Raw genomic sequence first — 109,768 nt, 5'->3', positions numbered from 1 at the left:
TCCTCATCCTCATCATCGTCATCATCATTACTCTCCGTGTATAAGCAGAATGGTTTTACAAAATATTTAGTAAGCACAATTTTAGAAAAGCAGTTGGACCAAACTGGTTCTTACCCAGTCTAATAAAACAGATGTTCTGTATATTAAACCAATTTTAAAATATGGTCAGTTCAAAGTCTTGCCCACTTTTACACTTTTTTTTACTTATAGTTTATTTCATGATTGTGTAGGTTTTCACTCTCACCCTTTTGCATGACTATTCTCTGCATTATCTGATCATTATTTGTTGATTTTTACTTCTATTAGTACTATTTGATTATTACTTGATGGATATTATTTGATTATTATTTTTGGATTATTATTATTTAATGATCAGTATTTCATAATCACTCTGATGATTATTTGAAAATTATTATTTCATTGTTTCTTGAGAATTATTATCTGATGATTACTCTTTGATTATTTTTTTAATGAAGTATTTAATGAGTACTCTTTAATGTTTATTATGTGATTATTCTTTGTTAGGTATAAATAGGTGTTTTTCTCTTTTTCTTTTATTTGTATCTAATTAACAATCCTCATTCATGTGGTTTCTCACAATGTGTAGAATGAATTTTCTCTAGTGTGTGTATGTGTGTGTGTGAGGGTGTGTGTGTGTGTGTGTTTGTGTGTGTGCTGTAAAACACCCCTATCTCTGTTTTTCTCTTAGCAAGCTCAATCTTCACTGATTACATTCCACACCATTCACACAGACTCAGGTCACGGACTTGAACCCATTCCCATGGCTCTCTCATATTTGTTTTATTTTATTCCTATCAATCCACTATTTGCCTTTTTTTTTATACCAGGTAAAGTGTATGTCCTTGTCTTCTCCAAACAACACCATTCCCTGTGACTGTGAGAAACATCTCCACAAATGAACAACCAACACAGATGTGTGAAACGGAAGGGTGGGACAGTCACCTCAGTGTATCTCAGTGTATAAATGAGGGCCAAATGAGGTCGCTCAGATCTGTGAGAGTGCACTAACCAAGGCGACTCGTCATGCTCCCTCCCTGGTGTTTCGGCACGCTTCTCTTGAGCGCTGTTCTCGGGTCTCCACTGCGCACCAATGTCACGTTGGAAAGCACAAGGTGAGACGATGGTGGCTACTAGGATAAGATATATTATATACTGTATTATACTGACTGGTATTATGTGCAGTGTAAACTGATGTGTAAATAAATAGATGTTTTAAAGCAGCACTCCCAAAGGTAGAACACTTAAGATGATTCTTTTTTTCTCAAGTGAACCCAACTCCACTTCCTATCCTGATGACCTAGAAAACAACAAAACTGCAAGGTAAGTAAAGTTCTATCATTTCTGTCACGAAAGAGTAAGACAGGAGTTTATGCATGATTTCTTCCTTCATTTTCTTGCGTCTGTAATCTTTGTTGTTGTAGGTTATTCACATTACAAAAATAAGAGATAAGAAATTATTAAAACTTAAAAAAACGTATGTTATTAAGCTCATCCTGGGCCACATGTGCAGCAGGCTGTGGTGCACTGGGTGTTGTACTACTTTGACTTTTCCTCACGATCAGACCTGATGAACTGCTATTTGGTCCCTGCATGGGTGAGCCTTGAGTGCCCATGGCCCTACTGTATACAGTATAGTCTAATGTATTTATATATGTACCAATTTAATTATTTACTACTGTAGCTGTGTCCCCAACTTTTTCCACATTGAATTTAATTGCACACTCATAAGGGCATTTTAAAAATGTATGAGATCTGTTGAAAGGCGGCACGATGGTGTAGTGGTTAGCACTGTCGCCTTGCACCTCCAGGGTCTGGGTTCGATTCCTGGCTCTCCTTGGGGGCGGCCACTGATGGGAGTCTGTCGTGGTGACTGGGATCGCTACACTACCTGGCTTGTGTTTATAGTGCTGGGATCCAATAACGGATCATTCACCAGCTGTGCCCTTTCCCGGGGCCCCGCCTCTTCGCACACCCGCAGACTTTGTGTGGACATAAAATGAGTAATAAAACACATCAGGGTAATTTTTGGAAATTTTGTTTGTCTGTCTGTCCGGCTGTTTGTGCATGCATCACATAAAAACAACTGAATGAATTGTAATGTTTTTCACATGGGAAGAGAAGATATGCTAATTTAAAATTTACAAATGCCCTTATCATTAAAAAAAATCAACCCTGAAAAAATCATTAATTCATTGTTGGAGCTCATGTGTGTGCAATTGAAATCTACGTAATAAAAGCAATCTTACATCTTCATTCCGTGCACTTCACGTTAACGTGTAAAATTGTAATTAATTCCAAAATTTAACACATGCCGTTGTACATTTTTTAAATGCACTTATAAATGTGCAATTAAATTCCACACTAACGAAGTCGTGGGCACATCTAGTTATGATATAAAGCTGATTTTTATTTCAATTTCAAAGTTGCATGTCTTCTCGTCCCATGAGCAGATTGCGATAAAACAAAGTCTATATGATACTTAAAGCTCGGCCAAATACACCCATGAAAACCCCATTAAAATTCATGCAGTAACAGACAACAGGTCCTCAGAACATCCTCCAAAGTTCTCAGGAGGACCGTGTCTGGTTCTGCAGGATGTTCAGTAAACTAATCAGCTCATTTCCCTATAAAACTTTACACACCTATAAAAAAAGGGAGATTATATTTTAAGCAAAGGCTCGTCACAACAATTATTGACCTTGTTTTATTAATTTATGTTCACTTGTTTTTTATAGTATTTTCAATGTCCAATCTTTGCTTTACAGCAGTAGGCATGTGCCTATACTTTTGCACAGTACTGCACACAGTTTATTTTTACAATCTAACATTTTAACCAAAAAAAAAAAAAAAAAAAAACAGATCCTTAGTGATATGAACAAGGCAAAGACATGCGTTCAAGTATAATTTTACATCATAATTATAATTTTTCTGGAGACAAATTCCAGAAATAATTAATCAATAAAAACTGACATCTTGGACTTTTGCCTCGTGCTACTCATTTATAATTTTCTGGTACAGGGTGGGAATATGTGCAGTATTTATGGAATTAAGGATGAAGAGAGCAGAATAAGGGACATGGATAGACTAATATGAAGAATGATAAAGACAATAAAATGACAGTGATAATCTTTTTTTTACAGAGACTTCAATCAGACCCAGGACATGGTTATGCTTTTGTGAGTGTTCTGTGCAATGTGAATCATTTCAGTAAGGAATATTGTAGAGTGTTAAGCACTTAAGATGTTTAATTACAGAAGAGGATTAGGGATTACATAAATCTGAGTTCTGACTTTATTCTCCGAAGGTTTCATCTGAGGTCAGAATTCTGAGAAAAACTGTAATAATATTGTAATAATGTAATAACATTTTATTAAATGTAATAAAAACTGAAATAAATAGTTTATTATATGACCCTAATCCTCTTCTGTAGGTTTTGTATTAAATAAATACTTGTACATGAAACAAGTTCTGCTTTCTGTATAGAGTAAACACATAACACTCACAAACAAAAACGTCTCTGTCCTGAAGATGGCAGAAATATTTAAGTTACAGTTTTACCCTCCACAAATGTTTAAAACAGATCCTGATCATGTCATGCATATGTGTTTTAATTGGTGACATGGAGCATGCATGTGCACTGCACATGTTTGTGTCATATTTCACACACACACACACACACACACACACACACACACACACACACACACACACACACACACACACACACACACACACACACACACAATTTACAGATTTAACAGTAACTCTTAGTGGTTCAATATTCAACTTACTGTAACTGTTATTTTTTGTCTTTTATTTGTGCCAGGGAGCTTCGTCCTCATCCTGATCTTCTCATGTAAGTGCTCCTACTCTACTTTACTTCCTTAGTACTATCATTCCTCATTAAGTTAGACACGCAGCACCTTGTGGCCAATTAGAACGCATAATTCAACGGGTATAACTGATGAGTTCAGTCATTTAGACTACTTTATTTCATTACTGCTATTGTGCTTTATAAAGTTGTACACATGAGATAATAATGATAAAATAAATTTGGTCTCACTTCTGTCTCTCCAAGAAGGGGGTCTCCTCCATGGTTACCTACAATAGACATCATACATGGCCTCGATAAGTCTCTGCAGCAGGGTGATAAGAAAAGTCCTGATACCTGGAGCCCTTATTCTCCTGGAAAGAAGTGAGAGCAGAGAACGGAGGAGACCTGATTCCTTAATCATTTCACACTGCAACATTCTCCATTGTGACTGAGAGTTTAATTGACTAATTTATTTAATGGAAAAAAGTTATAAATGGTGTAATATTGCAGCTAGTTTATCTTAACAAACTGTGACTTTCAGCAGTAAACAAGTAACTTACTGTTAAAAAAATAAATAACACTTGTATTCATTTATATTCTGCTAATAAACAAAAAAAAACATCTAATAAACATTTGCATTATGGCAGTTGGCAGATGCTCCTATCCAGCATTTATCGTATTATACGCTAAACATTATACAATTGAACATTAGAGGGTTAAGTTCCTTGTTAAAGAGCCCAGCACTGGCAACCTGTGACCTAACCATCTTAATGACTTAATTAATGTATTATTATTATTATTATTATTATTATTATTATTATTATTGGAATCATAGATATATAATGATGAAATAAAGTCATAGCTACAGCAAAAATACTGTATAGAATATAAGGTAATATATGCATAGTAATAAAATCACAAAAAGTAATAAAAGTGTACTACTGAATAAAGAGTCGATATCAAAGATAGATGGCCCAACTTGTTACAGTGGTATTGGTTGAGACAACAGGTATCATTGTGTTATTAAAAACTTTGGAGACTGAATAAACTAAAGAATTCAAGTTGAGTCAGCAATTTATCTCTATTAAGATGCAAACATGTGATTTATAAAACCAGCAGACTGACACTATCAAACTGCACTAAAGAGGTGAAGATGGGTTTTGTGGACTCTTTATTCTTTTTATTTTTATTTTTAAATAAAATATGTAACAGGTAACATTGTGTTCTTGTAGCATAACCACTAGCTATACCATTGATACCACATACTCTACACCACTGGCTTTGGCACTCCATGTTCATCATAGCCCTTATTTCAAATCAATAACCTATATACAGTACTTGCACCCAGCTTACAGTGACGTGTCTATTGGAAATGTGATATATTTTGTGACTATATTTTCAACCTACAGAAATCCACACAGAACTCTTCCAATGTTTAGAGAGAAGAACAATGAGGTCACTGTGTGACTCCACTATCACTTACTTATCCAGGATCTCATCATCATCATCTCATCACTCACTTTTATTCTGTCACTTAAACACTTTAAAAATTGTGTCCACTCTTATCTGGGATAGATCTCAAGTTTAGTTCTGTAATGTACATTTTTGTAAAGCTACACTGTAACAATGTACTATATAAATTTAATTAAATTGCTTTTAACCTGGATCCGTGCGTTTTGATGGCAATGATGATGATGATGATGATGATGATGATGATGATGATGATGATGTGACACCACAGGAGTACACATGCAATCTAATAACAAAGTGAATTGATTGATTTTACAGACATGTAATTTGTGTAATGCCTAATAAATGTTTATAGCCATTATTGTCTTTGAATAGTACAGGTACATAGCAACAAACTGCAGCTTAGCCATGAGTACCAAAAGCACAACAAATAGGAGTGTATACAAATTGTGCAACTTATAAGATATATACTATATCAGATACAATATACTGTGTATAGCCAATTGTCTCGGTGTCCTAGTATCTAGTGTCCTAGTAACAGTTGGTGTCCTAGTACCTAGACAATGTTTGTTGGACGAACAAGCTCTCTAATGGAACCGATTTAGTTTTCATATCCCTACTGTCATTCCAAAAAGCTGCTGAACCTTCAAGGCTAGACGGGAGGCGGAGGAAGATGTTCCAACCCAGGAGCCTCAGCTTTATCATTTGTGAGATGATTGTGTTGAACAGCATCCTTACATCATTGTGTTTTTTTTGGTCTGGACGGGTCAGAGAAAGGTGAATAGTAGCAGATTTCTGTTGAGCGCTTGAAACTGAAATGGGTCCAGTATAGTGTACCCAATTTTTATACAGTCCAATGACTTAAGCACTGCTCAAAGCACTTCCTGTGCGAGTGTAAGTGTGACGGGCCGGTACTCATTCAGACAGGATGCAGATGATTCCCTAGGTGTGGGAATGATGGGGAACATCTTAACACACACTGGAACAACTGCTACTTACAACCTGTTATTAGACCCCAGTCTAGGGTTGGGCATGATAACAGAAACAGTGTGATGGGGAAGAGACGTGACTGAATAAAAGACACTGCAAAACATCTATTAAATATAAACATTTATTTTTTAAAAATTACATATAATATAATATATATATATATATATATATATATATATATATATATATATATATATATATATATATATATATATATATATATATATATATATATATATATATATATATATATATATATATAAATACTAGGCTTGTATCAGGTGAGTTAATGCTAGCAGCGTGAACAGAAGATACATGACCAAAACTAATAAAGGAAAATAAGACATTCTGTTCCTCTTTTACCCTAAATAATTAAAGATACATACATGAATGCTAATGTGCAGTGTAGAGTGTTCTGCTCTGAAAAATCATATTCATCATGAAGGAATTTTGGAATACATGATGTGAACTTCACTATGGTAACGATGGTAATTTCCTTTGTGCTTTTGGTTCTTGCCACCAAAAAAAAAAAAAGTCATTGAAATAAGCTAAAACTTCAGATATCAGCAAATAACACGCCTAATATGTACATAGTTACATAGTAGACTTGGCATTCCCACCCTGGTAACATACTGACTACATACATGACTGCATGCTACTTCACTATTTAAATAATATGTGATAAATATTGTTGTTATTGCAGGCAGGGCATTTACGCAGAAGTTAGGACTTTAAAAACTTTTAATAATATAAGTTAAACAGAAACAAACTAACTAAACGGGGATAAACAAAACATGGAGCTATGGCGCAAAACAGATTAACTAAACAGAACAGCATTCCAACAGAATCGAACAGCATAAAAAAACAGTTTATCAACAGATGCAAAACCACAACTAAGTCAAAACGTGGCTACTTAAAGCCAGACTAATTAGTCACCTCGGTTCTGGTGAGTGTCCCATCACTGACCGAGGTGCACTCTGGAAAGTGAAGTGCAAAAACTAAAATGTCTTCGGGTGCAAGACGCCCTCTAGGGGTTCTCCCTGATATAATATAGCTACATCCAAACCTTAAAAAGCACGTCAGTCTCAGCTTGTGGACCTCAACAAGGTCCGTCGGTTTCATTAAAATAAAATAATAATAATTGGAATAATAATGCCTTGGCATACTTATGGTGGGAATGTTTTGAGTGAAAAGATTTGGCATACAAATTATACTTTCTAATTAGAAACTGGGACACGGTCAATTCTGATCAGCTGTTGCCTTTCCAACCTGACATGCTCATAGTTTACCTTCTTTGAGCAGGTAAAAAGACACTGGGTAAAGTTTGTGTAATCTAATGACAGTCCTGATTATTTGAAGCCCTTTTGAAAACTTTCATTTTGGAATTGTATTTTGACAGTTGTATGAACCAAGAGCAGATTGGTCCTATATACAATCGCCACAAAGATTTGTAAAAGTAAGATGGTGTAAAATACATAAAAGTATGGACAAAAATATCAGTGTGGTAGACCAGTCCAGCTGGGCATCATCTGGAAAAAGACCAAAAATTATGATCTTTTTTATTTTTATTGAGAAATCATATCCTATATACTGTATCACACAGATAAAACGGTGAGAATGAGAACTCAGAGGCTCTGATTATCTTTAACTACAATAAAGTAAACACTTAAAATATCTTTGACATTGGCTCACCTCTGACATCTGGCACTTCTGGTGGTTCTTTAGGAGAAACAGAAAAAACAACTTGAACATAAACAATATATATTACGTACTGTATTTCATTACATCTTACTCTATATCTACCCTTTGCACAAATACTAAAGGTGTAATTTGTCTACTTTTCATCTGTACACCCGCAGATGGCGTTTAGAGCAACTGACATTTTTTTTTATCTCATTATATATCAGAGCAGTTGAAGGTAAAGGGCCCTGCTCAAGGACCTGAAAGTGGCAACTTGGTGGTCGTGGGGTTCAATGCCTTAACCACTAACCTACCACTCCACCGTGGGTGAAGCAAACATCCACAATTACCCGCGATCCCTCCCTCTACTTCAGAATACAAAGACACCAATACACACTAACAAAAAAAGTACGGAGGGAATGAAATTAACTCACACACATCTAAATTAGCTCCAACTCTCATCTACGACTGAAAACTCCTCCAAACATGCATGTTATTTTTTTTTTACTTTATTTCTAAATCCATTCCTGTTTTTCTTCACTTACCCTGAACGAAAAGCGTAACACTCTGGATAAAATGCCAGGTTGAGGTTGCAGATGTGTGCACATGTGTGCCTCCTGATTTAATGTAGCTCCTATAGACAGTGGCATCCGTAACACTGACGTTCTTCAGAACCAGGGAACAGCTTCCTTTACGCAGTTCTTCCTCAGGAACGTCCACACGGCCCTCATATCCCGGACCCGGGAACGAGAGCGCACCTCATCTCTCAAACACGATCTGAGAATCAGTTTTCCAGTAGACACGTGATTGGGTGGACACCTCACTCACGTTACATGGCAGGACGACTGTGTCTCCTACTCGTGCTGATATGACCTGTGAGTCTGCAGAGGCGGAGCCTGTGGATGAAATGTTACGGTTTAGATGAATGATGTAGTCAGTGATGAAGTCAGTGATGGGACCGGTCGCTCACCCACAACAATGATGAACCACATGGTGAAAATAAAGGTGAGGAGTCTCTGATGGAGTGTGTGCTCGTCTTCTAAAACAAAGAGTGATTTCAAATGAGGTGATATTACAGCTGATAATTTAATATGACATGGCTTTGCAGTGATAATATATGCAGTAACTACAGAGTATAATCCTATGGTGTGGAAAAGAGGACATAGAAAAAAAATATAGCAGGTAAAGTCCATAACAGTTTGCAGGATATACAGTATGTGTACAGTGGTGTGAAAAAGTGTTTTCCCCCTTACTGATTTCTTTTTTTTTTTTTGCATGTTTGTCACACTTTAATGTTTTAGATCATCAAATTAATTTAAATATTAGTCAAAGATAACACAAGTAAACACATTGTGCAGTTTTATTATTAAGGGAAAACAAAATCCAAAACTACATAGTCCTGTGTGAAAAAGGTGTTTGGAACAGTGGAGAACCTTTCCAGGAATGGCCAACCGACCAAAATCGCACAGAGCACAGCGACAACTCATCGGAGAGGTCACAAATACCCCATAACAACATCCATAGAACTGCAGGCCTCACTTGCCTCAGTTAAGATGAGTGTTCATGACTTCACAATAAGAAAGAGACTGGGGGGCAAAAATGGTTTGCATGGCAGAGTTCCAAGATGAAAACCACTGCTGAGCAAAAAGAACATAAAGTCTCATCTCAGGTTTGACAGAAAACATCTTGATGATCCCCAAGGGAAAATACTCTGTGGATTGATGACACAAAAGTTTAACTTTTGGCAGGTGTGTGTCCCATAATGTATGGCGTAAAAGTAACACCGCGTTTCAGACAAAGAGCATCATACCAACTGTAAAATATGGTGGTGGTAGTGTGATGGTCTAAGGCTGTTTTGCTGCTTCAGGACCTGGAAGACTTGCTGTAATAAATAGAACCATGAATTCTTCTGTGTACCAAAATATCTTGAAGTAGAATGTCCAGCCATCTGTTTATGACCTCATGGCATGACCTTAAAAAGGCGGTTTATGCGCGAAAACCCTCCAATGTGGCTGAATTACAACAATTATGCAAAGTTGAGTGGGCCAGAATTCCTCCACAGTGCTGTAACAGACTCACTGCAAGTTATTGAAAACACTTGATTGCAGTTGTTTCTGCTAAGGGTGCCCCAAGCAGTTATTAGGTTTAGGGGGTAAACACTTTTTCACATTTTTATTTTTCCCTTAATAATAAAAACGTTCATTTAAAAACTGCATGTTGTGTTTACTTATCTTTGACTAATATTTAAATTAGATTGATGATCTGAAACATAAAAGTGTGACAAACATGCAAAAAAAAAAAAAGAAATCAGTAAGGGGGCAAACACTTTTTCACACCACTGTATATGTGATTCCAAAATGTGAGTGGTAGTGTATATAATCTATGTATATACAGTATAAAATGTCTTTTTCCTTACTGGTATTTGTGTTTTTCCATCTTCCTAGTGCTCCTGGACTGGTGCTCCTCCTGGTTGTGCCCCTTCTGTGCACGCTCATCAAAAGGTGTTTATCAATCTAGAGATGGATCAAGACCAATTGGTTGAGCCGCATCCCATTTTAAAATGATTATTATTGACTCTGATAGGTTTCGTCCGTTTCATTCACCAAAAATATATTTTTTGTTAAACCATATTTGTGAATTTAACTACACTTGCTGTATAAAAACAAGCAGTGTACAATAGATATGTTTGCATACATGGGAATCACAATTTATGATGATGTAGTGGAAATAATCTTTTTTTACTTTAAAAAGCTGTTAAATTTATTGTTTAGTGTTAAACATAAATATAGTGGAGCTAATTTTAACGGCTGAAATGCATAATAGATTTTTTGGCCTGTATTCTTATTGGAGTATGATTATACATACATATGTACATGACAAACAGCAAATAAATAGAAAGAATAAGTGAGATGATGAACTAACACCATAAAACAACCAACACCAGGTGAAGCACAAATAAAATCACACAGGTGGTAACGTACATAAACATCAAGTAAACATTAAAGTAAACATGCTTAGCTATAATCACTGTTCTTGTATAAATTAAATCGGTTTTAGGATATTTTTTATTGTTTCTAATGTGGTGGTACAGTGTTATAGTGGTTAGTGCTGTCGCACCTGCAGGGTTGGAGGTTCAAATCTGACCGTTGCTCTTTGGGTAGAAGTTGTACTCTCTCCACATGGTTGGTGGGTTTTCTCCGGGTCCTTCAGGTTTTTATCACAGTCCAAAACCATACAGGCTGATTTATACCTATTGGAGTATCAGCGGGATAAAGTCAAGGCATAGCATGGTATACCTTATGTCACAGTACAAGATGTGTAGCTATGACTTCGCACTTAAAACAGATCTGCTACACTCATCCTGAAGCATCCAAACATCTTCATACGTTGCCTTTAACCCTTATTTACAAATATTTTTTAAAGTTTTTTTATTTTTGTGATCTTTTTTCCAAAAAATAAAAATAAAAATAATAATAATAATAATAATACAGTTAGTCCCCGACTTATAAACTGCTAAAATCCTAAATTTTTTCCACCTGTTCTTTATTTTTCTACCCATCCCGAGGCATCTGGAGATTGTTTCAGCTTCAGTAAACAGAGGCCAACCCTGCGAGGATCCTGAGGCATCCAGAGAAGGACCAGCATCAGCTGGATTCTGCTTCATGATGGTTTGGTTCTACACATCATGCTCCTGTGCTCCAAGTGATCCAGACTCCATCTGCCCTCTGCACCTACTGACTCATCCCTATGCTGAACTGAACTGCAGCCTAACACACATGATGTCATTATATAATTTCTGTTATCCGTTTATCTACTAAATGAGGATGGGTTCCGTGTTGAGTCTGGTTCCTCTCAAGGTTTCTTCCTATTGCCATCTCAGGAGTTTTTCATTGCCCCATCACTGACACCCTTGGCTTGTTCATCAGGGACAATCCCATTATTATATAAACACATTTTTTCTTACTCCTACTCAATTTTTTTCATTTTGTGAATCTGCTTTGAGACAATTAGCATTGTTAAAAAAAAAAAGACACTGAAGTGCACCAGATACCAATATTTACAATTCTATATGATATATTTCAGTGTCTAAGTGAATGTATAAAATGTCTAAAGTCTGGTATATTCTATGTATGTGTGAGGGTGGAGGAGAAATATGTCGGCCTCATTGGTTTTAATGAATCAGTAGAAACTAAGGATTGATGATAATTGTGGTGGATGACAAACATTGTTTTAGCAGAATTATGCTTGTGTTTTTGCTCTGAGGACTTGAAGCACTAAGAATTATTTGTTAAGGTCTAAAAGAGGGAAGTAAGCCAGATTACTCACTTCTGCTAGGACTGCTATGAAATCCCCTTAACAACAATCCAGACCGGCAGACGTGCCACACATCATGACACCGAATTGGTTGTTGTTACTGTAGATGCTGAGAGGTAAGCCGGAAGTGCCATCTGAAGCTAACATAAAAGTTGTGATGGCTTCAGAGGAGTGTCTGCATCACTGTAGATAAAAGAAAAGATTGAATCATGGAAAGTTGACTGGAAGGAAAAAGTGTGGTAGAAAAAGGCACAAGTAGGCCTAACAGTGATGACCAAAGCATTTAAAAGGATCAAGCAAAGCTGCTTTAGGACCTGGTGAGAGTTTCACATGAAGCAATGAGTGAGGCTGGAGTCAGTAACTCAACAGCCACCTACTGTGTTTTATCAAGTCCATAGTTAATGTGGTCATTCACCAGAATATTTTAGAGAGACTTCAAGTATTCCTTCTGTTGGCAAGCTTTATGGAGATGCTGATTTCCTTTTCCAGCAGGACTTACCCCCTGCCCATGGTGGCAAAACTACCACTAACTGGTTTGCTGACCATGATATCAGCTCGCCCAACCTGAACCCCAAGATAAAGATGAGAAGAGCAGCTTATTACACAGCTTATTAAAGCTATAAGAAGTGCAGCTTATTCAATTTTGATCACTTAATTCAGGTATATATGTAAATACAGGTATCTCAGAGCACGTAATACAGGTATTTCAGATACAGGTAATACAGGTAATACGGGTACAGGTATTTCAAAGCAAACACACAATATAGCACAAAAATAATTAAACAGATAATCATGGCATGTTAACCACTACACTACACTACCGCACTCTCATTTTACATTATGTTGCACTCCTTTTTCCACTATGCATTGTTGCATCATGCATAATCTATGGTATAATGTTTTCATGGCACTATTGTATATGTGGCGGAGCGCAGAGGCAAGAAAAGGTTTATTAGAATTGAAATTCCGATTACGCCACCCTGGATAAAGGCCAGGGACCCTAATTAAGTAAGTTTCGTCTAAAGGCACACAGGTCAGTTCACGGGAGAAAGCAGGAGACAAGGATATCCAAAAGTATCAAATTTTATTACACATACTATTTAAAACAACTTAATTATAACAAATAAACACAAAAGAAATCAATAACAATTACTGGGACCAGTGGTTCACATAAAATGCACTCATGGACAACTTGAATATCCAGAGCCTCAAGTTCAGGAACCGAGGCCGGGCGGCGGGGCCTAAGGGCGCAATCGGCCTACACAGCACAGCAACTTGCAATCACACAAGTGACTCACCACACACACACACACGTGCTCGTATTCCAACCACTCAAATAGGAAAAACTAGAATCCCACCGCTGCCATAAGCACCCGGCTCCTGTATAAAAAGAATCTGATGAAAGTACTAGACAAATACAGTCACACAAATAGTGAACAAAGGTTGCCCACACTCACAGCTGGCCCAGGATTAAATACATTAATCTAAACAAAAAAAATAAATTTACATACAAAGACCTACAAGAAAATCTCCTTGGCAAAGGCCAATAAGGTTTCCCCACGGTCTTATTCGGAATGCGTTTTCTCTACACACACATCCAACATATAACAACCCGATACTCACTCACACTTATTCACAAAAACAAAAAGGAAAAAAAAATGCACATACGCGCACACACCCACAGTGTCTTACAACCCAAAGGCTGTAAATTCCGGCCCAGAAAGTAACAATTAAGCCCCAATTCAGAGCCTGGAAGCACACAAGACAAGAGACACGCACCCAAAAGAAAAACACAAAAACCAAATACTTTAAACAATGGAAATAAACTTGAACAAAAAAGCAAATTAATAAATAAAAAGTTGCAACCACCGCTACTACCAAGCGACACGGCTAACAATGTTAGCAAACAAATTGTAACAAACAAACATAAAACAAAATAAAACAGTCTAAAACAAAACAGCAGCGCCCGCCGATAATGCTCTTTGCGTTGCAGCACCTCAGGAAGCTAGCACCCGTCGCGCCACCCCAAACTGTTGCATGAAAATGACAATTAAGACCATTACCGGCAAAGCATACTGCATAAACATAAGCAACTCAATTACATACCGTGCAATGTGGCACCAAGTCTCACCAGAAGGGCATTTAAGCCAGGTTCCAGGAAGCTGAAAGCTCAATCAGTTCTACAGGAAGACTGCCAGTTTGTTGGGAGGAACAATCACTTCCACAACAGGTGAATGCCCGTACCCGCTGACTTAAATCAGGCTTGCTGAACTGTGTAAATACCACAGACAAAACACCGCTATAATATACAAAACCCACCAAAAACATACACCGCAACTGACACCCTTACCTGCAACACAATCACCTCTGACTTCCTGGTTCTGTTCTGGGTGTGACGACATACAATGAAAGCTAGGGGGCGGGACCTGTAAGCCCAGGCCACCTTACCCCCAGCTTAAATAGTATTGGACCAACCCCCAATAGGACAATCAATTAAGAACACAGCCAACCAAAGACAGGTAGGAAGAATTTTACTCATCCTGCCACAACCTACCCCACCCTGCTGCATCGTCGTCCCGACGATGGACAAAACACTCCCTCAACTCCCGGGTCAGAGGCTGTCTCAAAAGGGCATCAGTGTTCCCATTACTCTTACCTGGTTTATACCAAATTCCAAAATCAACCGCCACAAGTTGGGCGTCCCAACACTATTCTGTAGCCCCCCCGTTTGGCAGAGGATGAATAACTCCAATGGTTGTTATTGGTAAAAACACCACATTTATGCTCCAGCAAATATTCACAAAATTTCTGTCATGGGCCACTTGAGCGCCAGAAACTCCCGCCTCATTAACCTAGAGTTAACCGGATTGCACTCTGTGGGTCACCAATTACGGCTGGCAAAAACGACGCAACTTTACATCCCGCTGACCAGTGTCCACCTCAAGGATAAAAGGCAGGGAAGAACCGGCGTATGCAAGAATCGGAAAAGTTGTGAGCTTTTCCTTCAAAGTGTCAAACCTCGTTTGGCACTGCTCAGTCCATGCACTGACAAAGCTTAGACCTACCAGTTTTGTACGCCTACCACCCACAAAGCGGCTCTCCGTAATGGACACCATAGAACCGGTAGCGCTTAGACAAGCAACCGAAATACCACCAATATTAACCATCAACTGTGGGCCACCTGACCTTAACCGAGACAGTAGACAACTACCCATTATCACATTCGAGCCCCTAGTTTTCCCATCCGAGCTACGGCTCAAAAGCTCGGTGGGCACTAGTTTCCCGAAAGCTGGCTTGACCGACGCTGCCCCTCCGCAGGCAATAACACCACAGGCACAGGGGATAACAGGCCCGGCGCTGAAACATTACATTCCCTGGCAAAGTCACCAGACGGCGGGCACCACCTACAAACCACCGGCCCATACCGGAAAGGACGACTCCGCGGGTGCACCTCCTGAAACTGAGCAACACTTTCAATTGACTGGCTCAACCGCTGCGGAACCCTTAACATCTTCCTTAATTCCCTCAGCTCAGAGGACAAGGATCCACTCACATATGAACGCTGTTCCCCCTGAACACCGTACTGAATCCCATATACTACTGGGACTAACTGACTACGAGCTCCCACACCGCCCGATAGGCCCTCCCGCTCCCACCTGATTGCCGCGCTACGCACATCTAACAAGGAGGCATGTGGCTGGCGGCGAACAAATTGCTTGAGCTCACTCCGAAGTGCATTATCCATTACGTGTTCCACGAACTGATCGCGCAATAAAACTGAGAAATGGCGAACTCGAAGACATGCCCGCACCTCCTCACTCCAATCATCAATGCTAATCCCTGACTTGCCGTTATACTTAGGACATTTATAGTCCCTCGGTACAAACACCAATCTCTCCGGCTGGCTAGCACCCACAACAACCGGAGGGGGCGTAACAGGCACGACCTCAGTCGCCTCCACAAATGCTGCACTAGGGCCAGACAGCACAAGGAGACGCTCTTGACGCAGCCTCTCGTTGTCTGCTTTTAACTGGGCCACAAGTTTCTTTAGTTCACGAATTTCCTCCTCCATTTATAAATCACCACTTACCACCTGATAGCACCACGGCCGGATCCCCCCCCCCCCCCAAAATAGGGGATATATCCGCCGCAACTCGGATGGACGCTGCTGTTTTGCCTCAACTCTTAGGAAAACCAAAGTTACTAAAAGAAACCAAAAACAAAATAACAGAAAAAATAAATCTGGATAACCCTGTCTCTGCCTAGTTACCGTGATCCTGCCAATTACGCCAGAATGTGGCGGAGCGCAGAGGCAAGAAAAGGTTTATTAGAATTGAAATTCCGATTACGCCACCCTGGATAAAGGCCAGGGACCCTAATTAAGTAAGTTTCGTCTAAAGGCACACAGGTCAGTTCACGGGAGAAAGCAGGGGACAAGGATATCCAAAAGTATCAAATTTTATTACACATACTATTTAAAACAACTTAATTATAACAAATAAACACAAAAGAAATCAATAACAATTACTGGGACCAGTGGTTCACATAAAATGCACTCATGGACAACTTGAATATCCAGAGCCTCAAGTTCAGGAACCGAGGCCGGGCGGCGGGGCCTAAGGGCGCAATCGGCCTACACAGCACAGCAACTTGCAATCACACAAGTGACTCACCACACACACACACACGTGCTCGTATTCCAACCACTCAAATAGGAAAAACTAGAATCCCACCGCTGCCATAAGCACCCGGCTCCTGTATAAAAAGAATCTGATGAAAGTACTAGACAAATACAGTCACACAAATAGTGAACAAAGGTTGCCCACACTCACAGCTGGCCCAGGATTAAATACATTAATCTAAACAAAAAAAATAAATTTACATACAAAGACCTACAAGAAAATCTCCTTGGCAAAGGCCAATAAGGTTTCCCCACGGTCTTATTCGGAATGCGTTTTCTCTACACACACATCCAACATATAACAACCCGATACTCACTCACACTTATTCACAAAAACAAAAAGGAAAAAAAAATGCACATACGCGCACACACCCACAGTGTCTTACAACCCAAAGGCTGTAAATTCCGGCCCAGAAAGTAACAATTAAGCCCCAATTCAGAGCCTGGAAGCACACAAGACAAGAGACACGCACCCAAAAGAAAAACACAAAAACCAAATACTTTAAACAATGGAAATAAACTTGAACAAAAAAGCAAATTAATAAATAAAAAGTTGCAACCACCGCTACTACCAAGCGACACGGCTAACAATGTTAGCAAACAAATTGTAACAAACAAACATAAAACAAAATAAAACAGTCTAAAACAAAACAGCAGCGCCCGCCGATAATGCTCTTTGCGTTGCAGCACCTCAGGAAGCTAGCACCCGTCGCGCCACCCCAAACTGTTGCATGAAAATGACAATTAAGACCATTACCGGCAAAGCATACTGCATAAACATAAGCAACTCAATTACATACCGTGCAATGTGGCACCAAGTCTCACCAGAAGGGCATTTAAGCCAGGTTCCAGGAAGCTGAAAGCTCAATCAGTTCTACAGGAAGACTGCCAGTTTGTTGGGAGGAACAATCACTTCCACAACAGGTGAATGCCCGTACCCGCTGACTTAAATCAGGCTTGCTGAACTGTGTAAATACCACAGACAAAACACCGCTATAATATACAAAACCCACCAAAAACATACACCGCAACTGACACCCTTACCTGCAACACAATCACCTCTGACTTCCTGGTTCTGTTCTGGGTGTGACGACATACAATGAAAGCTAGGGGGCGGGACCTGTAAGCCCAGGCCACCTTACCCCCAGCTTAAATAGTATTGGACCAACCCCCAATAGGACAATCAATTAAGAACACAGCCAACCAAAGACAGGTAGGAAGAATTTTACTCATCCTGCCACATATATCATCTAGTCAATTTTATTTATATACTGTATGGGCAAAATCTGGTATCGGTGCTAAAAAGTGTTCAGTTTTCAGACAGGATCATATAATACTATTTTTCATTCAGATGTAACTTGGTCAACTTAGATTTCATATGAAAAGACATAAACCTGAAAAGGTGTATTATTCTAAAATGCTAAATTGTTAAGATATATAACATGAATTTGACATGGTTACGGACACTACAGACTTTTAGCTTTTTAAGCTTTTACCAAAAAAACAATTTAAGGAACAATATTTACAGGTCATATGCTTCTAAAAGCTTACACCAATTTTAGCGTCAATAATTATATAATTTATAAATAATTAGCATTTTAGATGATTATGAAGTGATACAGTAGAACACTGAAAAATGGACATTTTTGTGGCATGCATAAAATCAATTGTCTAAAATAGCTGCAGTTAGCAACTAAACATTTTTTTAGAGAAGCAAGATTAGTCACTTCCATGTTGCATAAACTTCAAATGTAGCTTCTTTGGCACACACATTTCCTGTATTATAGGGTGTGTATAACACACAAAAAATTAAATCAGCACCAATACTGTGTTTTGGCCGACAGCACTTTTAACAATGGTCATCGTCGCAAAATAGCAATTCTGTACATACTGCAGTACAGTATATCCACATCTATATACTGTATGTAAATATGTATATCCTGTTTAGCATGTTTATTTTTTTTCCTTTTTCCCCACCGGACAATAATTGTTCATATAGTTTATCTGTGCAATAAGAAGTATTTATAACCTTCGTCTTAGGGAGTTTTCCTTGCCATCGTCCTCGGTTTGCTCATCAGGGACAATCTTATCATTTTGATCATTTTCATACAAACTTAAATAATTCTTGTAAATGTGTAAAGCTGCTTTGCAACAATGTCAATTGTTAAAAGCGCTACACAGATAAAATTTTATTGAATTGAAATATTTGTCACAATTAAATAAAACTAATTGAGATGATGAAAGAAATTTTATTATTACACAAAGATAACCTGAGTAAATACAAAATCCAAGATGATTTGATTTATTAAAGGGAGGGGGGGTGATCCTTGCTGGCCAAATGCAGATTAGTTGCTAATTGAATTACTGGGAATGGCAATTAAACAACCTTTCATGTCTTTTGACTGTGGGAGAACATTGAGCGGAAGAAGTGACACATTAGAATGTAACAACAGCGTGACATACACACACACAAACATATGCACACACACACACACACACTACAGACAAATTATCACAATGGCAACTTGCAAAGTCTCTAAAGAGTTCTCAGTGTAGAATTCATACAGAATCAAAATTTGTCCACAAATCACCATGTCAACAGAGATCAAAGCGCCAAGATCTTAAACAAAGTTACATTAAAAGCATTTAATAAAAGTCTGACATTATCAGTTAGCGGTGCTGAGCGTTTTACATTAACAGTTTAAATGATTATATGTATATATTAGGACGTTTCAGCTTTATTTTCCAGATTCAACATTAATAAATTAAAAAGTACGTAAAGTAACTAATTATGTCACATTACTTTTAATGAACTAAGAAAATTGACTCCATTAAACATTAGAGTAACAGGCGTAACATTCCCAGTTCTGATCGATAAACACATCTAATGAAAGACAACAGAAATTCTCACCTTATTCCTCAGATACAGCGTTATGTCTGTTTGAAAAAGCTGACAACTTGTTATGGATCTGTTTTCGTTTCCGTTAGCAACCCGTCGTACAGGAAGAGCAGCTGATTGCCTCATACATTGTGGCGTGAATCTCATCTCAGTGGGAAAAGTACAGTATGTAGGCAATGTACAGCAACAACATTTTTAACATGAATTCATTCTGATCTTTGTAGTAATTGTGCCAAGTAGACCATAGAAGCTTAAATATTAATAAAGATAAATAAATAAAAAAAAATCAATAAATCTATAAAGTAATGCGGGAACATCATGTACAGGGAGTAGATTATGTTAGCAGAGATGTTTGTATTTAAAACTAACACACTTGATGTCATCTTAATGCTGATAATATCCTTCAGTGACTCAAGTGCAAGATAACTCACATTTTAAAGTTTATAACTTAAACACACAAAAAAAGAGCAACAGGATAATAAAATGTAATGATTTAAGCACTGCTCGGCTGGTGCCACCATCTCTCAGGGATCGATGAAGACATGCATCCAGACTCTTTTCTGTTCTTGCACCTAGATAATGAAATAAACTTCCTCCAGATGTCTGTACAGCTGATTCTTTGGCAGTCTTTAAATGACAATATCTGTTTTGTCAACTAAACAAAAACAATCACAGAACAGTCTAATAAATCAATTTCTGTATCTGAATCTTTTTCCTAGAACAATAGTATCTAGTTATACATAAATAATCTGATGACAAAACACACACTTATAAATATGTATAGTAACTACCATTAATGTTAACAGGAATTATAATATCTTTATTTTTGTGATAATGTTAATCTTGAAAAATTAATATTGTGCACAATTATAACATTCAACTACAGTACATATTCGAATGCATTAAAAATAAAATGGAACAACATTTTCTTTAGCAATGCCTGGTGACATCCTCTTATTTTCCAGTCAAAGTGATGTTTGTGGTAGAGCAGTTCAGGTTAAACCGACCATTCCATTCATGAATTGAATATAACATAACTGAGCTGCATGCAAAATAAAACTTGCTGGTTTGACATTGTGTATTAAATCCTTTTATCTAATGTGCAGTAATTTGTAACAAATTAGTTAAGTTAAAAACAACACAATATTTCCTTTCAACAAAGCCACTGGTATGGTCCCAGTGTGTCTAAGTGTAATGTACAGTAAGAGCTTCTGGCCATCAAAAAATGTTGTATAGTCACTAACACCCCAGTGTGTTCCTCTCCCATTAACACATCACTTTAACATACACATAAACCTAATAAATACTAAATACCTACTTAATGTAGGCACAGTGCCTTAAAAACCCTTTAAACTTTTTGTCAGATTACAAACACATATGTATTGTGTACATATGTATTTCATTGGGATTTTAGGTGATACACCAACACAAAGTAAAAAAATAAAATAAAATAATATAATATGATCAGCTTTAATGTACTGTAATCAGTGATATTATTATTTCAGGTTGAAGTCCACATACTGTACAGATCTGCCTGTATATCTGAGTAGACATGTCACTGAGAGGACCAAAACACATGGCACAGCAGCAGTCCATCAAGTGGATTATTATAGGGAATTTATAGATTTGCAGCAAATATTACCTTCAGTCATATCATTTGTGTAAATAATTAACCCAACAGATTTAAGAAGTTTTTTTTTTTCTTAAATATACTTCTGGCTGTACAGTATGTTTACGATGGTTGTCCTGCTGGAAAGTGAACCTCCACTCCATTCTCAAGATATTTTGCAGGTTCTAACTGTTTTTTTTTTTCTAAGATGGCCCTGTATTTGGATCTATTTATTTTCTTATCAACTCTGACCAGCTTCCCTGTCCCTGCTGAAGAAAAGCATCCCTACAACACAATGCTTCCACCACCATGTTTCACTGTGACAATGGTGTATTCAGAGTGATGTGCACTGTTGGTTGCATTTAGGCCAAAAGTTTATTTATTTATTTATTTATTTATTTTTACGTTTCCCCCCACATGACTTGTTGCAAACTGCAAACAGAATTTCTTATGGCTTCCTTTTAACAGTGCCTTTTTCTCTGCCACTCTTCCATAAAGGCCAGTTTTATGGAGTGCACAACTAATAGATTTAACAGTGGAACTAATGGATTGAACAGCGCTCCATTTTTTTTAACATAACCCAACCTGCTTTAAACCTTTCCACAACTTTATCCCTGACCTGTCTTGTGTGTTACTGATGCTGTTTGTTCACTAATGTTCTCTAACAAACCTCTGAGGGCTTTACAGAACAGCTGTTTTTATACCGAGATAAAATTACACACAGGTGTAAAGTTAGTTAGGGGGGTAAAGGTAAAGAGGACTGAATACAAATGCATGCCACACTTTTCAGATTTTTATTTGTAAAAAAAATAATAATAATAATAATAATAATAATTATAATAATAATAATAATTTAAAAAAATTATTTCCACTTCATAATTATGTGCCACTTTTGTTGGTCTGTCGCATAAAATCCCAATCAAATAAATTTACTTTTGTGGTTGTAAAATGACAAAATGTGGAAAAGTTAAAGGGACATGAATACTTTGCGAAGCGCTGTATAATAATGTATAGTCGTACTAAAGAAAAACTCGAACCTCCAGGCCGACAGGTGGCGATGTTGCACGTCAAGCTGAACCGCAGCACTCTAACGACACGCCGAAGAAGACGAAGAAGAAGACGAGGATGTTAAAGATGGAGACGCTAGCCGTGGCCTGAAGCTGTTATACTAACCACCGGGTGAAAGTCAGCGAGCTAGCTGCTAATCTGTCTAATATATTAATACTTTTTAACATTAGTTAGTTAAGGTTTTATTCCTACACACCACGCGCTCCTGTTTTAACACTGCGTGGGTGAGTTGGTGTTTTTCTTCCTCATTTCAGGAAGCTGAATGTTAAATATCCTGTAGCTCCCTACACACGGGCACTACAGAGGGAACGACATTACGGGTCCTGCATTCAGACTAGTGCACTTTATTTAGAAGCAGGAACGAATTAGTATGAAGCCCAGATTTAGTGCGCGATAGCTGGGTAATGCAGGTACAGTAGATTAGGGACTGCAGGGTATATACAGGAAATATGTGTAAAAGGTTTGTGTGTGTTTGTGTATATATATATACACACACACACACACAGCAGTGTGTATGGTTGGAATGGACAGATGTTAAAATGTGCACATCTGGACCAAGACTGAGAAGGTTAATAAGGTTAAAGGTGTAAATCTTGTGTGTGTTTTTCCTCCTGCAGGAGCGATGGATAAGACGCTGAACAGCAGCGCGCAGGTGGTCCAGGTGTGTTTCCCCAACGTGCGAGCGCAGGTGCTGGACAACCTGAACCGCCAGCGAGAGGAGGGCCGGTTGTGTGACCTGTCCATCCAGGTGCAGGGGCAAGTGTTCAGGGCACACCGCTGTGTCCTGGCCGCGTCCTCGCCCTACTTTCACGACCAGGTACGTATATATAAAAAAAATAATAATAAAACCACCGGGCTGAGCATTAGGGATGTGAACCACAAGTTATCTCACAATACGATTTTATCACAAAACCTCAGTGTCAATTCAAAATTAGGATTTTATAAATATCCCAAATACATATAACCCCCCCCCCCACCTCAAATTTGTTACAATTTTGAACCTTTAGAAAAAGTTTAGTGAGTAATTAAATGTAGCCTGTTCCAACATTTGTTTTCTCCCTTAAAACACCAAACGCAGAATTTTTACAATACAAACTAACTTCACATACGGAAGTTTAACATTTAACTTCAAGTGAAATTAAACACGAAGCTACATTGTCACAGAGCGCTGTAACAGAACTTGGCGAATAATTCACTTCAACCACACCGGAAATGTGTAAATAGTAGAGAGTGCGCCACCTGTAGGTTTATAAAGAAGCAATGTTTTACTGTCTCAAAACTCAACTTCACATTGAGCGTGCGGGTTAAGTTCTGTACATGGGCTGTGAGTACACAGTTTGCGACTGATTTGAGCTCGAGGTGTTTTAAAACTGGTGTGAGTGTGTACTCATTGTGTGAGGAGAAAAAGGCAGATCAGAGGATTTTAACGCATATGATTATTGATATTACTGGGTTACGGGCAATCAAACTGAAAACTACGCAATTCTAAATGACCGTTTCACCTTTAGTATGAATGTAAACATAGTTTAAAAAAAAAATACTTTTTTTCTGCTTCTACTGATCAGTGTGTTTCATAGAATTTTAAATGTAAGTTCAAATACCTCAATTTTAGCAGTACTGTAACTAAAGCCGATGTTTTAGTTTGTTTTACTGACTGGTAAAACAAACTAAAACATCGGCTTTAAGTTATATGTGCTGGGGAATATGCCACAGATCTTCAGGTGATGTATTGCTTTCATTACAGGCATGCAAATATCCTTTTGTAACATTGTTCATTTATTTATTTATTTATTTTTAAGTTATGTTTGGAAATAGTGAATGATTTTGTACATAATGCAGATATGATGATAATATATAACTAGAGAGCGAAAATTTCTAAAGAAATTTTTAAGTGTGCCTCTGTGACAGTTGGGTCACTGCTAATGTGCATGGACACCATCCAGTTTGTGGTCGAACCTTCCGATGCATCACAGTTACGGCAGTGATGTCACAGCAGAGGCCGGCCTCAATGTTAAGTCTATGGGACTTTTTGTTGCCAGTTTTTTGGGCATTTTGGGAGCAGGGCCCCCCCACCAGAAGTCCTAGCACACCATTCCCGAGCGAGCCGCAACGGAACGGTGTAACATACGTGTGGGTCGTCTCGAAACTGCAGGACGAGAAACACTGCAAAGTTTTAGGGATATAATAAATGCATTGCGCAATGATTTCTAGGAGAGAAGAGTAATAAGTGTGCGCTGGCGTCACTGTATCACAATTTATTTTTTTTATCTGATATATTATGAAATAGTAGTTGCTGGTCACAAAATAAGATATCTCTATTTTTGTGGTTTTAAGGAAAACTTTTCTTTCCCCAAACGAGGCAAGAAATTACTGCAAACTTATAGAGTATCTTTCCTGCATGTTTTTTTTTTTTTTTTTTTTTTGTCAAAAGGCTGTTTAAATGCACTGATGCCAAAATAACAAAATGCTATTACCCCACTCTTCACGGTTTTGTTTCAAAAGACAAATCAGCCTGCAGTTGTGTGTGGTTATTTATTATTAAGTGTGCTATCTAGTCTGAATAATAGATTAGTTTACTTTTAATAAACAAAAAAGCAAACTTATGCTCTGTGTGATTTTTGTAGCGAGTCCAACAGTAGTAGATGCAACAAATTAGATCCAGGAAAATAGTCTTAAGTTTTGTTCCACACAAATCGATTTAATTATAAATACATTTATATTATTTATAAATAAATTATATAATAAAAGATTGTTAAAGATAATAAGAAACATTGAGCAATAGTGTTTACAGTTTACAGCGTTATCATCACCTTGACCACTTCAGTAGTTGAGTGAAGGACTTTGTAATTAGAGGTGGTACTGTAGGTAACTGTGTACTTTGTTACTTTACTCAAGTACATTTTACTTGAGTAGTTTTTATTAGAGGATTTTTTTTTTCCTTTTACTCTGCTCAAAAGTACAGCAAATATATATAAAGTGTCTTTTACTTCACTGCTTGGCGGTACATTCCCTAACCATAGTGGTGTGTAGTAGTGATGTGCCACTGTATCTATTTTTACAATCTGCCCGCACCCGCGACCATTAAATAGACATACTAGGCATTGTAATTCTTCTGTCTTTATTTCAGCCTGAAAGTGCTTGGAAACATCGCCCTGTAAACCGGCAACAACGGATGATTATGAATGTGAACGATAAATCAGGTCATATTAATAACAAGATAATGATACACATTTTAAACCTTTACAAAGCAGCATTTGTAATCTAGGCTAAACAATTGTTAATTTTAGATTTGTATAGGGCAGGCCTACAGTTTACAGCCTACGCTAAATAACCACTGACATTTTTTTTTTCATTTATCACACAGAAATGTTCATTTAGCGTTTTTACGTTCGCTGTGCAAAAAAAAATTGCTTAAACATTAGATTTAGCAGCCTGACCTTTTTTTTTTTTAATAAGTTAAATTCCCGACCTCAATTTTTCCCGCACCTCGTCTTCCATCTTCACTTTTATTTCTTTGTTTTTGTTGTGACTGGCAGCGGTAGCTGCTTGGCGCTTTTGTGACTTGTCACGTGACGTAACCTTATCAAAATTTGAAAATAGATATTACAAAATATTTACTATAGACTATAAGGAAGTGCACGCAACATACATGGATTTTTTTATTTAATTTTGTTTTTAATGACCCGCATCACTTGTGTGTAGTATTTGAAGTGGGAATTTTGCCATCTGCTGACTATTTGTATACTTGATATATGTATACATGATTGTGTACTTTGGCAACACTTGCTCACAAAAGAAGTCCATGAGTGATGGGGAAACTGCAAGCAAACAAACTGCAGAAACAATTAATTTTTTTAATTGGCTTTAACACTCTCCAAAAGTAGATCTTTGTCCAGAATTTTGTCCAGCTGTGGTCATTTCGCTTTCCTGATCATCTGACTGATAAAAGTAATCTGATTGGCTGTTTATGATTACATCATGATTTGTTTATGAAAGACAATACATCTTTGTCTATCACATGTAGCCAGAAAGATCAAATCTCCTTTAAGCAGAATGTGTCGAGGTTTGCAAATGAAAAGTTTTGGCATAGAAAATGTGCCAATTTTCCAGAATGAGTGAAAGTAGCCAGAAATGGCTTTTAGCTCATTTTGCAAAGAAACTCGTATATATGATTATATAAAGTGCTTTTAGTTGGGTTTTTTTTTTAGTCATGTCTGTTGAGGGTAAGGCATGTCCTCACCATGTACGCAAGGAGTGAATATTTAAAGCCAGACATTGTTCAATTATATTTGTTTTTGAAGAGTATACAAATCCTGAACGTTCTCTGCCTGTTCCCTCAGGTGCTTCTGAAGAACGTGAGTACGGTGTCTCTGCCATCCGTCATGGACCCTTTAGCTTTCGAGAGCGTCCTCAACTCGGCCTACACAGGGCAGCTGAGCATTGTACGTGACGACATTGTCAACTACGTCACAGTGGCCAGCTTTCTGCAGATGTGGCACATCGTGGACAAGTGCACGGATATCCTGAAGAGGTCGCGACCTTTGACCCAGGCCAGCCCAGGCGTAGAGTCTGGCAACTCCAGGCACCAAAGTCCAAGTAGCTCGGACTGCTGCCTGACTGAATCCGAGGAGCAGAAGAAGCCCCTCGGAGGAGAATGTGCCGCTCTTCCGCCTCTAGCCACCTGGAGGAGGCCGCAGCAGGTGCCCCAGCAGGGCAAATGGGGCAAATCCAGGCTGTTTCAGCCACCTCAGCACAGAGGCGATTCTCCCCCTACTGGGGAAGTAGAGCGGGCATGTAGCCCAGAGGCTGCGAATGAGAGACGCAACTGGATGCGTTCTCGTCTCAGGGAGAGCAGGGAGACAGACGAGGAGGACAGGAGGCGAGGGGAGAGGTGGATGGAGGCGGATGAAGGTGTAGGGGAAGAATCAGAGTTGGAGGAGGAGGAGCGACGGGCCGGTGAGTGGAGCATCTGCATCACTGCTGTTTAACTTTAACACCTGTCCACCAGGGGGAGCTCTCGCTCTCTCTCGCTCTCTCTATCTGTGTGCTTTGTGTTTCCCCTCAACATGGATCAGACATTTTCTGCACCGTGAGAGTGTGTGTGTTCGTTGTTTTGTGTGTTTTTACCGTCTCTTCTGCTCTTCTCTCTCAGGAGGCTGTGGCTCAGGGGCAACTCTTAAAAAGGAGGGAGAGAGAGGGGGAGAGGGAGAGGGTACTGAGAGGGGCAAAGATCAGGAGGAAGGGTTTCTGCCAGCAGCTCAGGATGCACAGGAAGTGCTCGTTGCTGCTCATGGTCCTCTTTCTGCACGTGCTCACTGGCAGCCGCCTGCCGACTGGTCGGCGGGTTCGTGCTCTCAGCCAGGTGGGAAGTTAATCGAGGATGCCGAGAAGGACGTAGAAGAAGTGGACTTTGGACGTTTCGCAGAGGGAGGGTTCGAGGGAGAGACGTACGACGAGATCGAGGATGGCACAGGACAAGTTTCCCAGAGGCCTTTGCTTCCTGTGTCGCCTGGCAGCGCTGCAGGTGGAGTGGACTTTGTGCTAGGACCTTCAGAGCTTTCGTGGGCGCAAGGAGCGCTCTCCTCCCCGTCCGTCCCTCCTTCCTCCTCTCCCGTGCCCTCCTCCTCGTCTCCGCCCTCCCTAGCTCCCTACGGAGGCAAAGTGCATTTCTGCCACTGCGGTAAAGCCTTCACTCTGAAGAGCATGCGAGACCGTCACGTCAAGATGCAGCACCTGAACCTGCGCCCCTTCGCCTGCCCCGTCTGCGCCAAGAGCTTCAAGATGAAGCACCACCTGACCAAGCACGTCAAGACGCATGGCGCCCTGCGGCCGTACGAGTGCACCGTCTGTGGCAAGAAGATCATCTGGAGGGACAGTTTCCTCAAACACCAGGCGCGCTGCCAGCACCTCGCTAACAGATCGGGCTGCATCAACACCAACGAGGCAGAGTCGGGGCAGGACGAGGCGGACATGGAGTACGAGGGTTACCCAGGCGAGGGACACGTAAAAATGGAGCAGGGGGAGCACGAAGGCGCTCCACTGGAGCATGTCCTGAAGAAGGAAGACGGAGGGAGCTTCACCTGATCGCACAAGCAGATCATATCAATAAAGTGTTTCATCTTCATGACAAGACAACTTCAGCTGCTCTTCTTTAGAATCTTCATCATTGATTGATTGATTAATTGATTGTCCTGACTGGCCCGGAGAGGATGGAGTTCCTTAAGGAGCACATGATGAAGTAGATTCATTGGTACTGCATGGTGATTCCTCACACATGATCCTGTATCAGCGTTAGGATTTAATGCTGGTTCAGCAATGTAGCTCACAGCACTTAGTGGGAAAAAAAAAGACTGTGGGCTTCGGTTTCACAATCTGGAATTATATAAATATATAAATATAAATGTTTCCTTTATCAATCTGTGCATTAAGGTTTTGGTACTAGATCATTTGTTTTGCTTTTATAAATGGAGATATAATTTTTTTTGTGCAATCTAGGCTTTTTAGTTCACTCCGTGTCCGACATGCATTACAGGGTTCTTAAGCCAGTTTAAAAAAACTAAATATAATACAAAAAATAATCTGTATAATTTGGATGGAATTATTGCCAAACATGGAAACGATGTTGATAAAAAAAAAAATGTCCATTGTATTTCGATGTTTCCTGATTTGCTGCGGTTTTAACTTTTTTTAAAATTAATTAGGCATTCAATGATTTGTCAAACCTAACACGTTGTAACTTTATAAAAGTTATAAACAAAAATAATAACAAAACTGATAAGCCAAGACCTCAAAACTCAGGAGTCATGATCCCACCTGGACATCTCTTGACCCAACATCTTTCTCAGCTTCTTGGGCGTCAGTGATTTCAGTAGCTTAAAAAAAAAGTTATACATAACACATAACTGGTAAGGACGTGTAGGTTTGCTTATGTTTGTGCTTCGCTTGTTAAGAGGGTTAAGTTTTAATACAGCCAATTGATAAATGCAACGTATGGATTATACAGCTTAAAAATGGCTCAAGACGGCTTCTTGAGCAAAAGGTGGCCGTGTTGGGATGTGACTCAGATGAGGAACAACGTTTTGCGTGTCTTTATTATATAACTGTATAACCCACAATGCAACTTTAAGCAAATTCTTTTTACCTTACTTATTTTTTAACCTTTTGCATTTTATATCATGTTAGTAGCAGCACCTTTTTTTTCATCAAGATGCACAATGTGAAGGCAACTGAGTCTGTGCATCATTACATTCAAGTCGTTTGTCAGACTCCCTGAGCTCGGACGACTTACATTTTTATCTGATTATACATCTGAGCAGTTGAGGGTTATGCGCCTTGGGGCCAACCGTGGCAACTTGGCGGTGCTGGTGTTTGAACCTTGGACCTTCTGATCAGTAGTCCAACACCTTCACCCTCTGCTTTTACAGACTTCTTTTAACATCGGCACCTGAGGTTCACGGCTCCATCTGTGTGCTTCATTTTGTGTGTATATTTGATCTAAAGACGTCTATCTGAACCTCAGCACATGGACTCCCACTCAGCTCTCATCCTGGACGTCCAGCGTCTGTACGATACAACATGTAAATAAAGAATGACACCAGAGCCATCACAGGTCAGGTCAACGGTTTTGTTTTTTTTTCCTTTCTTTTTTCAATTTCGTCTTATTCCAGATATATTTCTGGAGTTGTTCTTCACATGTAAGACATAATCACCATTTTTGAGATCGCACTGGAGTATTGTGCTCTGAGAACAGGAAGAACCCTGGACAAAAGACGTTATTTATTAATCATCATCTGTTATTAAGCATACCGAATTTGCCTGTACACACATGACTGCTTGATTGCACACTGAATAAACATCAATGTTTTCATCCAGTGGCTTCATTCGTATTAATTCCACAGCGCTGCTGAATTCTGTGTTATGATTACATTTCTTTAGAATGCACAAATTTATACTTAATTTACTTATTCTAATTTCGTTTACGTAGCAAAGGGACTTGAATGGAAGATGTAAATTACTTTTATATAAAAGAATAAAGAAATATTAACTGATATTAGTGTATAAAAGTGTATTAAAAAGTATGTCGTTTTTATTTAATAAAGTATTCATTAAATATGCAACATTTTATTTAATTTCTGATCAAAAGAACGAAATGAACTAAATGACTCAAAAAAAGATTCGTTCAGTATGATGAACGAGATTCAAAGAACTGAGTCACTAAAATGATCCAAACTTCCCATCACTAATGTACACCCTGGACAGGGTGTCAATCCATCAGAGGGCACAGGCACACTACGGGTAACTTGGACTGTGGGAGGAAACCCACCAAGCGCAGAAAGAACATGCAAAGTCCATTCACACAGAGGCGGAATCAAACCCGGACCCTGGTGGTGCAAGGTGACAGTGCTAACCACTGCCGTCGAAGCTGTTATAACTTAAGCAAAATAAATGTAAGATTGACGTGAAAAAATAAGCAAAATGGTTCAAACGACCACTAGGTCCAGTGTATCCATACAAGCTATAAATCCTCAGAACTGAACCTAAGTACCTCAGAGCTCCTTATATACACTGACTCAGTGACTCAGTGTTCTTACAGCATTTTCTTTACGCCTTCTTCAAAGCTTTATTTTTACCAGTAAAGTGCTCGCCCTATCATCCGGAGATCGCTGGTTTGATCCCCGGGTGATGCTGATATTTCTCACAGCCGGAGGTCTAGAGAGAGCTGATTGGCCGAGCTCTCTCACAGGGAGGGATAAGAGATACTTGGTGCTCCGACATTAATCACGGCTCTACAGCCATTCAGGGGCGTCTGTGAGCTCGCGCATGCAGAAGGAGCGGCTAGCGCTTTCCTCCGAGTGTGTTACTCCGCCCCTAATGGTGCGTAAGCAAGCAGTTCGAAAAGATGCGGTCGGCTGGCATCACTCGGTTCAGAGGAAACATGTGATAGTCTTCGGCCCTTCCGGCTGAGTGGTAGTAGTAGCCTTAATGTGGAAGCCCCCTAGTGACGGGGAGGAATCGGCCACGACTAAATTAGGGTGAAAATCTGGAAAAAATAATAATAAAAAAAAAATGTGAGTGAACCATGCTATAGTGTGTGGGTGTATGAATAGTGTTTTAGGTTTTTCTTCATGTTAAACAAATCACCATAGCCTTACTGGTGTTATTCCAGTAATAACAGCAAAACGAAGTAGAACGTTGACGTGAAGTGCAACCCAGTCATTGTATGCAGATGGTCAGGAAGTTATCATAGTTTGATACGGCGCGTTGTGGTACGGGACAAATCCTAGACATCAAAAATTACATTTTGACTACGCTCAATTTTTTTTTTACTTACCTGATGACTGAAAAACAACATTTTGTAAGTTTTTTAAAGGTGTATTGTAGCAGTTTGCAGGTGGTTTTTAAACTTTGCTGGTTGTTTATGCTCTTTAAAGTGAAGGCTGTCTACAGAAGGGCATGGCCGCACATACAGTACAGTACATGCTGGCCCCTCTTCTTTAGGGGCAGAAGTGGATCAAAAATTTAGGGTACTAGATTACTGATCAGCAGATCGAGGATACAATCCCCAGCCTCACAAAACTGCCACTGTTGAGGCATTGAGCAAGGTCCCTAACCCTGTCTCCTCAAGGGGACACTTATTCCTTTAATGACCTTAGTGATCCGGTCACTTTACCATTTAAAGACGTTTTTCTCTTTACAATAGAGAGAGAGAGAGAGAGCAGTGAGCTGTATCTGAGATTTGCATGAATGAGTTTCTTTCTTCCAGAATAGAGCAGAAACTTCAGCAGATGTTCAACGTCTTTCACTCAAGCTCACTGAAGCACAACAGCACTGCATCTACAGCCAATCCCACTCTCTCATCACACTGATCATCACTATTAACTCAAATAAAAGAAGAGACAACGTCCAAAACTCGGCTTTATTTCAGCAGAAACTACAGGAAGAGCAACAGGACAGTAAAGAGAGTAAAGATAGAAATCTCAGCATTGTGTAGAACTGAAACTCTATTGCAGATGATCATAAGTATCGTGTTAAACTTTGTCTAGCGTTCACAAAGACACTTTCTGAACATGACTGGATGATTGACACCATCATGGGAGACCTTACAGATAAACTCCTCCCCTTTTTCCCAGAGGTCTTTGCTAAGGGTCAGGGTGCTGCTTCGACTGTAAAACCCGTTCTTCTGTTCTTCTGTGCTGGTCAGAACCCCATCCTTCACCTCTGATCCGTCCACTGTCCAGCTCACCAGCGCCCCCTGTGGGGAGTAACCAGACAGCAGGCAGAGCAGCGAGGCCGATCCCTCGGACAGCTGCAGAGGGGACGGAGGGAGCAGAGACACGGAGGGCTTCACTGTGGGACCGGCTGGAGATGACAAAGACACAAATACACACGTCATTCACAGACCTGGTTTTCTATTCAATAATTGATCATTTAAAATAATTAGAGAACATTTTTGACTTCATGCTCTTATTATCACTTATCACTTGTCAGAAATTAATTCAAAACAACTACAGTGGGGACACATCAAGGAATTTCATTTTGTCTTCAGTTCTGAATAAAGACGCATGGTGTCCACCATCAGAAGCCTATCCCAAGCACACACACATACACTCATATGTCCAGTCACCAGTCATACACGAAGGGCAAATGTGAGATGTGTCACTCTATAGCGTGTGTCTTTCGACTGTGAGAGCAAACCAGAGGAAACCAAACAAGCCCAGGGAAAACACGCAAACCCGACACAATGCAGATAAGATGAGATTCACGACCTCAGCCTTGGAGTGTCAAAAAAACAGAGATAAATATTTCTTAATATGTATATTCTTAAACGTTTAAAACAGAGTACTTGCGTATTTACTGAAAGTCAGATGTCTGAATTGTACACACTGAATTTAACATTAATAATTATATTTTTATTGTATTAATACATTAATATTGAATCTATTCTGTTACTGAATTGTGTTTCTCAACTAATCATAACACCACACAATAAACATTACTTACACACAAACAAACACAAATAATCTGTTTTTTAGTAAAATAATTAATGTCATTATTAATAAAAATTCATGTATCTGTATTAACAGAGCACACTTACTTTTAATAATGAGTTTGGTTCCTCCACCAAAAGTGTACCACAGTGATACATTCTAACGAAACCATTGTTTAAAAACCTGTCACACACACACACACACACACACACACACACTTTGCATTAGCAGCCCATGCTTCAGTGCCCTGTGAGGGTTTAAATCCCTGTGACTTTAACACTTCATGACTGAGATCTGCTGCTCAGCAACTTCACCCACAGCAACCATGACTCTCATCAGCGTCTTCATCTGCACACTGGCCCTCTGGACTCAAGGTGAGAGTTTAACATCAACTCACAGCCTCACACACTTCATTTCATACCCGTTCTCCACCACTTTACAGCAAATGAACACAATCTGCGTTTCTCTTCAGGATCCAGAGGACAGGGGACCGTGACTCAAACTCCTTAAGTGCAAACTGTTGTTCCAGGAAGCAAAGTCACCATTAACTGTAGAACCAGTAACCGGGTGGATAGTGGTACCAGTCTATTCTGGTACCTTCAGAAACCTAGAGAAGCTCCTAAGCTTCTGATACATGAGGCTACAAAATTACACACTGGAACTCCTGCTCGTTTCACTTGGCAGCGGATTGGATACCGACTTCACTCTGACCATCAGTGGAGTCCAGGCTGAAGATGCAGGAGATTATTACTGTAAGGCTGAACATCCGAAGGATGGTGCTTGGGTGTTACACAGTGTTAGCACGTCGTACAAAAACCTGGGTCAGTAAGAGTGCACAGAGACGCACTGCTGCAGCTGTGGGCAAATTCAGGTGCTCTGGGAGAGGATGTGATACAGCACAATGTCACAATGAGAGAGAAACACCCAACACTAACTCACTAATGCACATACATCAATGAGAGGAATCCACCATCCTTGGACCATTTTTTGTGAACATACTGTAGTAATGATAGTGGACATGAGACAAAATTTGTTCATAAACTTCTCACTCTTAAAGTCTAGTTTGTAGATACAGGAGACCAGTACAGTCAACAGAATGAACACTACATTAACACAGTGTTGGAACAACATGCTCTCCTCCTAGCTGGGCTTGCCAAGAACATCTTCCTAGGGAGGTGTGCTGGTTGCCTCCTCATCAGATGCCCAAATCACCTCAACTGACTCCTTTCCAGGCAGAGGAGCAGTATGTTTATCACAGATAACTGAGCTTCTCATCCCTTTCTTTAAGGAGAAAGGCAGCTACCCTACTAACAAAATCCATTTCGGCCGCTTGTGTTAGTGATATTGTCCTATCGGTCATGACCCAATGCTGATGCCCATAGGTGAAGGTGGGAATGAAGATCGACTGGTAGAGTGACAGCTTTGATTTTTGACTCAACTCTCTTTTCGCCATTATGATGTAATAAAGTGTCTGCAATACCGCCCCTACTGCGCCGATTCTCCAGCCGACCTCATGCTCCAATGTCCCCTCACTTGTAAACAAGACCCTGAGAAACTTGAACTATTTCATTTGGGGTAATGACCAGCTCCCTACCTGAAGTAGACGATCTACTGTATCAGTTACCTTCTGAGAACCATGGCCACAGATTTAGAGGTGCTGATCCTCATCTACACCATTTAAAACTCTGCGAAACCCAGCCATCCTTACCACTTAATAAAAACATGACGCAAGAATAATGGTATTTGGTGAATGTGTGTTGAAACTCGGTACAGGGTCAGTGATGGTTCAGACAGTTAATGCTGTACTATAAAGCACTAATTATTATTATTTGGTTTTATCAATGCATTTCACCTTGTCTAAAGGTCAGCCAGGCTGAAATTAGCGATCCATTCAAAAAAAAAAAAAAGAAAAAAAAAGAAAAGTAAACCTATCAGATAAGGCTTTCTGCATAGTGTCATCAAACTGTGATCTTCCAGGATCATGTCAATGGAAGCCAGGGTAAAACTGGCTAAGAACATGAAGGATTAATCAGATGAGACGGCGGTCATACCGCCAACAAACTGTTTCAGGAAACCATGCCACTGATATATACACAGTACTGATGAATCTTTTTTGAAATATTATTGGGGGGGGGAGGAGAGCCAATTTTACTGGACTTTGTTCTCTTTGGATCCTAGGACAAAATAATAAAGGCCTCTTCTCTTTATTTCACATCACCAACACCCTGTTGTGTGTCCTTCAGAACAAGTCTAAATAGACTGCTAGGAGTCTGATCAAATCTGTCTTTTTCAGTTTGGCTGACCGCACCGGCACCTGAAGAACATTTGCAGCTGCATACTGTATGTACTGTACATGCTGGCCTACTTTTGTTTTTAAGTTTTCCATATGTACACTATCTCCAAACCTTCGGCCAAATCTAATCAGTTGAAACGAGACCAAGCTTTTATGTTCTATAGTCATACAGTATGTACTGAATTAAGATGAAGGTTTGTGTTGTTACTGCAACATGTGCAGAAGAATGGGCTTTACTGAGTTACATCTTTTATGGTATTATTAGTCTCTTTAGTCAGAGAGAGAGAGAGAGAGAGAGAGAGATTTGCATGAACGGAGCTAAATGAGGTTCTCTCAGAACGGAAACTTCAGCAGATGTTCAACGTCTTTCACTCAAGCTCACTGAAGCACAACACACAGCACTGAATCTACAGCTAATCCCATCACACTGATCATTATTATTAACTCCAATAAAAAAAGAGACAACGTCCAAAACTCGGCTTTATTTCAGCAGAAACTACAGGAAGAGCAACAGGACAGTGAAGAGAGTAAAGACAGAAATCTCAGCATTGTGTAGAACTGAAACTCTATTGCAGATGATCATAAGTACTGTGTTAAACTTTGTCTAGCGTTCACAGAGACACTTTCTGAACATGACTGGATGATTGACACCATCATGGGAGACCTTACAGATAAACTCCTCCCCTTTTTCCCAGAGGTCTTTGCTGAGGGTCAGGGTGCTGCTCCGACTGTAAAACCCGTTCTTCTGTTCTTCTGTGCTGGTCAGAACCCCATCCTTCACCTCTGATCCGTCCACTGTCCAGCTCACCAGCGCCCCCTGTGGGGAGTAACCAGACAGCAGGCAGAGCAGTGAGGCCGATCCCTCGGACAGCTGCAGAGGGGACGGAGGGAGCAGAGACACGGAGGGCTTCACTGTGGGACCGGCTGGAGATGACAAAGACACAAATACACACGTCATTCACAGACCTGGTTTTCTATTCAATAATTGATCGTTTAAAATTATTAGAGAACATTTTTGACTTTATGCTCTTATTATCACTTATCACTTGTCAGAAATTAATTCAAAACAACTACAGTGGGGACACATCAAAGAATTTAATTTTGTCTTCAGTTCTGAATAAAGACGCATGGTGTCCACCATCAGAAGCCTATCCGCAGCGCACACACATACACTCATATGTCCAGTCACCAGTCATACACGATGGGCAAATGTGAGATGTGTCACTCTATAGCGGGTGTCTTTCGACTGTGAGAGCAAACCAGAGGAAACCAAACAAGCCCAGGGAGAACACGCAAACTTGACACAATGCAGATAAGATGAGATTCACAACCTCAGCCTTGGAGGTGTCAAAAAAACAAACATAAATATTCCTTGATATGTATATTCTTAAACGTTTAAAACAGAGTACTTGCGTATTTACTGAAAGTCAGATGTCTGAATTGTACACACTGAATTTAACATTAATAATTATATTTTTATTGTATTAATACATTAATATTGAATCTATTCCGTTACTGAATTGTGTTTCTTAACCGATCATAACACCACACAATAAACATTACTTACACACAAATAATGATGTCATAAAATAATTAATGTCATTATTAATAAAATTCATGTATCTGTATTAACAGAGCACACTTACTTTTAATAATGAGTTTGGTTCCTCCACCAAAAGTCCACCACAGTGATACATTCTAATGAAACCATCATACAAAAACCTCTTTCACGCTGTAACACACACACACACACACACACACACACACACTTTGCATTAGCAGCCATGCTTCAGTGCTCTGGGAGGGTTTAAATCCCTGTGACTTTAACACTTCATGACTGAGATCTGCTGCTCAGCAACTTCACCCACAGCAACCATGACTCTCATCAGCGTCTTCATCTGCACACTGGCCCTCTGGACTCAAGGTGAGAGTTTAACATCTTTAACAACACTTCATTTCATACCCGTTCTCCACCACTTTACAGCAAATAAACACAATCTGCGTTTCTCTTCAGGATCTAGAGGACAGGGGACCGTGACTCAAACTCCTTCAGTGCAAACTGTTGTTCCAGGGAACACCATCACCCTCAACTGTAAATTCAGTACTGCTGTTTGGCACGACTGTGGGCCTCAGGGTGTATCATACGACTGCCTCGCCTGGTACCTGCAGAAACAGGGAGAAGCTCCTAAACTCTTAGTGCGCTGGGTGAGTCACTTGTTTACAGGAACTCCAGCTCGTTTCAGTGGCAGTGGATCCAAGACTGACTTCACTCTGACCATCAGCGGAATCCAGGCTGAAGATGCAGGAGATTACTACTGTCAGAGTAGCCATAAGATCAGTAGTAGCTATGTGTCCACACAGTGTTATAGCATCGTACAAAAACCTGGTTCAGTGAGCACAGAAAAGCACTGCTGCAGCTGGGAGTGACTGCAGGTGCCGAGGGGGAGAATGTGACACACCACAATCACACACACACACACTGTGGATAAGAGGAAACACACGCCACACTAACTCACTAATTCACACACACACGTGTCTGTGAGATCAATCCATCTTTCTCAGCTGCGGATTACCTTTTATTGACTATAACATATTAGACATGGGACAGAATTTCCTCTTAAACCCACTGAAGTATGGCTTCAGGATGGATCAGGCAGATGAGAAGAGCAGACGGAGGTGGGATCGGTGCTTTCTCAGAAGGAGCATGTGGAGCTGCTCCATGTGGAGCTGCAACCAACAAGTTGTTAATATTTCTGCAATATTTCTGAGATGAAAGAATGCTAACCTGGTATTATTATCTATATACTATTAACCAAATGAAAGACTCTATAATCAAGGTCTTTTACTGTTCTCCGTGATGAAACGGAAAGACCATCCTGAGCTACTGTGTGATCAGATAGCTTACTTCTAGCTCCATGTGGTCCTAGTATCAGTACTGTACTTCTGTTTTGTCCCGATTAAGCAGAAGAAAGTTAATTAGCATCCATTGTCCAATGTCCTTCACACATTTATCAACTTTATTAAGCTCATGTCTCTCATCAGATTTTGCTAAGACATATAATTGTGAAATCTGAAATTCATATACCCCTTGAACTTTTCCACATTTTTTCACGATACAACCACAAACATAGCCAACACAGTTTAGAAATACTGACCGAACATCATTTCCATTCACAGTATTAAGCTGGTTGAGACTGAAACCCAGAGATCATGTTTCAAAGATTATTGATTACATTCAGTCTGACTCTGAGGCCGTGTTCACACTTGGCATGTTCGGTTCTCTGGTGCAGTTGCTCTGTTAGTGCGGTTCACTTGAACCAATGTGAACGCTGCCATCTGAACCTCAATGCACGATGAGCGAGAGAACCGAGTCCACTTGAAGAGGTGTGTCTCAGTCCTCTTCCAAACGGACGGTTCTGGTGTGGTTCAATTCAAAAGTTAACGACCTGAAAGATATCCAAAATTCAGGTCCAAGATTCAAAGGACGTATTAATGGCAGAGTGAAATCGTTTCGGTTACGGTTGCTGACCATTATTTTCCGAGAAGAAAAAAGAAAATCTTAAAAACAGAGATGTGTAAAAATGTTGAATATGTAAGATATCTAAACTGATTCTGCTTAGTTAGCATTATCTGATAATGATGGCTGTACCCGAGGACTTTCACTGGACCACTCTATATTTGCCACATTCCATGTAGAGCGGGAAAAAGTCCTAGCTATGGAGTTTCAAAATAAGGGGAAAAATTAAATACCTAATGTAATTAATACAGTAAACACCACCAAATTAGAGCACAGGGATGCACAAGGGAGCAAGTCGAGTCAAGTTGTAAAACATTCACTAGCATACCATGATTTGAATGGATTAATGAAATGTCGTATGTTTTTAAGCTCTCTTGTAATTGAACCCCTTGTGTACTATGGTGTGCTCGTGTGCTCACAGGCAGAGAGTCTATCACGGGATTAAAGATCACTGGCGGTTGCCACCGGTGGCTGTCTGGATAAAAGCTAGTCTCAAAGTAAAAACATTAGGCGCATCGGTGGCGTTTTCTTATTATTATTGGGAGCCATATTTGTGTATTTTTTAATACAAAACATCACATTTTATAAACTTTTCATAAGTTTTTATCTTGTAAAGACACCACCATATATAATTCGCGAGCCTTCTGGCGTTTGATCTGATGTCTTTTGATTTGATGTTGGAAATATCAGCGTGAATGCTAACTGAACCAGGACTTTATAACAGTCAACCAAAACTAATGTATAATTTTATATTTAGAACCAAACCACAAATGTGAAAACACCCTGAGTGATCTTTAAGTGCTGTTTCGTCGCCCCAAGCTTTGTTTGTATTCATTTCTAGTTTCTATTGCTTCTCCTTATCTGCTCTACACATGACATTTACATGAACAGAACTCAAGGAGTTTCTTTTTCTCAGAATAGACCAGAAACTTCAGCAGATGTTCAACTTCCTTCAGTCGAACTCAGTGAAGCACGACACACAGCACTGAATCTACAGCTAATCCCATCACACTCATCATCACTATTAACTCAAATAAATGAACCAACAACGTCCAGCATCAAGACAGTGAAGAGACGAAGAAGACAGAAATATAGACATTGTGTCTATACAGATAAACTCCTCCACCTTTTTTCCCCTTTACTGAGGGTCACGGTGCTGGAGCGACTGTAACTGTCTTTCTTTTGCGATGGTTAGAACCTCTGTACTTCACCTCTGAGCCATCCACTGGATCTTCCAGCAAGAAGAACAAAGATCCTCCAAAGCTGCAACAAAATAATTGGAAGAAAAACAAAGTGGACGTATTGCAATGTCACCGAATACTAGGCATATCCATTTGACTCAAAGGATTCTGAGGAAGTCAATCAAAGCTAAAATAAATCTGTATTAAATCTCCTAGCTATTATTTTACAGTGGCCTTGCATGCGAATAATGTAGATGCCCTAACTGCAATAACACAGGGAAAGTACAATAACACAAAACATCCGTAGCTGAATTTCGCATTTACCCCATACATTGTGTGTAAACGCTTGAAAATCTTATTTGAATATAATTCCTTATTGAATGTTCATGTCATTAAATCTTTATTATGCCAAAAATAATTGATCAATAAGGCGTTTACACGGAAGACCATCTTACTAGTAAAGGTAATGTGAGAAAGATTCAATTAATTGGTTTTGTTTTAAAAGATGACCGTTCATGAAGAGTCTGGTGGCACCACCAAAAAGTGGACCACAGTGATACAATCTAATGAAACTGTCATACAAATTCATTGCAGTGTACCGTATACATACACACACATTTTTCATTTATACCCAGGGATAGGGGGAGATGTAGTTACGTTGTTGGACTATCAATAGGAAGGTTAAGTCACCAGACCAGAACCAACCCCAGAACCAACAAGCTGCCACTATGAGATAAACATAAATCACTCTGGATAAGGGCGTCTCCCAAAAGCCATGAATGTAAATGTGGCCCCATGCTTCAGTGCTCTGGGAGGGTTTAAATCCCTGTGACTTTAACACTTCATGACTGAGATCTGCTGCTCAGCAACTTCACCCACAGCAACCATGACTCTGATCAGCGTCTTCATCTGCACACTGGCCCTCTGGACTCAAGGTGAGAGTTTAACATCAACTCACAGCCTCACACACTTCATTTCATACTCGTTCTCCACCACTTTACAGCAAATAAACACAATCTGCGTTTCTCTTCAGGATCCAGAGGACAGGAGACCGTGACTCAAACTCCTTCAGTGCAAACTGTTGTTCCAGGAAGCAAAGTCGCCATCAACTGTAGAAGCAGTAACCGGGTGGAGAGTGGTACCAGTCTAATGTGGTACCTGCAGAAACCTGGAGAAGTTCCTAAACTCCTGATCTATGAAACTACAAGATTACACACCGGAACTCCAGCTCGTTTCAATGGCAGTGGATCTGATAGCGACTTCACTCTGACCATTAATGGAGTCCAATCTGAAGATGCAGGAGATTATTACTGTAAGGCTGAGCATGGGAGCAGTGGTAACTGGGTGTTACACAGTGTTAGAGCATCGTACAAAAACCTGGGTCAGTGAGACAGAACAGAGAAGCACTGCTGCAGCTGGGGGCGACTGCAGGTGCTGTGGGAAGGATGTGATACAGCACAATGTCACAATGAATGAGAAACACACAACACTAACTCACTAATGCACACACATCAATGAGAGGAGTTCACCTTCCTTAGCTGTGGATCATTTTTAGTAAACAAAGTAATAGTGGACATGAGACAGGATTTCTTCATAAACTTCTCACTCTTAGAGTCCGGCTTGAAGATACAGGAGATCAGTATGAACTCTACATTCAACACTCTACATTAACTTCCTCAACTTCAGAGGAAATTCTGCACACACACACACACACACACACACACTATTTTATTTTATTTTAATGCCACTTACAGTTGATGGATAAAAAATGGACAAAAAATTAGATGTGGATAGATATATAGACATAAGGATAGATTATCAGGAACTAACATGAGTCTTTCCATCATGACTTCATGAATGATCAACCCTTTAATTACGACATTAACTAAGGTGGGTACATCCCCATGATTGATGGTTTATTACACATGATCATGATGTTTTCTTTTGTTCACAAAAAAAAACCCGTCTTTCCTATTTACTGTCGATAAATCTATACTTTTGGTATATAAATCATCGTGAATTCATGCATAAAATGGGATTATTTCATACACGTGAGACTACTTACCTCATTGCCTTGGCCAGGGCTGGCTCAGTGGTTAAGGCATTGGACTACGGTTCGGAAGATCCCAGGTTCGAACCCCACAACCACCAAGTTGCCACTGTTGGGCCCTTGAGCAAGGCCCTTAACCCTCAACTGCTCAGATGTGTAATAAGATAAAAAAAAAAAAAAATGTAAGTCGCTCTGGATAAGAGCGTCTGCCAAATGCCTAAATGTAAATGTACCTCATGCATGCATACAGGCTAGAACAGTATAGGTCAATTAAACAGTATGTAGTATCAACTAAAAAGGTGACTTGGTCCTTTTAATAATAGTGTATTACTGATGTGGGTGTAATTGTGAAATGACATGAATATGAAGATGAAAGTTTAAGCTTTTGCACACAGTACACTGAGGACACAAAAGCGACTTTGATCTCAACTTTCTGCTTTATTCTTAAACAGTAACCCAGTTAACCCATCCGGCATAAAATCATGGCATATACAAACATGTTTAATTCATGTAAATATCAAGTACGGATATTTTTTCTTTTTTTTTTTTCATTCCGAGCTGAAAAAAAAAAACCCTGCAACTAAGATATAATTCCAGTTTCTACACTTCTAAACAACCATTAGCTAACAGAGAAACTGGTGTCGAATGTCCTTTAAAAACGACCAAGTAATCCTTCCTTACGCTTGTTTCCAAGCCAGTAGGTCCATTCTATAACAACGAGGTGTTCCTTCAAAAGCTTGGCCGTTCGGTTTCCCCTCAATCTCCAAATAATATCATATTAGTCATAAAGCCTGAAACTAAGGGTCCTTATAAATAAAAAATTTATAAATAAAACAAAATAAAATAAAATATCCTTAATCCAAATTCTTGTATAATGTTTAGTTTGTGGCACATTTAGTTTTCAGGGGTTTGTCATGAATATGCAAATAAATATATATAATAAAAAATAAATATTGTTTATGATAAAAAATTAGACGAAACTAATTTAATATTTAAAAAACAATATAAAAGTATACATGTTCCACAGTAGATGAAAAAAATATTAATATTAATATTTTTCATATACAACATTTATTTTCATATTGTTTATTTTATTTTATTGTCTCATGTAATTTGTAAACCATTAACCTATAAATTTAAGTTCTAATACAATATTTGATTGCTATTATGTTGGGGGGGGGGGCAATCCATGACAGGGGGCATTTTATTTAGTTATTTTAGTAGATCATAATCGTTTTTTATTACCTATTTTTATTATTATATAATGAAATAAGTGTAAATGATTGGTCTGTGTTTATAATATTTTGAATGAAACGTGGTTTCAAAAGGTGAAAAAGGTTTTCATTCAAAGGTGTCACTGACATAATTCAGCCCCCCCCTCCTTGTCCGCTTCATTTGGGAGAGGTGAACTGTACTCTACTCTGCGCACTATACTGTACTTTGTCATTTTAGGTTACCAAGGCAACTCAAGCTTGCATCTGTGAGGTCATGGTGTGTTACACGCTTGAACGTTCTAGCGTACGCATTTGCAAAACAGACCAGCTACTGGCACGTATAGGACACAATCCTCCAGGGACTAATGACATTAGGACCCCAATTACTATGTTGTAGACATGAATCCAAACAAAAACATTGTACGATTTCTTAATAACATGAAACTATTTGGAGCTCCCTTTACTCTGACAAAGATAACATTCTTTGACAATACAGAGGAAATACAGGCCCCTCCAGAGTTCCTTTTGGAAATGAGGCTACCAACAAGAAAGGACTCTATTGCTTTATTTCAACCATTTAGCAGGAAACAGGAGGAGGAGGAGGAGGAGGAGGAGGAGGAAGAGATGCGCGTCAAGTCCAGACACACACATCAAGGTAACCACCTCAAATGTGTGGATATTGATGTATGCATTGAGTTAGTTTTGTTTGAGATTTATGTCCACTACTTAATAGCTAGGCGTTGGCTAGCAAGCAAGTTAAGTTACTAGCTAGTTGCTCGATGCCTAAAGTATTAATTACCTTTTTCCCTCATGTACAGTAAAATATAATAATCTAAATAACTATTTTATTCATGTTCACTAACCCATGGTAATGCAAAAGTTTACATTTGTAGCTGTTATATATCCATTTTGGAAGTTATATAAATTAATATATCAGTAATTACCTTATGTATTAGACTGTACGTGCCAGTTCATAAAGTTGGTTTGACGTTGGACATTGGATATTCGGCATCCTAATGGCAGCAGTTTCTAACCTGTCACTAATGACTTTTCGCCAAAAAGACCTGGAGGCTGGAAGAAATCCTCAGAAAAACAAGAGGGCCATTCATACACTATGATGTAATAGGGCTGATGTCATAGTGCTTGGTCTCTGAAAAATATTAATCCTTAGAAGAACATGAGGCTCCCTCACACACTATGATGACATAAAAGGGCTGATATCATAGTCCTTGGGCCTCAATTATAATAATCCTTAACAATCCTTAACAATAAACAAGTGTGTCCTTCATACACTGTAACGGAAATAGGCCTTTTTTTTAAGAAAAAAAAAAAAAACCTTAGAAGAACAAAAGGGCCCTTCACACACTATGACAACATACTTTAGGGCTGATGTTCATAGTGCTTGGTTCCTAATAACAATCTTTAGAGTAATAAGAGGGCCCTTTACACACTGTAATGTAATAAATCAGTGAATCTTCGCTACAAATGGAGGCCGGAGCTTAGTATTTCTAAATTCTAGTAGATCACTTTCATTGCCATTCTAAATTTTACATGTCATTTTTTGTGACACAGCCATGTTCAGGTATGTCAAATAATAATAAATAAATTAATAATTATGTATGTGCATAATTTATAATGTCCATCGAATTTGCATCCCTGTGTCACAGTGCCATCTACACATTGTGTTTAAGTAAAATATCATATCCTTTGTCAATATTTGTCAAAATATCATATCCTTTGTCAATCTCATCTTTTAACTTTTTTTTATATAAAAATATTGTTCCTTTTAGGAATAAAATGTTGGCTCCAACCCTCATTGTTATATCTAAAGTTTGTCTCCAACATACAGCATTATCCAAAAAGAAGAAGAGGTTAAATGTATGTTAGTAATAGTCGCCAGTTTTTTATCTGATTCAAAATCACCTCAGTCCTGAGTATTTTGGAGATAAACATAAATGTAAAAGCAAAGCTGTTGACCTGCCCAGCCATCAGACATTAGCAGGCCCAGATTGGCTAATTTGGAGGCATGGGAGAATTCCCGGTGGGCTGGTTTGTTTTTTGTTCTGTCGATTTTTGCTGCCTTGTCGAAAAATGCTACCAGAGCACAAATCGATAGCAGAGTCTATCGATTTACGCTACCGTAATTCGCACGGTAAACCTTTTCACCGAGGTAATGGCGCAGAAGTTAGTTAGGAGTTCATTCGCACTTATTGTTACTAAGGTTTTTGTAAATTAATAAGTGCTGACCGAAATTATTGAAGAACTACACTATGGACGTTCAAAGTTATTAGAAGAGCTTCAAGTATACAAAAAGATGTAAATGTAGGTGTTTAAATTTAACAAATAAAGCTTTTCCACTCGTTTCCACTACGTTTTTATTTTCCTTAATGTTAAGGCTCATTCATGACAATTTATGCAGAAACTCAAATGTTTTGGTCAAATTAAGCAAAGGAAAACGGTTTAAACTCACTTTTTATTAACCGAAGTCTCAGCACCAAGGTAGCATGGATTTATGGGTGTGGAAACAGTGCAAACTTGTGGGGCTGCGCGTGCGCAGATACGGTATGTAGCATAACTCGATGGGTAGCACTTACAGCAGTCGCACTTTTTTTTTTCATTATTTTACCGCAGCTCCACTCTTTTTATTTATGTTCTCGCAGCCCTATGAGCAGAATGCAGCCTGTAGGTTAATAATGACGTAATTATTATTCGACTGCCCCGACAGCTCAATCAGTTTTTAAGAGATACGCAAGAGATGAAAAATGGATAATAAAAAGCGCAAAGGTGGCACTGAAAAGGCCAGAATGAACAAAAAAAAAAGTTCTAGAAACTAGAAACGCGGCAGGGAGAGTACAACAACACATGAAGAGGATGAAACGGCCGGTGTTCTGTCGATTTTTGCTGCCTTGTCAAAAAATGCTACCGTAGCATAAATTGATAGCAGAGTCTATCGATTTATGCTACCGTAATTCGCACGGTAATGGTAAATGGTAATTCGTAATGGCGCAGAAGTTAGTTAGGAGTTCATTCGCGATTATTGTTACTAAAGTTTTTGTAAATTAATAAATGCTGACCGAAATTATTGAAAAACTACACTATGGACGTTCAATGTTATTAGAAGAGATGTAGGTGTTTAAATTTAAGTAATAAAGCTAACTGTAAGTTAACGTTAAGCTAGTAAGGAGCAGTGCAAAACAACGATCTCTGCAAACCACCATTTATTTTTATGTATCGAACTTTTTCTTGTACTGTAGCTCTTCAGCAGCAGCAGCAGCAGCCTCTAGTCCCGTTTGCTGCTAACAGAGAAGAGCCAGGCCCTGTAGCGTTACCAAGCACCAGTCATGAGCCCAACACACTAGAATGGGCAGGTAGGATTGTCATTGAGTGAATATAATTATAATATATTAATATTAATGAATATTACACCTGCTCAATAAAAAATGCCCTGTGATAATTAATGACATCAGATGATTCATTACATTAATAGATCTGACTTAGCTTGATCAGAAAGCTAAAAAGGCGAGATTTGTGGTGAGAAATAAGACCATTTTTAAAATTCCATTTAGTGTCAGACGCAGAGCCAGGACCCAGTTGTATCATGCAAGAGACTGATGCTCTCAATGTGGAAAACACAGGTAAGCTGTTGTACCACAGTCTGTCAATAAGCAAACATGATGACATTAGTTAAAATATAACAACATTCTATGTTCAAGTGTTCCTAGTGACCTATTATGTTTTTAATAAAAGATAGTAAATATAAAAAGCCTACGAGTGAAATGGAATAAAAGTCATATAAAAGCCTGCATATTTTGCCATTTGAAATATTTGCTTTGTTTTAATTAAATTGAAAGATGCTTTCCACATATGTTAAAGCTTACAGAATGCGTTTTATTGTGATTAAATACATGTGCTCTCGAGTTTAGGGATACAGAAGGAAGTGTGAAAGGGAGAGTAGAGTCTACTCAGGGACAGATAACAAAGGCAGCAACTCTGCGGATTCTGATACTGTTAAACATTACATTGTGTTAACTGTTCAAATAAATCTTCAACACTTAGGCTACTGTATTTGCACTGAATTGGAAATGACGTTATTTTAATATAGTCAGTCGTGAACTAAATTGGGCCGGTTTAAGAAGTCTGGAAAACTCCAGGGCTGAAAAGGAGTCCCACTCCGGCCCTGGACATTAGCATACATCACACAGATGAACACTGATATCTGTAGCTAAATTTTATCTTTGTCCGCCCTTGAAACTTGACAGTGCTTTCACCTCTGCGGGATCGCCCACAGACCTCTGCATCAGCAAAGGCTAACGAAACTGGTGAGCATATTTCAGTCAACTACATTTAACAGAACTTTAAAGTATGTGAAACTGGTAAAACTGAAAAGTAAAACTGATTTGAGAATATTACAGCTTTAAAAATATTGTCGCAACACCATTGGCAAAAATTACTTTGTCGAACAATTCCTTAACCGTTCGATTTTCACAGCTCTTGCAGTAAGAAGTGATAAGGGTGGGGATGTGGCCAGCAATATCCCACCTAAAAGGCACGCACCTGGACAGAGGAAACAAGAGTCAAATGTCATCGTTTTATCATCCTCTGATCCAGAGCCAGATTCTGAGTCCTCGGGGGCTAAGAAAGCTAAGAAGGAAAAGTCCCATCCAAAAAAGGCCAAAAAAATGGGCAAGAAGCTAAGAGGTATGCAGTGAGTCATACACAGATTGAAACAGTAGAGTCACTCTCTGATTGGCCAGCAGGTCAACAATGAATGTAAACACTTTTAATGTACTTTACATACACCTATACTCAGGGCTCGAACTGATGGAGGATGCAGGGTGATGGCTTCCCACTTGTTGAAAAAAAAAACGACAAAAAGCATCCCCTCTTTAAAACCACCATCTCCCTTACCATCACCTTTAGATTCATAACCTTGTGTAAAACTTGTCATGCACACAAAATGTTAAAATTGATTTCGTATGATACTTTACGAACTAAATAACAGCGATTGAAAAATTAGAACTTAATATTGTAACAATGTTTACGGGTGTGTCCTAGTAGGATCAGCAAAGCCAAAAAAATATTTAAAGTGTGCAACTTTGCAAGCAGTGACAATACTGAATTTGTCACTCTTTGCCCATTGTCACATACAAATCTATAATGTATGGACCAATTACGAATTTTCACCTCCATTTACCACTTTAAAGTTTGCCAAAAAAATATTGTCGCAACACCATTGGCAAAAATTACATTGTCGAACAATTCCTTAACCTTTTGATTTTCACAACTCTTGCAGTAAGAAGTGATAAGGGTGGGGATGTGGCCAGCAATATCCCACCTAAAAGACAGGCACCTGGACAGAGGAAACAAGAGTCAAATGTAATTGTTTTATCATCATCCGATTCAGAGCCAGATTCTGAGTCCTCGGGGGCTAAGAAAGCTAAGAAGAAAAAGTGCCATTCAAAAAAGGCCCAAAAAATTAGCAAGAAGCTAAGAGGTATGCAGTGAGTCATACACAAATTGAAACAGTAGAGTCATTCTCTGATTGGCCAGCAGGTCAACAATGAATGTAAAGACTTTTAATGTACTTTTCAGGGCTCGAATTGATGGCGGATGCAAGGTGATGGCTTCCCACTTATTTTATTTTTTATTTTTTCCAATTTTCTCCCTAATTTTGTTGTGGCCAATTCCTCCCCGTCACTAGGGGGCTCCCACATTAAGGCTACTACTACCACTCAGCCGGGAGGGCCGAAGACTGTCACGTGTTTCCTCCGAACCGTGTGATGTCAGCCGATCGCATCTTTTCGAACTGCTTGCTCACGCACCGTTAGGGGCGGAGTAACACACTCGGAGGAAAGCGCTAGCCGCTCCTTCCGCATGCACAATCTCACAGACGCCCCTGATTGGCTGTAGAGCCGTGATTAATGTGGGAGCACAAGATACCTCTCATCCCTCCCCTCTGAGAGAGCTCAGCCAATCAGCTCTCTCTAGACCTCCGGCTGCGAGAGGTAACAGCATCACCCGGGAATCGAACCAGCAATCTCCGGATGATAGGGCGAGCACTTTAACACTGCGCTACTCGGAGGCCGGCTTTCCACTTGTTAAAAAAAAAAAATTACAAAAAAGAATCCCCTTTGTAAAACCACCATCTCCTTTAGCATCACCTTTAGATTCATAACCTTGTGTAAAACTTGCCAACACCATTGGAAAAAATTACTTTGTCAAACAATTCCTTAACCTTTTGATTTTCACAACTCTTGCAGTAAGAAGTGATAAGGGTGGGGATGTGGCCAGCAATATCCCACCTAAAAGACAGGCACCTGGACAGAGGAAACAAGAGTCAAATGTAATTGTTTTATCATCATCCGATTCAGAGCCAGATTCTGAGTCCTCGGGGGCTAAGAAAGCTAAGAAGAAAAAGTGCCATCCAAAAAAGGCCCAAAAAATTAGCAAGAAGCTAAGAGGTATGCAGTGAGTCATACACAAATTGAAACAGTAGAGTCATTCTCTGATTGGCCAGCAGGTCAACAATGAATGTAAAGACTTTTAATGTACTTTTCAGGGCTCGAATTGATGGCGGATGCAAGGTGATGGCTTCCCACTTATTTTATTTTATTTTTTTTTCCGATTTTCTCCCTAATTTTGTTGTGGCCAATTCCTCCCCGTCACTAGGGGGCTCCCACATTAAGGCTACTACTACCACTCAGCCGGGAGGGCCGAAGACTGTCACGTGTTTCCTCCGAACCGCGTGATGTCAGCCGATCGCATCTTTTCGAACTGCTTGCTCACGCACCGTTAGGGGCGGAGTAACACACTCGGAGGAAAGCGCTAGCCGCTCCTTCCGCATGCACAATCTCACAGACGCCCCTGATTGGCTGTAGAGCCGTGATTAATGTGGGAGCACAAGATACCTCTCATCCCTCCCCTCTGAGAGAGCTCAGCCAATCAGCTCTCTCTAGACCTCCGGCTGCGAGAGGTAACAGCATCACCCGGGAATCGAACCAGCAATCTCCGGATGATAGGGCGAGCACTTTAACACTGCGCTACTCGGAGGCCGGCTTTCCACTTGTTAAAAAAAAAAAATTACAAAAAAGAATCCCCTTTGTAAAACCACCATCTCCTTTAGCATCACCTTTAGATTCATAACCTTGTGTAAAACTTGCCAACACCATTGGAAAAAATTACTTTGTCAAACAATTCCTTAACCTTTTGATTTTCACAACTCTTGCAGTAAGAAGTGATAAGGGTGGGGATGTGGCCAGCAATATCCCACCTAAAAGACAGGCACCTGGACAAAGGAAACAAGAGTCAAATGTAATTGTTTTATCATCATCCGATTCAAAGCCAGATTCTGAGTCCTCGGGGGCTAAGAAAGCTAAGAAGGAAAAGTCCCATCCAAAAAAGGCCAAAAAAATTAGCAAGAAGCTAAGAGGTATGCAGTGAGTCATACACAAATTGAAACAGTAGAGTCACTCTCTGATTGGCCAGCAGGTCAACAATGAATGTAAACACTTTTAATGTACTTTTCAGGGCTTAAATTGATGGCAGATGCAGGGTGATGGCTTTCCACTTGTTTTTTTTTGTTTTTTTTTCAGATTTTCTCCCTAATTTAGTCGTGGCCAATTCCTCCCAGTCCCTAGGGGGCTCCCACATTAAGGCTACTACTACCACTCAGCCGGGAGGGCCGAAGACTATTACGTGTTTCCTCCGAACCGCGTGATGTCAGCCGATCGCATCTTTTCGAACTGCTTGCTCACGCACCGTTAGGGGCGGAGTAACACACTCGGAGGAAAGCGCTAGCCGCTCCTTCCGCATGCACAATCTCACAGACGCCCCTGATTGGCTGTAGAGCCGTGATTAATGTGGGAGCACAAGATACCTCTCATCCCTCCCCCCTGAGAGAGCTCAGCCAATCAGCTCTCTCTAGACCTCCGGCTGCGAGAGGTTACAGCATCACCCGGGAATCGAACCAGCAATCTCCGGATGATAGGACAAGCACTTTAACACTGCGCTACTCGGAGGCCGGCTTTCCACTTGTTGAAAAAAAAATGACAAAAAGCATCCCCTTTGTAAAACCACCATCTCCCTTATCATCACCATTAGATTCATAACCTTGTGTAAAACTTGTCATGCACACAAAATGTTAAAATTCATTTCGTATGATACTTTACGAACTAAATAACAGCGATTGATAAATCAGAACTTTATATTGCAACAATGTTTACAGATGTGTCCTAGTAGGATCAGCAAAGCCAAAAAAGTATTTAATGTGTGCGACTTTGCAAGCAGTGACAATACTGAAATTGCCACTCTTTGCCCATTGTCACATACAAATCTGTAATCTATGGACCAATTACGAATTTTCACCTCCATTTACCACTTTAAAGTTTGCAAAAAAAATATTGTCGCAACACCATTGGCAAAAATTACATTGTCGAACAATTCCTTAACCTTTTGATTTTCACAGCTCTTGCAGTAAGAAGTGATAAGGGTGGGGATGTGGCCAGCAATATCCCACCTAAAAGACAGGCACCTGGACAGAGGAAACAAGAGTCAAATGTAATCGTTTTATCATCATCTGATTCAGAGCCAGATTCTGAGTCCTTGGGGGCTAAGAAAGCTAAGAAGAAAAAGTCCCATCCAAAAAAAGGCCAAAAAAATGGGCAAGAAGCTAAGAGGTATGCAGTGAGTCATACACAAATTGAAACAGTAGAGTCACTCTCTGATTGGCCAGCAGGTCAACAATGAATGTAAACACTTTTAATGTACTTTACATACACCTATACTCAGGGCTCGAATTGATGGAGGATGCAGGGTGATGGCTTCCCACTTGTTGAAAAAAAACGACAAAAAGCATCCCCTCTGTAAAACCACCATCTCCCTTACCATCACCTTTAGATTCATAACTGTCATGCACACAAAATGTTAAAATTCATTTCGTATGATACTTTACAAACTAAATAACAGAGATTGATAAATCAGAACTTTATATTGCAACAATGTTTACAGATGTTTACAGATGTGTCCTAGTAGGATCAGCAAAGCCAAAAAAGTATTTAAAGTGTGCGACTTTGCAAGCAGTGACAATACTGAATTTGCCACTCTTTGCCCATTGTCACATACAAATCTATAATCTATGGACCAATTACGAATTTTCACCTCCGTTTACCACTTTAAAGTTCGCTTATTTTTATTCAATGATTATGTATATGTAAAATTGTAAACTGTATTACAGTACTATTACTAGGCTGGTTTAATTAAATAGAAATCAGCCAATAACGCATTCACTTGTCCTACAGTCAAAACCCCTGACGGCTCCATCCCCCGCTACAACATGGTGTTGGAGAAGATTGAAAAGGATCACGTCAGCAAAGCTGAAGCTTATACAAGGCTTGGGGTAGGTCAAAATACCATCGAGTCGCAGGCTCCGATTGCCGAACTTGCAGCCACTGACCGCATGTTGAGCTCCACTTTTAAAAGAAAGGACAGCCTGAAAGGGTTTGCTGAAACTTGCAGGGGTTTTTGTGAGCAGGAACCTACAGCTTCAGCTATCCTAAAGAAAAAAGACGACAGATCCTTACTGGATGATTACAAGAGCTAATCTATGTTCTGTATGCCATGTGTTTGTGCCATTTATTTATTTGTTTATTATATTTTTGTTCAGCATTAAATATTTTATGAGGAGTTGACGTGAGTAGCTTGAAGGTGGCTCCTTACCACATACTAAGCTGTTGTGTTCTGTTGTTGCCTTTTTTCATCTTTTTTTTTTCTTTCTAAAAGTTCATGGTATACGTACTGAATTTCTTCTCAGCTCTTTCCAGGCGTTGATGTTGATTTTACTGGGACAGGAACTGGGTTAACTGGGTTACTGTTTAAGAATAAAGCAGAAAGTTGAGATCAAGTTGCTTTTGTGTCCTCAGTGTACTGTGTGCAAAAGCTTAAACTTTAATGTTCATATTTATGTCATTTCACAATTACACCCACATCAGTAATACACTGATTATCTGTATATAAAAGGACCAAGTCACCTCTTTAGTTGAGGGGCCATACACATGATGAACTCATGAGAAGTTAATGTGTAGTTAATGATGACTACTGTGATTGACCAGTGTTGGGGTCTGACCGTTTACTGCAGGCTACTATGAAGACATGAACGTGCTTAACAATTCATAATTAATATAAAACATTAGTTACATACTGTTTAATTGACATGTACTGTTCTAGCCTGTATGCATGCACGAGGTAAGTAGTCTCACGTGTATGAAATAATCCTATGTTATGCATGAATTCACGATGATTTATATACCAAAAGTATAGATTGATCGACAGTGAATAGAAAAAAATTTATTTTTTTTTGTGAACAAAAAAAAAACATCATGATCATGTGTAATAAACCATAAATCATGGTGATGTACCCACCTTAGTTAATGTCATAATTAAAGGGTTGATCATTTCTGAAGTCATGATGGAAAGACTTTGAACTCCTGATAATTCATGAGACATTAATGCATGAAGTAACACATAATTCATGCATGAATTTATGCATGAATTCATGGTAATTCGTGTACCCTTATCGTAAAGTGTTACCGATAGATTTGATTTCATGCTGTGCAATATGACCTCTTATTCAATGTTCACAGAGACATTACTAAAGAAAAAAAAAAGCTTGGAAGAAAGTAAAAAAGGTTATTGGTACTCTGTGATAGTGTTTGTAGCTAGTACAGTTAGCTTGCACTGCTAATTTGCTAACAAAGAAAACATGTGACATAAATTAAACTTAAATACATGTTTAACAAATGTATTAATACTAAATTATTATAAATAATTATAAAAAAATATTAATACAAAATTAATACAAATTATATAGCGGTTTATATACCCTCCTGTCATTTCATGCAGCAGAGAATGTGTTTTTTTTTCTACCAAACATTGGCTTGAGCAATGTAAAGCAGCCTCGTTAAACATTGGAGCAACGTTCTCTAGAGTAATTAATCATATTTCATTATCTGGCAGTGTGATGGGTGAATCTACAGCCATCAGCCTCCATCAGCCGTGACTTTCCACCGGTTTCACTTTTAATTGCTGTATCTCACTTACACATCTAAATTTGCACTAGTCTGTCCACTGAACATCCATCCTTATTAGCCTCTATTTTGCATACAGTATATTTATCTCATGCTTAATATATACAGTATATATATATATACATCCATCCAGCAACCTCTGTAGTCCAACTAGTCACTGTGGAGGCCAATGATTATTAACACTGTATGTTGTGTGTCGACGTTCCCATGGCATTCACACACTACCGGCTATTTTGGGAAAAACACCAATCAGTCTAATCTGCATGTCTTTGGACTTTGGGAGGAAACCAGAGTACCCAGAGAAAACCCACCAAGCACAGGGAGAACTAAAGAGAAAGTCTAGCTGTAGAATACTTCCAAGACATGTTCTACATTCAGCTATTAAGATGAACTTTTATATTGTTACTGCAACATATGAAGAAAAATAGGCCGCGGGGGAGGGGGGGATGTAGGAGTTGTAAGTGAGATTTACATGAACAGAGCTAAATTAGTCCTAGAGCTTAAATTATTTTCCTAGAATAGAGCAGAAACTTCAGCAGATGTTCAACTTCCTTCAGTCGAACTCACTGAAGCACAACAGCACTGAATCTACAGCTAATCCCATCACACTGATCATCACTATTACCTCCAATAAAAGAAGAGACAACGTCCAAAACTCAGCTTTATTTCAGCAGAAACTACAGGAAGAGAAGCGGGACAGTAAAGAGAGTAAAGACAGAAATCTTATCATTGTGTAGAACTGAAACTCGACTGTAGATGATCATAAGCAGCTCTGAGTTAAACTCTGAGTATCCACTAGCCTTCACACTGACTCTTTATGAACGTAACTGGATAATTGATTTTGTTATGTGAGACAGTACAGAGAAACTTCTCCCCCTTTTCCCAGAGGTCTTTGCTGAGGGTTAGGGTGCTGCTCCGGCTGTAACGGCCATTCTTATCTTCTTCTGTGCTGGTCAGAACCCCATTCTTCACCTCTGAGCCATCCACTGTCCAGCTCACCAGCGCCCCCTGTGGAGAGTAGTCAGACAGCAGGCAGAGCAGCGAGGCTGATCCCTCACAGAGCTGTAAACCGGATGGAGGGAGGAGAGACACGGAGGGAGCCTCTGGAAACAACAAATTAAAACAACACATCATAAACACAGAAATACTGTATGAATGCTGTAAACACCAAAATTCTGAGACAAGAGAACCTTTAAAAGTCTGATTCCTCCTCACGGACAATTTCTGAACAACTAAAGATCACAAGAACAATTCATTTGCGATAATTCTAAAGTGATCTTTTATATAAATAACGCAGGAGCTGTACAGTAACAAACAGTGCATGGAGTGAATGGTTTTGAATGTTTTAAGCCTAAGCGTTTATAATTTTTTGTCGTCAACTAAAACCTATTATAGAACTGTTCCTTTCATTGTGTTCATAATACCTTAAGTTAAGCCTTTATTTGTCACATATACTGTACATTACAGCACAGTAAAAAAAAATTCTTCACATATCTGAATTCAAATTCAAAATTCAAATTCAAATTTTATTTGTCACATACACAGTCATACACAGTGTGATAAGCAGTGAAATGCTTATACGACCACCAGTGACCTTAAAAAAAATAAAAACTTATACGTAAAAAAATACGTTATATCCCAGCATAACTGTATCATGCCTGACCCTGGGGTCAGAGCGCAGGGTCAGGCATGATACAGTGCCTCTGGAGCAGGTACAGTTAAGGGCCCTGCTCTTGCTCTCGAGCTCAATAGTGGCAACCCGATGGAGCTGGGGATTGAACCACACATCTTCCGATCAGTAGCTCAGCGCCCTAGCCCTCTGAGCTACCACTGCTCCAACACATGTATAAAACCCTGAAACTTACTTTAAAATAACAGCATGTCTGAATGTGTGTGCTACTGAATGTTGCAATAAGAAGCTTATCTATAGATTTAAAATTAGTAAAATCGAAGAAAGATGTTTAAAAAAGAAAACACACTTACTGTTCATGAGAAGTCTGGAGCCTCCTCCAAAAGTGTACCACAGTGATACATTCTAATGAAACTGCCGTACAAAAACCTCTGTTTCACTGCACTGCACACACACACACACACACACACACACACACACACACACTTTGCATTGACAGCCTATGCTCCAGTGCTCTGTGAGTGTTTATAGCCCTGTGACTTTAACACTTCATAACTGAGATCTGCTGCTCAGCAACTTCACCCACAGCAACCATGACTCTGATCAGTGTCTTCATCTGCACACTGGCCCTCTGGACTCAAGGTGAGAGTTTAGTATCAACTCATAGCCTCACACAGTGTGTTTTATACTCATACTGCATAAATACAAAATGCATTTGTTAAATGATTATTTGTTTTATTAAGGGTATAAAGCTATTTCGGAGTCCCAAGGGAAAAGTCACTGCTGACCAAAAAGAACACAAAGATTTATCTTACATTTGCCAAAAACCTTTTGGATTATTCCCAGGACTTGTGGGCAAATACCCTGTGGACATCTCATTACATGCGTGACAATAGAACATCATACCATCAGTGAAACGTGGTGGTGGTAGTGTGATGGTCTGGATTGTTGCAACTTCATGACCTGGATGACTTTCCATAATTGATGAAACCGTGATTTCTGCGATCTGCCAGAAAATCCTGAAGGTGAATGTCTGGCCATCAGTTTGTGACCTCAAGGTTAAGCACACTTTGTTTATGCAGCACGACAACGATCCAAAACCACCAGCAAGGCTCCTTCTGAATGGCTTATTCACATTCTAATGAAGGGGAAAAGAATTTATCCAGCTTCCATTCCTCAGCAGATATCAGCAGCTTAACCTTGTCAGATCTCAGTCGATACCACGATATCTCAGGATAATTAGTGATGTTACAGTGCAGGGTGATGTTCTCTCCAGGATGGACAAATCTGAGGTCTGCTGAAGTGATCTTAATGAGACAACTGAAAAACTGAACAAAAACTGAAAGAGCAGCACATAATCACTCGGCCAGTCTGAAAACTACAAACACTCTCACAGCTACAGGGATTTATTCATTATTTACACTTTACTATCTGTTTATTAACCAGTGTTGGGTGTAACGCATTACTTTGTTAGAGTACTCGGATTACTTTTTTGATGTAACAAGTAATCTAATGCGTTAGGTCCAGCATTTAAGTACTCAATTATTTAGTCATATTTTTTAAAAATGTAATCCGTTATTCAGACAATTAATGTAATCCATGGGTCAGACAGCAATCATTCCCAATCAGTTATTGTGTGTGTGTGTGAAATAGTCGTCCTACAAGCCCCTCCCCCTCTGTTATTCCTGCTATTCCTCCATATCTCACCTGTGTAAAGTGACTATGCGACATGGCTGGACTGGGCATAGGGCATACCGGGCATTTGCCCGGTGGGCCGATGGTGATTTTCGTCTTTTGTGGGCCGGCCGCCGATTTTTTTTTTGTAACATTATAAACTATTAAAGGTGGCGGATTGGCCAATTGGTCATGATTGACTCTGGGCTGGACCAATTACAGCCGAGGAGGTCAGATGCACCCGCCCTCTTGTAACGGCTCAGCAATCACATATCATTGCTGAACAAAAATGGAGAACAAAAAACGCAAAGCAGCAGGAGGAGCCGAAACAATTAGGGCCAAAAAGAAACTAGCCCTTCAGGCAGATGCTGCCAAATGTGCTAAAATCTCACAGTTGTCTGGTGGCTATAGTGGAGCTTCCACTTCAGTAAAATTAGCAAGTGATGGAGGCCATCAGCCGCAGGTTGAAGAGTGAAAGGGGAGGCAGGAGGAGGAGAGACCCGAGGCGGCCGCCGGTCCAAGTGGCAGAACTGAACTTGAGGTAGCCTAAGTAAAACCAAGTAAAACCATAAAAAAAACTTATAAACCAAGTAGGTGTAGCTTATTTTCGTTGTGCTTGCTAACTTTTTACAGTCAGTTACAATAACTCCTACTGTGTACTAGTTAGCATGATGACAGAGTTTCTATGCTGGTGCTATGATGTTACTGAGAGTGAATTATTGATAAGGTTAGTTAGTATGGGTTGCCAAACGTAAAAAATGCAATCGTCCCGTATTCAGAGAAAATATTACGCGTTACGTATTGAGGTGAAAAGGAACGCGATTTGTCCTGTATTTCAGCTAGAATGAAAAAACAAAAAAACACAAAGCTGGAGTTATCCTGTGTCTTTACGCTGCACAGCAGCCTCGGCTTCTCTCATTCTCTCCCCCTCCTTCTCCTGTTGATCAGCTGATCGGTTTATCAGCTGTTTGCTGGAGCCACAGCCATAAAAGCTGCTAGTCATGATCGGTGTGGATATGTGAGAGAGAAACATAAAGGTGAAACCAGGAGATGTCCTTATTGAATCATCAGAGTTGAACAGGTGATGAATAAACAGGTTTATCTTTTAGGTGACATGAATGAGTTGAAGGGAAGTTATGAACTGTTTCTGAAGTTATTAACTGTTTCTGAGAGACAAATAACACCAGGATCCTTTTCTACATAGCTGACAGCTGGTAACTGTGCAGGGGCGGGTCTAGCAAAGTTTTGCCAGGGGGCCAGGTAGGGCATTAACAAGGAAAGGGGAGCACAAAGAAATACTTTTTTTCTTATTCTCATTTTAAATGTCTAGCTTTTAAATAATTATCTGAATCTTACAACCAAAGTGGTCATTTGATGTTAAATGTATAGAAATTCATTATCGTTTATAGTAAATATTAAGTCTAAAAATATGAAGTCTCTGTAAGCCCAGTAAGCTTACCATCTGTGCAGTCTGAAATTATGTCGAAGAAAGATGTTGAATCTAATTAATTATTGTAGAAAAATAATTGATTTCTGTGCATTTGTGTTACGATTTAGCTGGTTGTGGCAGCCCAGGTCTCTCGTGATCTCTGTGTTTTGTTGTGTTGTCAGTTCTTGTGCCATGTACTGTGTGTAAAATGGCATCAAAAATTCAAGTGTTATTAAGTGTTATTAAAGTGTGTAATTAAGTGTTATTCTTTCTCAACTTTCTTTCTCTGTCTTCTTTCACTTTTTAAAGGTTGCTATGTTTAAAAAAATATTTTGTGCTGCCATGCCGTTTGTTGATGTGGTAAATAAATAGTTTATGAAAATATCACTAAATCTGTAATTTATTAATTTTAATACATTTACATTTACATTTACATTTAGGCATTTGGCAGACGCTCTTATCCAGAGCGACTTACAAAAAGTGCTTTAATGTTTACAACATTGGATACATACTTACACTGGGTTAACTAGGTTAATAACTAAGTACCATTAGTCCAACACAACTGAGTTTTTTTTTTTTTTTTTTTTTTTTTTTTTTCGGGGGGTTAGTCCAAGTACTGGAGAAACAGATGCGTCTTGAGTCGTCGTTTAAAGATAGTCAAAGTCTCTGATGTACGGACATCTAGAGGAAGTTCATTCCACCATCTAGGTGCCAGAACAGAAAAGAGCCTGGATGAATGCCGCCCTCGATCCCTGAGAGATGGTGGGATGAGGCGAGCAGTGCTGGAGGATCGGAGGCAACGTGGTGCAGTGCGTGGTGTAATTAGCGCAGAGAGGTAAGTGGGTGCTGGGCCATTTTTGGCTTTGTAGGCAAGCATCAGTGTTTTGAATTTGATGCGGGCAGCTACAGGAAGCCAGTGCAGGGAGCGGAGGAGTGGGGTGGTGTGGGAGAACTTGGGAAGGTTAAAAACGAGTCGTGCTGCTGCATTCTGGATCAGTTGCAGAGGACGAATCGTGGACAGAGGCAGGCCTGCCAGGAGTGAGTTGCAGTAGTCCAGTCTTGAAATAACAAGGGACTGAACAAGCACCTGAGTAGCCTGTGAAGAAAGAAATGGGCGAATTCTTCTGATATTGTAAAGAAGAAATCGACAAGAGCGAGTAAGGTTAGCGATGTGTGGGGAAAATGACAGATGATTGTCCACGGTTACCCCAAGATTGCGGGCGGTGGTTGAGGGAGTGATTTGGTTGTTGTCCATGGATATCACAAGGTCTTGACCTGGAGATGAGTCACAAGGGATAAACAACAGTTCGGTTTTACTGAGATTGAGCTTCAGCTGATGAGCAGCCATCCAAAATGAGATGTCTGCCAGACATGCTGAGATCCGGGTGGAAACCTGAGTGTCAGAGGGAGGAAAGGAGAGGACAAGTTGGGTGTCGTCTGCATAACAGTGGTATGAGAATCCATGCGATGATATGACCTTACCAAGAGACCGGGTATAGAGGGAGAACAGAAGAGGACCAAGTACTGAGCCCTGCGGGACACCAGTAGAGAGTCTACGTGGGGCAGATGTAGATCCCCTCCATGTTACCTCATATGACCTATCTTTAAGGTAAGAATACTCATTAATGATCATGTCTCACCTCTAGTCTTCTCTGTCTTACTTTCAGGTTTCCACCATGTGTTGTAGATAGTTCAGGAGGTTAACTCGACCAAGCAGTCTTTTGTTTTCCGCTAAGTACTGTTTAGAATAACAGAATAGGGAGGATGGTGTAAGTTTAAGTTTATTAGATTGATACATATATACCAACAGGACAGTGTACATCGCTGTCAGGACAGCATTTGTTTTCATTCAAAGGCTTTATGGCTTTGCCAATAATACCTAGTGGGCCGGTCTCTAGTCAAAATGCCCGGGCCGATTTTTTGTCCCAGTCCAGCCCTGTTATGCGATGACCTACAATGATGAACCGTACTTACGGCCACCATGCAAAACCGCGTAGGTGAGATAGGGGTATCAGTAGTTAACACATTATGGGCCAAACTTGGCTGAGTGATGATGGTAGAATAATTATAAAGGTCTTGGCTAAAACAACATGCATGAGGAATCACAAAGGAGTTTTTATTTTCTGCAATGGAAATTTACTTGAACTAGTTACTTTTATCAGCTGTAATGTACCTGATTACTGTTTAATGACAGTAATTTTGGAATGTAATTATTTATAAAAGTAACGTCACCCAACACTGTTATTAACCAATGTGTGTATGAACTCACCGAACACCGTCTGTAAAATAAATGTAGAGTGGAGTTTGTCCATTTCTCACACATTACCTCCAGCCCTTTGACAACAAGTGCTGCTGCTTCACATTCAATAAAGTATGTGTTTAAGTACTCGTCCTATCATCCGGAGATCGCGAGTTTGATTCCCGGGTGAAGCTGTAACCTCTTGCAGCCGGAGGTCTAGAGAGATCTGATTGGCCGAGCTCTCTCAGAGGGGAGGGATGAGGGGTACTTAGCGCTCTACAGCCAATCAGGGGCGTCTGTGAGCTCACGCAAATGGGAGGAGCAAATAGCGCTGTCCTCCGAGTGTGTTACGCCGCCCCTAACGGTGCGTGAGCGAGCAGTTGTGACCGAGTGGTAATAGTAGCCTTAATGTGGAGCCCCCTAGTGACGGGGAGGAATTGGACACGACTAAATTAGGGAGAAAATCAACAGGACATGACACACAGCTCAGGAAAAACATGAGGTTTACACCTTTACTCAGAAAACACAGACACTTTACTTTTTGAGCTGTAAAGCTGCTTTTTGACAATGACTGTAAGTAAAAGTTCTATACAATATATGATAAAATATCATCTAATCTACTTGAAAACAGACAATTTTAATAGCATTAATAAAATGGTTTTGAACAGAAACTGACCACAACGTTCAAATTAAATCCCAAATATCCATCAACTTAATGAAGCTCATTGAAAGTCAGTGTACTAATGTTGTGCTCAGGTGTAGATCAGATCACAGCTTCTCTGCTGATGGTGATTATTTGTGATGTTAAATATTTAAATAGCCATCAGGAGACTTGTGTGAAGGTCACACAGGTCCAATCAGCAGTGTGTTGCAGGGAGACGTCCTATAGAGAGACAGACAGAGAGATTGTTTTAATAATGAGACACATTACTGACTTAACTAGGATTAATCAGGAGTGTGTGTGTGTGGTACCTTCTCATCCGAGTCACTGCTGATAACACACACGTCTGAAAGATAAACAGAATTCAATCTAAATTAAATTCTTAACTGATCAGTGGCAGCTGCTCGCTTTTGAAACAGGGGAAGCTCATATTAGGACTTTATCATAAAATTCATTATGTACTTTTTAGTTGGATTTAAGTGCGGAAGCCACACGAAAGTTTGTACTATAACCTGACAATGGGACTGAACTTGAATCTCTGTAGCGCTGATGTATACTTAAGACATGCTGTCAATCAAAAAGGGGTTCCGCCCTTTAAACAGCTCCTCCAATCATCATGCAGCAGCCCAGCGTCCTGGCCCTGGCCATAATCGCAGCGTTTATCCAATGACCGTCTAGTTTCAAAGCACTGAAAAAAAACGTTCAAAGCAGCCGCATTGAAGTCAAGGGACGCTGGGCTGAATGGGGAAATGCACTGTGACGCTACGGGAATGTATAAGAAGAAAATCAAGTCAGCCGACCTGCTATATCTAACTGATTCTGAACGAAAACGTCTTTGAGATGAACGTTTTCTAACGCATTTTTAGTCAATAAAATGTTATTACAATAGTACATAATTTGACCATTAATTTTGTGACATTATAGGGGAAGCTGAGCTTCCCTTGCAGTCTTAAAGAAACCGCCACTGTAACTGATATAAACAGCACACACACACACACACACACACACACACACACACACACACAGTTGTATACATGCTCACTAGTCTTAGTGTTGCTGTAAACCAGGAATGAAGATAAATAAGGAAAGTGGATCTACACATTGATGGTAAATGGGGTTAAAGTTCTCACCTGGGTTCCTGGAACAGAACACACACATGCAGATGATGTTAATAAGAACAGAGACTGAACACACACACAGCAGGATTATAATCCAGAGGAATCCAGGACCTGCAGGCTCCTCATGATCAGGAGGCTCAGGTGTGTTACCGTCTCAAGATGGTGATAATTTGAAACACAGACACACAGTAACACAGAGATCTCAGTACAGTACAGCGAAAGGCCTGATCTGGACAATTAAATAGAAACATCTACATGTACATGAACAAAAAGTAAACACACCATCAACAAACAGTGTAAATAAAATATTGGCACCCACCTGGGGTAAGGATGAGTCTGATTTGTTTCCCAAACTGAGTGTGTGTTGCATCATTTTTACCTCCACAGTAATAAAACCCCAGATCCGTCTCTCTAACTCCAATAATCACTAAACTGACTAACCTGTTACTTTCTGTTACATCAAAGTGACTCTCGTCTACATTATATTCAATATAAAAGCGTTTGCCTATTTTCCTTTGTCTGGCCGATATAATCTCCCTCATGCCTGCTGAGTTCATCTGATACCACGAGATCTGTGAATACTGAGTGATGTTACAGAGCAGAGTGATGTTCTCTCCAGGATCAACAGATATGAGATCAGCTGAAATGATCTGAAGGAGACTCAGACTGATGAGACCTGGAAGAACAACAGCACATTAAGAGATCAGAATCATCACCGCTCTGGAAAACCTCACACACAGCTGCATAATTTCATTCATGAAATAAACCCTTACACTTCTACTAAAGCACATGTAGGTACAAGTGAGATGACAATATTGTCTCTTTAACACTGTGTATATGAATTGAAATCTATAAACTCACCAAACAGCAGCTGTGGAGTAAACAGGAGCTCAGACATTTCTCACACACACTCTACACACATGGGTAAAAATACAAGCCTTGTCTGTCTCTGGTGTCCCCACAACCTGCTCTACCACAAAGCTGACTTCCTGTCCTACAGCCTTTGTTCAGTAACCTGCTAAGAGTTTAGAGGTTAGAAATCATACACAGACTCAACAATAGCTTATCTAGGCAGTTATAGAATTTAGTAAAAGAGTCGAGTACATTTCCAGTTACTCCAGTCGAATGTTTAGAATGGGATCTGACTTGGGATGGGATCACTAAGGAGCCTCTGAGAACTGTTCACAACTGATTTCAAGGTAAGGCGCACACTTGCTGTTTACCTGGTGCTCGTGTTCTTGATGTCGCTGCACACGTGTCCGTGGCCCTGAGGAAGAACTTTGGAGCTGTGGTCCTTCATGCTGGCACGAACGACCCCAGGCTGAGGAAGACGGAGATCCTTCAAAAGCCTGGTTAAGAAGGCACATCACCCACAACAAGGATCATTGTATCCAGACCGCTCCGCACATTTCAGCGAGGAATCGAGAGGTTCAGTAGATTATTTGCTGTTAATGAATGGTCACAATCTTGGTGTCAACAACAGAAATTACCCTTTGTTGAAGCCTGGAATGTTTTCTGGGAGCGTCCTAGGCTCTACCACACCGATGGCCTGCACCCTAGCAGAGCTGGAGCAGCGGTCCTTTCAGACAACATCTCCAGGACACTACGAACCATCTGACTGGCGATAAGTCATGCCTTAGATTTCATTTATAATAGCCACATTACATCTCACCATACTGAAAGACGTGCACACATTGCTCTTTCTACAGAAACTGTGTCTGTTCCCTGAATAATGAGAAAAAATAATTAATTTGTTAAAATCACTCGAAATAGTCTAAGAACCAGAAAACCAGAAAAAGGCCAAATAAGTAATCGAAATCTACCTCTAAAGTTTGGACTTTTCAACATTAGATCCCTTGCGTCTAAAACACTTATTGTTAATGAAATGATCTCAGATTATTGCCTTGACGCACTCTGCCTCACCAAAACCTGGCTTAAACCAAATTAATATATTGGTCTGAATGAGTCTACTCCGTCAGGATATTTCTATAAGCACGAGCCCCGTCTAACTAGTCGTGGTGGTGGTGTCGCCACTATCTACAATGATCTACTCACTGTTACTCAGAAAATAAGGCCCAGGTTTAACTCATCTGAAGTGCTCATCAATAATGTTGAATCAATGAAATACATAATAAACCTGCGCTATATTTTACTCTGGCCACCATGTAAAGATCCCCGGGGTCATATGTCGATTTTCTTGAACACCTGCTATCAGACCTATTGAATTAACTCTGACAAAGTGTTGATAGTAGGAGACTTTAACATTCATGTAGATGATGCTAACAATGCTTTAGCACTCACATTTACGGATTTGCTAAATTCCTTTGGGGTTAAACAAAATATAAATGGAGCAACTCACCGCTTTAATCATACACTAGATTTAATTATATCCCATGGTATAGATGTCTCTAATATAGAGATCTTACCTCAAAGTGATGATATCACAGATCATCACCTCCTGATATACACTCTACCTGTAGAACAGATTAGCTGTGTCTCCCCACGTTATCGATTTGGTAGAAATATTAATCCGACTACTAAAGACAAGTTCATAAGAAATCTGCCGGACCTGGCCCAATTTCTTATTAGACCCCTAAATGCAGACGATCTAGATGAAGTGACTAACAGCATGGGCACTGTTTTTACCAGCACATTAGACACCATTGCTCCCATCAGATTAAAAAAAGTCATCGATAAAACACCTGCACCATGTTCAATAATCATACTCGTGCCTTAAAGAGAGCAACCTCGGGCGAAAATGGAGAAAAACTAAATTAGAAGTTTTTAGAATCGTGTAGAAAGACAGTATGTGCAGCTATAGACAGGCTCTAAAAACTGCTAGGACCGAGCATCTTAGCCAACTGATAGCAAGAAACCAAAATAATCTCAGGTTCTTATTTAGTACAGTGGCTCGCCTAACAAAACCTAAGATGCCCGCAGAGAGTATCCCATCACAGTTTAGAAGTGAAGACTTCATGAACTTCTTCAATGAAAAAATCTATAGTATCAGGAAGAAAATAATGGCAGTTCAACCTCTAACAGCATCTCATGATGCAGTGCAGTCTAAAGATTCACATTTAAAACTATAGATCAGGAAGAGCTGTATTAACTCATCACCTTGGCTAAATTAACAACATGCTTGCTAGATCCAATCCCAACCAGATTTTTTATTTTTTAAAGTGATACATATGGCTGGAGAGCCACTTCTTATTAACTCTTCATTATATCTAGGTCACGTCCATAAATCTTTCAAGTTAAAGACTCTTCTTAAAAAGTCTAATTTAGACTCGAATAAAATAACAAATTACAAAACAATTTCAAACCTTCCGTTTATAAAACTATATCCTTGAAAAATTTCAGTCAGGTTTCAGGCCCCATCTTGGTACAGAAACTGCACTAGTTAATATTGCAAACGACTTATTTTTAGCTTCGGACCAAGGCTGCATCTCGATATTAGTCCTACTTGATCTTAGTGCTGCATTCGACACTATAGATCATAATATTCTCATAGATCGCTTACAAAATCACATAGGTATTCAGGGACAGGCATTAAAATGGTTTAGATCATACTTGTCTGATCGATACCATTTTGTAGATTTAAATGGAGAACCGTCTGGTGTAATGCCTATAAAATATGGGGTCCCACAAGGATCAGTCTTAGGACCTCTGCTGTTCTCAATAACATCATTATAAGACATGGGATTAGTTTCCATTGTTATGCTGATGATACCCAGTTATATATCTCAACAAAACCAGATGAAATACCCAAGTTGTCTAGACTAACTGAGTGTGTTCAAGATTGAATGACCAATAATTTTCTTCTACTAAATTCAGATAAGATGGAGATATTACTTATTGGCCCTAATACCAGCACAAAACAGCTCTCACAATTCAGCCTGCGTTTAGAAGGATGTACTGTTACTACTAGCCCAACAGTAAAAGACCTGGGCGTAATATTAGACAGTAACTTGTCCTTTGAAAATCATATTTCCAATATCATAAAAACAGCCTTTTACCATCTTAGAAATATTGCCAAACTTAGGAGCATCTTATCCGTATCTGATGCAGAAAAGCTAGTTCATGCATTCATGACCTCCAGACTGGACTATTGTAATGCATTACTAGGTGGTTGTCCTGCATCCTCAATAAACAATCTACAGTTAGTCCCAAATGCAGCCGCCAGGGTTCTCACTAGATCCAGAAAATATGATCATATAACACCTATATTATCATCCCTGCACTGGCTACCTGTTCAGTTTAGAATTAATTACAAAATAGTATTACTTACATACAAGGCTTTAAATGGTTTAGCTCCCACATACCTAACCAGTCTTCTGATACGCTATAATCCACCACGCTCCTTAAGATCACAAAACTCTGGACTTCTTGTAATTCCCAGAATTTCAAAATCTACAAAAGGGGGCAGGGCATTTTCATATTTAGCTCCAAAGCTTTGGAATAGCCTTCCAGACAGTGTTCAGGGCTCAGACACAGTTTAAATGTAGACCATAAATTTTCTTTTCATTTTTGTGAAGCTGCTTTGAGACAATGACCATTGTTAAAAGCGCTATAGAAATAAAATGAATTAAATTGAATTGATCCTTTACCACTTCAGCGCTGTTATTTTAGCCAAAGTTAAAATTTGAACTAATCCCAGTAAAAATATTCAGTTTAGCTTTTGTAACTAATATCTATTGGTGCAGGTGTTTGTTTACATTGAGCAAGTAGCGCATTAATAGCTCATTTAAAGTAGATTATTAAATAAGGCACATAACTGTGCATAACATCGCTTTTACTAAACATTTTGATTTCACTTACTGTATGGTGCAGATTAAACTTCAGGCAGAGATCAAAGTACCCCAAAAGTTTCATTACATTCTGTCCAGATTTGCGTGGCTGGGGAGACAGACTGACAGAATTTTCTGAGACTCGTTTCTTGTGCTCCAATGTATAAAATGGAAAGATATCACTATCTCTGACCAGTATAAGGACAATACCTCTTTTATTTATATAGATTACTCGTTTTCTTATCTCTGTTTCTCCCTGACTTCCTCTTTTACACTCATTATTAATGCTGTCTCAGTTTATTGCTCATGTCTGTAAACATTAAATAAACACTACAAGAACTCTTTAATAACTCATCATGCCTGTGCGCCGGTACTGCAGGATAGTAGTGATGGGATGTTAATGAACGTTTCGTTCTTTTTGAACGAGTCTATAACGTGACTTAGAAGAAGGAGTAGTCTCAAAAAGTGATTTGTTCATTTTCTACTGGGTGCGCATGCGCAAACCATCGCAAAACCTCCATAGGTTACAGGAAATAGAAATGATTAGTTACCTTTCGAGTCTTGGTCAAAATCATTCGCTCTTTTGTCACGTGACTCCCATAGACGCTATGCAGTGCAGTAGACAGGAAACAGAACTGAATGGTTCTCAATGAGTCTTCTGTTTCAAATCATTCGTTCTTTTGTCACGTGACTTTCATAGACACTAATATCTTAAAAGAATGAACGATTCGAACAAGAAGATATGATGGTGAGCTGCTCATTCTGTTTATCATAATATGTCCTTAGCTGCATTGTAATATTTTTATTACTGGAACTATAGCCAAAATTTGTGTATGTAGACATCTTGGGGGTTTATTGAAAATGTAACATTATATTTTCTTTCTGATCAAAAGAATGAAATGAACTAAATGACAAAAAAAAGATTCGCTCATTTTGATGAACGAGATTCAAAGAACCGAGTCACTTAAATGATCCAAAGTTCCCACCACTACAGGCTAGCCGCTGGAATAGTGTTTACTCCGCCCACTTCCGGTTTCCGCCGTAGCTTTACTTCCGGTTTGGAAGCCCCGCCCATGAAGTGTAGTTCTATTTACCATATTTAATTATATCCTTATAATCATGTGTATATTTATAGATATAAATACATAAATAGAGCATTCACACTCATAAACACTAAATAAACAGAAACCGGTTATTATATAGAATTTACAATATTTATATTATACACTATACACCTAAAAGTATGTGCACCCCTAACCATCACACCCATGTGATCCTGTTAAACATCTAATTTCAGATTTGTTCCCCTTGTGTTTCCTTTTAGAACGAGCTCTTCTCTCTTATGAAGGCTATACAGTAAATGTTGTCGTGTGTGTGTGTGTGTGTGTGTGTGTGTGTATTTGTGTTAATTCACACACTCTAGAGGAGCATTAGTGAACTCAGGCTCATTCCAGTACGTCCCAGAGCTGATGGTTCAGTGAGGTTAAGTTCAGTGCAGCACACTCGAGGTTTTTCGCTCCAACACACTCTTCACACACCATATATTCATGTACCTGGCTTTGGGGATCTATACAATGGTTTGGGCCTCAGAATCATTCGTTCTCCAGAGCGTTTATCCTGTACAGGGTCACAGGAGCTCTGAAAGTGACCCCAGGAGACTTGGGGCAATGGGCGGGGTACACCCTGGCTCTTGATTATTTTATGTAACCATTTTTCACTGCATATTACATGTAAATGTAAAAGTTCACATTTGTTAATCTTCCTACATTGACCACATGACCTTTCTTCCGATGCATCACAGTCCAATCTTTATGCTCCCTAGCAAACTGAAGCCTTGTTCCGATGAGTCTCACTGATGATCTCAAGTGGTTTTCTTATGGTCACACAGCTATTTAGTACCGAGTTCTCTTTACTTGTGAGTAAAATGTTTTTTACTGTAATTATTAATCATAGCAGTGAGTTCTACTGTAGTTTTGTACAATTTGATTTCGTTTAGGTGGTCTCCTATCACACTCATTCAGGATGTTTTCCCAAACATGATGGGTCAGCACTATCCTTCCCGCATTTAATAATGTGTTTTTCAGCTCTTAACCCAATGTTAGTAGTTTTCAGCATTCTCCTTAGTTGTTTTCTTTGCTTGATGTAGGACAATAATTTGACTCTTCTGAAAGAAAGTAATGTCTTTGCCAGAAATAAGAAGCTCCTCACTGCATCAGTTAGGGTTAAATATTGTAATACGGTTCAGGGATTTAACTGAACCGTACTACTCACCGCAGTAATTATCCAATAGAAGACTTTTAACTATTTGTTTAGTTAGGTGTTTTTTTTTTTTTTGGCAGTGCAGTGTATAATATAGTTAAAAAGCAAAAGATACAGACTAATGTCAGGGACACACTGCTCCTAGATTACATCTCTTCTGATATGATTGATGTGATGAAGAAGGCTGATCTAATGTTACATAGATCACCTGTGTGTGTGTGTGGGTGTGTGTGGGTGGGTGTGTGAGTGATCTGAGACAGGATTTCCAAATTTAAACAGAAAATCTCAGTAAAGTATATCATACCAGCATTAGGTACATCACATGTTATATGTAGTCTAGCATTTTTATTTCACAACAAAAAAACAACATTTTTTTGTACATACTGTAAATGAGTTTTTACCATTTTAACTCAAATATCACGAAGGGCTTTAGTAAGAAAATCAGTGAGTTGTTGCTCTATGCTCATGACAATAACAGGATTTTAACCCTGTAGTGTGTTATTTACAGCAGAAGAATCACACGTTGTTCAGCGCTGTGTCGTCTCCACTGCCCTGAGGTTCTTCTACACGGATCGGCATTCCTCAGATGGCACCTTTTGAACATTTTTGGCTTTTGACTTGTTTTGTTCCTTGGTTTATTTTGGACTATTTCTTGCATTACAGTTAGACAGATGTGGGTAGGGTTGTAGGTAGAGTTTATATACACTGGGACAGGGTTGGTCACTATTTGGCTATGATAAAGCTGTAGAATCTGTGCTGGCTGTTTGTGCGGAAACTTTGGCTGTGTGTTTTTCTTTTACACCTGTTTGCACCAAGAACTTCAGTTAGGAGGATGAAACACACTGAGTTAGTCTGGCACCACAGCCTGGAGCATGGTAACAACCCCTTTTTGTTTATATGCGTGTGTTTGGAAACATGTGGAAGGGCAAACTTGTCTCTTAGCAGCAATTGATTAAATATAAAAGAAATCAAAAGCACCTCAAAATGTGGCTGACGTGTTAATGTGAATATTCAGTGTCACAGGGGGCCTAGAGCCTAACCTAGGAAACAGGGCACAAGTCAGGGTACAACCTGGACAGGGCACACACACTATGGGCAATTTGGGAATGCCACTTAGCCTAATCTGCAAGTCTTTGGGAGGAAACCCACCAAACAATATGCACACAGAGACGGGAATCGAGCCTGGCCGGGAATCGAACCCGGACCCTAGCGGTGCAAGGCGACAGTGATAACCACTACACCACCATGCCAGTGTTTAAGGTTTATAAATAAATTATGAAACACAACAGCGTGTTTGTGTGAGATATAAAGAGTTAATTTTTGGATTGTTTTATTCTTGTATTGAGATATTTATAGATTTTGCACCTCTGCTTTTGTATGTATTTGTGTCCCAGTCTAGTGCATAACCTTTATTTGTGTGTTTAGAGCAGAGAAAGAGAGATAAACCATCCCACCTTCCTACAACAGACTCTACAGTGGTCAGGAGACCATCTTTGTTTTTTGGTTCAACACAGTACAAGCGGATCCCATTTACTGCTGTTATCTGCCCCGTGCATGCTCCACCTACAAAACAACCAATCAGGAAACACTAACATACAATCAATATATGTGTATGTGTGTGTGTCTGTGTCAGTTTACTCAGCTTACTTTATTAACTGCTGTTATACCAAAGGGCATTAAAGTATTGATTGCTATGCAAAGTATTACACCACTGAAAGCAACTAGACATTAAATGGATTCTAAGTGATGACCTTCAGATCCTCAGACAACCTCATTACCAGCTGTGCTGGTCGGCGTTACACAATAACCACCCGATTAAACTGCTACTGAAGTCACCGCCATCACGATGCTGAACCCTGAAGCCTTCAGGACACAAATCCTTATGTCCCCAGTCGCCCCACTGCATGCCTGTACCCCACTTCCAGCTCATAGAAGTGCCCTCTAACCCAGGGCAAACAAGGGTGTGAGGATTACACTGAGCTTCTGCATCTCCTGGAGGACGATGTGACCGGGGATGTACTAAAGAGCAAAAAAAACACAGAAAAAAAACAGCTGAAAGTGTTCAGACTCTTAAAGAGTGTACAGATTAGCCAATAGAGAACCAGTCTGTTTCTAGGACACATCCTGGACATAATTCCAATATTTATGCAGGACACAAACACGATGAAGATGTTTTACCTTGCTAAGGCTATACCAGGTTTTGTCAATATTATAACAACTCACTAAAATTGCATTGTTTGCAAAACAGTGATTGGATTCTTGGTGTTTTAAATGTTTCAGTCTGCAATTTAGTGTGCTTTATTGATTTTGGTTCCAGCGATGTATTTAGTTTCATGGAGACTGGCACCAATGTTGAAGTACATGAAAATATAAAACAAATGTGTTTACATGGTGTTTCTCGGCAGAGTGCTGGACTCTGTACTACTGCCAGTAAATGAGAGCTCTTGGGTCAGACAAACAGGACAAGCACCCTTTAAACCTTGCAATGTTTATTTAAAATTGTGCACATGTACACAAAATGAGAGCATTTTAATTTAAGCAGAACAGTGCAAAACCTGTCCTTTCTGACTGAGAATTTCTTTTAATTGATAAAAACAATCACATTCGCCTGGATATTTTGTCATTCCTTGTTTACTACGTAGGCTCCATACGTATGTAGGCAGCCTCCCCTTCTGAAGATGTGCAAACGGGTGGGGCTGCAGGAAAGGGCACAGCTGGCGAATAATCATCTTTAATGGATCTTGGGCTTCCTCCGCATTATAAAAACAAGGTGAGAAGTTTAGCTCGAGGTCCTTGCGGTCTACGGAGCAGAGTCATGCAATGGACGCTTAAATACAGAGAGTGGCATGTGAGGGAGTGATGTCATGTGCCCCCGGAACTTTACCACTTTCCTTCCTTTTTTTCTGTCCTCCCTCCTTAAACCCTTTTTTTCCCCACTTTACCAAATAAAATTACCATTTTTCTGTAAGACCTCACCTTGTGTCCATGTGACTGTGGTGCCACCCATGTGTGAAACCTGTTACATATTGTAATTTAACTTTAAAAGTGAAACTCTCATATTTTCGTGATTTACTACATGTTAAGTGAAAACATGCAGTCAATAAGTCTGTGGCATTGCTGAGGTGTTACTGAGGACCAGGTTACTTTGATGGCAGCATTTAGCTCATCTGTATTGTTGAGTCGGGTGTTTCTCATCTTCTTCCTGACAATAGTTCAGAGTTTCTCTATAGTGTTCAGGTCAGATGAGTTTACTAGCTGATTAGTCACAGTAATATCACGGTCAGTAAACCAGTTAGTGGTAGTTTTGTCAGTGGGTGGGCAAGTCCTGAGTATTGCTGGAAAAGGAAATCAGCAACTTTATAAAACTTGTCAGCAGATGGAAACAAACTGCTTTAATATTTCCTGGTAGATGCTGTGTTGATTTTGGACTTGATAAAAAAAACAATGGGCCAACACTAACAGGTGACATGGCTACTCAAATCATCACTGACTGTGCAAACTTTACACTGGACCTTAAGCGGCTTGCATTCGGTGCCTCTCCTCTCTTCCTCCAGACTCTGGGAATTTGATTTCCTAATGAAACAAAAAATATACTTTCATTTCAAAAGAGGACTTTGGGCCACTAAGCTACAGACTACTTATTTTTCTCCTTAGCCCAGGTAAGACGCTTATGACGTGTCTCTGGTTCGGGAGTAGCTTGATACTAGGAATGCACCAGTTGTGGCCCATTTCCTAAAGACATCTGTGTGTAGTGGCTTTACCAAGTTCTTAAATCAGCTTTTCTTGACAATCTTCTTAAGCATGCACTCATTGGTGTTGCTTGTGCACTTTTTCCTACCACACTTTTCCCCAATCAACTTTCCATGCATAGGTTTTGATATAGCACCTTCTGAAGCTTATCCTCCTTGTTAACAGTCTTCCTGATATGTGTTCTGACCTAGATCCAGAGATACACAGTGTTTATACTGTATGAATAGTAATTTACTCAAACTCCACATAATATTGTAATATTTTGAAATTTGAATATCTCGATTTTCATGGACTGTAAGCTGTAATCATTGAAATTAAAACAGAAACGTTTTTAAATATTTAATTTTACATGTAAACAATCTAGAATATATGCTAGCTTCACTTTTTTAATCTACCTACAAAAGAATTAACTTTTTCATGATATTCTATTCAATTATATACAGCACTTCTCATTTGTGTGTGAAAATAAAATTAGATCAGTAATTAGATAACATAAGATCTTTTTTTTGTTTGTTGTTTTTCTTGGACAGTTGATCCTATTCTAGACAGCAGGGCCAGACTTAGTTCATCAGGTGCAGGTGCACAATTGAAAAAAAAAAAACAGAATTACTCAGTAAATTGTTTAATTATAGTTTTATTCTGGTTATTATTTAATTTCCATAAATTATAGAAATGCACAGGTGCCCAGAGTACCCCAACAAGATGTTTGACTTTAAAGAGATGCAAAGTCCTTGAGGAAGAAATTCTATTTATATCATCACAACATGTTATTTGTCCATGACCATTTGCAAATCTGAGCCAAAACATGTGATGATATACTGTATAAAACATCTGCCTGCCTCTCTGCCACTCCACATAGACTCCAGTCATGATCCTTTGGACTTCTCTTACTGTTGCTCTCTTTGGCCTGTTGCCTGTTCACACATGGGCGGAGGTTGTCAACAGCTTCCAGAAATGTTCTACATTCTTTTACAAAGAAGAGGAACCCGTAGGTTTTCAAAATGCTAATCAAAATGCTAAAAAAATCTGTCAAATATATGAGGTTCGGCTTAAGTCTTTCTATGCAACACTCTACTCCACGCCCCACAGGATCCCTCTGTACAGCGCCTATACGTTTAATTATGACTGCAAGAACAAGCAGGATGAATCGAAAAATGGGGCCTGGTTCATTGAACCACAGGTAAACATTTCTTTATATTCTATTTAACATTCTGACATCCTAAAAAAAAAAGTATGTTTTTGGTATAGCCCAATTATATATACTCAGCAAAAAAAGAAACGACTCTGACTTTCAACTGTTTTTACTTTCAGTAAACTTAATGTGTAAATATTTGTATGAACACTAAAAGAGTCAACACCATAAGACATAAACTAAAAATGTTTCCCAATGTGTCCCTGAATGAAGGGAGGTTCAAAATCAAAAGTACCAGTCAGTATCTGGTCTGGCCACCAGCTGCTTGAAGTACTGCAGTGCATCTCCTCCTCATGGACTGCCTATTGCGGACAGTCTGAGCACTGATGGAAGGATTGTGTGTTCCTGGTGTGACTCGGGCAGTTGTCGTGGCCATCCTGTACCTGTCACGCAGGTGTGATATTCGGATGTACCGATCCTGTGCAAGTGTTGTTACACGTGGTCTTCCACTGCGAGGATGATCAGCTGTCCTTTCTGTCTCCCTGTAGCGCCGTCTTAGGCGTCTCGCAGTGCGGACCTGGCGATTTATCGCCCTAGCCACATCAGCAGTCCTCATGCCTCTCTGCAGCATGCCTAATGCACGTTCACGCAGATGAGCAGGGACCCTGGGCATCTTTCTTTGGGTGTTTTTCACAGTCGGTAGACAAGTCACTTTAGTGTCCTGCATTTTTAGAACTTTGACCTTAAATGCCTACTTTCTGTAAGCTGTTAGGATCTTAACAACCATTCCACAGGTGCATGTTAATTCATTGATTATGGTTAATTGAACATGCATGGAAAACATTGTTTAAACCCTTTACAATGAAGATCTGTAAAGTTATTTGGATTTTTACAACATTATTGTTGAAATACACAGTCCTGAAAAGGGACGTTCCTTTTTTTGCTGAGTGTATATGTATATGTATGTGTGTGTGTGTGTGTGTGTGTGTGTGTGGGAGGAGTGGAGGCAGTTGCATATGTTAAGAGCAAGGGGGGAGCTGACCTGCAGTTGACATGTTTGCAGATTACCGCAGACAATGAACTTCTGTTTCTACTTCATATATTTTTCTTTCCCACAGCTCTCAGACGAGATAGACAAGACAGACGAGACAGCTGAAATGAATGAGGAAAGTTGCTGCGACTTAAGGCTCATTAAGGACAGTCAGGCCATTAATGATGATTACAAACACACTGGCTATGACAGAGGCCACCTGAACCCCAACAGCTTCCAGTGTCTTGACGGACGTAAAGCTACCTTCACCCTAACTAACAGTGTTCCCATGGACGCCTGCTTCAACCGAGTCCAATGGAAAGCCTGGGAGGCTGCTTTGAATACGATTTTAAAGGAACAAGACAATGGGGCCGCTTACCTCGTGACAGGGGCTGTGCCTCCTCAAGATAATCCTGCTTTAGACAATCGAATACCGAAAAAGGGAATGTTTAATAAAGATGATGAACAAAAGTTCAACAGGGTGACAGTACCTACTCATATCTGGACAGCTGTCTGTTACTTCTATCCATTAGATAAAGAAAAGTCTTTCTCTTTTGGTTACATAGGTGAAAACGAACCCGGTTTTAGCATTGTTGGCCATCTAGTACCACAGCTGACAAAACAGCTGTTTAAACTTTATAACAACCAAAATTTAAAAATTTTTATGGATGACTGCTTTTCTGAAAACCGTAAATCTGAAGAGATGGTTAAGAAGCTGTACGAAAATGTTCTGAAGCATCTGGGTGACCGAGTCAATGTGCCTCCAGAGATCATTTTAACTGCTGCTTCAAGACGCCGTAATAATGAAGGTACTTCCCTTCCTACAAAAAAAATGAAGATAAGAGAAACCAAACTAGATTTAGTTTACACTGATGAGCAGGAATGGTTGACAGACATGGAGAACATTAAGCTTGCCTCTGGACTTACCTGCTCCCGTTCTAGCCCCCTCTCTAAGTCTGTAAGAACAGGTCATGACAAACTGTGGCGCAAAAGAGAAACGTCTGAGGAACTGGTTTGCACACTTGTTCCTGAGAATTCGGAGGGCTGCAAAACCTCCTGCCTGTACAGAGAGCAGTATGGACTCTACTACTGTTCAACTGACAAAACAACAATACCATGTTCACCCACATACTCTGACATAAGTGTCTCAGGAAAGAAGTGTAGAAATGACCACACCTGCGGCCTACATGGCAGGGAGTACTACTGGTGCTACACTGATAAGAAGTGGGATTATTGCAGCCCTCCACTTCCACTCGGCAAAACAAAGAGTGGGAAGCGTTGCAGTGCCAAACGTAACTGCGCTAAGTATGGTAATGACTATCTTTGGTGCGACATGGCAGATGGTAAAAGGGATCAATGTAGTACCAAATAATAGTGATAAGTGCTAGCCAGTTGCACATTCCTTCTTCTGGTTTGGTAAGAGAGAACACTATGTAACCACCATGCTCTGCATTAGTATAACTGTGTGTTCATGTGAAACAGTGGACACGTTCACTTTAAATAAATCAGCCGTCATGTCAGTAATTACTTTAAATAAAACAGTTGGATGGACAGACAAATTAATTTAAGTCTGTGAAACTCACTATCCACTTAAAATCAATGCGGTCTGTTTACTGAGAATGATGATCTAATTAAAATCTGGAATTAGATGACAGTAAAACACCATAGTGACCTTGTCAGTGATCGCAAAACATTTTCAGCTGATTCTAACAGTCTGCATGTCTTCATCAGAACCCTTCTGTTATTAGGGAAAACAACTTGTTCAATTAACAATAATAAACTTTTATGAGGGATAATGTCTCTGTCATTTTATAGGCCAGATAGCTCTCTGTATAAGAAGACAGGAACCGATATAACCCAAACATCCACAGAATTATTAGTAGCTGTATAAAGTGCTGTATGGATATCAGCTTACACACTATCTACTCTAATCATGCTCTTGTGTTTTTCATTATTTCACTGTGCAATCACTTAAGTACTTCAGATTTATAAATGAGGGCCACCAGCAGGGTTTTGTTAGTTAAGATTGGTAACCATTTCAGCTCATTCTCTTGTATTTTAATAGGTAGTACTGAAAATAGTGTGTGATGTAAATACTGTTATCATAAAATGCATTTACATACAAGAGAGAAAAAAAAATCTATTCACCAAAAACTTGTGAATATATTATTTTACATTTATTAAATATCTGTGGGTTGTCTAAAAACACAACACAAACCTTTTATATAAATGCACTGGCAATAAATGCATATTTTAAAAAAGGTAATAAATGGAAATCACCAGCTTGACCAGCAATTATACCAGCAGGGTTACCAGTATACCAGCACCAGCATCACGGGGTCAGCTGTTCTGGCCGTGGGACCACTTGAATTTTTTATGGTAACCGTGAAAAGAACTTAAAATAATCCATCATTTTTAACCAAGCATCACTTTATGTATTTATTTGTTAATGTAAACTCACATATCAATAAATCATGGCTTTCTGCTGTCTCAGTCTCCCCGAAAATCTTTTTGAAACGCATCACTAAAATAAACAGAAACTCAGTGAATACTGCACACACACACACACATATCCATATACTGTATCTACATATCTATACATATATATCTATAGACAGCTTAAAGTGTCTACTTTTAAATGAAGCAAGCGTAATTAATAATAAATATTCTCTGGTTATGTAATCCATATGAATCTAAGGGGAGATACAGACTCCGTCCACACGAAGCCGGTGCGTTCCCTATCCGATCATTTTTTTTCGTGAACACGTCGTCGTCTCAAGAAATATCTGCGTACACACGAAACCACTGAAAACGGTGTAGTATATATGCCAGACCAGTATGGGGCGCTGTAATGCTGCTATAGAGATACATTATACACGGAGAAGAAGACTTTGAGCATGCGCATAACCTTGGCGCTGTATACAAACCAAGATGGTGTTGTCTATTATCGCTTGTTGCTCATAACAGTTGCATAGAAGCAATAGATTTTGCTGTAATAAAGCTAGTAGGCTTTGTAGCAACTCGAACACAATCATGTTGTCCGCCATTATTGTTGTTGCTGTTACATGTGACGCAGCCGACACGTGATGTGATGACATCATCGTTTCACAAAATATACGGATTGGCCGTACACACGAAGACGCAAGGGTGTCGTTTTCAGGTTTATCCACTTTGGGACCAAGTTTCAAAAAATTGCGGTTTCAGTCTCCTAAAATGCCGGATCCGTGTGGACGAAACGCCAATACGATAAAAAATTTATACGTATACAGCGAAACGCGTCTCCGTGTGGATAGGTCCTAAGTCTTTCTGCCACACTTCATTGACTGATAATGATCTGAGACAGAACACGCCCACATGCTATTCACCAGGAAACAGTCGGGTAATTTACGTATATGGCCACGCCCCCAAACACACACACACACACACACACACACGGTGGATCCGATAAGTTTCCTGCGCGTGTGGAAGACGTCACGCGCTGTACAGGTTTCCGAAGCTCTACAGAATGTTCTAGAATGTGGGAGGAGTTTAGATTTACCTCAGAACACTGAGACTCCAACAGAGAACGAAGGAGGAGAATCCAGCAAGCTGTTACCATTGGTAAGTTATTAAATCTTATATAATCCTTATTCTGATAATATAAAACTAATAGTTATTTGTCTTTTCCTCATTTTCTCACAAGCTTTTTCCAGTTTTCATGGTTTGGTTAGCATGTAGATAACACTGCTACATCATGCTTACATACTGCCTTATGTAGCTTAGCACAAACAGGTTAGCTCATGGTGGCTAAGCTAATCCCTTACAGTATGTAGATTACAGATGGTTGTCAGTATCAGCTGTGGTGTAAATATTTATAATATATTTCACTCAGTTTTGGATAACTTTATGCTATGGTAGCTATTTGGTTCAGTTTTTGGTTAGCTTATCACATTGCTATCTATATGTTATTTAGCACAAACACTTCAGCTTCCGGTGCCTAAAATACTGCCTTATGTAGCTGACAGATGTTTGTGATATTAAGGTGTAAATGTAATTCGTAATGCAAAAAGTATAAATCGTTGTATTACATTGCAAAAGTTTGTGTTGTCTTTATGCATGGTCAATAGTGACTGATGATTATTGACAGTAATTTTATTATCATCATGCTTATGTTACTTTTTCCTTTTTTATAAACTGTTGTGACCATGAAAATGATCAGCCACTTGTTTTATAGAGACCAAATGCAAACAAGCAAGCAGGCGAGATACAGACGGACATCACTATGTCATGGGAACCTCGACCACGACTGGGGTCTGGAATCGGGACTTATCTTTTGTATTTTTTAAGCAGTTGGCCACACGATAAGGCTTCACCTGTGACTGCACACAACCAGCACATGGACTGACCTCAGATGCCAGAAATGTTACCACTGCTGGTCACAGGGTCTGAGTGCATTGCAAATCAGTTTAGGGTAAGCAGCCGTAAACCCCATGGAAATGCCAGATATGCAATGTTGTGCACTTGTGTCTTAAGTGAAACAAGAACTGCTTTTTGAGAGAGGCACAAAGATGTATGACTGTGTATAGGGTGTAAAAGTGGGCTTTTACAAACCTAACACCCCTAGTGCACTGTTTCTGTTCGCACTGTTTTACCCTGAATGTCTGTTTGCATGGACATATTTACAGTATGCCATAAATGTGTCTTCTGTGTCCCTCTTTCCTCAATCCTGGGCATGTTTTTGCACTAGGTGAAAGAGGTTACATTTATATGTTAATATGTAAGAAAAATGTACCTGCAGACCCCTAAATGATGAGTGAGGGCCAAGCTCACTCATTTGCTCTACTATGGTGTGTGCATGTGTCCCTGAGAGGTTGCTTTCATGTTTTGTTTTTGTTATTAATTTTTTATCAAAACTTGATTGCTGTTCATTGTTAAATTATCATATTGCTGCAAGTGTGCATATTGTATATATTGTAACATATTACACATTGTTAATACCGTTTGTGTTGGCCAATAAAGCTGATTTTATACTGATTCTGTTCTATATTTTACAGAGTTATAGGATGTATTCAATGTATGCTGGGAAAATGTACAGTATGCTGGTATGCTGTGGACCAGCATCAGTGAAGTGACCAGCATTCCAGCAAAATGTATGCTGGTCACCAGCATACCAGCACCAAAACACAGCATATGCTGGTCACTAGCTATCTGGTCTATGCTGTTTTTTCAGCAGGGGTCTCTGGTGTCCCCACAACCTGCTTTACCACAGAACAGGACTTCCTGTCCTAAGTCTTTGTTCAATAACCTGCTAAGAGCACTGGGGCCCCACAAGGCTGTGTGCTCAGTCCCCTGCTGTTCACACTGCTGACTCACGACTGTGTAGCAACACACAGTTCGAACCACATCATTAAGTTCACTGATGATACGACCGTGGTGGGTCTCATTAGCAAGAACGACGAGTCAGCGTACAGAGAGGAAGTGCAGAGGCTAACGGACTGGTGTAAAGACAACAACCTGTCTCTAAATGTTGACAAGACAAAGGAGATGGTTGTTGCCTTTAGGAGGCCCACGAGGCGACCATTCTCCGCTGAGCATCAACGGCTCCTCTGTGGGAATCGTCGAAAGCACCAAATTCCTGGGTGTCCACCTAGAGAAGGACCTCAGCTGGTCCCTCAACACCAGCTCCCTACACAAGAAAGCCCAACAGCATCTCTTCTTTCTGAGAAGACTGAGGAAGGCCCAGCTTCCACCACTGATCCTGACTGACTATTGAGAGCATCCTGAGCGGCTGCATCACTGTTTGGTTTGAGAATTGTGCCATATCGGACCGCAAAACCCTACAGCGGATAGTGAGGACAGCGGAGAAGATCATCGGGGTCTCTCTCCCCTCTATTGAAGACATCTACACCACACGCTGCATCCGCAAAGCCACCAGCATTGTGGCTGATCGGACACACCCCTCTCACACACACTTCACACTCCTGCCATCTGAAAAAAGGTACCGAAGCATTCGGGCACACACATCCAGACTGTGCAACAGTTTTTTTTCCACAAGCCATCCGTCTCTTCAACAAAAAGGGACTGGACTGATAAACACAAACACACACACACACACTCACACACACAAACACAAACATTATCTCACAGCTTAACTCAACTACCTCAAAATATCGGGACTGGACTGACTAATCAACACAAGTGCAGACACACTGACCTACACCACCAAATTATCGTACACACCAACCTGTAAATGCTTCACTGTTTATCTTTTGCACAATGATCATTACTGGACAAATTTTTGCACTAATTCCTCAATTCTTGCTGCTGTTTTAAGGAATGTTTATGTTTCCCCACTACCTCAACACCATATTTTATGTTCTGTTATGTCGTGGTTGCGCACTGTCACTTTGTTGTTGCTCTTGTTTGCACATTTGCACGTGCACTTTATGTTGTCTGTAAAAATGTTATACTTAGCTAGTTAGTTTTTGTTAATTTATGTTGTAATTTATGTTAGTTCTCTCTGTCCTGTCTCTGCTAGCCAGCTAACAAGGCCTCTTGGTTAGCTAGTTTAGTGTCTATGTTAATTTATGTTGTAAATTTATGTTGCATGTAGCACCTTGGTCATGGAGGAACGTTGTTTCGTTTCACTGTGTACTAACTGTATATGGTTGTAATGACAATAAAGCCTACTTGAACTTGAACTTGAAGAGTTTCGAGTTCAGAAATTATGCACAAACTTAACAACAGCTTATCTAGACAGAGACAGAATTTAGTAAAGAGTCGAGTACATTTCCAGTTACTCCAGTCAAATGTTTAGAATAGAATCTGACTTAAAGGTATCGCTGAAGAGCCGCTGAGAGCTGTTTACCATAGCCCATTCCACCTCTCTGCCACTGCCATTGCTCGTCAGCCGAGTGCTCACCTGCACATTCACATCCTCACTCCTATTCCTCTTTTCTCTCTACCTCCTTAAAATTTCTCTTTTTTTTCCATTTTCCTAATAAAACTATACTGTTCTGTAAGACCTGTGGGTCTGTGGTACGCCTCAAGCAAAATATTTTATACATTATATTACAATATCAGTCTAAAGGCACCTGAAATACATAAATACTGATTAATCACATATATAGACTAAGCATGGACGTTGATGTTCCTCAACAACAGCTCACCAAACAGCAGCTGGAGAATACACACTTGCAGGTATTTGGCCATTTCTTGTCTCCAGTGAACTAATGATGTTCAGTTAACTCGTCTATTACCACTACGTCTTTATATTACAGTTCCCTGATTAAGCCACAGGTGCAATATGCTGCTGAGATTGTGTGTCTTATTAATGCTAACACCACCATGCTAACCACACCTCCAACCTTAACCTCATTAAGCTTTTATATAAACTGGTTTGTGCACATTGTCACAATCCTGCACGCCATGTATGTTTTAGTATCTGCACAGGAACCCTGGAGGAGCTGTTGTGGATCCCTGGAAGTCCTGGGATTTGAAAAATTACGGGTGCCTGCACCGCTGTCCGTCCACAAGATTCTTAGATAGGATGCTGTGTGTTTTTGGAACTAGAACTCTGTACATGTCGACTCTCATTAATTGTGTCATCTAGATGAGATCAACGTTTCATTGAAGTCTGAACCTAAATACAAACACAACTCAACAAATGAAACATGTTAAAGCTGCTTATAGAGAAATTAGAATACAGAGACTGAGGAAGGTCTGCCTTGGAGAGAGAGTAATGACAGCACACAGCTCTGTGGTGATGTTAATATCCACACACCATGAACAGGAAACAGCACACCACAGATCAGGACTGAATACAGAGACACTCTTTCTCTGATCTCTCTCTCTGATCTCTCTCTGCTTTAAATGATTAAAGTGGAATCAGAGGGCATCCGATTATAATATAACCACGACTGACTTTAACCTTTTAAATTATGCTAAAACTCACTGTCATAGAAATCAGAAACCAAAATATAGTTAGAAATGTGTGTGTGTGTTTGTCTGTGTGTGTGTGTGAAATGTGATCTGAACTGCAGCAGATCAGAGCTGGGTATTTTTGTGACGTGACGCTTCAGTCAACAATAAAACGTCACCTGTGTTGATCACATGACCATGTTATGGAAAAAGCCACAATAAATAAGAGAAGTGCTTATTGTTACAGTTTATATCACAGCGCTGTTGAGTTCTGGATTCTGATTAGTCAGAAGGTGCTGATTATTTTTCTATAACAGCAGCTCTGACAGTAGTGCAGCGCCACATCACATGTTTATATTAATGCGCTCGGTCTAATACACTGTCGTTTCCATAGTAACAGCTCAATCACAGTGATTACTCTCCATGGGGACAGTAACGTTTCAGTCAGGGAATGTTTAACATTTATGAAAGGAGTCTCCAGTGTCAGCGCTTTGCAACAGTTAGAGGTAAAGCTGTAACCAAGTTTTGTGACATCTTCAGGACAGAGGAGTTTATGGCTCTTCATGGTTTCTCTGTAACACGACAAGCTGTGTTTTTTTTTTCCCTATTAGTGGGGGTAATCATAATTGACAGAGCCTAATATCAGTCTTAAAGTATACAGTAGTTAAATGTAAAAGTTTAAATTCCTTTTTTTCTATTTAGACAGATGTCAGGTTGTGATGTGATTGGCTGGTGAGTTGGTCTCTCTCACTGACCTTTGAGTGCAGGAGCCACATGCTAGGAGTGAACGCAGAGCCGGGCCTGGACCACCATGAGACGGCTGGAGCATCCTTTCAGCTTTCAACATCTACACACTTCATCCGGTGCTCTGACAACAAATGCTGCTGCTTCACAGTCAATAAAGAGCAGGTTTTAGTCACATGGGATTTAGTGACACTGCCTACGTCACTGCTGTTATTTTCAACATTTCCATGCTGATCCTTGTACATTTTATTCATTTATTTTGTATTTACAGCTCTACAAACAATTCTAACAAAAAAAATTTAGCAGGCTGAAAGAAAAAAAAAAAAAAACTTATTACCACAAAAATTTAGAAAGAAGGTCAGAAAAAGACATCATTATTTTATTTTAAAATAATTTGTACATTTAAACTTATTTACCATTAAGTTTAATTTTTTTGAGGTTTATAGAAGATGAAGCATCATTTTTTTTTCTTAATTTTAAATAAGCATTGTTCCCATGATATACACACATGTTGAGTACCACACGTCACGTTAAAGGACAGTGAGGTCATTTCATGGTGTTAACCACACACTCTGAACAGGACGTCACACACAGCTTAGTAGAAACATGAAATCAGACTGCTTTGTGACAATGACCATCATTTAAAGCACTACGCAAATAAAAGTTTATTTAATCTAATCGAAAACACAGACATTTTCAATAGCATTCCTAAAAAAAACCTTACACTTCCACTAAAACACACGTAGGTATAAATGAGATAACAATATTGTCTACATGTTGTTCTTTTATAGAATCTTCAAGACTGTGTGTATATGAATATAAATCTATAAACTCACCAAACAGCAGCTGTGGAGTAAACAGGAGTTGGGCATTTCTCACACACACCCTACACACATGGGTATAAATAAAAGTCCTGTCTGTCTCTGGTGTCCCCACAAACTGCTTTACCACAGAACAGGACTTCCTGTCCTTCAGCCTGTGTTCAATAACCTGCTAAACTCACTGGTTAGAATATTTACTGCTCAGAAATCATACACAGACTCAATAACAGCTTACTGATAGAATTTAGTAAAGATTCGAGTACATTTCCAGTTACTCCAGTCGAATGTTAGAATGGGATTTGATTTAAACTGGAGAAATTTAATCAATACTCTAGATTACATGCATTGCTTGTCTGTAATGGTTATGGTCTTGTGTAAGATTTTTCTGTACAGCTGCTATAATCAGTGTTGGGGGACGTTATTTTTTAAAGTAACTAATTACATTACAAATTTACTGTCTTTATAAAGTAATCAGTTACATTACAGCGGTTCTTTCTGATAAAAGTAACTAGTTCGAGTACTTTTCCATTCCAGAAAATAAAAACTCCTTTGTGATTCCTCATGCATGTTGTTTTAGCCAAGACCTTTATAATTATTCTACCATCATCACTCAGTGTAGTTTGGCCCATAATCTGTTAACTACTAACAGCAGGAATAACAGATAGGGGCGTGGCTTGTAGGATGAGTTACTCTCTGACACACACACACACTCACACACACTAACAGAATGACTGCTGTCTGGCTCACGGATTACATAAATTGTCTGAATAACAGATTACATTTTTAAAGATATAACTGAGTACTTAAATGGCGGACCTAACGCATTAGATTACTCGTTACATCAAAAAAGTACTCCGAGTACTCTAACTCATTACATCATAATGCAACTGAGAACAGGAACTGAATCATCTCACAGACAATCAACAACATTAAATGTAAAGATTAACAAATATGAAGTATGACATGTTGTTCCATAATAAATAATAAAAAGTAATCAATGAAAAGTTGCTGTAGGATAAGAGAAATAAAAAACATGGAGGCATGCTCTTACTGGAAAATAATCGTTATTATATAAATTTAATTTCGTAACATTTGTTACAGATGCATCAGTGACAGGCATGCGCCCATGCTTTTTTGCAAAGAGTCCACTTGGTAGACGACCTCCCCTTCAGTAGGTATGTGAAAATCTAAGGCTAAATCTGGCACGACTGGGGGCAAATAATCAACCTCAGACTTGCTTCGCTCTTTAAGAGGAGGTGTGGCTGGGGAAGGTGTTCGGCACCCGAATGCAGAGCGTGGCATGTGAGCGGAGCGATGTCCCCATGTTCCCCGGGACTTTAAAGGCAGGTGCTGTTTGATCACCAGTTAGAGATAGCTGTTAAAAGGGCTGTTGGTTGGTTAAACTTCTTAACCTGAAAGCTGAAGCCCTGAATTCAATCACATACTGTATCAGAGTTTGTTGATCACATGGTCTGTTTAAAGGTACACTCTCTAACGTGTAACACTGTTTCCTGGGCCATCAAGAGACACTTGTGTAGGTCACAGAGGTCGAATCAGACAGCCGCAGGTTCACGTCCTGTAGAGAGAAACATCTGATCATGTGACATTTTTATTCTGCTTTAATTAAGACATGATCTCAGCACTGACTTCCATCAGCTACATTTCACCAGTTCAGTGTTTTACTGTTACCTTCTCATCTGAGCCCTCACTGGAAGAACACTTATCTGAAAAGAATGTCACAAACACACACACACACACACACACACAGAGATGTGAGTTTCAGCAGGCACACATTTCACTTCATATGTTTTAAAGAGCTGTGTATGATCTTAAACAACAGGAAGTGTAATAAATAAAGGTAATCGTATGTATGTGTGTGTGTGTGTGTGTGTGTGTGTGTGTGTGTGTGTGTGTGTGTGTGTGTGCGTGTGAGATAGAGGGTGAATGTTGGTCTTTAAGTTGTAAGTTCTCACCCTGTAGTGTGGTACAGTACAGAGAGAAGCAGGTGATGCTGACTGAAACAAAGAGCGCACACACACACGATAGGATTATAATAATAACTCCACAGTGTGTATGAGCGTCGGACTGCTGTGTGTCTGAACCATCAGTCTCATGATTCTGATTATCTGAAACACATTTAGACATTAATTCAGAATTGTTTTGTTTGCATGTTTGTCATGAAACACACTTAAATGATTCAGATTAAACAAATTTAAAATATGAAATAAATATATTGAATAAATACAAAACACAGTTTTTAAATGATTTCATTTATCAAGGGAAATAAGTCATTTCCCTTTACTGGGACTGACTGGAAACCACGGTGAGAACCATTATCTATCCATAAATGGAGAAAATTTGGAATAGTGGTGAACCTTCCTCGGAGTGGCCAGTCCACCGAAATTCCAAGAGCGCAATGACAAATCATCCAGGAGCTCATAAAAGAACCCAGAACATCATCTAAAGAACTCCAGGCCTCACTCACATCAGTTAAGGTCAGTATTGCTTCATGGGTCAGGTTTGGATCTACACATGCTGCTCCTGAGCTCCCAGTGATCCAGACCCCCCTCTGCCCTCTGCACCTGCTGACTCGTCCCTGTGCTGACCTGGACTCCATGATAACTTGAACAACTACTGTTTTACTGAACTTCCTGCGGCCTAACACACATGATGTCGTTATACAGTATAATTCCTGTTATTCGTTATCACCCAAATTAAGGTTGGGTTCCCTGTTGAGTCTAGTTCCTCTCAAGGTTTCTTCATATTGCCATCTCGGGGAGTTTTTCCTTGCCACCGTCGCCCTCGGCTCATCAGGGACAATCTCACAATCTCATTATTATCGAAACACCTTCTTTCCTACTCATACACACTTCAATAAATTTTCTTTTCATTTTGTTTTGACAATGACCATTGTGTGATGATGTGGGGCTTAGCAGCTTAAGAACCTGGATGACATGCCATAATTGATGGAACCATACATTTTGCGATCTACCAGAAAATCTTGATGGGGAAATGTCAGACCATTAGTTTGTAACATCAAGATCAAGTGAACTTGCGTTATCCAGCAGGACAATGATCTGAAACACACCAGCAAGTCCACTTTTGGATGGCTCGAAAAAAAACTAATTTAAGGTTTATAGTGTTAAAAAACTAGGTTTATTTTATAATATGTATACAGGTCCTTCTAAAATAAAATTAGCATATTGTTCATATAAAGTTCATAATTTTCTGTAATGTGCTAATAAACATTAGACTTTCATATATTTTAGATTCATTAAACACAACTGAAGTAGTTCAAGCCTTTTATTGTTTTAATATTGATGATTTTGGCATACAGCTCATTAAACCCAAAATTCCTATCTCAAAAAATTAGCATATCATGAAGTAAGACACAGAAAGAAATTTCTGATCGAATAGGCTGTTCCCAAAGTGCTGTATCAAGGCACCTCAGTGGGAAGTCTGTGGGAAGGAAAAAGTGCGGCAGAAAACGCTGCACAGCGAGAAGAGGTGACCGGACCCTGAGGAAGATTGTGGAGAAGGACCGATTCCAGACCTTGGGGGACCTGCGGAAGCAGTGGACTGAGTCTGGAGTAGAAACATCCAGAGCCACCGTGTACAGGCGTGTGCAGGAAATGGGCTACAGGTGCCGCATTCCCCAGGTCAAGCCACTTTTGAACCAGAAACAGCGGCAGAAGTGCCTGACCTGGGCTACAGAGAAGCAGCACTGGACTGTTGCTCAGTGGTCCAAAGTACTTTTTTCGAATGAAAGCAAATTTTGCATGTTGTTCGGAAATCAAGGTGCCAGAGTCTGGAGGAAGACTGGGGAGAGGGAAATGCCAAAATGCCTGAAGTCCAGTGTCAAGTACCCACAGTCAGTGATGGTCTGGGGTGCCATGTCAGCTGCTGGTGTTGGTCCACTGTGTTTTATCAAGGGCAGGGTCAATGCAGCTAGCTATCAGGAGATTTTGGAGCACTTCATGCTTCCATCTGCTGAAAAGCTTTATAGAGATGAAGATTTCATTTTTCAGCATGACCTGGCACCTGCTCACAGTGCCAAAACCACTGGTAAATGGTTTACTGACCATGGTATTACTGTGCTCAATTGGCCTGCCAACTCTCCTGACCTGAACCCCATAGAGAATCTGTGGGATATTGTGAAGAGAAAGTTGAGAGACGCAAGACCCAACACTCTGAATGAGATTAGGGCCGCTATCGAAGCATCCTGGGCCTCCATAACACCTCAGCAGTGCCACAGGCTGATTGCCTCCATGCCACGCCGCATTGAAGCAGTCATTTCGGCAAAAGGATTCCCGACCAAGTATTGAGTGCATAACTGAACATAATTATTTGAAGGTTGACTTTTTTTGTATTAAAAACACTTTTCTTTTATTGGTCAGATGAAATATGCAATTTTTTTTAGATTTTTGGGTTTTCATGAGCTGTATGCCAAAATCATAAATATTAAAACAATTAAAAGGCTTGAACTACTTAAGGCTAAAGGCTAAAACTACTTCAGTTGTGTGTAATGAATCTAAAATATATGAAAGTCTAATGTTTATCAGTATATTACAGAAAATAATGAACTTCTATATATAACCTGTGTATATATATATATATATATATATATATATATATATATATATATATATATATATATATATATATAAACCAATCTGGCTGAATTAAAACAATTCTGATATAAAAGTGGACCAAAATTAAATTCCTCTTCAGTATTCTGAAAGACTCATGGCCAGTTATCACAAATGCTTGATTGCAGTTGTTGATGTCAAAAATGGTACAGTCTGTTATTAGGTTTAAGGGGCAATTACTTTTCCACATACTGTAGAGCCAGTCAGGTTTGAACAGGTTTTCCTCTTATAAATCATCATTTATAAACTAAATTATTTTGTATTAAATTGGGTTATCTTTGTGCAATATTAAAGTTAGTTTGAAGATTAGTTTGTAAGTGTGACAAATATGCAAAATATTAGGAAATACTTTTTGCACAGCTGTAAACCATCGAAATACACATGGTAAAACTAAACTTAGCAGCTGCAATCAGAGTAAATAAAGTAATGGCACCCACCTGTAAAGTTGAGTCTAATGAGTTTTCCAAACTGAGTGTGTGTGGCATCGTTTCGACCTCCACAGTAATAAAACCCCAGATCAGTCTCTCTAACTAAAATAATCACTAAATTGACTGAACTGTTACTTTCTGTTACATCAAAGTGACTCTTGTCTACATTATAACGAAGGGAAAAGGTTTTCTCCAGCTTCCATTCCTCAGCAGATATCAGCAGCTTCACCTCGTCAGATTTCAGTCGATACCACGATATCTCAGGATAATTAGTGATGTTACAGGGCAGGGTGATGTTCTCTCCAGGATGGACAGATCTGACGTCTGCTGAAGTGATCTCAAGGAGACACGGTGTAAAGAAAGCTGAAAGAGCAGCACATAATCACTCACCCAGCCTGAACACTACACACACTCTCACAGCTACAGGGATTTATTCATCATTTACACTTTACTATCTGTTTATTCACTAATGTGTGTATGGACTCACCGAAAAGTATCTGTAGAATAAATGTAGATCGGAGTTTGTCCATTTCTCACACACTCTGTCCAGCGCTGCTGCTTCACACTCAGTAACTGTCTGGCTTTAGCCACAAGCTACACGCGACATCCTGTTCTGGATTTTACCTGTCTGTGTCACTGCTGTTGCAAACTGACTCCAATACATTTTATTGGTTTATTTTGTATTGACAGCTCTACAAATAATTATAATAAAAAAGCATAGGAGACTAAAAGAAATTAAACAAAAATGTGTAAATTTTAAAACAATGTGAATTGTTTTATTTTTAAATAAATTGTACATTTACACTTAATTAACAGACCACTGAAGATAGAGCTTTTATTTTTGTTAATTGTAAATCAGCACACATACAGTACAGTGGAACCTTGGATTGTGAGCACACGCACGCACTGTGTGTGTGTGTGTGTGTGTGTGTTTGTGCGCACATGCGCTGTGTATGTATAGTAATCTTTCCTCCTCTCTTATTTGAGAGGGGGAGGTCTACTGTGTGGGACGACTTTCACAAGAAACAAGGAACATCGCTAATGACACAATTTTTCAAATATGATCTTTCATGTAGTGTGTCATGTAGCTGTATGTAAACATAAACTATCTGCACTATCTGTGACGCTGACAGTGCGCGATGAATAAAGTTTTTGTCTCAAATTTTTTTCTGTTACGGATTCACGTCACTTAGTAACATATTTGCATAATGTCCGCCCACGTTCTACATTGCGAACAACTTTCCCCCCATCTTACAATGAACGTTACCACACTCTTGTGTGACCAAGCATTCATGCCGGGTTCGCTTAAACACTTTGTAATTTAAAAAAAACAATAAAAACGAGAACACACGAAATCCTTTTTAACTGTTTATTCTCCACCATTCACCAAAACTGAACTCTAACACTCGCGACACTCCAGAGCAGGAAGTGCGCATATGCACATCACATATGCACATAACAAGCACCCGTGCATCTAACATTAGCACAATATAACAAATTAGGTCTGTTACATTAACATTACATTAACTGACATTAACTGACATTAACTGCTCCAGTCGCACTTGCGAAACTTTTTTGTCGATGTGCTCAACTCCGGCTCAAATTAATACGGTAAAACCGACGCCATCTTTTCTATGTATTGACGCGTCTCCAGAGTCGTCGTTCAGTTATGGTCATGGGCGTTTAGTTTTCCGACACACGCTGTAGCTGTGTGGAGTCGTTTACGAATCTTTAAGAAATGGAGTAAAATTCCATCCATTTTTGGAGAAAACTAAGACTCATTAAGCAATATTAGCAACCTTTAAACTAAGTATAAAGTTAGTATATTATTATATTTAAGTATAAACATTAAACATTAAAGTATAAAGTATAAAAACACTATTAAACACTATTAAAGTATAGTGTTTTTGGAACATCACCAGCTCTGTGGTGATGTTAATAACCACACACCATGAACAGGAAACAGCACACCACAGATCAGGACTGAATACAGAGACACTCTTTCTCTGATCTCTCTCTCTGATCTCTCTCTGCTTTAAATGATTAAAGTGAAATCAGAGGGCATCCGATTATAATATAACCACGACTGACTTTAACCTTTTAAATTACGCTAAAACTCACGGTCATAGAAATCAGAAACCAAAATATAGTTAGAAATGTGTGTCCGCGTCAATGTGTGTGTGTGTGTGTGTGTGTGTTAAACATTGTGGTCTGAACTGCAGCAGATCAGAGCTGGGTGTTTATTTTTGTAATGTGACACTTTAGTCAACAATAAAGCGTCACCCGTGTTGATCACATGACCATGTTATGGAAAAAGCCACAATAAATAAGAGAAGTGTTTAAGTTTCAGTAGAAATAGCGCTCATTATTACAGTTTATATCACAGCGCTGTTAGGTTCTGGATTCTGATTGGTCAGAAAATGTTGATTAATTTTCCATAACAGTAGGTTTGAATGGGCGTGAACGCTCCACGGAAACAGATTAAGAAAAGAAGCGTTTCAGTAAGGGAATTTTTAAGATGTATGGAAGAAGTATCCAGTGTCAGCGCTTTGCAACAGTTAGAGGTAAAGCTTCAGGACAGAGGAGTTTATGCTTCCTTGCAGTTTCTCAGTAACATGATAAGCGGAATTTTTGTTGTTGTTGTTGTTGTTGTTTTGTCTTATTGGGGGTAATCATGATTGACAAAGCCTAATATCAGTGTTAAAGTTCAGTTAAATGTTAAAGCCTAAATTCCCTCCCTCAGTTTGGAACAATGTCAGGTTGTCATGTGATCGGCTGGTGAGTTGGTCTCCCTGTCACTGACCATTGAGTGCAGGAGCCACAGCAGTACAAATTAACGCAGAGCCGAACCTGGACCACCATGAGACAGCTCGAGTGTCGGGTCTCTCATCTGTCAGGAAGAGAAATAAAAAGCAGAAGAAACAGAGCGATTAGGAAGATGATAAATAAGAGGAAGAGAAAGAAGCACAAGAGATTAGAAAAAGCAGTTATGGGAAGAGAAAAAAATAAAGCAAGAGAAGATGAAGAAAACAGAAAAAGATAGAAACCAGAGAGTGATAGAAGGAACAGTGAAAGAATGTGGATGGAGAGATAAGGGAAAAACACAACCAATATTTTCTTTTGGTTCAGTAGCAACACTCACGCGTTTGTTATGAGGCGCCGTATAGGGCTTAAATCAAACTTCACTCATGCACACACATATGAAACACTTGCATACACATATATCAAACACTCACACATACATATATATTCTACTACCTGCTCAAACAACTACATATAAGACACGCGCACACACACACACAAACTCTCCATGCACACTGCTGTGAATGAAAACACAGCGAATTGCGACGTCTGTAAAAAGGTGATTCGCTACTGTGGTAACACCACCAACTTACACAAACACATAAAACGACATGACAAAGAGATATCGGAACTACAAAGAGAAAGACTTTTTTTTTTTTTTAATGAAAATTAAGATTAGCAAATAACTGCACTGTGCCGGGTGTGTTTACGGTGTGTGTGTGCTACAAGTTAATAGGCTATAGACTAAAATTAATAATTTTGTAGATGTAATTTATATTGTGTTTTAAAATATCGGTATCAGTATCGGTATCGGCGATATTGGCCCTGTATTTACTTGGTATCGAATCGATACAGAGTTTTGCAGTATCGACCCACCTCTATGTGGAATGTGTTTCCTCGCCTTCGCTAATATGAACAATAACTAACTCATCGGAAACCCACGGGACTCTGAATCGGAAATTCAAATATTGTTCCGACCCTCCATATCACCCACTTTTGTGGTGATAAATAAATCACTCGTTGTCTTCTAAACTGTCCATTAACGGTCTATTTAAGAAACGCTACTAATCAGGGAGAATGAAGTTCATATACATTGAAATTACTACTCCCTACACCCTACTCCCTACACCCTACACCCTACTCCCTGCGCAGGAAATGTCTGATAAGGGAACTTCTCTCTACAAAATTCCACCATTCAGAACACCATGCAACGTCACTTCCTCATTATTTTATTTATTTATTTATTTAATTTTTTACAGATTACAAGCCTACTGTATATAATACAAATGGTTTCTTAATTAAATTAAAATGTTAATTATTATGTCCTATTTATATGATGTCGTCTTCGATAATAATTATAATAAATATATGATTTTTTTTTTGGTTCAATTTCTTTCTACATTGTAAATCAATGCTGAATGCTTCCAAAAATATGCTGTATATATACTGTACTCGTTTTATTTAAGCTCTCTGTCGCGCAATGGATAGTGCTTTGGACTTTTAGGCACAGAGATGGAGCTATTCAAAGGTTGTGGGTTCGAGTCCCCCCAGAGTCACTTGATAGATTGCTTCTTTAGCTGCATTTTATATACATTGCACAAGTGCAATAATGTTGAATTTAATCTAATCTAATCTAAAGCCTTCATTCATCAACGGCTCTAATCTGAGGTGCTGTTTGTTAATTGGTGATTTCTGAGGCTGATGACTCTAAATGAACTTCTCCTCTGCAGTAGAGTAAGTAAGTTTTGATCTTGCTTTCCCGGGAAGGTCTTCAAGCAGGGACGGATTACGGGCCTGGCCAGCGGGGCCGCTGCCCAGGGGCCCTTGGGGTGCAGGGGGCCCGTGGGGCCCTGCTATAGGAACATTAAAGGGAAATGGGTGCATGGGAGCCTACTTTTAGAAGGCCCTCTTAGGACCTTCTATTATGGTCCTGGCTTCTGGCTACCAGGGGGTCCTAGGGAGGATGGGGTCTTTGGGGGCTTTTAGAGGGCCCTCTGATTATGAAGGCCCTACTAGGAGGCCCTAGGAAGGAGGGTGTAGTGTACCTTTAGAGGGCCATCTTATTACAAGTGCCCCTAAAATGGGGCCCCTGGCTTCTGGGGGAGGAGAGGGGGGGTGTTAACAGCCTTAGAGAAGGCCCTCTGACTAGGGAGCGGTAGCATGGTGGGATGGAGGCGGTTAACCTGCCCGCTGAGTTGCCCCCAGACCAGTGTAGCAGTGTAAGAGTTTGACCAGTGTAATCACTCCCAGGGCTGTAGTGGAGGCTTAAGTTTATGCACAAAATGTGATCACAGAATTCGTAGTTCACCCACCTCTTATTTTACCACTACACCCCTGATCACTCCGTTCTGTACGGGGATATGTTACACAGGTGGATTCTGTCATGGTTCAGCTGCACATGCAGTGTGATCACTAAGTAAAAGAACGAAAAGTAATGTAATAAAAGTAGATCTACAATTGCAAATTTAAACTGATAAAGACTTCCATGACCCGGCAAGAAGACAAAAGGATCACACAGCTAACGACAACATTAACTGTAGCTACGAAGTTTTAAGGTAGGACAATAGGTTTCATTTATCATTTGCCCGTCGTGGCTCTAGTTGGCAAGAAATTCACAGCACATATTAATTTTGACCGCATCATATTTCTTGTTGGGTCTATTTGTTGCACCTTATACCATCGTCAGATTTATTTATGTCACCTTACATCTGGCAAGCTAATGCCCGGCCACCTGTCAACTACATGAGCGCACTTCACCACAACATCCTGACAACCCACGTGTAAACCTGCTGTTTATCTAAGTTATTGGTTTATTAAATATGACACGGGTGGGTAGTAATTGTGATTTCGCTTACTTTACCATTTCATTCTGTTGGTGTCCTCGAATTTATTTGTTCCTGGCCCTGCGCATGATATGACTGCCCCCTAGCTACGAGGATGTAATTGTCTTCTTTGGGAAAGCTGCAAAGCAACAATTGCAGATAATAACAGGTACATGGCATTTTGGTTCACTTTTATAGACATTTCCATTTCTATTTCGAACTAGCACATTCTGGATAATTCAAACAAATAATGTTTATTATGGTACGATCTGGTTGTGCTACGTTGCTACCTGTCTCTAAACAGAGATGGGTAACCTGGTGCTAACATTAACGTGAGGTATTGGCATTAGAGCCACCTTTTTTTTTTTTTTTACTTTTTCCGAGGTAAAAAGCAGCAAAAGATAGTTTTGTCAACATCATTCTGTTTTTAAAACACAGTATGCGTACGCCGCACTAGTGTAAAACCACAAGTGGCATGATAATGTAGCAACTAGCCATCCCAGACAATGCTGGCATTTTTTTTTTTTGAGGAGGGGCCCTTGCGAACGGGCAGGGTTGCGAACCCTGCCCACACAACCCATAATCCGTCCCTGTCTTCAAGAAAGACAGTTTTATAATGTTGATTGATGGGTTTTGTAAATAATTGCACTTGACACAATCCTGTTCTTGCGAGAATTACTTGCTGACCTTTGTGTCTTAAAATACATTTACATTTACATTTATATTTAGGCACTTGGCCCACACTCTGATCCAGGATGACTTACAGAGGTGCTTTGAAGTTTCCATCATTGGATAGATCATTACACTGGTTGCTATAACTAACTACAGTCAGTCAAACACTGTTGGGAAAGATTTATTTTTATTATTATTTACTCTTTTTTTTTTTTTTTTTTTGGAAAGGTGGGTTTGAAATTAACCCAAATATCTGAGAAACCATACAGAAAAACAACAAACGTTTATTTGCAGGAAATATTAATGTTTTTAATAAAGGTTTTAAAATTTTAATGAATCTCTATGTTATAGTGACCTCTAGTGGTCAAACTCTGTCATGCTTTAAACTTTCTTAACAACTTCTAAAACAAGCAAAGTGTCCTTTTTGTTTGGGTAAGATAAATTATATCAACACAATAAAGACATATGTATAATATGGGTGATCATAAAGTCTCTCCCTGACTCTAAACAGATGTTACACAAAACCTGTGAAAGCTACAAACACAAGGCTTAATGCTATCATTAAAATATATAGCATATTTCTATCTGGATTGTACATAATCAGGAAAGGATTTATTAACTCCGACGACTTCACATATTTAATTAATTCAATTAAGCATAATTAATAAAAACTGAGAGCAATAAAAACTGAATAAAAAGTAAACAAACGTTTATAAACTTAAAAAAAAAAAAAAAAGAGCAGAATTAGTTCATTAGCGCGTCATAGACGAGGGTCGGCGTCACGTGAACGCGCGTTCTGTTTTGTGACGTCATTCAGGATGTGATTGTTAAAGGTGCAGAGCAGAAAGAGACCTACAGCTGGTGGTGATGCAGGTTCAGTGCTGTAATGATGATTCGTTTCATTAGATTAGTTTTAAAGGCGGTGGAGATGATACTGCGCCCCCTGCAGTACGCGGCCGGAGCTGCAGTCACCGCGGGAGAGGAAACACCGGAGCGCGAGGACACAGACACCACTCAAGGTCTCTCTCGCTCGCTCTGCGCGCGCTCTTTCTCTCGCTCACTCTCTCGCGCGCTCTCTCTCTCTTTCATTCTACAAAAATAGTGGAAAGTGGCTGCTTAATTTAAATGATTTTGGCATCAGCAGAACTAACATGGCAAAAATTACTTGTACATATTCAGAAAATATAGAAACGTACATGTTCTTACTTTACTTTTTAATACTTTTTTATAATTGTAGTATTAAAGAAATAATTCTAAGGAATTGATGTATTTGATCTTACTTTGATCATACATCAAAGTGCTCCTGTATACCTTTCATCCAAAGGTATTTTATTCATCAAATCAATCTTATTCACAATAACATGAATATCTTATAAAATACACTAAACTCATGAAAGAAGAACTGATTGATTGATAATATGAAATAAATATCATTCGCCGCAAACTGTCTTTGGTGTTACTGTTGCACAAAAAGAGTTTTATTTATTTTTAAATAAATTTGATCGTTTTAAATTGTTGCTGAGGTGACTAGATGAAGAGCACTGAGACAAGTTTAAAAGCTATGTATGTCAGATGTCTCTTTTCATTTGTTTAGAAATATCATAATTAATTTTTTATTACGCACTTTATAATTATAACTGTCAGAAATTGGACATAAAAACTGATTACATCTAATATTTAATTGATTTTGACATAATTAAAAACCATTTGGTCTCACACACTAAAGGCATTTTGTAAATAATTTATATTTTTCTCTAAATTGTCATGTTTGTCTTTAATGTCTTTGATTCATGTTCGTAATTAATATTTTTCCATAAATTGTCATTGGCGTTACTGTAATTACCAGAAAGAGATGTAACACCAGTTATTAAATGCAATTACATTTATTTCTATCTTATTTTTAGTTCAAAAGTAATTTATTACTATTGAAGACATTCTATGTGTAAAAGAAGAAATACATTTCAAAAGATTTTAATTATAGTATATATTTGTTCCATGGAGGCTCATGTGATTATTTTCTGTATTTATTGATGTTGTACTCAGACTCGGAGCAGAAAGCGTCCACAGACGTTTCCTCACTGGATTCGAGCTCGGTGTCTGATGTTGTTGGAGTCAGAGTCACACACACTGACAGCACCACCCTCGAGGTAATCCCCAAAACACTCTCACTTGCACATACTGTAAAGCACACAAAATATATACATTAGTGCATCATTATATAGAAATAAGAGATGAATGTCAAATACATGAAAGCATTATAGCCACTTTGGATCTAAAGGCTAATTAAACTCAATATTATGCAGGTTTTTCTCCTGGTATACCTTCTATGTACAGTAAATGTACACTTAAGTAGTTATTGGCAGCAAATCAATGCTAACAACTCTCCTGTGTAGCTTTTAATCCTACTTATACACCCTGGGTCACTTCTGCTTGATCATCAGAAGTTAATCTTCGTCCTCTTAGGGCTGCTTTTAGGGGACCAAACAGTTGAAAGTCCAAAGGAGCGAGATAAGGACGATAGTGAGGACGCTTTAACACCACAAATTGTGAACAGTGTGGGCAGAAGTGTGCGGATGTGTCTCGTCATGCGAGATTACAACATCCTTGGATATCAGTCCTCTGTGTTTAATCTGAAGTTTATGCTTCAGCTCTTCAATACATGTCTCACTATAATGAGCACCTTTTTCCTGATAGTGTTCCGATACTTCTGGCCTTTGAGATGAGAATCCCAGAAAACCTGTAAGCGTCATTGAATTTTCCACTTTTCCTCGGCCATTCCAGACTTTGCCGTTTACTCTCAGACTCGCAGTAATGATTCTCTTTAAGAAACTTTCCACATTTTGTTTACAGATATCCAACACTTAGGTTTATGCTTTTTCTGTGAGTTGTTCCAACACTGGTTAAACTCTCAGACCACAAAACAATAATGAATCACTGCATGCTGCTCTTCTTTCATGCAAATCAACAGTCACATAAAAAAAGCAGGGATATTTTTGTCCTAGTTAAAGGTTAAAAACTTTAATGCTTTTTTTTTTTAGATGTCTTATCTGCAAATAAGAGCTTGTACATTTTAAATTTGAAGCCAACAAGCATTTGTTGCTCCTTCTGGACTCTCAGGGTGAAGCTGAGAGGAGATTTGAGAAGGCGATGGAGATCATTTATGAGATGGAGAAGAAGAACAATAACCTGAAGCCCAACGTGATCACACTGCAAGAGGAGCTCACTCTGAGCTTCAGAATGTGTAAAGAGCTAATGCGGGTGAGTGAGAAAAAATCCTATGATCTTAGTGCGGAATGATGAGCTACTGGCTGGTTTTAACTGAAGGAACGTGGCCCGGTGTAGACATAAAACATTACTGACTTAAGGTTAAAGCCCTTTGGTGTCCATGGCTGTGCTTTAGGAGAAGGAGCGAGAGCAGGAGGCTCAGCATATCCTGGAGTCCCAGTGCAAGGAAATGAAAGAAATTTTACAACAGCGTGATGAGTTCCTAAAGGTTAGTTTTTTTTTTCCAGTTAATTCAGATCCTTTGAGTATTTTATACATGGATGTATAGAAGATGAGCTGTGTGTGAGAACTCATCGAGTCCTGGGGAGTTTTGGGTTTCCCTGCACACTGGGAATTATGCACCTCAAAGCACATTATATAACAACATAACACCGATGTGGCAACATTGCCATCATGAACATTTTAGCAGAAAATACTCGAGTTTTCTGTGAAAGACACGTCGGTTTTTCAGTGAAGGTAAAGAAAGAGTGGGGCATAAGGAAGCCTGGTGTGTGCACTAAGTAATAATTAGGACACTATAGTCCCTCTTACATGAAGTACTAATGTGTCTGTGTCCTTATATTCTGGTTTTCTCATCTTTTATAGACATTCTTTTGTTTAGTTTTTTACCAGTTTGTTCTGACGGGTTTGTTTGTGTGTACGAAAACAATAAAAGGTGTCTCTGGTTGAAGCTGAGAGGAAACACCAGGAGGTCTCTCAGCTGGAGAGTGAGAGGTCTGAGCTGATGTCTGAGATGAAAACACTGCGAGGCTCGGTGCAGCACAAGGAGGAAGAGCTCTCTCTGACACGGACCAGGTTTCAAGAAATGAGTGTGAGTCTGATAATCTTTGCGTTTAAGGAGTTTCATTGAGGTACTAGTGCAGAAACAGGACACACTGCAACTGTGGGAGTGTGTGGGGAGGAGAATGTTATTCTGTAATTATAGCATCAAGTGGAATCTACAAAACAGGTATTTGGTGGAAGATCGATGAATAAACACCTGAAATTGTAAAAACATAAAAAGAAAATACTGAAAGATAAAACAGAGAGGACAACATCGACACGGTTACAGAGATGACGGTGATGTTTGTGATGCCAAATCTATCAGAGCTCATTTTGTAGCCATGCCCGCTGTTGGTGATTCTTGTCCGGTCATGTTTTGGGGAACATTTGGCCCAAAACATGAACAAATATGGGTGTAAAAGTAAATAAAGCCAAAAAATCACTGGTTGTTGCGATGACACCAATTCCAGATGAAGCTGAGTGAAGCTAGGAGGAAGTATGACAAAGCCGTGGTGTTCCTTGCTAAGATAGAGACGGAGAGATGTGCCATGAAGTACCACGTAAACTATCTGCGAGGCACGGTGAGGGAGCTGGAGGAAATGCTCTCTGACTCAGAGTCGAAGCGTGATGCTCTGAAGCAGGTAAGACGACCCTTGCATTACGCAGTTCTTTTAGAAATAATATGAGGACGTGTGACGTTCATGCTGAAGAATGAGTTACATCACAGATAAAGTATGTACATGAGCCAATTTAAAAAAAATTATATTTTTAGTAAAAGATTCTAGATGTTGTGTTGAATATAAGTGGCTTTCTGTGGTTGTGGACGGACTCAAGGTTAAATCTTTTCTGCTCCGTGGCTATGTATTAGGAGAAAGAACAAGAGCACCAGACTCACAGTATGTTAAAGGTAAGCGTGTATATGAGTCATGTTCATGTTACAGACCCTTTATATGCAAACTATTTTACTCTTTTCTCATGAGTGATGCTTTGGTTGTTGAACCTCCAGGTGTCTCTGGCTGAACTTACGATGGAAAACCAAGCACTGCTGGCCACCAATGCTGAGCTGAGGACTGAGCAGACTGACCTGAGAGCTGAAGTGAACAGACTGCACGCCGTAGTGCATGATCAGGAGACAGAGCTCACTGAGACCACGAGGAAGTGTAATAAGATGACCTTGGTAAATAAATAAATCCTTATATTTAGTTGTTCCTTTAGAAATAATTTATGGACACATGTTGGTGTTGGAGTTCCAGACACAGTCTTGATGAGAATATAAATAAATGCATTTCTGCTATAAGATGTTTTGGGGTTTTTTATTATTGAATGAATGGTAGATGTACAGGTATGTTAATCATTTAGAGGCGTTCGACACTGTTTTTCCTCCATGGCTGTGTTTCAGGAGTGTGAACAAAAAGATCAGGAGTTGAAATCCATGGAGATCAGATGGGATATGATGCTAAAGGTAAGCTTTATCTTTAAACCAATAAGCCAAAATTTACCACTTAATAATGTGAAACACTTTGTTTTGTTGAAAAAAAAAGCCCCTTTTAAAGAAGCATTGCTTACAGTATGTAAAATACACTGTATTTTTAGGACACTTGAGGTTAAGAACACTAAATTCTGACTCTCTTCTTTTCTATGGCTTTGTTTTAGGAGAAAGAACAAGAGCAGCAGGCTCACAGTTCCCTGAAGATGGAGCATGGAGTGGTGACGGAAAGGCTAGCACAGTGCATTGAGTTACTGAAAGTAAGTTTTTCGACTCACTGCTGTAGGATACCATGTGCTAGGTGCGTGTCAAAAAGGTAAACACAGTAAGTCCCCAACATACAAACCAGTTCTGTTCCAAGCGCTCGTTCGTAAATCCAATTTGCTCGTAAGTTGTAAACAAACATTTTCTGGGTGATATAGCACAATTGGCGATACACAGTATATTACAGTACAGTGTTCTTTAGAATCGTGTTGATGGTTGAACGATTCACGTTATAAGAACGAGCGATGTCTGCCATCTTTTGTCCCTATCATTATCGCTTGCCGCTTCTTAGCAGTACCGGCCCCATCGCCGCTGCTTTTTCACTCACTTCCCGACATCCTGGGATGCTCACTGCACACACAATGTACGATGTACACCAGACATGTGACCTAACTTCCTTGACTGAATAGGCGCCAGCGCATGTTCATATCTTCGAATGTTTGAAACTTGAATGTTCATATGTAGGGGACTTAGTGTACAGAACCTTACATAGACCTTCATACATCCATACTAAGCATCAAATATTCATATTATAATGTTAAGAAAATCTGTTTTGTCATTTTTTATTACAGGTCCATGGTATAGATCCTGAATATGAAGAGTATAAAACCCCATGAACCCCAGCTAATTGCATGGAACACATTTACCACGTGGATGTTCTTCTATGTGTTATGTGTGCGCACATGTGCCAAGACTTTTAAATCCCTGGCTGTGAATCCGGCTATGAGGCAATAAAGTGGGCGACTCGTGAAAGTCTGGTGCCCCTAAGTGCAGAAGACCAAAGATAGATCAGGGGAGTCTGGCATCTTTGGCAAAACTTTGTTTTGTTTAAACCGATAAACCAAAATTGATTCAAATTTCTATTTAATAGTGTGCAAGTCAAACGCCACTTTAACAATAAATTCTGAGTCTCTTTTTAGGAGAAAGAACGCCGGCAGCAGGATTACAGTTCTCTAGAGATAAACAGGACATCATGGACTAATTGAAAAGTAAATACAGGACCTCACAAACACCTTCACATATCCGTATTGAGAAACATATATTCAAATATACTTTTCTTAGTCTTATCTCAGACTGACATGCTGTTTATTTCAGGTGATTCATCCCCCTTTCAGGATCTCCTGATCTCTCTGGACAATTAGTCCCTCACTTACTGCCTACAAGCTTGGGGTAACGCTGGCTGGACAATCAACAGTTCTTTCCCCCTCACATTGCTAAACTTACACGCTCTTGTTGTGTCTTGCCTTTAAAGCTAAAAATGGCCCAGCACCCACTTACCTCTCAGCTCTAAACCCCTCTGATCCTCCAGCACTCCTCGTCTGGTCCCGCCATCTCTCAGGGATCGAGGAAGTCATACATCTACACTGTTTTCTGTCCTGACACCAAGGTGGTGGAATGACCTTACCTTCCTCTTTATGTCCATCCAGCTGAATCACTGGCAATCTTTAAACGTCTAAAGATAAAGATGTTTCTTAGGTATTTGTTTTGACTAATAATAATAATAATAATAATAATCCTTCCCTACAGTGTCTGACTGATCGTATGTTTAGTTGGTAACCTAATGAACCAATGTAAGGATATATTTATTGATGGAAACTTCAAAACACTTATGTAAGTCACTCTGGATGAAGGCGTCTGCAAAATGCTGTAAATGTACATTTACATTTAATACAATTTTATAAAATCTGTTTTTTGTTTGCTATTTTTCCCCATAAGCTCATGGGATACATTTTGGAACTGAGGGATATTTGATCCTGTTAACAAGGTGCATGATTAACAAACACCTGTATTTTCGCTTTCATGTGTGGACATATACTGTACCAAGACTTAAAACATATAATTAATAAAATATTATTAATAATCTCTAACTGGGGAGTGCTGACTTAGACAGCCAAGGCTCTAGGTTGCTCTGGAATCTGAGCACTGGGGTTCGAGCCCCGCTGTTGGGAGGGTTGTACCAGGAAGGGCATCTGGGGTAAAACCTGTGCCAAGTTGTGTGCTGATCAGATGGACTGCTGTGGCGACCTCTTGATTGGAAGTAAATGTGGGATAAACTGGGTGACTTGTTCTTCTGAGTGTCTGATGACAGAGTCACAAGGTACTGTAGATCACGGGGAGCTTGGGTGTATGTTGGGGCCAGTAGGAGTTTTGTTTTGTTTGTCTTCAGCTCTGGGGTATCCTGTGGGCCTTTCACACAGATTCTCTGGTACATTAACAGTACTCATCTAAAAATAATATTTATGGTAGTCGGGTAGAGGCGGCATTGTGTTTACATTCCCTGCTATATTCCTTAATAATAATAAAAAAAAATAGCTTGGATATTATTGCAGTATTAGAATTAATTGTTGAAAATTTCTACAGAACTAATTAACAAGCAGTTCAATCATTCTTTTTTTTATGTGTGTGAAGATGCTTGTACTTAGATGAGAGGTCCTTTAAAAAAAATCAGCTTGAAGGAAATTCCCTCTAATGAATTCTATGTTACAGTGACATCTAGTGGTCAAAAGCTGTCATGTTTCAAACTTTTCTACCAAATTCCAAAACACCTCTCAAGTTAATCAGTGATGAAGAACACACCACGCTTTAAGACTCTAAAGAAATAAAATGAATACTCTAATTAATCTGATTACATTCAGAAAATTGAGTTAAAATAGTAATAGATAAAAGTTCATCATTAGAGCATGGTCTCGTGCGTCATAGACGAGCGTCAGCGTCACGTGAACGCGCGTTCTGTTTTGTGACGTCATTCAGTAGTAAGTGACTGATAACGGCGCGGACCAGCAGGTGGCGGTAGAGTAACATAGTTGACGCCAAACGCGGTTATACACCAAGAGGAGAGAAAACAAGGCCGGTCCGAGTGTTTAGTGCAGTAGAACGTATCGTCTCACAGATGAGTTGCTGTTTATGTAGGTTATATTTTCAAGTGATGGAGCGCCCCCTGCTGTCCGCTGGTGGAGCTGCAGTCGCCACGGCAGCACTTTATTATTTTAATAAGAAACGCAAAGATGGAAAAGGTCAGTGTCACCATGTGTCTGTCTGTCTGTCTGTTCAGTTCACAATGGATTTATAGGCATGAATGTTAAAAAAAAATTTATATTGTTGCCAAACCAATTATTGAAGATTAATTACATTATAAATTACATCATGTATTTATAAACATACTGAATAAACATTATAAACATATAAAATATGAAAAAAAACATAGTAGGTAAACAATAACTATATATATATATATATATAGTTATTGTTATTTATATATATATATATTTTTTGCTATATATATATATATATATATAGTTATTGTATATATAGTTATTGTTATATATATATATATATATATATATATATATATATATATAGCAAAAAAAAGAATATATATATATATATATATATATATATATATATATATATATATATATATAGTTATTGTTTACATACTATGTTTTTCTTTCATATTTAATATGTTTATAATGTTTATTCAGTATGTTTATAAATACATGATGTAATTTATAAAGTTTATAATTTATAATCGCCCTAGCCACATCAGCGGTCCTCATGCCTCCCTGCAGCATGCCTAATGCACGTTCACGCAGATGAGCAGGGACCCTGGGCATCTTTCTTTGGGTGTTTTTCACAGCTGATAGACAAGTCTCTTTAGTGTCCTGCGTTTTTAGAACTGTGACCTTAAATGCCTACTTTCTGTAAGCTGTTAAGGTCTTAACGACCATTCCACAGGTGCATGTTAATTAATTGATTATGGTTAATTGAACATGCATGGAAAACATTGTGTAAACCCTTTACAATGAAGATCTGTAAAGTTATTTGGATTTTTACAACATTATTGTTGAAATACACAGTCCTGAAAAAGGGACGTTTCTTTTTTTGCTGAGTATATATATATATATATATATATATATATATATATATATATATATATATATATTTCTTGGTCTTGCTTTTCTGGGATGGCCTTCATGAAATCAAATTGTATTTGTTTTTTTTTAAGGGAACTCATGATTAATGTTTAATATTGAAAAATAAGAGCATTAGCACACAACGTGAAGAGAAATTAAATGATTGGCACTAAACAGCTGTATAGCCTTAAGAAAACCACTTACCAGTGAAACTAATAAAAATAAAACAAATTAAAAAAAAGCTTCCTATTTCTATAAATCATAAAGAACAGTCTATGGATCACTGGAAAAGATCATGTAGTAGTAATAGTAGTAGTAGTCCTGAGATTCTTCTGAAATGTTGAACAAATTCCGTTCTTTTATGTTTAACATGGTAAATGACAGTAATAAACCCAACCTAACCTAGCCTAACCTAATGTGGTCTGATGAGTCCAGAGTTTCAGAGGTGGATCCATCATGTCTACTGTACACTTGATCTGGGGTCAGGCTTCTGTTGGTCAGGTCTCGACTGTTAATCTGCCCAAAAAATAAAGTCAGCTGAGGACTTGAATGTAGGGTTTTTCCATCAATAGCTTGTTTTTCTTCCCTACTGGCTCAGCTACATGTATATTCCAAAAAGACGATGTCAGGATTCATCAGCTTCAAATTGTAAAAGAGCGGTTTAGGGAGCATAAGACGCCATTTGCTCACATGAATTGGCCACCACAGAGTCCAGACCTTAACCCCCTTTGATAATCTTTAGGAGTTGCTGAAGGAGACTTTACCCAGCGATCAGACTCTCCCATCATCAATACAGAATGAATGTGACTGGACGGAAATAAATGCTGTGACATTGCCTAAACAATGGCACAGCTAATGTGTTGAAGGGTTCTTATCCCGATTCCAGTATGTGAATCTCCTTAGATGGCGACGTCTTATTCGGCCAGGCGGTGTGTGTAAATATCATATATTTGTTCCATGCAGGTTTATGTGATTATTTTCTGTATTTGTTGTTGTATTCAGACTGGGAGCAGAAAGCGTCCTCAGAAGTTTCCTCATTGGATCCGAGCTCGGTGTCTGATGTGGATAGAGTCAGAGTCACACACACTGACAGCACCGCCCCTGAGGTAATCCCCAAACTACAATCAGTATCACTACCAGTTTTTTTCTAGATATAATATCTATTTAAATGTACACTTAAGATGAACAAAGCTACACGGTTTTTGGTTAACAAATCGGGGTCTGTATCTGTTTCAGTGTCTTTAGTGTCTCTGGTTATAGGTTAAAGGTAACGATATTGTGTGTTTGACATTTTTATTATAATACAGTAGCAGTAATTCCATACATCTTTACAATTTTAATCAATATAAAACTCATATCCAGGAAGTGTGATAAGTCAAAGAGCTAGAAATAATAAGCACAAGGTCAAACACTGAAATGAGTCTCGGAGCACAGGACAGTCTCCAAGTTTCATAAAAACAGCGCAGTGATAGATTATTGAGGGTAATGCTCACAATTAGATCAGTGAGGATACTTTATTTGGAAAGCTACTTAATAATGTGCAAGTCTAAAGTTTTGTTTTGTTTGAGAGATCATTTGGAAAGAAAGGCCTCTGCTGATCTACTGTTGCTGTAGAAAAGCACCGCTTCCGTAATATTTAATGGACATTTAAGATAGACTGAAGTTAGGAAGACTATTTACACTAAATTCTGAGTCTCTTCTCTCCGTGGCTGTGTTTTCTTAGAAAGAATAAGAGCAGCAGGAACAAGGTTCCCTCAAGATGGAGCACAAAGGTGTGGAGAAAAGGCTCACACAGTGCAAAAGAAAAGTAAACGCAGAAGCTCAAACACACTCTTATATTCACATCAAGAAAGAAATATTCACATAATAATTTTATGGATTATTTTTTTTCACAGGCCAATGGGATAGATTTTGGAACAGAGGAATATTCAGTGCTGTGAAGCCCAGATAATTCATGAGCAGGTTAAACACCTGGATATTCTCTTTCAGTATATGTGTGTGTGTATATAAGTGTGCCAAGACTTCCAAAGAAACTGTCTGTGTGGTGATAAAATGCCTGACTCCCTACCTGTGGTAATTTGTTCTTCTTTCTAGGGTCACAGACCAATCCAGGGACATTTGGGTGTGTTTTAAGCACTGACATCATTACTGGTCTTATACCTAGTGACCTGCTGAACTGCCCTGTCACACACATGGTGGGTGGGTGTTAGTGCTGCTCAATCTTCCTCTTCTAAACCACCGTACCCTTCCATCTTCAGGTTAAAGGTCTCTGTCACCAGAAATAAAGAGTGTTGAGGAGAGGTTTGAACTCTTTTATTATCCAGGGTTTCTGGTATTATTTCATAAACATGCAAACACTGTGAGAAAAAAAAACAGGCTGCCTCAATGTAAAAAAAGTTTAGTAGCTTTTTTAGGTTTACTCAATTTTTGAAAATCGTTGACTTAGCCCAACTTTTCATCTACTCAAAAGGTAAGTTATCTTATATATATATACTATATATATATATATATATATATATATATATATATATATACTATATATATATATATATATAGTTTGTTAAAGTTTTTTTTTTTTTTTAATAAAAACAGGTTGGCCCAACAATACTCAGACAATTAAAACATTACCCTTTGCAGTTAC

General features: G+C 39.3%; 5 protein-coding genes, 5 long non-coding RNA genes and 4 gene segments (V, D, J or C); 7 read left to right on the top strand and 7 right to left on the bottom strand.

Moving 5' to 3' along the window:
- Positions 1-951: 951 nt before the first annotated feature.
- LOC128518025 (uncharacterized) lies at positions 952-3,281 on the top strand. The gene is made up of 3 exons (XR_008357554.1): positions 952-1,133; positions 1,288-1,341; positions 3,162-3,281. It is a non-coding gene; the product is annotated as an uncharacterized LOC128518025 (long non-coding RNA).
- A 4,275-nt stretch (positions 3,282-7,556) lies between these two features.
- Positions 7,557-12,464, bottom strand: LOC128518027 (uncharacterized). 2 transcript variants are annotated; one of them, XR_008357556.1, is made up of 6 exons: positions 12,302-12,464; positions 10,392-10,488; positions 8,946-9,014; positions 8,521-8,871; positions 7,988-8,014; positions 7,557-7,824 (listed from the first exon to the last, which is right to left on the bottom strand). It is a non-coding gene; the product is annotated as an uncharacterized LOC128518027 (long non-coding RNA). The 2 variants fall into 2 exon arrangements; XR_008357555.1 differs by lacking the exon at positions 12,302-12,464 and adding an exon at positions 11,093-11,211.
- Positions 12,465-13,453: 989 nt separating this feature from the next.
- On the bottom strand, positions 13,454-14,816 carry LOC128518094 (uncharacterized). Its single transcript, XR_008357564.1, has 3 exons — positions 14,640-14,816; positions 14,396-14,560; positions 13,454-13,669 (listed from the first exon to the last, which is right to left on the bottom strand). It is a non-coding gene; the product is annotated as an uncharacterized LOC128518094 (long non-coding RNA).
- Positions 14,817-16,828: 2,012 nt separating this feature from the next.
- Positions 16,829-18,179, bottom strand: LOC128518095 (uncharacterized). Its single transcript, XR_008357565.1, has 3 exons — positions 18,015-18,179; positions 17,771-17,935; positions 16,829-17,044 (listed from the first exon to the last, which is right to left on the bottom strand). It is a non-coding gene; the product is annotated as an uncharacterized LOC128518095 (long non-coding RNA).
- Positions 18,180-22,593: 4,414 nt separating this feature from the next.
- Positions 22,594-30,413, top strand: zbtb22a (zinc finger and BTB domain containing 22a). The gene is made up of 4 exons (XM_053491183.1): positions 22,594-22,770; positions 23,164-23,363; positions 26,887-27,502; positions 27,699-30,413. Exons 2-4 carry the CDS (start codon positions 23,169-23,171, stop codon positions 28,628-28,630), a joined length of 1,743 nt encoding a protein of 580 aa, XP_053347158.1. The 5' UTR covers positions 22,594-22,770; positions 23,164-23,168; the 3' UTR covers positions 28,631-30,413.
- Positions 30,414-32,448: 2,035 nt separating this feature from the next.
- Positions 32,449-33,746, bottom strand: LOC128513123 (uncharacterized). Its single transcript, XR_008356355.1, has 2 exons — positions 33,642-33,746; positions 32,449-32,905 (listed from the first exon to the last, which is right to left on the bottom strand). It is a non-coding gene; the product is annotated as an uncharacterized LOC128513123 (long non-coding RNA).
- Positions 33,747-36,294: 2,548 nt separating this feature from the next.
- On the bottom strand, positions 36,295-37,704 carry LOC128514279 (Ig lambda-3 chain C region-like). The segment is given in 2 exon segments: positions 36,295-36,751; positions 37,692-37,704. Coding segments are annotated over 2 exon segments (333 nt in total).
- Positions 37,673-38,377, top strand: LOC128512840 (immunoglobulin kappa variable 6-21-like). The segment is given in 2 exon segments: positions 37,673-37,751; positions 37,842-38,377. Coding segments are annotated over 2 exon segments (462 nt in total).
- Positions 38,378-39,984: 1,607 nt separating this feature from the next.
- LOC128518072 (immunoglobulin kappa variable 6-21-like) lies at positions 39,985-42,235 on the top strand. The segment is given in 2 exon segments: positions 39,985-41,460; positions 41,559-42,235. Coding segments are annotated over 2 exon segments (447 nt in total).
- A 2,085-nt stretch (positions 42,236-44,320) lies between these two features.
- Positions 44,321-53,664, top strand: LOC128514229 (uncharacterized). The gene is made up of 6 exons (XM_053487987.1): positions 44,321-44,444; positions 47,356-47,424; positions 48,049-48,108; positions 48,278-48,487; positions 52,254-52,464; positions 53,086-53,664. The coding sequence occupies exons 1-6, from the start codon at positions 44,321-44,323 to the stop codon at positions 53,096-53,098; spliced, it is 687 nt and encodes a 228-aa protein (XP_053343962.1). The 3' UTR covers positions 53,099-53,664.
- A 1,854-nt stretch (positions 53,665-55,518) lies between these two features.
- LOC128518073 (immunoglobulin kappa constant-like) lies at positions 55,519-56,955 on the bottom strand. The segment is given in 2 exon segments: positions 55,519-55,973; positions 56,854-56,955. Coding segments are annotated over 2 exon segments (315 nt in total).
- A 5,448-nt stretch (positions 56,956-62,403) lies between these two features.
- Positions 62,404-64,939, bottom strand: LOC128516164 (uncharacterized). Its single transcript, XM_053490473.1, has 5 exons — positions 64,483-64,939; positions 63,941-64,297; positions 63,634-63,774; positions 62,815-62,849; positions 62,404-62,725 (listed from the first exon to the last, which is right to left on the bottom strand). Exons 1-5 carry the CDS (start codon positions 64,517-64,519, stop codon positions 62,666-62,668), a joined length of 630 nt encoding a protein of 209 aa, XP_053346448.1. The 5' UTR covers positions 64,520-64,939; the 3' UTR covers positions 62,404-62,665.
- A 10,346-nt stretch (positions 64,940-75,285) lies between these two features.
- LOC128514142 (endonuclease domain-containing 1 protein-like) lies at positions 75,286-78,023 on the top strand. The gene is made up of 2 exons (XM_053487856.1): positions 75,286-75,597; positions 76,668-78,023. Exons 1-2 carry the CDS (start codon positions 75,286-75,288, stop codon positions 77,949-77,951), a joined length of 1,596 nt encoding a protein of 531 aa, XP_053343831.1. The 3' UTR covers positions 77,952-78,023.
- A 20,268-nt stretch (positions 78,024-98,291) lies between these two features.
- On the top strand, positions 98,292-104,193 carry LOC128514118 (trichohyalin-like). The gene is made up of 11 exons (XM_053487820.1): positions 98,292-98,435; positions 99,460-99,563; positions 100,534-100,674; positions 100,817-100,909; positions 101,357-101,512; positions 101,934-102,104; positions 102,332-102,370; positions 102,470-102,640; positions 102,863-102,925; positions 103,117-103,209; positions 103,786-104,193. Exons 1-11 carry the CDS (start codon positions 98,303-98,305, stop codon positions 103,828-103,830), a joined length of 1,209 nt encoding a protein of 402 aa, XP_053343795.1. The 5' UTR covers positions 98,292-98,302; the 3' UTR covers positions 103,831-104,193.
- The last annotated feature ends 5,575 nt before the right edge of the window (positions 104,194-109,768 follow it).

The sequence above is a fragment of the Clarias gariepinus genome, chromosome 2 (genome assembly GCF_024256425.1).
Source record: "Clarias gariepinus isolate MV-2021 ecotype Netherlands chromosome 2, CGAR_prim_01v2, whole genome shotgun sequence".
Lineage (NCBI taxonomy): Eukaryota > Metazoa > Chordata > Actinopteri > Siluriformes > Clariidae > Clarias > Clarias gariepinus.
The sequence above is the reverse complement of the archived record's forward strand: the minus strand, read 5'-3'. Positions and strand labels throughout refer to the sequence as shown.

Excerpts from the sequence above, each read along its gene's own strand:
- LOC128514142 (XM_053487856.1), top strand. The coding sequence starts at position 75,286 with ATGATCCTTTGGACTTCTCTTACTGTTGCTCTCTTTGGCCTGTTGCCT. Across the intron at positions 75,598-76,667 it reads CCTGGTTCATTGAACCACAG|CTCTCAGACGAGATAGACAA; the intron begins GTAAACATTTCT and ends TCTTTCCCACAG.
- LOC128514118 (XM_053487820.1), top strand. The coding sequence starts at position 98,303 with ATGATGATTCGTTTCATTAGATTAGTTTTAAAGGCGGTGGAGATGATA. Across the intron at positions 99,564-100,533 it reads CTGACAGCACCACCCTCGAG|GGTGAAGCTGAGAGGAGATT; the intron begins GTAATCCCCAAA and ends CTGGACTCTCAG. Across the intron at positions 102,926-103,116 it reads GATGGGATATGATGCTAAAG|GAGAAAGAACAAGAGCAGCA; the intron begins GTAAGCTTTATC and ends GCTTTGTTTTAG.
- LOC128516164 (XM_053490473.1), bottom strand. The coding sequence starts at position 64,519 with ATGTCTGAGCTCCTGTTTACTCCACAGCTGCTGTTTG. Across the intron at positions 62,850-63,633 it reads GTTCTGTTCCAGGAACCCAG|ACGTGTGTGTTATCAGCAGT; the intron begins GTGAGAACTTTA and ends TTTATCTTTCAG. Across the intron at positions 62,726-62,814 it reads GCAGTGACTCGGATGAGAAG|GACGTCTCCCTGCAACACAC; the intron begins GTACCACACACA and ends GTCTCTCTATAG.
- LOC128514229 (XM_053487987.1), top strand. The coding sequence starts at position 44,321 with ATGAGGCTACCAACAAGAAAGGACTCTATTGCTTTATTTCAACCATTT. Across the intron at positions 44,445-47,355 it reads GTCCAGACACACACATCAAG|TGTCAGACGCAGAGCCAGGA; the intron begins GTAACCACCTCA and ends AATTCCATTTAG. Across the intron at positions 48,109-48,277 it reads AGCAAAGGCTAACGAAACTG|CTCTTGCAGTAAGAAGTGAT; the intron begins GTGAGCATATTT and ends CGATTTTCACAG.
- zbtb22a (XM_053491183.1), top strand. The coding sequence starts at position 23,169 with ATGGATAAGACGCTGAACAGCAGCGCGCAGGTGGTCCAGGTGTGTTTC. Across the intron at positions 23,364-26,886 it reads CGCCCTACTTTCACGACCAG|GTGCTTCTGAAGAACGTGAG; the intron begins GTACGTATATAT and ends CTGTTCCCTCAG. Across the intron at positions 27,503-27,698 it reads GGAGGAGGAGCGACGGGCCG|GAGGCTGTGGCTCAGGGGCA; the intron begins GTGAGTGGAGCA and ends CTTCTCTCTCAG.